The sequence below is a fragment of the Myotis myotis genome, unplaced genomic scaffold (assembly GCF_014108235.1).
Source record: "Myotis myotis isolate mMyoMyo1 unplaced genomic scaffold, mMyoMyo1.p scaffold_m19_p_15, whole genome shotgun sequence".
Taxonomy (NCBI): domain Eukaryota; kingdom Metazoa; phylum Chordata; class Mammalia; order Chiroptera; family Vespertilionidae; genus Myotis; species Myotis myotis.
In genome coordinates, this window is record NW_023416319.1 from 21,395,927 (window position 1) to 21,539,109 (window position 143,183).

At 45.6% G+C, this 143,183-nt stretch overlaps 2 protein-coding genes, 1 long non-coding RNA gene and 1 other non-coding gene across 8 annotated transcripts; 3 read left to right on the forward strand and 1 right to left on the reverse strand.

Moving 5' to 3' along the window:
* The first annotated feature begins 2,053 nt into the window (after nucleotides 1-2,053).
* TCTN3 (tectonic family member 3) lies at nucleotides 2,054-25,650 on the forward strand. Of its 3 annotated transcripts, none has more exons than XM_036336501.1 (14): nucleotides 2,054-2,504; nucleotides 2,677-2,797; nucleotides 3,114-3,232; nucleotides 4,837-4,964; nucleotides 5,183-5,291; nucleotides 5,379-5,494; nucleotides 6,216-6,251; nucleotides 6,993-7,073; nucleotides 9,485-9,610; nucleotides 10,953-11,057; nucleotides 11,497-11,591; nucleotides 12,143-12,296; nucleotides 16,336-16,473; nucleotides 19,546-19,942. In XM_036336501.1, exons 1-14 carry the CDS (start codon nucleotides 2,255-2,257, stop codon nucleotides 19,777-19,779), a joined length of 1,812 nt encoding a protein of 603 aa, XP_036192394.1. In that variant the 5' UTR covers nucleotides 2,054-2,254; the 3' UTR covers nucleotides 19,780-19,942. The 3 variants fall into 3 exon arrangements, with proteins under 3 accessions (XP_036192394.1, XP_036192395.1, XP_036192397.1); XM_036336504.1 differs by lacking the exon at nucleotides 19,546-19,942 and adding an exon at nucleotides 25,271-25,650 and having other exon boundaries at nucleotides 2,057-2,504; XM_036336502.1 differs by lacking the exon at nucleotides 10,953-11,057 and having other exon boundaries at nucleotides 11,512-11,591.
* Nucleotides 9,739-9,869, reverse strand: LOC118670365. The gene has a single exon (XR_004972277.1). It is a non-coding gene; the product is annotated as a small nucleolar RNA SNORA22 (small nucleolar RNA).
* A 650-nt stretch (nucleotides 25,651-26,300) lies between the features above and the next one.
* On the forward strand, nucleotides 26,301-63,133 carry ALDH18A1 (aldehyde dehydrogenase 18 family member A1). 2 transcript variants are annotated; one of them, XM_036336505.1, is made up of 18 exons: nucleotides 26,301-26,451; nucleotides 29,664-29,779; nucleotides 36,732-36,946; nucleotides 42,128-42,277; nucleotides 42,365-42,469; nucleotides 46,331-46,489; nucleotides 46,859-46,949; nucleotides 48,334-48,458; nucleotides 49,210-49,354; nucleotides 50,016-50,089; nucleotides 50,306-50,399; nucleotides 52,830-53,050; nucleotides 55,044-55,181; nucleotides 57,120-57,315; nucleotides 57,418-57,539; nucleotides 58,536-58,722; nucleotides 59,674-59,769; nucleotides 62,151-63,133. In XM_036336505.1, exons 2-18 carry the CDS (start codon nucleotides 29,692-29,694, stop codon nucleotides 62,330-62,332), a joined length of 2,388 nt encoding a protein of 795 aa, XP_036192398.1. In that variant the 5' UTR covers nucleotides 26,301-26,451; nucleotides 29,664-29,691; the 3' UTR covers nucleotides 62,333-63,133. The 2 variants fall into 2 exon arrangements, with proteins under 2 accessions (XP_036192398.1, XP_036192399.1); XM_036336506.1 differs by having other exon boundaries at nucleotides 46,331-46,483.
* A 15,991-nt stretch (nucleotides 63,134-79,124) lies between these two features.
* Nucleotides 79,125-86,590, forward strand: LOC118669928. 2 transcript variants are annotated; one of them, XR_004972178.1, is made up of 4 exons: nucleotides 79,126-79,548; nucleotides 84,466-84,659; nucleotides 84,805-84,905; nucleotides 85,850-86,590. It is a non-coding gene; the product is annotated as an uncharacterized LOC118669928 (long non-coding RNA). The 2 variants fall into 2 exon arrangements; XR_004972177.1 differs by having other exon boundaries at nucleotides 79,125-79,548; nucleotides 84,466-84,905.
* The last annotated feature ends 56,593 nt before the right edge of the window (nucleotides 86,591-143,183 follow it).

A 143,183-nucleotide genomic window follows, 5' to 3' on the forward strand; every position in this document is an offset into this window, starting at 1 on the left:
CAGACAGCTGCTAGTATCATATGATCTAATTTGGAAACCTCTGCTTCTGAGGTGATGTCATATTAAGCTATTTCAATTGAAGACTTGGTCCCCATGTTAAAACTGGCATCTGCATGACACATGTGAATAGATTTAATTCTCCTTCCTCAAAATTATCTTTCAGATTTAAATATTAGATCCCAAAAGAATGTCCGGTTCTATATTACAAAGATTCCTACAAGCATGTAACAGCAACAATACACCAGTGCCACTACCTCTGGTGTCAACAGAGGACAAGTGATATTTTTTTCCAACTATAACAAAGAGAGAAAAAATAATTATTCCAAAAAATTTGTAAAGTGCTGAAATTCAAGAATAAGAAAAAGCAACACAGATCCTGAAATGTAATTTCCCTACACTCAACCCTGAAATTACTTCAATCAACAGATTCTTTTGCCAATGTTAATAAATTTAGGAATAATCTACCATTGATTGAGAATTACAGTGTAAATTCCAAACTTTGAAATCTAACATACTCTGATTAGACATGTCTATTGGCTGCCGCCTGCACACCCCCTACCTGGGATCAAGCCCTTGATCTGGAATCGAACCAGCAACCTTTGGTGCACAGATGACGCCCAACCAACTGAGCCACACTGGCGAGGGCTTTTACAAAATATTTAATGAACAAATGCCCGAGGCACTGCTCTAGGCATGTGACACAACAGTGAACTAAACAGACAACACCTCCTGTTTTGTGGACCTCATATTCTAGTAATTACATATATTTTTAGATAAGCTGAACTTGGCCTTTTCCTACAGAAATTACTATCAAAATAGATAAATGTTTTATACCCAAACTCAAATATAGCAAATCTCCTTAGCATCACTCAATCATATAAAAATATGTTTGATAACATTTATAACACAGAGATACATTTAGCTACTGACTTCAAAACATTAGAATATCAGTATCTTGTCAGAGAATGTGAACAAGATCAGTTATCCTAAAATGTACCTGCCTAAAGTGGTTCACTTGGAAAAGGAGGCATTATTGCTAGAGTTTAGCTAAGTGTACTAGATTTAAGGTAACTCTTACCAGGCCTTAATCTATATCAGAAAACCAAGGCACGGAAATGATCCAGAGGTAAGAACTGGGCAGGCTGAGGAGAACACTGGCCTAGCTGGAGCAAGATTTTCATCATCGACAGTTGTACTACCCAGCATGGTAGCTACTAGTCACATGCAGTTATTCAACTTGGAATGAAAATCTTTAAATTCAGCTCTGCAGTCACTGTAGCCACATTTCAAGTGCGCAGAAGCCACACAGAGCCTGTGGTTGCTGCTATGTTGAAAGTGCAGGTACAGAACATTTCCAGCATTGCAGGGAGTTCCATCGGCAAGCTGCTCTAGAAAAGCAGAAGAGCCACACATTTCCCAAAGAGGGCCACAGAAAGTAGCGGTTTGTAATAGCAAAAAAAAAAAAAAAGTGTTCTTCTCCATCCCGTGGCTATTTCCATCCCCGAATCTTATTTTCTCTTCACCCCCTAGAAAATGTCCCCTTTCCTTACGCCTTCTCTATCTTCTCACATTTTTTCCCACTCCCTTTTTTCAACCCCCTTCTCTATTTTTTTGTAGTAACAAACAAGCCGTCCACATTTAATGATTTCACACATTTATTGAGGTTGATATGTTTTAGTAATTTCTCAGTGTTAAAATGTAAGAAGCTGAATCTTTCTAATATATTCTCTCCCCCCGCTCCCCAATACAAAATTTAGGTGAGACTCTTTTTTTTAAGGTATGTATCTTTGCTGTATTTTCCTTCGCGGAATTATCTTTGCTTAGAATCCGGGTGGAAAAGATACGCAATTCTCACTCCAGACTCTGGGGTTTCCCTCCATCAAAGGAAGGGCTCAGGCCTCTGGGCCGGGAAGCCCGCTCGGCCCCTGCAACACTGGTCCTTCCGCTGAACCTCTACTGCCACCTAGCGGAGGGCGGGGCGGGGGCGCCTCCGCCAGTTTGGCGGTTGCTAAGCGACGGAGGCGGGGCCCGGCCTAAGGAGGAGGGCGCACACTAAACGATGCCCAAAGAGCTGTAACAACGCCGCTTTCTATTGGCTGAAGAGTTCTCAGCCACCACCATGAGCCAATGAGCAGAGGCAAACAGATGACGTCAGACGCTCTGCGACTGCTCCCCTCAGCCCTCTCCATCCCCTAGCGACGCGTCCGGCGACCGCCGAAAGGCACTGCAAACACTCGGGGACCTCAGCGGCCCCATGCACACCTCGCCGCTCGCGCTCCTGCAGGTGTTCTTCCTGCTGGTCCCCGAGGGCGTCCGTCCTCAGCCCTCTTCCTCCCCGCCAGGGCCGGGGCCCACCTCCTTGGGGCCAGGGTCGCAGGGCGGGACCCTTGAACCCTCTTCGGAGGGGACTGAAACTCCGCGGGCTGGGCCTGGGACCTCCTCGGTGTTCCCTACGCTAGGGACCCCTTCAGCGCCTGGAGATGGGGCCATGGACCTCTTCCCAGGTGAGGGGAGGGGAGGTGATGGGAACTACAGGCTTAGATCTAACATTCTGTGAGCAAAGTGAATTGCTACCAAGTGAGGTTTGGGGCTGCCAGAAGAGGGGAATTCGAATGCACTTGGAAGAATTCAGGGCTCCTCATCCCTTTCGCTCTACTTTATGTTGCACCTTCGTAGTCTTACCGATCTGTGTCTGCGACTTGACTCCTGGAACCTGCGATATAAATTGCTGCTGCGACAGAGACTGCTCTCTTCTCCATCCGAGGACAGTTTTCTCCTGCCTTCCGGGAAGCGTGAGGTGAGCTGCCCGTGCAGGGTGAGCCCTAGAGGGGGTGGGGGCCCTGGAACGGGTAATAGGTGGAAGTAGGGAGAGAGATCCTTGCTGCCTGCCTCCCTCATTTCCACCGTGGGTGGGATTGCCCTGGTGTTCCCAGAAGTGACTTTGCTCTTCGGGATCTTTAGAGCCGGGCTGTCCCATAGACTGGGACCTTCGTGTTGTCCGGTGGCTGCCCAAAGAGCCGTTCTTTGCCATCTGGCTGACATCTATGGGGCAACCTTGTTTGGACCTAGCCCCGTGCTTCTAAATGTACCTTCTTCATCCTGTGTCTTCCCAGGTCTTCAAGTTGGGTTTGTGTGGACAACTCCCTTATCTTTAGGAGTAATTCCCCATTTCCGTCAAGAGTTTTCGTGGATGTAAATGGAATTAAGCAGTTTTGTGTCCACGTGAACAACTGTGAGTAGAAGCGTGTTGGTTCTTATTGCCTACCATTCATTGAAAGCTGGTTTTGTCTCTGTCCTTTTGTTTTGTGTTTAAACTTTTTTTCTCCTTTGAGAATTTCTATCATCCTCTTCTCCACCTGCCCTCTCTCTCTTTCTCTTATTAGTGAACATTTGCAGGTTTTTAATGCCCTATTCGCTATGGGCCAGAAAACCCATACAGAAGTTTAATTTCAGTCATCCCTGTTGGCCCAGATAATTCCAGGTAGATTCTGTTCCCCTACTTGATACAATCTCCATGAAGGCTCTCACTGAATCTCCAGCAAGCGATACATAGGAGGCACCAAATAGTACATGAATGAATGTCTTTGAAAAATGGCCTATATACCAACCTTGTTTTTATTTTATGAAGCAACAATGGAGGAGAAAGAGCGTTAGAGTCAGATCTCAGCCTTGCCATTTACTTACCAGCTGCTCAGACTTGGACAAATCCCTTGGCATTTCCAGTCTCATTTCTTCCGTTGCGAAATAAGCAATAATAATAATACTAACCCTGAATGTGAAAGTGCTCTGTTAACGTTAAGAGTGCAATAGCAATGAGAGGTGGTGGTTATTATTAAGGTTTTTAAATAGACTTGGGGATTTGCTGATGATAGCTATAACACATTAGCTGCGGCTGCCCCATCCTTTCTAAATCTCCCACTGCCTTCTAGTCCCAGCCTTACTGCTCCAGAGCTATTGCAATAGCTTCCAACTGGCCTTCCTTGCTTTTGCTCTCCCCTCCTGCCTCCTATACCATCCTGCTACTGCTCTGGACCAGTAGTTTTGAACTTTCTTTCCCCAACAACACATGAGAGTCATTCCCTTGGAAACTATAGGATACTTAGGATTGTTCCATTTATATAAACATTGTGTCTCCCAAGGTAAATTATCAGCTTCTAGAAAGGATGGATTATATACCCAGAAGTGGGGTTGCTGGGTCATGTAGTAACTCTATTATTAATTTTTTGAGGAACCTCCATACTGTTTTCCATTGTGTTGGCTATATTCTTATCTCTGATACTAATACTAAAACAATAATTCATTTAACAGATTACAAATAAATTAGAAGGTGATAGAAATCAGAATTGTTAACTCAAGATGGAGTATTGATTGGGAACCTTCTGGGAAAATGTTTTATAACTTAATCTGAGTAGTAGTAATAATATTATGTAGATTTGTAAAAATTCTTTTTTTAAAAACATATATTTTATTGATATTTTACAGAGAGGAAGGAAGAGGGAGAGAGAGTTAGACGCATCGATGAGAGAGAAACATCGATCAGCTGCCTCCTGCACACTCCCCACTGGGGATGTGCCCGCAACCAAGGCACATGCCCTTGGCCAGAATCGAATCTGGGACCTTTTAGTCTGCAGGCCGACGCTCTATCCACTGAGCCAAACCGGTTAAGGCTGTAAAAATTCTTTTGAGTTTACACTTAAGATTACTGCGTTTGTATACTTAAGCTTACTGTGTGTATATTATGCCTCAATAAAAATATTAGTTACTTGGCATGCAAACCATTTAAAAATAAATATTTTGCTTTTATCTAAAACCCTTTTATTTCTAAACACATTTTAGCAAAATTAAACTACTTCCAGAAGCCCCAAAAAGTCAATGCATCCAACTTCCAGACCCCGGCTACAGAGTTTGGAGGCAACTCATTCAATTCAACATTCCAGACGCAGTCGCCAGCACCTTTTTACAGGGTGAGCCTGGGGAAGGGGATGGGATTGTTGGGTTTGATGTTTCCCTCATAACCAACAAGTGACTGGTATCTTTGAGGTCCCCCGCTGCAGTGAGGTAAACCGCTGTCAGTTCTTTTGGAGAGCGGTGTTGTCCACATGAACAAGCTGAATTAATTTTTGTTTCTGGTGGACTTCTGTCCACTTTCATGGTGAATAAGTTTCTGCTATGCTTTGTTCAGGCTGGGGACCCCATTTTGACTTACTTCTCAGAGTGGTCTGTACTAAGCTTGCTGAGGCAGCCTGCAGGAGTTGGAGCTGGGGGACTCTGTATCGAGAGCAATCCTGCAGGTGAGTCAGAGCAGAAGTGCCAACCTTTTTCTTCAAGTTAGAATAGGCTTTCTCATTTACCACCCCCTTAATTCTTTGTGCGTTAAGGTTTCTTGGAGAGTAAAAGTACAACCTGTGTCCGTTTCTTCAAGAATCTGGCAAACAGCTGCACCTTGGATCCAGCCCTCAATGCTGTCTCTTACTACAACTTCACAGTCTTGAAGGTGGGTATCCCTGCTCTCCCACTGTCAGTACTATGGGTTTAAAGTCAACATGCTGCCCACTGCTGGGTTGTGGGCAAAGCATTAACTTGGAAGTCAGAATGCCCAAGAGCTACATAAAAGACAGAGGGCCTGGAAGTCCTATTGTCTGAAGAAAGATGAAAGAATTAGGGCTATATAGCCATGATTAGAGATTTTCTTTTTTTTAATAATATATATTTTATTGATTTTTTACAGAGAGGAAGGGAGAGGGATAGAGAGTTAGAAACATCAATGAGAGAGAAACATTGATCAGCTGCCTCCTGCACACCCCCTACTGGGGACGTGCTTTGAACCAAGGTACATGCCCTTGATCGGAATCGAACCTGGGACCCTTCAGTCTGCAGGCCGACGCTCTATCCACTGAGCCAAACCAGTTAGGGCCATGATTAGAGATTTTCAACCTCCTGGCTAATGGGATTGGCTAGGGAGGGTGAGAAGGGTGACATCTCACTATTTCATCAAAACTTCAGTAGAGCTCAGAGTAGATGGGCATCACAGTCCATCCAACCTCCCTTCTGCTTTCTCCTGGCGTTTTAGTGTAAAGAAGAGTCAGGTAGAAGAGAGGAAGCAAATGATTCTAATATGTCGATTTATTTCCCCTCCAAATGTGAAAATGCAAGCTCCTGGAGATTTTCTCTAAGATGTGTGCATACTCAATTTTCTTGCTTTTCTCTTATTCTAGGTGCCAAGAGGTATGACTGATCTGCAGAGTATGAAGGTATGATGCTGCTCATCAGGAAAAAGTAAAGTGAATATTTGGGCCCTTTGCATCTGAGGCAATTTCAGTCTTGATTATAATGGTGAAAGAAAATGCATTTGTGATGTATCAAAATGTTAAGTGTGAGTCTAAAACAATGTTTTCCATGTGTTCTATACGAATAATAAGTATTATATGAATTAAGAATTCAAAAGGTTGTTAGGCCCTGACCGGTTTGGCTCAGTGGATAGAGCGTCGGCCTGCGGACTGAAGGGTCCCATGTTCAATTCCAGTCAAGGGCATGTATCTTGGTTGCGGGCACATCCCCAGTAGGGGGTGTGCAGGAGGCAGCTGATCAATGTTCCTCTCTGTAAAATATCAATAAAATATATTTAAAAAAAAAAAAAAGGTTGTTAGATAAGTTTGGGAAATATTAACACTATATTTAGGGTGGACTTCTTGGAGTCTTTAATAGGCTTAAGGGCCCTCGTAATCCCTAAGAGGCAAGTATCAAATACATATTTCTAAAACTTAATTGACCATGGAACCTTTATGTTATATCTCAGAATCAACGTTCTGAGAAATATGTTTTGAGATGTGCTGGCTTAGAATGACAGTGACTTGAACTTAAGTTGTAGTCTGGCAGCGGAAGGAGAAAGAAAGTTGCTGGTCAAAATGAAAAATGCTCATTTTAGCTGACATGTAGCTAGAAGAGAAAATGCTGCTTTCAATTTTAGTTGATTTGCTTCTTTCCCTTGCTAGTTCCAGGTTCCTGTAACACCCGTCTCACAGCCCGGTTCTCCTCTGTTGGCTGGAAACACTTGTCAGAATGCTGTTTCCCAGGTAGGAATGGGGACCTCAGGTTCTGGATTGATGAATGTTGTTCGCCATAACTGAGGTACCTCATCTTCAGTACCACACCGACCCCACATGAAGTTTTGTGCATTACCTGAAAATTAACATGTCAAGAATTGAGCCCATCCCCTTCCTCCCTACCATGTTTCAGCCGTTTCCACTGCTACCGTCCTCCAGTATTGTGTGTCGTGAACATTAAGAGTATTTCTGACTCCTCTGTTGATAGGCAGTCTCTTAGGGTTCTTACCATGTTTTCTTCCGTTAGAGAAGTCAGTATCATCTGAAGATCTGAAATAGACTAATCAACTTTTCCTCTGTTCTCTCTCTTCTAATCAAACTACAGAAGTAAAAATTACCTTAAAGCGTAACTTTAAAGACTATGTACAGAAATCTAAGGATCAATTGCTTATAATTTCCATCTCTAGCTGCTATTTCTCTTCATCCTCAGACATGGGACAGCCAAGTAAACCAGGTTTCCATCCACCTACCTGTGCTTCTCTCACCTTCCTCTGCACACAATCAAAACTTATTTTTCTTCCCTTTCAAATCTTAAAACTCCCCTCTCCCATGGACCTTTTAAGAGCTCTTTCCCGTCTCTTTTCTCATGTGTTTTTAAGACTACTTGTTTATTCTCCCTCATTTGGCTATATTTTTAATTGAGATATAATCCTATCTAATAAAAGAGAAACATGGTAATTGGCGTACATCCGCTACCCTTCCCATTGGCTAATCAGCGAGATATGCAAATTAACTGCCAGCCAAGATGGCGGCCAGCAGCCAGGCAGCTTGAAACTAACATGAGGCTTGCTTGCTTCAGTGACGGAGGAAACCAACGTTCCCCGCCTGCCTTGCCGGCCTCTGAGCCTGCAGTTTAAGAAACATTGTTACAAATATAGAAGCTAAACAAAACCCCAGAAACCTGCTTTCAGCCCGCTGGGATCTCAGAGCTGGAGTTGATACAGTGTTTCGATTATAGAACCCAAACAAACCAGATACCTGCTTTCAGCAGCAGAAGCCTCAGAGCTGGAGCCAGAGCTAAAGCTGGCCCAGAATAAAAAAAGAAAAAAAGGAGCAGTTGGGAGCTTCAGTCACCCACCAGCCTGAAAACAGCCCTCAGCCCCTCACCCAGACTGGCCAGGCACCCCAGTGGGGACCTCCACCCTGAAGGGTGTGTGACCAGCTGCAAACAGCCATCATACCCTCACCCAGGCTGGCCAGGCACCCCAGTGGGGACCCCCACCCTGAAGGGTGTGTGACCAGCTGCAAACAGCCATCATCCCCTCACCCAGGCTGGCCAGGCACCCCAGTGGGGACCCCCACCGTGATCCAGGACACCCTTCAGGGCAAACCAGCCGGCCCCCACCCGTGCACCAGGCCTCTATCCTATATAGTAAAAGGGTAATATGCCTCCCAGCACCGGGATCAGCGGAGCCGCGAGGCCTCCCAGCACCGGGATCAGCAGAGCTGAGAGGCCTCCCGGCACCGGGATCAGTGTGACAGGGGGCAGCGCCCAGACCCCCTGATCGCCCTGTGGCTCTGTGTGTGACAGGGGAAGGCGCCCCAACTCCCTGATTGGCCCTGCTCTGTGCGTGACGGGGGTGGCACCGCAACCTCCCCATCGACCCTGCCTTGAGTGTGACGGGGTGGTGCCCCAACCCCCCATCGGCCCAACCCTGAGCGTGACTGAGGGTGGCATCGCAACCTCCCGATCCGCCCTGCTCTGTGCATGACAGGGGGCAGCTCCCCAACTCCCCAATCGGCCCTGCTCTGAGCCCGACCAGGGGCTGCACCTAGGGATTGGGCTTGCCCTCTGCCACCCGGGAGCAGGCCTAAGCCAGCAGGTCGTTATCTCCCGAGGGGTCCCAGACTGCGAGAGGGCACAGGCTGGGCTGAGGGACCCCCCCCTCCCCGCCGAGTGCACACATTTTTGTGCACCGGGCCTCTAGTTAACATATAATATTGAATTAGTTTTAGATGTACAATATGATTTGATATATGTAACGGGGTGGGCAAAAGTAGGTTTACAGTTGTGAGTTAACGACCATCACCACACAGTTACACATTTTTCTCTTGCAATGAGAACTTTCAAGATCTACTCTTATCAACGTTCAGATATACAGATTTGTTCATAGTAGTTACCATGCTGTGCCCTCATTCATCTATAATAATAAAAGCATAATATGCTAATTAGACCGGACAGCCAGACGATCTTCTGGAGGAAGCTGGGGCTGTGAGGGCCAAGGCAGCCACCGCGACTGCAAGGGCCGAGCTTCTTGCACAAATTTTGTGCATCAGGCCTCTAGTTTATAATAAAACCCTTAAAGACAGAAAATTTAAATTACACATAATTGGCCCACTAAATAATCTTTATTATAGTCAATTCTACTTTTGTATTGCAGGTCATCTATGAGATAGAGACCAATGGGACTTTTGGAATCCAGAAGGTCTCTGTCAGTTTTGGACAAATCAACCTGACTGTTGAGCCAGGCGCTTCCTTACAGCAGCAGTTCATCATTCACTTCAGGGTAAGGGCCCTTCTCCTATGGGGGACAGAGCGGGAAGGAATATAGTTCCTCTGTGTCTGTAACATGTGTGAAGTAGAGTGAGAATATGAAGGCCTACTTCAGTCTGTCAGTTGAGGCATTTCTTTTTATAGTGTGCGGACTTCCTGAATACATTTACAAGGATACATAATCCCTTCAGTACAGAGGAAAAGAACAGACACTGCTATAGCACAGAGTCAAAGCAAAGGGAACCATAGAGCACACTGGTGTCACTGTGCAAGAGGCCTCCACATCCAGTATGCCATAATTGAACTACTAGTGATAGGGATTCAGCAATGCCTGTTCATTAACATTTCCTCTGATTATCTACTTGGCCCCCAGCAAAGCAGGAATTCAATGTCAAATCCAAACTCTTTTTAAATAGTCATTTTGAATCATAAACTCAGCCATCATCTCACAGAAATTCTCATATTTCTGTGCATTCAGTAGATACTTTTTTCACTTTTATATTTCTGTATTATTTGAGCTTACGTGCTTAGTGAGTATGAATTTTTATCGGTGTATTTATGAACGTTGTCAAAAATGTAAATGGCATTCACTGTTTTAATCGTTCCTCACTTAACCTAAGTTTCCAATCTTGATCACCACCTTTGGCTTTCTTCTGCTGCTACTTTTTGTACCTTGCCGAGTCCAGTTTTTTTCTCAGCTCTGCCTCCAAGTGATCAACCAAGTCTCATCTTTCCGAGTTCATCTCTGGAAAATCTATAGTTAATTAAAATATATTTATGGCCGAAACCGGTTTGGCTCAGTGGATAGAGCGTCGGCCTGCGGACTGAAGGGTCCCAGGTTCGATTCCGGTCAAGGGCATGTACCTGGGTTGCGGGCACATCCCCAGTTGGAGATGTGCAGGAGGCGGCTGATCGATGTTTCTCTCTCATCGATGTTTCTGGCTCTCTATCTCTCTCCCTTCCTCTCTGTAAAAAATCAATAAAATATATATTTTTTAAATATATTTATGAATTACATTTAAATTCTTCTCCTTTCAGCCAGGCTGAACATAGACCTAAATTGATAGTAATTTTTTAAAAACAGGGTTAATAGATCTTTGCTTGTAACCCTTGGTAGCAGTGCCATACAGTGAAATTATATAGTAAATTTTAATATTCAGATCACTCAGGATTTACTTCAGGGGATACAAATGGAAGTCATTGGAACAGAAATTTTTGCAAAATCCTGCAGTGTGGAAGGAGGCCCCCAGTGCAGCTACCTTCCTGTATTGCCTTAAGGAAGGGTGTGAAGAAAGCAGTGGAAGGTGTGAGAGCATGCTTTCCTCCATAAGTGACTTTCTTTACTCTTTCTGCAGGCTTTTCAGAGCACAGCCACTTCCCTTCCTGGTCCTAGAAGTGGGAATCCTGGCTACATTGTTGGGAAGCCACTCTTGGCTCTAACTGGTGACGTAAGTCACTCTGTATCCTTTCTGGGGCTGAGTGGCCTGTTGCAGACTAATGAGAAAAGCTGCAGCTGCTGATCTTTTGGATTTCCCAATTCTGCAGTCCCCCATTTTTTAGGTATCCAGGACTTCCTTTACCAAGCCATTAATTCAGTGTATTCTCAAATGGTGATACGACCAAAGGCTTTAAAACATCTTAGACTGGCTGAAGGTGAAGATCATGACTGATTTTATTTAATGAGGTATTTATATGCTGGTGTGTGCTTAACCATTTTTGGAAAAACACTATCTCTGTGTGCTTTTTAATTCTTAAAAGAAGAAAACGAATTGCGACATGAACGATACCATGATATTAATAAAATGTAAGTAGTATTAAGGAAACAATAAGAGCATACATTTTCCAGTCTGCCTACTTTTCTTCTGTTATGACCTCCTTGACCATCACTTTCTAACTCAGATGACCCTCTTGCAGAGCCAGGGTGATGGAACTTGCTCTGTCAGGAGACACAAAGTACAATTTGGGGTGAATGCAATGTCTGGATGCAAACTCAGGTAATTCATTGCTCCCCCATCATTTCCCACAATTTTGTCTCTATTTAGGGATTATATTGATATGGTAACTTCTGTATTTTGAATGAGAGTTCAGAGATTGCTAGTTAGGAATAGTCTTAGAATCTAAATGATATTCATAATGCTAAGAGTTTTCTGACAGTCCTCTATACCTACCGAAGATTTTTTCCCTCCAATTCATTTTATTCTATTATCCTATACAATAACAAGGCTAATATGCAAATTGACCAAACAGCAGAACAATCGGTCGCTATGACACACACTGACCACCATGGGGCAGACACTCAATGCAGGAGGTGCCCCATGGTGGTCAATGCGTTCCCACAGGGGGAGAGCCCTCAGCCAGAAGCCGGGCTTATGGCTGGCGAGGGCTCCCAGACTGCAAGAGGGCGCAGGCTGGGCTGAGGGACCCCCCCCACCAAGTGCACGAATTTTGTGACCAGACCTCTAGTTTCTAATATTTGGATTAATATGTGAATATGGTTACATTTGAGTTAGCATTGGACTGCAGCTTCCATGATGTTTAATTTCAGGCTGAAAAAGGTGGACTGCAACCACTTGCAGCAAGATATGTACCAGACTCTTCACGGGAGGCCCAGACCAGAACATGTTGCCATATTTGGTAACGCTGATCCAGCTCAGAAGGCAGAGTGGACCCCGATCCTCAGCAGGAACTGCAGTGTTTCAGTAAGGAGAGAAATACCTGTCTGACCGGGACTCGCATCCCTATTCTGTTGAAATTAAAACCAGCCCTATTTACATAAATAATGTGGTTATCATCCTATATAATAAAAGGCTAATATGCAAATTGTCCCCTCGACCAGAAGTTCAACCGGGAGTTCGGCCAGGGGATGGGGCTGGCTGGCCAACCGCCCACAGCCCCTCCCCCTGGCCGGCCCCATCCCCCGATCGCCCCCCACCCTGATTGGGGGTGGGCTGGCCAGCCAACCTCTCACATCCCTTCCTCCCAGCCAGCCCGGCTCGATTGAGGCGGGCTGGCCGGACCCCACCGTGCACGCATTCGTGCACCAGGCCTCTAGTCCTATATAATAAAAGGCTAATATGCAAATTGACCGAACAGTAAAACAACCAGTCTCTATGATGCACACTGACCACCAGGGGGCAGACGCTCAACGCAGGAGCTGCCCCCTGGTGGTCAGTGCGCTCCCGCAGTGGGAGTACTGCTCAGCCAGATGCCGGGCTCACAGCTGGTGAGCACAGCAGTGGTAGCGGGAACCTCTCCCACCTCCACGTCAGCACTAAGGATGTCCGACTGATGGCTTAGGCCCGCTCCCTCCGGGCCTGAGCCATCAGTCGGACATTCCCCGAGCACTCCCAGACTGCGAGAGGGCGCATCTCGGCTGAGGGGAAACTCCCCTGCCCCCAGTGCATGAATTTCGTGCACCGGGCCAATAGTCTATATATATATATAAAAGCCTAAGTGACTGTTACAACCAGTCGCTATGATGTGCACTGACCACCAGGGGGCAGCCGCTCAGTGCAGGAGCTGCCCCCTGGTGGTCAGTGCACTCCCACAGCCAGCCTCCTATGGCCAGCCAACCTCCCACGGTCCCTCCCCCGAGTCAACTGGCCCGATTGGGACTGGGCAAGACAGCCCCAATTGGCCCCAATTGCCGACCAGGCCGAGGGACCCCACCTGTGCACGAATTTGTGCACTGGGCTTCTAGTAAGAATATAAGAAATCATACCCATTTGATGTCATTATTTCAGGTTAGGTTTATATTTAACTTATTTCCTGAGAGAAAAATTTGAAGGTAGAAAATCTAGAGATTGCTCTGTGGTTCAAAATCAAACTACTGCCTTAGCCAGTTTGATTCAGTGGATAGAACATCAGCCTGTGAACTGAAGGGTCCCAGGTTCGATTCTGGTCAAGGGCACATGCCCAGGTTGCGGGCTCGATCCTCCGGGTGGGACATGCAGGAGGCAGCTGATTATTGATTCTCTCTCATTATTGATGTTTCTATCTCTCTCTTCCTCTCCCTTCCTCTCTGAAATCAATAAAAATATTTGAAAAAATCAACCTTCCTCATTGTAAGAGAAAAATATATTACATATATATTTCAAGTATTCTTGCATTCCTGAATATTTGATCAGCACAGATTCTTTCTTTGAGGTTGAAATTATGTTCTTTCTATTATAAAATTTGTATTTTTACATTTAATAACAATACATTACCAAGTCAGAAATTTAATTTATTAAATTAAAAGTAAAAACCTCAATACCCCCTGCCCCTGAAGTCACCTCATCCAGCTGTTATGTTTTTACTTTTTCGGGTGGCCCACTAGATGAGTTCTCTTGACTGCAGTCTGACTAAAATAAGGAAATTTGCTGTGTTCTTCTATTTTCTTCCCCTTTGCCTTCCCCTTACCTCCTCTCTTTAGGTTGCTGTACCTTTAATTTTCTTTTTATTTAAAAATGTAAATTATTTATTTTTCTGTATAAATAATACATACACTTGGCTTGAAAATTTCAAAAAGTACAGATGAACCATAATTTATTTTACCGGTTTTATGAATGGACATTCAGGTGCTTTTCGAGTTTTGCTATTATATACAATGCGGCATTTTATAACCTCATTCAGGTTACCACATCAGACATGTGAGAATAAACCTATATGTTAAATCCTAGAAGTAAGAATTTCTAGGTCAAAGGGTATAGGCATTTAAAGTTTTAATAACTACTGCCAATTCATTCTCTATACAGGTTATATCAATCTGTAGTCCCTCCATCCATCCATGAGACTGCTTGTTACCCCAAACTTACATCAATACTGTGTTTTTGAATTTTTTAAGCTTCGCTCTTCTAAGTGAAAATAGCATTCCAGTGTAGTTTTATTTTTCTCTATGAATAAGGTTGAGTATTTTGACATATGGTTGAACAATTTGTGTTTTCTTCACTGTGATCTATATATATCACTTGCCCATTTTTATTGGATTATTGGTCTTATGACTTACAGGAAATCTTTGCATATTTGAGAAATGCTTTTTTTTTTTCTGTGATTTGATTTGCCGAATTTTTTTTTTTCTGAGTTTGTCATTTGTCTTTTGACTTTGTTTATGGTGTTTTTTGCCATGCAGAAGTTGACTTTTATGTTGTGAAACTTACCGGTCCTTTTTCTATTTTACCTTGGCGTTTTAGTTCAGACTTTGAAAGACTTTTCCCCTTAGATACTATTTTTAAGTAATGTTTTTCCCTTTCTCAGCACTATTCTGACTTTAATCCTTATATACTTCTTTCCTTTTGCGGAGATTTGGGGGATAACTAAACACATGTATTGATCCAGTCTTTAGGCAACTGAAGTCAAATTGAGTTCTCTTAAACTTCAAAGCCATGCTGAGGGATTGTGGATTTTGGATGCTACCCGGCTGAATACAGGAAGGGGTTGGATTGAGATTCTAGTGGAACTACTCTTTATTATTCTTAAATTTACATGTTAAAATCACATTTCCAAAGAGCATTTGACAACATGGGAAAATGTTCCAAATGTAGAATAAATGAAAAGAAAAATGTTTAAAAGTATTTGGAACAAACTTATGAAAAAATATTCAACGTCATTAGCCATTAGAAAATTGCAAAACCATGATGAGATACCACTTCACACCCACTAGGATGTCTGTAATTAAAAAGATGGATAACAGGTGTTGGCAAGGATGAGGCGATATTGGAACCCTCAGACATTGTTGGTGGGACTGCAAAATGGTGCAGCCACTTAAAAACCAGTTTGTTACTTAATAAACATAAACATGGCCTGTCTTCTCCTGCTGCCAGTTTATACACGTTATTGCCTATATCTGAGCCTTACTATAAAGAAGTATGAAGCTAGAAAAGCACAAAGCATATTTGAAGATAGTTTGTATCTGCTAAGTTATAGTAACCTACTGATTAAAGTACTCACTTCCATCAATCCTTCCTGCATCTTAGAATTAATCCTCCAAGGGTCAGACGACTTGTTAAGACTTCATAATCACTGAAATGCCTTCTTCCTTAACTTTTCACTGCTCCTATGTTCAATCCTTTGCTTCAGGCAAGTGTCTGCTCAAGGCCAGTGCCTCGTACATGCCAGGCACATAGGAGACACTCAGTAACTATGATTCACATGAATCAATGATGTCCCTCCATGGCATCACGTGCTGTTCTAGTTGTATACCTCATTATATGCCATCTCTCTACCTGAATTCTCCTTTAATTGCCATTTCTTGGTCAGATATTACTCATCCCAGTTCCATCCTCAACCAGAAATGGCTGTTTCTTCTTCTGGCATTCCACAATACTGACTGCGCACCACTCACTGATCACTTCTTTTTATTATTTTTCTAATCCTCACCTGAGGACATGCTTAGAGAGAGGGGGAGGGGCATCAATTGGTTGCCTTCCATACGTGTCCTGACCAGGAATTGAACCAGAAACCTTTCAGTGCATGGGACGATGTTCCAACCAACTGTGCCAGTCCCACTGGACATACTGAGCACTTCTTATAGCTATTGTAAATGGGCTTTCATTTTATAATCTCTATATTAGTAATTTCCATTTTAGAATTTTAATTTTCCTATGATCAAGGACAGTAATAGGGTCTATGTGAACTTAGAAGCCACATTGCTTTCTCTGTTAATGTAGACTGTGTAAGAAATAATGGCTACTCAGTGCATGGTGATGGATTATAGGTGGCCATCAGAAATTCAAGCAGATGCTTCTTTACCCTCTGCAGGCTACAGGTTGCACTTCTTGCTGTATCATACCAGTGTCCCTGGAGATCCAGGTATTGTGGGCATATATAGGCCTCCAGTCGAACCCACAAGCTCATGTGTCGGGAGCACGATTCCTGTACCAGTGTCAGTCCATAAAGGTAAGTCATGGCTCATAAAGGACCACTAATCTTTGCAAAGCCTAGACCAGCCAGGGGCAAACTACGGCCCGAGGGCCGGATCCGGCCCGTTTGAAATGAATAAAACTAAAAAAAAAAAAGACCGTACCCTTTTATGTAATGATGTTTACTTTGAATTTATATTAGTTCACACAAACATTCCATCCATGCTTTTGTTCCGGCCCTCTGGTCCAGTTTAAGAACCCATTGTGGCCCTCGAGTCAAAAAGTTTGCCCACCCCTGTCCTAGACTGTCTTATCAGCCATTTGATGACTATATAATTTTTGACTTCTGAGAGACAGTTTATGCTACCAGCTTGGTTACAGTGAGCTGACACAATTTACTTTCAAGTAGATCCCTCCCAGCCTGGTTACTGATTTTTTAATATCCTGAATCCAGACGATAGTGTAGGTTAGTTTCTTTTAAATTATCATACCACTATTACTATATTGGTTGATTCAACCACAGAAAATATTTTCCATAACTATATATTCAATGTGACAGTCACACACTTTAGTCCAGTGGTTCTCAACCTTCCTAATGCCGCGACCCTTTAATACAGTTCCTCATGTTGTGGTGACCCCCAACCATAAAATTATTTGCTTTGCTACTTCATAACTGTCATTTTGCTACTGTTATGAATTGTAATGTAAATATCTGATATGCAGGATGTATTTTCATTGTTACAAATTGAATATAATTAAAGCATAGTGATTAATCACAAAAACAATATGTAATTATATATGTGTTTTCCGATGGTCTTAGGCAACCCCTGTGAAAGGGTCGTTCGACCCCCAAAGGGATCGCGACCCACAGGTTGAGAACCGCTGCTTTAGTCTCTGAGTCTTTTGCTCTGAGAGATGTCTGAGACTTTACTGCCTATGTTTTAAGATTGTTATGGTTTCGGAACTTACAAAGTCTTTTATCTGTGTTTATTCTTGTGTATAGTGTAAGTTGGTGGTCTAGTTGCATATACAATTGTCAAAACTCATTACACTGAGCATTTGAGATGTGTACATTTTGTTGTATATAAATGATACTTCAATGAAAAAGTTAAAATGAAACAAAAAGACAAAAAAAAAAAAAGCCACTGACTAGGGGTTAATATTTGCAATACACCTACCTGGCAAAGTCCTTGTATGTAGAATAAAGAACTCTTACAATTCAATAATGAGTTACAAACTTGAATCAAAGAGGAATGTGTCCTAGTTCATAGTCTGAAATATGTAGCTACAAAACATAAAGAGGTGGTATCCACAGCTTTTTCTCTGATAATGAGTTTTTATTTGAAATGATTCGACATGCAGTTTACATATAATGGTTTAAAAATTGAGATTATAAAAATGTAATATAGTTTTATATATATATATATGCACAAATGATGTACTTTTTATTACCAGAGCCAAACAAAACCTAATGCAAACTTTTCATGTTGTTACAAAGTAAATCTTATTTGGGGGTAAATGGAATTTGCTGCATATAAACTAAATTGAAGAAAAAAAATCCCCTAAAATCTCACAAAATGTTAAAACAGAATGTCAGTAGCAATTTCTGAAGTAATATCATAAAATATTGTAGGTTAAGGTAAAAGTAAAATAAATCAACCATATATGACAACTGAATCCCTACTAAAAGAAATGAGCTGACTTGGCTATGTGCCTTTTGTTGTCTTGATAAAAGAATTTAGATAACTAGACTTTGAGAGAGGTTGTTTTTTTCTTTGGTTTCATTTTTTGTTTTTATTTTTTCACTGTTCTTGCTGCTCATGCTAAACAGTGAATTTTCAAATTTTGCTTATACATAATTTTTTAAATGTAAATAGAAAAAATTAGACTTTAGAATTCAAATATAACACACTGACTGAACTTACCTCAGAAATCTTGTTCTTTATGAGGACTAAGAAAACAGAGATACACTCAGAATAAGTTATTCTCATTGCATTATGTGGAAATACAGGACTAAAACAATTTTGTATTATATTCTCAAGTGTGTTTGAGACCAGCTTGTTTTTATGTATGAATAAACTTGGGTTCTTACACAGATGCTACTGAAAAAGAAAAAGAGTAAGCTATTAAGACCTAAAGCTCTGGGATCATGAGTGAACAGACTGATGTGTGGCCTTGAGGTACCGTTGCGCACTAGGCTTGTTTACACCAGCATTACCACAAATGCGAGAGTAATTTGTTGTGCTATGACTTTATAAGTGCCACGTCACTGGACACTAGGAATTTTTCAGCTCCATTATAACCTAAAGGGACCACCATCATACACATGGTTGTCATTGACCAGAACATTGTGGAACTGCCAGATGTCCGTATCTTTGTCTTTCTGTGGAACTATAATTTTCTTCAGAAAAAGGCCCTCCCTACTGAACGGTATAGTTGTAAGACCATCAGTCAACATTTTGGAACTAGATGAGGAAAGGCATTTCATCATACAGAGTAATTTCCTTATTTTCAGTTCTGTGCCTCACTCAGTCCTTCTTTATGCCCAACGTCTCTAAACCCAGAATTTCTCTGATTTGAATTGTCCAGTCTCTTCTCGAGGTGGGGAAGGGGTTGTTGCTTGTTTGCACTGAGGGAGTCCCATTCAGTAACCATGTTCTGTCCCTACCGCCCTGTTACCTTCTGTTACTGAGTCTTTCGGGTCTACAAAGACTTGCTTGCTCTAGTCTCTGGAGGCTTTTAGGTTCAGCCTTCTTTCCCTTTGTGAGCCTGGACCCCCCTGGAGCCTGATAAGGTAGAGCTGCAAAGCACGTCACAGCAGTTTTGCCATCTGGCCTCTCTGATATCAGGCAGTTCCCCAGTTGAGGGAAGCTAGCATCAGTCTTTAGGTAGGTATAACTGTTCACAGTTCTGGTGTCATGGACTGTTGCTGACAAATTCATTTCCTGTGTCTCATAGAAAATTACATAGGACCAATGTGAGAAAAAGGTATATCTTGCTTAGAGCAATTTGGTTTGGGTCTTTCTGCAGGGAAAGTTATAATAAGTCAAGTAGAGGGCTATTTAAACTGGTACCAAGTGCAGACCTGTCATGGACTTTCTTCCTGCAGGATCCCCAGGTAACGGAAATGTCTTTGACAACTACTGTGACCTTTGTGGACATTACCCAGAAGCCAGAGCCTCCACGGGGCCAACCCAGAACCGACTGGAAATTGCCATTCGACTTCTTCTTTCCTTTCAAAGTGGCCTTCAGCAAAGGAGCAGACTCTAAGAAAGGTTCAGTCTCTCCCGTCCTTATCCTGTGTCTCTTATTCCTTGGAATTCTCAGCCTAGAGACTAAGTAACAAAAGGAGAGGAATCGGATTTTAATTTTCCCTATGGGAAGTCCTACGGCAGCCTACTTGTGTTGGCTAATGACCAGAGAGCCTTTAGGAGAAGAGTGGACCTAGCCTTTGTACATGAGAGAAGAGATTTTAGAAAAGCATTAAAAATATCTTGTTCATCCTAGCTCTCTGCTTAGAACTTGAACATGCTTCGGTAGTGTCAGTTGCAAAGATCTGCTCCAAAAATTGAGTATATAACCTACAGAATACCAGCTACACATCAAGTTCTGTACTCCTCAAGCAGGAAAGGGTGCAATGAGCCCTTCCTCCAGCCCTTCAGCGTGTGATGCCTGACTAAAGGTTTGCAAACCTTCATCCATCTGCTCACAGGCACAGCTGGGCCCCACATCAAAAGGAGCATGCTCCTGCCATCCCCCACGTGAACTTGGGAATAGCTGCCCTCTGGACTTGAAAGAAGCTGACTGTTCAGAACAGAAAACTCCTGGCTATATATTTTATCTGGCTCCTCCCTACTCCCTTGGGCCAGTCTTCCCACAAGCAATTATTTCTACAGTTCCCAAAATGAATGTAGAATCCCAGCCCCCTTTCCTACTAGCAAATGACCCTACCTCTTGTGTTTTCTCCTTTCCTCCACTGTGGTGGAGAAGTAAAACTGATTGAGAGCTCAGTTGTATGAATCCCAGCGGCACACACAAGTTGACTGACGTGGTCTGCCTCGTGATTATTTTTCTACATATATGAGGGGTAAAAAAACAACGCAAACTTCGCCGTTTCACACAGTTCCCCAATACCCTCCCCTCTGGCATCTATCAGTCTGTTCTCGGTATCTATGAGTCTGTTTCTATTCTGTTTGTTCATTTATATTGCTCTTTAGATTCCACGTATAAGTGAAATCATATGGTACTTGTCTTCCTCTGACTAACTTATCTCACTTAGCATAGCCCTTCAGGTCCATCTGTGCTGTCACTAATGTAAGATTTCATTGCCGTAGACCAATTCCAGCATGTCATAATTTTAAGAGTTCCATCAAAAGGTTGATGAAACTTGGGGACTCAACAGGGTTGAGTCACACATGTAGTCGCCATCTGGGAATGGCTAAAGGCATTTCCCCAAACCTGAATAGGAAACTGATTGTGGCTGCCAGACAGTTAAAGGGCATCTTAATCTACATGTTATTGCCTCTACTGGCCAAACACCTGAACAGCCATAGGCTATTCCCCAAACTGACAATGCTTCTGTACCCTTTGAAACCTTACCCATTGAAGTGTATTATCTCCATCTTGCCTTAGGGCAAATTGTGTTAATAAAAGCAAGGGTCCTAGACAAGGAGGGACTCTCCAGTTCCTTTAGCTGAAGGTCCTCTGACCCCCAATGCCTTTCAAAATCATATCTCGTCTCCGGATTCTTTATTAGTCTCTGGATTCCTATGTCATCTACGCGCAGCCCCTTTTCCAAATTCCTGAACCCTTCTTGATGCTGGGACATGAACCCCGGCATAAATGGACACCCGAAGTGGAACTAGAGCAACAACAATATTTCATTCTTTTTAAGGCCAAGTAATATTCCATTGTATAAAGGTACCACCACTTTACACACTCCTCTATTGATAGGCACTTGGGTTGCTTCCATAGCATGGTTATTGTAAATAACGTTGCAATGAACATAGGGGTGCATATATTCTTTCTAATGAGTGTTTTGGGTTTCTTTGGGTATACCCAGAAGTGGAATTGCTGGGTCATAAGACAATTCCATTTTAATTTGTTTTTGAGGAACTTCCATACTGTTTTCCATGGTGGCTGCACCAATCTGCAGTCCCACCAACAGTGCACAAGGATTCCCTTTTCTCCACATCCTCACCATCAGACATATATAGATCAATGAACAGATAAAGAACGCCCAGAAATAAACTCACACTATATGATCAATTCATATTTGACAAATGAGGCAAGAACATACAAGGGGATAAAGATGGTCTATTCAATAGATGGTGCTGGGAAAATTGAACAGATACATGCAAAAAAAATGAAACTAGACAATCTTCTTACACCATATACAAAAATAAACTCAAAATGGATTTAAAGACCTAAATGTAAGACTCGAAACCATCCTAGAAGAAAACATGGTCAGTTAAATCTTGGCCATTTCTCTTAGTAATATTTTTTTTCTGATATATCTCCTCAGGCAAGGAAAACAAAAAATAAACAAATGGGACTACATCAAAATAAAAGGTTTCACACAGCAAAGGAAACCATCAACAAAATGAAAAGACAACACATTAAAGGGAGAGCATATTCACCAATGAGATGTGATAAGGGGTTAATATCCAAAATTTATAAAAAACTCACAACACCAAAAAAACACACAATCCAATTTAAAAATGGGCAAAGGACCTAAGTGGACATTTCTCTACAGAGGACATACAGATGGCCAACAGACATGACAAGGTGCTCAACATCACCAATCATCAGAGAAATGCAAATTAAAACCACAATGAGATACCACCTGTCAGATGGCTATCATCAATAAATCAACAACATAAAGCAATTACATAATCTTTGGGAATGTTTCATTAAAATGTTGATTCCTGGGCCCTGGCCCTGGAGGTTGAAAGTGGGGGCTCTAAGAATCTGTATTTATCCAAAGCTTTCCTGGTGCTTCTGATGTGTAGCCTGGTTTGTGAAACTACAAAGTGACGTTGCATAGTGTGTGGAAACTGGTTCATGTAAAGGTTTGCCTTATCATCGCCAACTCACATAATACATCTACCAACCTAGCCTACTTCCTTGTCTCTAAGAATTCCCATCATTCAGTGCTCAGCTTAGTGTTCACATAACCTGTGTGGCTCCCCCCCCCCCCCCCCCCCACTCTCCCTGCCACCACTGATTTCACCAGAAATGGAGTTCTGGACCAGTTAGGCCAGTAAGATTTTCTCTCCAGGAATTTGGAACTGGGACCAAGTCCAGAAGTCAGTCAGAAATAGGCACTAAGAATATTTTATGGTTGAGGAAGCCATTCTCCACCAAATATTCACTAATGAAGAGTCTATCTTTGAAGGAGGAAAAAGAACAGATGTGCAGAGAAATGTAAATAAGAGACTGAGAGATGGGGACGGTCTTAGTTCCTAACTTCCAGTTCCTTGTACCCACCTGTTATGAGATCCACTTTACCTCCTGCTCGTAGAGACTATAAATCCTCCTTCAGTAAATTGCCTTGTTTGAATAAGATTCTATTATTAACAACTAAAGAAGCTAAGACTTAAATAACTTAAACCTAGTACTTTATAGCATGTAAAGTGGCAGGCCTCAGTCCTGCATTCTGATAGTCCAACTAGAGGCCTGATATACGAAATCATGCAAGGGTAGGCCTCGGCGGCCCCGGCCGCCTCACGGCCCCACCCCCCGCCCCCCACCAGCACCCGCCTTGGCCTGGCGTTGCCCCCGTCTGCCATCCACACACCTCTTGGGCCTCCCTCTTTGGGGTGATCGTGGAGCCCCCTGATTGATCACCCCACTGACTGGTGGCCTGGGCCTCCCTCTGCAGGACAATCATGGGATGATGACTGGGCCTCTGACCAATCACATCCCACCCGCCTTGGCTGGCCTGGCACCAGTGGTTGTCATAGCATGGTCATCAGGACGGGTTGTTTGGCTGTTCGGTCGATTTGCATATTATGCTTTTATTATTATAGATTCTAAACAGTCCACTTCCTACACGACTCTTTAGTCTTGGCCAGCCCTATTACCATCTGCTGAGACAAAAGTTTAATCCCTCCAATAAAAAAAGAATCACTTTTGTCCTGACTGGTATTGCTCAGTGGTTAGAGTGTCAGCCTGCACACCAAAGGGTCGCAGGTTCAATTCCTGGTCAAGGGCATGTAGTTGAGTTGCAGGTTCAATCCCCAGCCCTACCTGCAGTGCATGGAGGCAACCAATTGATGTGTCTCTCTCACTCTCCCACTCTCTCTAAAAATCAATGGGAAAAGATCCTCAGGTGAGGATTAACCAAAAACAAAAAACAAATCACTTTTTAATAAAAATCACATGCAGGAAAGATACCATGACAATCATTTCCTAGCTAATAATTCTGGTATTTGATTTTTCCCATCCATAGTCACATAGCGCACTCCTCTCTCTTTACTGGAGTAGAATATTCATAGTAAAATAATAGTGAAAATAAGAACAGTACTAAATGAAATGGAAAAATGCACAAAGCTTAAAGATTTTCTTATTTGATCCTCTTAACAACCCTTTAGCCAAGTATATAGAATAGATAAGGACAGTGTTATTAGCCCATTTCTTATTTGAGAAAACTAAGCCCAACGAAATTAAATTCATTTACCAAGTGTAGATTGAGTGTCTATTATGTGCCAAGAATATACTTCCATGCTCTCAGGAGCTTAAATTCTAGCAGGGAAGGCAGACAAGCAGTCAGCATAAGGTGACATGTGGGTTAAAGACACATTAAGGACAGGACTTCCTGAGTGGAGAAGGCTTCTGTCCCTAATGGCTTTAGCTATACTCACAGTTGCCTTGTTTGTTCTAAGTTCATGAGGAGACTCTTAAAAGAAAAGGGGAGGTACTGAATGAAACTACTGGAGGGCAGTTTCATTTCTTTTGTATCCCTCACCCTACTTCAAACCCAACGTGCTCAAAACAACACGTGTTCTCATCCTTCACCCAAAAGAATGGCTCCTCTCATGTTTCCTAACCCAGTGACCTGCAGCACCACCGAATTTGCAGGGACTCTCCTCTCCTCTCAGCCTCCCACTTTCAGTAGTAAGTGCTATAAGCTCTTCCTTTATGCTCCATGTCCCCGGCTGGAGCCTTTTTTCCAGCCATCATTTCTTGGGCCTTTGCAATAGGCTAACATCCAATCTCCCTAGTGATGGTAATAGAATTCAAGCTCTTTACCATGACTCAGACATCTTTTCCCAAGGTGGCAAACACCTCTCCTGCCTTGTCTCGCATGCAGGGTATGGCTCATGCCTCTGCACATTCCATCCTCTTTCTGGTAGGATCCTGCTCCCTCTTCCAGATGAACTGCTTCTTGTCCCTCAAAGCACACTTGGAATGTCTACTCTTGTTAAAGCCTGGCCTGCATCCCTGGGGACCCCTTCCTCTAGAGCAGCGGTTCTCAACCTGTGGGTCGCGACCCCTTTGGGGGTCGAACGACCCTTTCACAGGGGTCGCCTAAGACCATCGGGAAACACATATATAATTACATATTGTTTTTGTGATTAATCACTATGCTTTAATTATGTTCAATTTGTAACAATGAAAACACATCCTGTATATCAGATATTTACATGACGATTCATAACAGTAGCAAAATTACAGTTATGAAGTAGCAACGAAAATAATTTTATGGTTGGGGGTCACCACAACATGGGGAACTGTATTAAAGGGTCGCCGCATGAGGAAGGTTGAGAACCACCGCTCTAGAGTGAATCACACTCTCTTACAGTCATCGCTCACGTGTCTGTCTCTCCCAGAGGCTGTGAACCCACCGGGGAGGGGACAGTGTCTTCTCGGGAACGCCTAACACGGAAAGGAGCCAATGCGCCATGAATGAGGGACTGAACAAGCAGGCTCGGCAATGTCCTCAGGGACAACTACAGAAGGGGCAAGAGGGCTTCCCTGTCACCGAGCTCCACGCAAGCGCTGCCTCCGCGCCTCGCCTCCCCTGGGCCCAGCGCCCTGTCCGCGCCCCTGCAGGAATGCGCCCTCTGAGCCATGCACAGCCAGTAGAGAGAGGCCGAGAGTCTGCGCTCTAACTTTAAGGGTGGATCCTCATTCGCCTCATCCTAGCTCCAGTTGTCTAGGATTAAATGCAACTATTTATGGGCAATATCCTCACCAATGCCCTTGCCGAACAAGAGTTGGGCTGGGGTCCTAACCGGTTTGGTTCAGTGGATAGAGCGTCGGCCTGCGGACTGAAGGGTCCCAGGTTCGATTCTGGTCAAGGGCATGTACCTTGGTTGCGGGCACAACCCCAGTAGGAGGTGTGCAGGAGGCAGCTGATCGACGTTTGTAACTCTATCCCTCTCCCTTCCTCTCTGTAAAAAATCAATAAAATGTATTAAAAAAAAAAAAAAAAGAGTTGGCTGGGACCCTTGGGAAAACCCTCAGACGATTAGGGGCCAAGTCATTGTATCTCGGTGCCCACATTTTCCCATTTCAACAGCAAAAGTTCGCCGGGGCTGTGGGCTCTGCAGGTGTGCATAGACTCCGCCTATGTTCGAGGTGTGGGCCCCGCGCCGGAAACACCCCGAAGGAGTTACCCCAGCAGCCAGGGCACCGCGGCATCTTCCCGCCTCCCGGGAAGGCCCCCCGGCGGCCCTCCTGCGGTGACGGGGACGCTCGGCCCGAGACCGCCAGCCCCGCCTCCCGCCGGCCGCCCCGGGCTCGGTGGGCGGGGCCCGCCACGTGGAGCGCGGCCGATTCTCAGAAGGCGCCTACGCCGCGGCCGCAGCGCAGCCCCGGGCCGGCCCCGCGCTCCACGCCGACAGCGGAGGCCGCACGGCCTGGCCCTACGCCTACGCCGCTGACGTCACGTCATCTTGCGGGACGTGGACGGAAGAAAAAGGAGAGTCGGCCGGCGCCAGCATCGGCCCCGCGTGGACTGCGGGCGGGGCGGCGGGGCGGCGGGGCCGGGCGCGCGGCGGCGAGGCAGGTACGCGGCGGGCGGCGGGCGGCGGGGACCGCAGGGATGGCGGGGCGCCTGCGTCCCTGCGGGGGCTGATGCGCCGGGGCGGGGAAGGCGTGCGTGCTCGGCCGCGGGCGGCGTGGGGGCTGCGGGCGCGCCGCCCTAGCAGGAGCCGAGCTGAGGGATGGCGCTGAGGGATGGCGGCGGGCCGGGCCGGGCCGCCCAGGGGTGCACGCGGCCCCGGCGCGGTCCATATGGCGGGGCGCGGAGGCTATGGGGTGTGCGGGGACCTAGGGTACCCGGCCCTCCTGGCCCCCCACATGGAGGAACTGGTCCAGGCAGATGCTCGAAGGCTTGGCGGGCCCCTTCCGGTCCAGGGCACCTGCCTCGGCGTCGGGTTACCCTGGGCTGTAACTGGCCACACGCTGACCTCAGGGGTCTGTGGGTGCAGGTCCCCGTGGCCCGCCTGGCCTTCGCGATCCTCCCTGAAAGCCAGGCCCCCTCCATCGGCCCACCACCGCCTTTTGCAGGGTGCGTGCAGGATGGCATGTGGTCTGTGATTGGTCCTGGGCTGTCAGGGAGCACCCAGACCTTCCCACCCCCCCTCCCGACCCCCGTTATCCCCGCTCTCTAAGGCGGTGACGTGTGTCTTAAGTGAACCATATACCGAGCCTGTATTTCGGGGTGAAGTCTGCTAGGACTAAAGTTCAGTTCTCCGTCCAAGTCAATAAGGTGAGGGCTTTCTGTTTAGAACCTTTGGAAAGGTACTTGAGAAATGTCCTGGGTCAAAACATGGAAACGCTTCTCAGCTGATGACGTTGAGTCTAGACTAGACACACACAGACACATATACCCTTTGCTCCCAGGAATCAGCCATCTGCTTGTTAAGGGCATAATAAACCGGCAGGTGAACCGTCCATTGCCGTGAGGAAGGGGTCAACCAGAGGCTGTGTGGTGCAGGGAGAGGCCAGGAGGGTGGTTTCCAGGTCAGCCTTCATCCTAATAACTTAGTGACCTTAAACATGCAGAGCTTTCAGTTACTTCTAGATAAGAGAGGGCTAAACAGTCAGTAAGTGTAATTGTGACTATATCCATCAGAGAATATTTATAGAATTACTTGTGCCTGTGATAGGTCCTGAAGGAAATAAAGAAATGGTTGTAAGATACCATTAGTGCCTAAAAGACAGGAGGAGGAAAGCTGATATTTATTGACCATCTGTTGTACCCAGGCATTCCATGCGTTGTCTCATTTAATTTTCACAATAATCGTATGAGGTCCTTACTGTTATTGTCCCTGATTTTCAAAAGAAGAAACGGAGGCATAGAAGGATCAAGTAATCCTCTAAAAGGCACCCAGCCAGCAAGTACAGAGCTTGAACCCAAATCTCTCAGACTTCACAGCCCATGTTCCCATCCTGTTTACCATACTGTCAGTTTATAATCTTGCTGGAAAACGCAACAGTAACAGAGGAACCAGTTAAAAGGTAACCTGTAGAATGATACCCAACTTTGAATGCTAAAGTTGCTGGAGAGGGTTCATGAAGGAGATGGAACTGGAATTTTAATGTCACTACTTGATTATTTTACCTTTTGGCTCATCCATGAGTATTTTGAGAATTCATATGGAAATAATTGTTTAGCAACAATTACTAAAGGAATTTACACAAGAAGCAAACAGACCATAGGCTTATATCATGCTTCATTATTATGCAAATAATTTTCTTTTGGGATCTTCTCTTCCAGATTGTCACAAACACAGAAGGCAATAAAGACAGCACTTAGCACTTTCTATGCCTATTAGATGCCATATCTTTTACAACAGATGGACCCTGCCAATCTCTTCTCTCCCCTTTCTGTGTCTTTGTGCAGTATAAATTGAAGAACAGTACACCCCACTCCTTATTTCTCTTCACCCTGGGCCTAAATGCTAGTCTTTGAGGTACATTTAAGAGGGTAGGAATATGTCCACCAACCCATAGAGCAAAAGTTGAAAGAAGGCCCCAGCTAGCGAAGAAGGGCAGCATTTTTCTTACCTTGTGAAAGCAGCAATGAACCAGCTATAGTAATAAATGGTTCATTCTCTGTCTATGTATAGGAAGGAGCTCCCAACTGTTTTGTGAAACAAATTATTCTTTGGCTAAAGTCTCAAGTAGGACCTAGGGTGGGAAAATGCCCACAACCACCATGTTCTTAACTTGAGGTTTCTAGCCAGGTTCTCATCCTCCTTGAGATGTGCCCACAGTCATTTAAAATGCCAGCCACTTGCGGACATTACCACTCCCTCCCAGGGAGGTAAGAATGTGCTTTAGTTCCCTGTGGATGGCAGGCAGAAAGACGTGGCAGCATCCTCTGGCCTTTCCTCCCTCTTCTGGTGTCAGCAGGAATCAAGCTGACATGTCACGGATGTGATTTTCAGAGGTCTGTTGAGGGGTAATAGCAGAAGGTGGAGGTGGCTCTTGGATGTTGGATCTGGTTGGTTTTTTTAATTTAATTTTATTGATTGATTTTAGAGAGAGAGAGAGAAACATTTGTTGTTCCACTCATTGATGCATTCATTGGTTGCTTTTTATTTGTGTCATTACCAGAGATTGAACCCACAGCCTTGGCGTATCAGGACAATGCTCTAACCAGCTGAGCTACCCAGCCCGGGCTGTTGGATCTGTTTTTAATCTGTTGGAGACTCCCCAGTGGTATAGGAATTGTAGTGAAGATAAACACTATAACCTTAAAGACTTTTTTGTCACTCAAAATATTCATAATCCGCCCTGGCCGGAGCATCGGTCTGCAGACTGAGGGGTCCCGGGTTCGATTCCGGTCGAGGGCATGTACCTTGGTTGCAGGCACATCCCCAGTAGGGGGTGTGCAGGAGGCAGCTGAATCGATGTTTCTCTCTCTCATCGATGTTTCTAACTCTATTCCTCTCCCTCTCCCTTCCTTTCTGTAAAAAATAAAGTGAAATATATTTTAAAAAATATATATTCATAATCCTTAATTGCCATTTACTTTCACAAAAACTAAGGCAGTCTAGGACAGGAAAGGTTGAGTTGGAGTGTGGGATGTAACCATTTGTGTTTTTCTCTCTTTTATACACTCTACAGAGGAGGTAGGAGTTTCCTTAATACAGAGGAGTTTGAAGCAGGAGGGTCAAGTTTTTATTCTGAATGTGGGGAAGAAGAGGAAAAGGAAATGAATTATCTAGTGTTTTTCATTATTCAATTTTTTAAAAATGCATTCTGCAGGCACTTTGATCAGTGACCACATCGCAACATGTTGAGTCAAGTCTGCCGCTCTGGCTTCCAGCCCTTCAACCAGCGTCTCCTGCCCTGGGCTCAATCCACCGCTCTCTCCAGATCACGTATGTACCTTAGAAATATGTGGGGAGTTTGGTCGGCCTGTGTTTCAAACAAGGTTTTAAAGGAGGGAAAAAATATGAAATGGTGGAATTGGACAAAGACAGTAAGCAAGGAAGCAGCCTACTGGTGAAGTGTTCTAAGTGTTTGTATCAAGAAAGGGAAACTTTGGGACATAATAGATAGTTTTATGGAATAGAATATGGTGATAGTTTCTTGAATATATACTTACCTCCAAAGTTATCCAGTTGTTTACATTAATTGTGTACAACATTTTGTATGTCAAATAAATAAATAATTCAAAATGAAAATGAAAATGTAGTCCTGGTTCAATTGGTTGAGCATCATCCCATGCACCAAGAGGTCACTGGTTCCATTCCCGATCAAGGCACATGCCCAGGTTGCAGGCTCGATCTCCAGAAAGGGGCAGCCAATTGATGTTTCTCTCTCATCGATGTTTCTCTCTTCCCCTCTCCTTTTCTCTCTCTAAAATCAATAAAAACATATTTTTAAAAATTTATTTAAATAAAGTGTTATCTATATTCATTCCCCCTAGATTTTTTACAGGCTATTTTTGTTCATTAATTTTTTTGTAATTAAGTATTTTTAATTTTAAGATAATTATAGATTCATTTGCAGTTATAAGAATTAATACTGAGACATTCCTTATGTCCTTTACCCATTTCTTCCAATATCTCAGCCAGGATATTGCCATTGATAGAGTCAAGATACAGGATCCTTCAGGTTTCTCCTTTCAAGCCATCCCCCTCCTCCCTGTCACTAACCCCTGGCAAATTCTACTGTGTTCTCCATTTTTATAGTTTTGTCATTTCAAAATGTTATACAAATGAAATCGTACAGTATGTGACCAGTGGTGGTGGCTTTTTTTTTTTTTTTTAACTCAGCAAAATTCTCTGGAGACTCATTCAATTTGTGTGTGTAAACAGGATCCTTTTTATTATTGAATCGTGTTTCATTCACCATTCACCCATTGAAGGGCAGCTGGTTGTGTCCATTGTTTGACTATTATGAATAAGGCCACTATGAACATTTAAGTACAGGATTTTGTGTGAACATAGTTTTCATTTGTCTGAGATAAATGCCCAAGCGTTCAACTGCTGGGTCATATGGTAGTTAGTGTTATAAGAAACTGCCAAACTGTTTTTGTAGAGTGGCTATACCTTTTTATTTCACACCAGCAACGTATGAGTGATCCACTTTCTCTTCATCCGCACCAAACTTTGATGATGTTTTATTTTATCATTCTGATAGGTGTGTAATGATATCTCATTGTGGTTTTAATTTGCTTTTCCCTAAATGGCTAATGATGTTGAACGTTTTTTCATGTGCTTATTTGCCATTGGTGTATTCTCTTCAGTGAAATGTCATTTGCTCATTTTTAATTGAATTGTTTAGTTTTTTACTGGTACTAGTCCTTGGTCAGATATGTGGTTGGGAAATATTTGCTCCTAGTTTGTAGTTTGTCATTTCATTCTCTTAACAGGAAAGTTTTTTTGTTATGCTTTTTTGTGTTTGGGTTTTTTAAATTTTTTTTGATAGGTCCAATTTATCAGTTTTTACTTTTATAGATTGTACTTTTGGGGTCACGTCTAAGAGCTCTTTGAATAGCCCTAGATTTTCTTTTCTTTTTTTCTAAAAGTTTTATAGTTTTACATTTAAGTCCATGATCACTTTGAGTTAATTTTTATGTGAGGTGTGAGGGTTAGTTGTTGCAAGGTTCATTTTTTGGCCTATGGATGTGTAGTTGTTGCAGCACCATTTGTTCAAAGGCCATTTATGACATTTTGAATTGGCTATCCCCTTGATAACACCTAAATCTTATCAACAGTCTGGCTCCAAACCTTACTGCAGAGGACGTGCTTATCAACTAATCGAGCTTATTATCTGGAAAAATCTCTATTTCCCAGGAATGTGGAGAAGAGGTCAGGGTCTGGACGTAGGCTCCCTGGGTTTGAAAACTAATTCTGCTACTTGCTTTGTAAGTAACTTAGTGACAGCAGCTGTGGGTCACTAATTTTATGGGTTGGCATGTTGGACTGGGCTCAGCTGCACAGTGGTTCTGTGTCTGTGTTAGTTTTCACATTGGCTCAGGGCTGATTGTTGAGGGTGGGGGTGGGGGTGGGAGTGGGGGTGGGGGTGGGGGTGAGGGTGAGGGCTCTGCTGGGATGATAGATCATCTCTCTTCCATATGGTCGCTCATCCTCCAGCAGGCTATCCATGGCTTCTTCACATCATGGTTGGGGACAGAGCAAGTCATAGGGCCAGCTCAGATTCAAGGGGTGGGAAAGTAGACTCCACCTGTTGGTGAGAGAAGCTTCAAGTGTTGAGGCCATTTTTGCAATCTGGTAATGTTGGTGAGTTACTCAACTTCTCTGGGCCTCGGTTTCCTTAACTAATTCATAATACCTAAGCCATGAGTATTAACTTATGAGAATTCAGTAAGATGACAATGATGATGATGATGATGATGACGACGACGATAGCTAACACTTTTTTATAATAACAGCTAATACTTGAGTTTTTATTTTGTGCCACTTCCTTAGTGAATTAACTCTTTCCTTCCCTTTATGCCATAGGTAAAGGTTACAGCAAGTAAGTGGAAGGCTGAGATCCCAATCCAGGCAGTCTGGCTCCAGAGTCTACACTTGACCTTTTATATATCCTCTCCCTATAAAGGTGTATGAATAGTTAACACAGCTCTTGGTATATATTAAGTATTCACTTCAGTATTTTTATTGGTGATATTGTTTATTCTCAGTAGCCTCATTCACAGAAGGAGGCACTTTCTGCTCTTGTCCCTAGATTTATTTTTCTATTTTTGTATCCAGATTTTTCTGGGGGCCTGGAGCCCTGTGTTCACTGACCATGATAAGCAGAAGAGAACTAAAGAAATTAGAAGGGCAAAGTGAGAAAGCATATACATACAAACACAGGGAAGTGGAAAGCCAGGGAGGGAGAAATAAATGATGTCAGAGTTCCTTCTTGTTCAGGCCTGGGACACAGCCTCACTGATTGCAGAGCATAAGGGCTCTGATGCTGAAAAGGTCAAGGGCTGATCCTCCCTTGGAGTATGATCCAGGGCACTTCTGAGGAATATGGACAACCTTACTCCCCCACCCGCAACCCCCAGAACGTACACCTCTGTAGCCCCTCAGACATACTTGGGAGCGATGGCTGTTCTCTGGGACTTAAAGCCTAAAGATTCCTTAGAAGATGGGAAGAGATTACCCATCCAGAAGCCTTAGATTTTTCCAAAGTAATCAAGGCCTTCCCAGTCTTCAGTATGGACCCTAAAGAGTATAATACACTGCAGAACATAAAATAATGCCACCAAGAAAGGTAGGGTCAATCTGGGAGGTGAGAGTGTTGTTAAACAGGAAACCCAAAAAGCCCTGGGTTCCATAGAACTGTCCTTGGTGATCTAGCCCACTGGATGTGACTGAGCTTTTATGAGCTTGAAGCCTTGTGTGGCCTCTTGAACCTTGTCAGCCCTGATCTGCTGTGACCCAGTTGCCAGCAGCCAGAGCGACCCTTGACTGCCTGGCACCGAGCCAAGCCACCCTCTGCTGATATAGGCTGTGCATCAGGTGTCTCATGCTAACCTGGCCTGATTTTGATTGGTTTCTGTCATCTGATCACCTGAACTGACATGTATGCTACTACTTCCACCCATGTCAGCACACTTCCAGGACAGAACACGCCCTGTAGTGACAGGAGAGAAAGATAGCCAGCAGGCCTGGTCTGAAAGCTGTCTAAGGGTGCATGATACTGGGTGTACTAGTAACTTGGAGCTCTGCAGCCACTGATGATCCCAGGTCCAAATCCCAGCGGAGTAAGTCTCTCCCTCCACCACCTCTCTCTCTGTCAGGTCAACTTTTAAGCTTAGACTTCGGTGTATATATTGCTTAGGATAGGTAATATCCTTGAAGACTGAGCCAGGCTACCTATATTGATGAACCTAATGAAGAGAAGGAGCTCTCCAGGGAACTTAGCCCCAACAGCAAACAGTCCTTTGGTCTCGGCTTTCCCAGCAGGAAGAGACAAACCACCTGTTAGCAAGGGTGCCAAGCACCAGGGGTGTCCCAGATGATGGACTTACTGAACAGCTTTCTGCCAGCAACTGGACTGCAAGCCCATTCTGAAAGGAGACCATGTTATCCTTCTGGTATCTCCAGCAGGCTTGAAACATAGTCACTTTAAAAAGTGATTATTTAAGAGAGGGAAGGTTTGTGTGTGAAGGAGGCAGAGAGGGAGGAGAACACAACAATCTTCTGATCCACAAGAGTAAGATTCTGCCTGCTGTCCCCACCATTGTTACAGCCCAGAGAAAAGGCTAGAAGCTGGATTACAGTTAGAGTTAGTGGTGCCTGGTCAGGAGAGAGAGGCAGTGGGTCTAGCGAAATTCTGAGGAAATCTGTAAATATAAATGGAGGTAATAATGTTTGACTCAAGTGGAAGAAGTTATTCTATAATAGTATAATTATAGAATGATCCAAAAGGTGACTTAGAATGATTACTTTTAGTAACTCATTAATGCCTGTAATGACACAGAGAGAGCTCTTGGTGTGGGGAGGGGATGCCTAAAGTGTAGTCTGCTGAGAGCCTGTGTGGCCTGTTGCCCATGTTGTCTTGCTTCTTACAATCTGGAATCCCACCAAGCGAAAGTCCATTCGCGGTGAGTGAGACCACCTGTCAACCACTCACGTCCACGCCAGCTTCTCTTCCCTGTGCAGGCCTCACCTGCCCTTCTGCCTGTGCCCTCATTCTCCTCTGTGTTCGGTACAGTTAGGCCAGGGGCGGGTGACAGAAAACCCAAAACAGTAATGGCTCAACCAGGATAGAAATCCATTTCTCTTTCCCTTGAGAGAAGCCTGGGGTCCTCAAAGAAGGGAGGCAGTCCAGGGCTTCCAGGGAGTCCGTGAAGTCATCAGGCTTCTGCGCTCCTTTTGCTCCGCAGTTCTACCGTGGTTTCTTACGGTCCACAGTGGGTGTTTGAGCTACAGCTTTCATACCCACGTTCCAAGCAGCAGGATGGACATAGGGAAGAAGGAAGCACTGTTCCTTTTCTTTTTTTTTTTTTTTTTTTTTTTTTTTTTTTACATTTTTTTATTCACCTTTAATGTAATTTCAGTCAAAAAGGCATCAGTAGGCAACATAACATTGGGTAAGAAGGAGAGGGACTCTTAGAGGCAGAATGGTTCTGTGGGTAGAGTAATTGGAGGGCTCTGAGCGTTGTACCTTGACTTATCTGGGGACAAATAATAGCCATGAATTGGCCCAAATAGATGTGGTTGTTGGCAGCCTGAAACCAGGCAGCCGTGGGTTCAGATCTCACGCAGGAAGCTCTTTCCTTTTTAAGGAAATTCCTTGAAGTCCCACATAACGTTTTCATACGTACTGTGTTAACCAGAACTTAGTCACATGCCATGTCCAGGTGAGCAAGAAAGTCTGGGAACTGCAGTCTTTTGACTGGTTAGAACAGGAAACCTCCTAATTTGTGAGAGAGGGCAAACGGGTAGTTGGTAAGTAGTTTGTTGTTTTGTTTTGCCTCTTTAGAAATCTTATACAGTTTTGCGTCCTCCCCCGCCCCCCCCCAAAGGAATCAGTAACGGTTGCTTAGGGGCAGATGTCCCAAGGGATAGAAACAAAATGTCTGACTCCAACATTACTCTTCCTGGATTCATGCTGCCTTGTCAGAGAGAAACTTTGTAGCTAGATTAGTTATAATTTTTTATTATTCCTACTAATTACTTTGCTCTTAATTGCCTTTGCTAATCAGACTCACTCTCTTTTTATAGTGGCGTGGCTTTTAAAGCACATATACTGTATTTTTATTATGAAAGCAATGCATTTTTACTGCATAAATTTGGAAAACAGGAATAAAGAAGAAAATTAAATCACTCATAATCCTGAGATAAAATATTAATGTTTTGATTTATTTTCTGCATCTTTTTTTCTGTGCATTTAGACATGTCTAGGAAACATACCATGAGCATTTTCTTGTGTTGCTAAAAATCCTAAAAATGCTCATTAATCCATCTGCCCTTTTTTTGGACACTTACCTGCCAATTTTTCCTGTTATAAATAACACCGGTGAACAGCCTTCTGATGAATCTCTTTGTTTTGATCTCTTGAGTATTTTCTTTTTTAAAAAAAAAAAATATATTCTATTGATTTTTTACAGTGAGGAAGGGAGAGGAATAGCGAGTTAGAAACATCAGTGAGAGAGAAACATTGATCAAGCTGCCTCCTGCACACTCCCCACTGGGGATGTGCCTGCAACCAAGGTACATGCCCTTGACCGGAACCAAACCCGGGACCCTTCAGTCCGCAGGCCGACGCTCTATCCACTGAGCCAAACCGGTGCTGGCTTGAGTATTTTCTTAGAATAAATTTCTGAATATGGAATTGCTGGATGAAAAGATGCAAACTTTTTTTTTTTTTTTTTAGAGAAGAGTGGGGGGAAAGAGAGAGAGAGAAACATCAATGTGAGAGTGAAACATCAATCAGCTGCCTCTCACATACCCCCTACTTAGGATTGAGCCTGCAACCTGGGCAGGTGCCCTGACCAGGAATCAAACCTGCAACCTTTCAGTTCGCAGGACGATACCCAACCAACTGAGCCACACCAGCCAGAGCAAAGACTTGTGAACGTTTTTAAGGTTTTAGATGTATTTTGCCAACACATCTTCAGGAAAGATCGTTTTGTTTGAACTCTTCACCAGTAGTGTTTGAGTGTACCTGTGGTCTGTGTAGTGGGTACATGCTAGATATGACTTTTGATATACCGATTTTACTTGTTTAAGACTGACAAAACTATTTTTTGATGACTGAACTGGTTAATGCCATGCATATATCTTCTTAATGAGACAGTATATTGTGTTTTTCTTTTCCTTTTTTTTCCTTCTTTTTTTCATTCAACTTTGGGGGCTACAGATCCTGTCCAGCCTTCAACCATCAGAAATGTCCGTTCTTGGAGCAACATCCCATTTATCACTGTACCCCTTAGTCGCGCACATGGCAAGTCTTTTGCCCACCGCAGTGAGCTGAAGCATGCCAAGAGAATCGTGGTGAAACTCGGAAGCGCCGTGGTGACCCGAGGGGATGAATGTGGCCTGGCACTGGGACGCCTAGCATCTATTGTTGAGCAGGTAATTGCCAAGATGGAAAATTCTACTGACCTAAAATAAAATAGGGTTTTTAAGCTGTCAGTAGGTTTATCAGCTTGTACAAATGATCTTGATTTGAGTGGAATAGATTTAACCCAATCAAAAACTCCCTTTCCCACTGAAGGTGCCAGTGGGAGACAGCATCCTAGGGTAAGCAAAGGGGATGTCAAGGAGTGGAGCTGATTCTGCAGTTCATCTCTCAGGCTTCTTAGTGGCAAGGAGCATACATGTCAGTGATTCTCAGTCCTGCTGCACATTAAAATTCTCTGAGGACCTGGAGATGCCTGGGCTGCACACTCAGTCATTTAATACTAAAGGCCTGGTGCGCGGATTTGTGCACCAGTGGGGTCCCTTGGCCTGGCCTGCGGGGATTGGGCCAAAACTGGCTCTCCAACATGCCCCAAGGGGTCCCGGATTGTGAGAGGGCACAGGCCAGGCTGAGGGACCCCACTGGTGCACAGTCGGGGCCGGGGAGGGACCACGAGAGGGCTCCAGGGCGTGTTCAGCCCGTCTCGCTCAGTCCCGATTGGCTGGACCACAGCAGCAAGCTAACCTATCAATTGGAGCGTCTGCCCCCTGGTGGTCAGTGCATGTCTAGTGACTGGTCGAACGGTTGGACACTTAGCATATTAGGCTTTCATTATATAGGATGTGTCTCTAGGGTGGGGCTTAAGCACCATTGTTTTTAAAGTTTCCCAGGTGACTCTAATATATACTTAGGGTTGAGAACTCAGGGGGATGGATGTGTGTAAATATTGAACTTTTTCCTGTTTTGCTGTGCTTTTTCTTTTTCAATTAGTCCAATAATCTTGAACTAAATGGGAGCTATCATTGCAAAGGTTTTCCAAGGCCAGATATTTAAAAAGGACTCACCAGACTCCACAGAGAATACCAATGTAAGGCTTTCATTTAAGGCAATACAGGCAGCGAGAGAGAGAGTGCAAGTAAACAGTGGGGGTCTGAGAGACAATCCCCTTTTTCATGCCCCCCAGGGACCTTACGTGGAGACAGGGACAACACTTAGACTCCAGATTGAATCACAGGATATCTGTGTAAGGAATATTGGCTTTAAAAGGGCTCACAGTCAATGAAGGAAAAATACCACATGATCTCACTCATTCATGGATAATAGAGACCATTATAAACTTTTGAACAATAATAGATACAGAGGCAGAGCTGCCTCAAACAGATTGTCAAACTGCAGCAGGAAGGCCGGGGAGGGTTGCGGGGCAGGAGGTAGGGGGGTAAGAGATCAACTAAAGGACTTGTATGCATGCATAGAAGCATAACCAGTGGACATAAGACATGGGGGGATAGGGGAGGCTAGGGGACTGTCTAGGGCGGGGGGATAAAATGGACACATATGTAATACCCTTTGTAATACTTTAAGCAATAAAAAAAATAAAATAAAATAAAAAAATAAAAAAATAAAAGGGCTCAAAGCAGAAGTTTCCGGTGGGGATTTAATGCTCCACTGGTCATGCAATCAAGCCAGGCCGACCACAGGTTATCAGTAAAGAAACTGACCTTGGGGGTTGACAGTAGGAATTTTGGACTTTAAACATGTCACAAATCCCACTACCCTTATCTTTGCCAAGAGCAAGGATCAGCAAACTTTTTCTGTAAAGGGCAGATGGTAAATGGTTTATGCTTTGTAGGCCGTGTCTGTGTCTTCTCAGTTCTGCTGTTGTAGCACGAAAGCCACCTCAGACGATATGTAAATGAATGAGCATGGCTGGTTCCAGTAAAGATTTGTTTATAAAAACTGGTGCAGGACAGGTTTGACCTGTAGGCCCTAGTTTGCCAGTGCCTGACCAAAGTCAAAAGCAGACACCAGGCATCCTGGAGCTAAAGCAAGAGCTTTTCCACTCTGGCTGTAACGCACCTCGATCCTATATAACCATCTTTTCCGTTTTTAATAACTTTACTGAGGAGCTGGTATTAGGAAACTGCTAACCTGAAATTTAATGGCATCTTATATTTTCTCTACTGAGCAACGATCAAATCTGCCTTCCAGATTGAGTCCATGAAATCAATTCAGCTTAACAAGTATTTGTGTAAGGGCTACATTTTGAGGGACTTGGGAGCCAGGACTAGGACTCCCGAAACAATTAGGTGATTGTTGAAGACAGTAAGTATTCAAATGAGTAGGCCCAAATGACAATCACTGATGAGTCCAGAGATGGGAAAGTCAAATGACGGTGTGGTTATTCTTGGGGCTTCCTAGGAGAGCTGGGACTCAGCCTGGGCCTTTACAACTGGCTGGATTTGCACCAACAGAGGGGACTGTTCCATGCTGCTGAGTGCACCATGTGAGTGGCGCCCCCGGAGTTGCGCACCGTGTGAGTGGCGCCCCCGGAGTTGCGCGCAGTGTGAGTGGCGCCCCCGGAGTTGCGCGCAGTGTGAGTGGCGCCCCCGGAGTTTCGCGCCGTGTGAGTGGCGCCCCCGGAGTTGCGCGCCGTGTGAGTGGCGCCCCCGGAGTTGCGCGCCGTGTGAGTGGTGCCCCCGGAGTTGCGCACAGTGTGAGTGGCGCCCCCGGAGTTGCGCACAGTGTGAGTGGCGCCCCCGGAGTTGTGCGCTTCTTGGAAGAAGAGCACAGGTGGATCCCACATGGGGGACAGGGAGCGGGGAGCTTGTGAGCAGTGGCAGTGATCTCTTCAGGGAGAATGGGAAGTGGAGCGTTCCGCCAGGCAGAGCTTTGGCAAGATAGAGGAATTGGGGTCCAATCTCAAGCAGTTTGAAGATTTTGAGCAAAAGAGAAAGTTGATGAAAACAGTGGGGAGAACTTGGTAATGATTTCTTAGGTCACCAGCTCCCCTTCTAGAAACATGCATGGACCTAACGGAAGGGCTTTCTGGATCAGGGCAGTGCTAATATGTCTTATCCAAAGCACCTGATCATGTTTCCTGGACGCAGGAGCCAACTTGGCTTCCACTGGCCAAAGGTGCAGAGATAATCACTGCAACAAATTTAAACACATGAAGTATGTTTAATCCATGAATTCATAATGATACTTTAAAATGACTCATTGGTCATCTTTGGAGGATACTAGAAGACCTACTCATTACTTTAAAAACTGGTAAATAAAGGAAAAGAGGCACACAACTGTCCTGCCTTTCATAAACAAACCACACCTCAAGGTGACCAAACACTTCATGAAGGAAAACCTCCCTTATGGACGTGTTTAGCCTCTGAATGAAGAAAAAAATGAATAAATTTGAATGGCAGCCATTTGAAGCCCTAATAATGAAGAGAGATCTTAGTGACGATCATAAGTAGTAGCTAACATCACAAAAAGAAAGATAACCAGGAATTATGTATCCCCTTGATGGACACCATGACCTATGAATCCTTGACAAAACAAATCAAGCCTCCATACCTAGTAGCAGTTTATAGGAATATAAAATACAGCATTAAACTTACACCACAGGCCCTGGCCAGTGTGGGTCAGTGGTTGAGTATTGACCTATGAACCAGGAGGTCACAGTTCGATTCCCCATCAGAGCACATCCAGGTTGCAGGCTCAATCCCCAGTAGGGGGCATGCAGGAGCCAGCCAATCAATAATTCTCTTTCATCATTGATGTCTCTATCTCTTTCTCCCTCTCTGAAATAAACAAAAAACATATTTAAAAACAAACTTACACCACAGAGACACAAGCTTTAGGAAAATTTAGGCTGGGAAACCCTGAGAGGACAAGCAACCTCAATTCTTTAACAAAAAGTAGCAAGCGGGGAGGGAATTCTGGAGGATGCACCTGTGGATTAAAAGAGATGTAAGAGACATTTCAGTTCGTTGCAGTATATGGGCTTAATTTACATCTCAGTTTGAGCAAGCTGGAAAAAATGAAGAATTGTGAACACTGACTTGATATTAATGAATTATTTACTAGTAAATGTTTTAGATGATGGTGGTTTTATGGATATATATATATATATATATATATATATATATATGTATGTATAGCATATCCCCAAAAAATGTATACACTAACAGCTGGTAAGTCAATTGATGTTTCTTTTTTTTAAAAAAATATATTTTATTGATTTTTTACAGAGAGGAAGGGAGAGGGATAGAGAGTTAGAAACATTGATCAGCTGCCTCCTGCACACCTCCTACTGGGGATGTGCCCGCAACCAAGGTACATGCCCTTGACCAGAATCAAACCTGGGACCCTTCAGTCCGCAGGCTGACGCTCCATCCACTGAGCCAAACCGGTTAGGGCTCAATTGATGTTTTTTTCTTTTCAGATTTAACCCATTGGAATATATAATTATTCAAAGTGTGTATATATTTTTGGGGACACCCTGTATATTCCCTGTCTTTTAGCAATTACTGCTAGAATATTTACAGATGAAATCGTATGTCTGGGGCCTTGGGATTTGTATTGAAATAATGGTGGAGCTGTACAAGGAGTATTGGAAAGTGAGATATTGGCCATGAGAGATAGTTGTTGACGGGGGGTGATGAGTACATTGGAATTCATAATACTGTTCTTACCACTTTGGTTAAGTATGAGACTTTCTGTGGTAAAACATTATTTTTTAAAATAACTTTGTGAGTTCCTGAACCAGGTTAAAGGGTTCAAGCATCAGGAATAATGGACGGGTTAGGAATATTGACTGTATTTGCATCTTGACTCTGGTTCTTTCATGTGGATCTGTCCAAGGTAGGGATAAAAGTGACTGGGTCCTGGGCAGACAGAGCTGAACAGGGCGAGCATCTGTCTGTGGTCCAGCCAAAGGTGACTGTATCAGACGTACCCCCTTAGGATTTGAATTTATCCGCTAAGTTTATGTTGCAATTTCAGCTCCAAACTTATCTTCTGGCCTTTTTTGCCTGTAACAACTAGGCCTTCTGCAGACACCAAACTTCAACAGGCACCATCAAGCCCCGTAGATGCCAAGCCTGGCTACACACCAGAATCCCTCATTAAAAACTTCTGATTTCTGTCTGCCACCTGCTTGCCAGATTTCAGTTAGCATGTAGGAATCTATATTTTTACCAAACGACTTGGGTGATTCTTCCCAGGGCCAGCCCAGCGCTGGTCCATAAACCAGCATTTGGGATCCACTCAGTTTTCCATCTTACCTTCATTTCTTGTAAAGAGAGGAAAGCGATGCTACAAGTGACTCATGGTGCCCTTTTCTTCCTCACTGTCAGGTGTCAGTGCTACAGAATCAAGGCCGAGAGATGATGCTGGTAACTAGTGGAGCCGTAGCTTTCGGCAAGCAACGCTTGCGCCATGAGATCCTTCTGTCTCAGAGCGTGAGGCAGGCCCTGCACTCGGGGCAGAACCAGCTGAAGGAGATGGTGAGTGCTGCTTCCCACCCCTTGGAATGGGTCCTCAGCCCTCCTTCCCTCTCTCTCAACTACACCTTGTCTGTTGGTATGTTCCAGGCAATTCCTGTCTTAGAAGCCCGAGCCTGTGCAGCTGCGGGACAGAGTGGACTGATGGCCTTGTATGAAGCCATGTTTACCCAGTACAGCATCTGTGCTGCCCAGGTGAGAGGCTGGCCTTTCCAAGGGGGCGGGGGACCTGTGAGGGTGATTCCCTTGGAGCAAGAAGATCATGACCAGGGCTGTGGAGCCAGGCCACCAGGAGACAGTTTGGCTTCAGCACTTGCTAGCTGGGAGATCTGGAGAAAGTCTTTCAGTCTAACCTTTTTGTGCCTGTCTCTTCCTCTGAAAAATGAGGATAATATCAGTGCCTATGCCCAAGGGTTTTTGGATGGGCTTAATGAGAAAATACTACATGAAAAGCATTTAATGCAGTGTTTAATAATAAGTGTTAGCTCTGGTTGTTGTACTAGTATCTCTTAGGGCTGCAGCTGCTAATTCTTCTGAAGATAGATATCTTTATTTCATTGGCTTGCTTCACCTGGTAGTGGTTGCCTTAGATGCCTGCTAAGCATTGAAGGCAAAAGGAATGTTGGTGATTTGTTAGGTTTATATTCATTCAGCAAATATTTTGGGGGTACCTATGATGTACCAAGGAATCTGTTAAGTCAGCCATGGTTCCAGTCCCCATGGAATTTAGAAATTTTTAGTGATTACCTCTGAATGTTCTAGAACCTTCTTCCTAACTTATTTCTTTTTTACCTAAATTTCCAGAATTTTAAAAAATTGTATTTTTCATCAACTAAACAACTACACACTGAATAGAAAAATCTAAATATCACAAAACAACTGAAGATAACCTAACTCCAAGGTTATGCTTTTCAGACGCCCTTGCTGCCTCTGATCACTTACACAAGGGTTATTTTACACAGGTGATGTTATATGTGCACCTTTCACTTCCCATTGCTTTGTGTCCCCCTCATTTTCACAGTTGTTATTCAGTGATGTTCTGGAATTATACTAGCGTGTCCTTGAAGTGAGCTGAAACAGAAGGTGTGGACTTGTCCACCTGTTTCCTGTGGCTGTAGACCCTACTCTGTCATCTTAGCTTTTGTATTTTTTTTTTCTGTTAGCATAAATATAGTGAAAACCTCAATTTCTGTCACCATTCATTAGTTCTTCTCTGCTACAATCCAATGACAGTTTAAATCTTTAATTTTTTTAAAATGCCTGGAGCCAAATGAGGAAACTTACGTCCAGGAACTATGATTTTTGGGTTTTTTTTTGTTTTGTTTTTAAATATATTTTTTTGATTTTTCACAGAGAGGGAGAGGAATAGAGAGTTAAAAACATCGATGAGAGAGAAACATCAATCAGCTGCCTCCTGCACACCTCCTACTGGGGATGTGCCTGCAGCCAAGGTACATGCCCTTAACTGGAATTGAACCTGGGACCCTTCAGTCCGCAGGCCGATGCTCCATCCACTGAGCCAAGAAACCAGTTAGGGCCAGGAACTATGTTTTTGTTTTGTTTTGCTTTTTTCCAGGTTTGATTTTATTTTTTTTTTAGGTATTTTGGTTATTGGTTTTTTGGTGTTTTGTGTTTTTTTTTTAATATATTTGTATTGATTGCAGAGAGGAAGAGAGAGCTAGAAACATCAATGACGAGAGAAACATTGATCAGCTGCCCCCTGCATGCCCCCTACTAGGGATTGAGACTGCAACCCAGGCATGTGTCCTGACTGAGAATAGAACTGGAACCTCCTGGTTCATAGGTTGACACTCAACCACTGAGCCACGCTGGCCAGGCAGTTGTTAGTTTTTTAATATGTTTTTATTGCTGTTAGAGAAGAAGGGAGAGGGAGAGGGAGATAGAAGCATCAATGAGAGAGAAACTTCAATCAGCTGCCTCCTGTATGCCCCCCACTGGGGATCATGCCTGCAACCTGGACATTTGCCCTGACCAGGAATCAGACCAGCAGCCTCTTGGTGCATGGGCCAACCACCACTGAGCCACACTGGTCAGGCTTTTTGTTTTTTTGTTTGTTTTTTGTTTTTTTTAATGAAAGTTTGCTGAACCGGTTTGGCTCAGTGGATGGAGCGTTGGCCTGTGGACTCAAGGGTCCCGGGTTCGATCCTAGTCAAGGGCATGTGCCTTGGTTGCCGGCACATCTCCACTGGGGGGCGTGCAGGAGGCAGCTGATCGATCTCTCTCATCGATGTTTCTAACTCTCTATTCCTCTCCCTTCTTCTCTGTAAAAAATCAATAAAATATATTTAAAAAAAAAAAAGAAAGTTACATTAAAAGTCAGTGCACAGTGACCATCATTTCCAGTAAGGATGTGGAAGAAAGAGCTCTGCCCCTTCCACTTCCCAGCAGGCATCCGCCCTGGGCCCTCTCTGCGTCCCCCACTGTCTCATCTACCAGGAGTCTGCGCCCTGGGCCCCTCTCTGCCTCCCCACTGTCTCATCTCCCAGGAGTCTGCGCCCTGGGCCCTCTCTGCCTCCCCACTGTCTCATCTACCAGGAGTCTGCGCCCTTTGTACCTTGTCCTGTGGTTCCTTGTTTTCTTTACTAATCTCGTTGTGAAGACCATTTTCAGGGGCTGTGGAAATCTCCAGTAAGTTATCAGGTTAAAGACTTAAAACAAGTAAAGCAGCTTATTTTTCCTTCATAGACGTGACACTGATTTGCATGGTAACAGGTTGTCCTCCAGGCACATACTTTCCTCCCTTGGGGCGCTTGTCTCCTATCTCTTGCTTGTTCAGTTGTTTCACTGGACCTTTATACCTTCTGCTCACCTCTCCTACATACATGTGTTTACTTTTATTGTTTGACCTTTCACCACCAGCACTAGAATCCATTGTTTGCTTTTGACTCAGTCCTGTTTTCTATAGGACTAAGCTTTTCTGAAGAGGAGTTCATGATCTATCCTTACAAAAACAGGCCCTATTCCATCTTACCCAAACCCTCACCATTTTTATTCTCCATCCCAGCAGCTGGCACAGGGCCTGGCATTCCAGAGGTACTCAATAAATATTTCATGGAATGAGTGAGTGAATTACTTCCCTTAGACATTACCATTTTGTCTTCTTCACTCACATTTTGTATGTCATTCAGGCTGCTGTTACCTTAGTTACCATTGCCCAATCCCAGTTCAGGGCTCAGCCTTTCCCACTGTTTCAGTCCCTTCCTCCTTGACCACCTGCCTCCAACCTTCCTGCTTCAGCCTCTGCCTTCCACCACAAGAGCCCCTTCGTTAACCATCAGAGGGTTTTTGGTGAAACATTTTTTCATGAGCTTCAGGGTTTGTTGCCATTTAGTTTCTTGACATCATCTCCCTTTACCTCTCTCCCCTGCTAAACCCTGCTGAAAACTTGGATTCAGGCAAGGAAGCAGAGCTGACCACCAGCTATCCACTCTGCCCATCCCCTCTCCTGAGCTAAGTGACATTGAGCCCTTCTTTCAGTGTGTGACTAACGGGTCACCTCCACACACCTCTCAGGTTAGCCCACATGCTCTCACAGTCTTTGTAAACTCCAGTAGTGGTCGGCTGCAGAGCGGGAACAGTGATGACACAGCCCTATTTCCTTTTATCTCAGACACTTCCCAGCAGGGAAAACCATTCATTCATTCGCTCGCCAAATGTGTCTGTGCCTGAATCAGATGCTAGGATACAAAGGTATTTTAGAAGTTAATGACATTCATTACTTTCCCCCAAAGCCCTCCAAAGTAGATACATTAGTTTTTCTTAATTTTGTAAAGGGATGAGATTTGGTAGTGCTCTGAGAATTAAAGTACTTTTACAAGAAGTCCTGAGCATCATTAAATCTTCCAAGTCATTCTAACTTTTCCGTCATATCCAGAATAATTGGGTAGGCATCCAAAGATGTATGTTCCATCCCAATCTGTGTAGGATCGCAGAATCCTAATGTTTAACTTCTCCAGTTTTAGCATTTTTTTAAGCTATACCTAGGAATTTCATCATTTTTCTCCCCCGTGTTTTTGATCTATTTAAACCTTTTAGATTTTGGTGACCAATTTGGATTTCCACGATGAACAGAAGCGCCGGAACCTCAATGGGACACTTCATGAGCTCCTCCGAATGAACATCGTCCCCATTGTCAACACGAATGACGCTGTTGTCCCCCCAGCTGAGCCCAATAGTGATCTCCAGGGGGTAAATGTGGGTAAAATGCTCCAGAGGGTCGAGCATGCCAGAGACACTAACGCCACGAGATGCTGCATGTACTAACACCGCAAGTGTGACCCTAACGAGGTGGAAATTGGGAGCAAGTGGTGTCCTGACCAGTGGGGCCCAAGCTCTCCTGGAGTCAGAGGGTTTCCTTCAACGGGTTAGGTGTGATCGTGATTGAAGATGCTGCTGTGAGCATGGCTTGTGTATGTCAATGGATAGAAAGGTGCATGTTTGGAAAGGGGGTTGCCAGAGAACGGTGTTTTGCAGACAGAGGGGCCTGCAGAACCTGGCTGAGTGCTTCTGTGAACTTCCTTTTGAACTGTGTAGTTCACTCACGACTTTTCACCTGCGTTCCAGGTTATTAGTGTCAAAGATAATGACAGCTTGGCTGCCCGGCTGGCTGTGGAAATGAAAACTGACCTCCTGATTGTTCTTTCAGATGTGGAAGGTACAAAGTAACGCCTTTCCTTCCATCCAGCCTCTGTTGTAAATATGACATGTGTGGGCATGAGTTTCCCTCTTTCTTTGAATCCTTCTGACCTTTTTTTCTATGGGACGTAATTTTCTGAGCCATGTGGTCTGACGAAGGGTTTTTTATGGCTCAGAAGAAGGGGGGGAGTCTGGGAAATGCAGTTTAGATGCTGAAAGATTGTCATTTTCCAGCACTTTGATTTTGTTTTTTATAACAGCTTTATGGAGAATTAATTCACAGACCATACCATTCACCTATTTAAAGCTTATATTCCAGTGATTTTTAGTGTCTTCATACAGTTTTTCAACCCTCACCACAATTTTAGAACATTTTTATCCCCACCACAAGAATCCCATCCCCATTAGCAGTCACTGGTCACTTCCCCAGAGACTCTCCAGCCCCATGCAACCCTCAGTCTACATGGTCTCTATTGATTTGCCTGCTCTGGACATTTTATATAAATGGGACCATACACTAATGCTGCTTTGAACCTTCATGTACAAGTGTTAGTGTGGATGTATTTTTTATTTTACTGAGGAGCAGAATTGTTGGATCATAATGTGTAACTCTTTGGAAGAAGTGCCAAACTGTTTTTCAAACCACGTATATACCATTTAGCCATGCAAACCATTTCCAGAATGGTACAAAGTGCGCCCTTTTACAATCCCACTCACAGTAGACAGGGCTCTTGTTTCTCCACATCCACAACACTTACCTCTTGTCATCTGCCTCTTTTATTATAGCCATCCTAGTGGTATGGAGTGGTACATCATCTTACTTTTTATCACTTTCAGTTTTTAATGTAATTCATAAGACATATTGTTTTAAATTGGAGCCACTGCAGAAAATCCAGGCTGTGTGGCCACCTTGGCTTATGTATTACTTCCCTTCTCCCTCCTCAGGGAGGGGCCCCTTGTGGCTCCAGTTGACTCTCCATTCACTCTTCCACTTTGCTGAGTTGTACCCATTTACATTTTGACCCATAAAGAACATGATAGCTGTGTCAAAATAGGCCAAATCTACAGGATCCTTAACGTCTCCATTACATTCCCTGGAGGTCTGAAAAGCCTATTGAGTACCCAGCCCACCCCCCAGGCAGGATAACCTGTGCCAAGGACATGGCCATGCTCTGGCGCTGGCAAACATTCACTTATTAAGCTGGTTATAAAATATGCAAGGTGCGTCCTGGAGCTGTTCCTCAGCGGGGTGGACTCCTGGAGCCCCCCGTTCTCCTTCCTGGGTAGAGCTGATGGAACAGAATCCTTCTGGAGGGGTTAAGTACAGAGTGGTTGGCAGTGCCCGGGAGGCCTCTCTTGGACTTCCATTAAAGCAGTATGATTGACCCTTGTTTACTTTTTAGGCCTCTTTGACAGCCCCCCAGGGTCAGATGATGCAAAGCTCATTGACACATTTTATCCTGGAGATCAGCAGTCTGTGACATTCGGCACCAAGTCCAGAGTGGGAATGGGTGGCATGGAAGCCAAGGTAAGAATCTGGTGCCTTTACCGCCTGTAACAGTTATAGAGCCAAAATACCATTTTTACTTTTGTAATTCTTTATGGGCTAATGGTGCACATGCTAGGCACATACACAATTACGTATGCACATATCTAAATATGGGCTTAATGCATATTGTGTACCTGTATTTAGTCATGTTTGTGTATGCATTCTCTTTTATTAATAGTATATAAAGTGAGTGTTCATATTGTAAACTCCTTAAGGACAAGGTCTGTATAGTTTTCATAATTCGTAAATCCTCTAATGTTATCAGCTCAAATATTTTTTGATGACATCTTGCAAAAGTTCTTCTCTCCCATTAATTTTCCTAAGAAGTTATGCCCGTAAGGTACAGCCTCATATGTAGCAATGGTAGAGATGAGGACAAAAGCCCCATTTACAAAAGCTAAAAGTACTCAGCCTCAGACTTGGCCAAACACCTGACAGGACACTGAGTTGAGGCTCAGTGCATCAGATGTGGACATGGGGAGTCCCAGTGTAGAGTCTTGGAGAGAGAACACGTTGAGCACGAAGGGCAGACTGGCTCACTTTTAGGCAGCACTTGCTATGGTTGGATTGGAAAGAGTGATGGGCTGGGTGTGTTTTCAGAGCTTCTTAAATTGTATTCTTAAATTGCTCCGTATCACATTGCATTTTAAATCTTTTGCAAATTTAAAGTGCAGGTGACAAGACCCTACAAAGATCTGAGTCTCATCTTTGGGTCTAACCTCTCCTTTAGGTGAAAGCGGCCCTCTGGGCTTTGCAGGGTGGCACTTCGGTGGTTATTGCCAATGGAACCCACCCAAAAGTGTCTGGGCATGTCATCACAGACATCGTAGAGGGAAAGAAAGTTGGCACCTTCTTTTCCGAAGTGAAGCCTGCAGGTAAGTATTCTTCATGGAGTCCTGTGGTCGATGACAGCTAGTGACACCATGACTTAGATGGGACCAAAGGCCGAGCTGTCATTCTGGGAACAGAGATCACAAAATTGATGTGTCGATATTAGGAAATATGGTGGTGTTTTGAACACTATTTGCAAAACAATTTTGCTTTGCTTTTGTAAAATTTATCTAACCTTCCTACTTAGGCCTCCTAATTCTCTCTAAAATCACTAAGTTAAAGAATATAAGAAACCATTTTATCAACAAACATTGTGGTAGGTCTCGACTGGATGCCAGATGCAGACATGAGAGACACCTAAGATATAGCTTGTGCTCTCATGTGTTCACATAGATAGACCTGCATCACAATCTACAGTCAGGCATGTAGACTCGTTAGGAAATGTCAGCCAAAGTGGAATTGAACTGTGGAGACATGAGTTATATTGTCTACCCCAGAAGTGCAGACAAGTTTCTTGTGTTTATGCCCGAGTTAGTCTGGTATGTCCTTTTGCCATGTTACTGGTCAGAGTGGTCTCTGTATGTGCAGCAAGCATAGCAAGATACCAAGTGTAAGATCCATGCATGTGAGGAACTTATGCATGTGCTGAGATAGCGACAGGGAACTGTGCTGACCGTGGTCTGATGTTTGCAACTGTGCCTGCAGGCCCCACTGTCGAGCAGCAGGGAGAAATGGCTCGATCAGGAGGAAGGATGTTGGCCACGTTGGAACCAGAGCAGGTAATAACCGACCTAGCTGATGGTTCTGTTGTTCTCAGAGTGACTCATGCTGAGGTTTAGTACACAGTCAAGCCTATCTCCTCCTTTGTTCCTCGTGTCCCCCAGTGTTATCTGGGTTTAGTAGCAAGGCCTGGCATGGTCAGAAGAGTAGATTTAAAGGAGCAGGCATGCTTTCTTGGATACTGTTTGCTTGTTTAATTTTCACCTTTTTTCTAGAGAGCAGAGATTATCCATCATCTGGCTGATCTGTTGACGGACCATCGCGATGAGATCCTGTCAGCCAACAAGAAAGACTTGGAGGAGGCAGAGGGTAAATAACCTGGCAGTTTGGAGTCAGTTTTAAGGAGGGTTTTGTTTAAGTCTTACATCATACTCTACCCAAAGTCAATACCCTTATAGAAGAAGTTGTATATTCTGTATCCTATTTATTGAGGGTTGATGGTTAATGTTCATTGGGCTCTTTCAAACTATACACACTACCCCCACCCGTTTCCAAGATATTCCAGCACAACCCCCATAGGAGCTTTTTTCATTCCCTGTATGGCTATTACGGCAATTTCAAGACAAAAAAAAGAAAAGATTGAAGACCTCACCATTTTAGACATTCAGCTAACAGTTGCTAACATTTCTTGATAATTTTCTGTGTTGCCAGGCATTGTGCTAAGGGCATAACAGACAGAATCTCATGTACCCTGACCAGGAATTTAACCGTGACCTCCTGGTTCATAGGTTGATGCTCAACCACTGAGCCACGCTGGCTGGGCCGACAGGATCTCATTTTACTTTACAATATAGCACTGTGAGGAAGCTACTATGTATTATCCCGATTTCACAGAGGAGAAAAATGAAGCAGTTTTCACACATGCCTGAAACCATGGCCAGTGACAGATCTGGATTTAAACCCAAATAGCTGTGTCTATCAAATAGTAGTAGAATAGTTTATGCAGCCTGTGATGAAAGACAGCTCATCTCCTAGTGTGCGGTCTGCCCAGAGTTACAACAGGCCCCGACAGAAATGCCCTCAAGGTGCTAATGGTAGAGGAGTGAGAGGGCTGACAACCAAATATGTAGAGCCAGATAGGCCCTCACTCTGTCTCGGCCTTTTCCTAGTTCTCTGTCTTTGGTACCCTAAAATAATGGGGATTGGTTTTAATGGGTTTTTTATTTTATTTTCTCTTGAATAAATGTGCCTTAAATTAAACATCCAAGTTAGTTTTATGCCCTTCAAAGAAACCTAGCAAGGCTCATCAACATTATTCCCATTCCTTAACACATGTTTGAGTCATTGCTTTGGAACTTCCTGTAGAATTTACATCTGGTCTTTTGAATTTTTGTAGTATTGGCAAGTCATAAAATAAACTCTCAGAAATGGAAATCTTTGATGACATCCTATCCATTAACTTAAAGTAAAAGAATTAAGACCCACAGAGGTTAGAGCTGTTTTTCAAAAATCACATGACTCGTGGTTAGCATCCCAGTTATCTCTGGAAATTCGTGACAACACACGGTAGCTTGAGAACAGTCCTGGGTAGCCATGAGCATGGTAATCCCCTTTCACTCGGGAAGCCCATTGCAGGAAATTTATCCCAAGAAAATACTTCAAGAGGAGAAAACAGCTCTGTATGTCACCATTCTTAGTGCAGGATTATTTGTCACACTGAAAACTGGAAACAACCTGAGTGTCTAATAATGTAAGTGTGGTTAATTGCATTAACCTGTATCAACTCAGTGAAATATTTAGTAGTCATTAAATAATTTTTGCAACATGGAAAATGTACATGCATTGTAAGGTGAAAAACTAGAGTGTAACATTTAGCATGCACTATAATTAAAACTTGATTTTTAGTACATGGGAAAATGTGAAGAAAATTAATCCACATATAATTAAATGATATTGATATTATTTGGTAGAATGATGGTTTAATTTTTTTTTTCTTAATATAAGGTTGGTTCCTCCCCTCCAAAAGAGAAGTTTTTATTATCTAGCTGGCTGTGGCTATTAAAAAGAAAGGGAAGTTTTTCATAAACTCATGTCATCATTAACCACAGTGATGATTTGTGATGTGTGATTCCATATGGTTTTTCTGAATATATATTCATGCATATATTTGAACATGTATATGTATAGAGGATCACTCCATGCATACCATTGTATTTAAATTTAAAGAAAATTTTAAATGTGAACTTATAATTCTATTTAAGTTTTTATTTTAAAAGAAATCATCTTCATTGCTTCTAATCATTTCTTATAAAAGATTAAAATAATGCAGAAACATAGACAGCAATCATCACTGTTCTTGATGCCTTCCAGACTTAGAAACATGTCATGTTTGATCAATAGGATCCTACCATACATACTGTTTTGTAGTTTTCCTTTTTCACAATCTGTATTCTTCATATCATATCATATAGCTATTGATGTTAACTGCATGGTAGCCCACTGCCAGATTTTATAGGTAGAACCCAGTTTCCCACTAATATAAAAATGCTGTGATAAGTATCCTCATTACATGCAAGTTCACTCCTGCAAATGACAAGTTTCTGGAGCCGAACTTGCACAAAAGGTGTAGGTTTACTTACCTTTATATGGCAAACTATTGCCCCCCAGAAAAGCTGTGTAAATGGCATGTCCTTGTTTTCCCTTAATTCCGTCTGTTCAAAGACAGCGCCACACGTCCAGTAGGACAGTTGCTGCTGCCCAGGTCTCCTCCTTTATCATCATGCATTTTTACACCCCCAGGGAGACTTGCACCTCCTCTGCTGAAACGATTGAGCCTCTCCACGTCTAAGTTGAACAGCCTGGCCATCGGTCTGCGGCAGATTGCAGCCTCCTCCCAGGACAGCGTGGGGCGCGTCTTGCGCCGGATCCGAGTTGCCAAAAACTTGGAACTAGAACAAGTGACTGTCCCAATCGGAGTCTTGCTGGTCATCTTCGAGTCTCGCCCCGACTGTCTACCCCAGGTATGTGACTAATGCCGAGATAAATCTCCCAAAGATTCTTCTTCTTTTTTTTTTTTTAAGTAAGAACGTTTTATCTCCCCCCCACCCCACCCCCAAAAAAGTAACATTTAAAAAAAATATATTTTTACTGATTTCAGAGAGGAAGGGAGAGGAAAAGAGAAGTAGAAACATCAGTGATGAGAGAGAATCATTGATTGGCTGCCTCCTGCACACTCGCCACTGGGGATCGAGCCCACAACCTGGGCATATGCCCTTGGTCAGAATTGAACCTGGGACCCTTCAGTCTGCAGGCCAATGCTCTATCCAATGAGCAAAACCGGCTAGGGCCAAAAAAATAATTTTTGAGACTTTATTCTTAGGTTGTTCTTAAGGTAATTTATGTTACTGGCTTTACCAATAATTCTAAAGTAAGTATTTATATGTACATTTTACAGTTGAAGAAACTGAAGTTTATAGGAGGTAGTACTATTGTGAAACTTATTAATGTGGATCTGGGCCTTAACCCCAGATGAATCTCCCTAACCACGGGAGCCCACCTCCAAGTATATTAGCTCACTAGGCACTTTGTTCCCTGGCCCCAGAGTCCCTGCTAGCCTCCTGCAGGTCCTTCATCTCATAGTTGGTTTTGCCCATGCGAAAAAGGGCCCTTTATCATCAGTGTCTCAGATGGCTTCCTGAAGGTACATCTTAGAAAAAGAATGTCTAGTAGTGATGTAAACTATAATATAATCCTCTTTCAGGAATCTGACATATCACAGGCTCATGTTGAGAAACCATGTATCAAAAGAGCTTGCCAAGCAGCCATGTTCTTGTTGCCCTAAACTTTGTCCCAGAAATCTGAGAACATCCCCCACTGGACTGTCTAGTACGATACCAGCTCTTTCTTTGGACAAGCCGCGAAGTCTCAGGGAGAAAGTCTGTTTAAAACCAAACAAGCAGCACTCTTTACTCCATGGCATCAGTGACCGTGGGAGTCCAGCATGCTCTGTGGAGGATTCTCCCTGAGGACCTAAAACCAGGCTGTTCAGCACCCACCCCTTCTCACCTGTCGCCGCAGTGCCCCAGGGAGAACTGCACAGCCCCCTCTGCTGGTGGAAACGAGTCCCAGTCTCTGTGCAGCCATGTCCCTGAAGTCTCCCTGCTCCCTTTTAGCCACACTAGCTGACACTTTGCACGGTAAAGGTTTCCTCTTTGGCCCACTAAGGTTCCTCGCTTGGATAGCATCACAGAATCCTGAATCCTAAAAGTTGTATGTAGAATTCAGTGGGTTTGTGCATTTATCTGGAGAACATACATAACTTTGTTAAGGGCTTCATGAGCAACAAAAAACAAAGATTAAGAGCCACTGATCTGGAGGTGAACAGTTTCAGGCACACAGTGTTTTTAGGAAAGTGTCTTTCGCTACTTAAAAAAAACCCAGGTAGGTCCTCCTTTACCCCAGAGCACTCAGAAAGTTAAGCTCCAGGCCTTGGATGACCAGGTGAGTGGCTGATCCTCCTCCCAGATGGCCTGCTTCTTCCTTCCCAGACAGGCTGTGCTCCGTTCCCAGCATCTCCGCCAGAGCTGGCGGGAGCCTGGTCCTCTCCAGGTCCTCAGCACCAGGCGTTCAGAGCTCTCAGCACCGTGACAGGCCAGAGTAAGATGTGGCCAGCAGTGCTGCCCACCCTCTGCTCAGCAGGTGGAGCAAGCCCCTGGGTCAGGAGGCAGCTGAGCACCCTGTCCTCCACTGTGGCCACCTTAGGGAGAGGCCGTGTGACCCTGGCCTCTTAACTCAGGTTACTTTGCTGGTGGTGCTAAGACTCAGAGTTTAGTTTCTAAGATCTGGGTGGTTTGGTTCCAGTCAGGGTCTCCTGTCCCCAAGATTAGACAGGACAGGCCTTATGAAGGGGTTGACACTGTGCTCGGCACAGAAAAAGTGCTCAGCGCATGCTAACGTTGCTGTCACTATTACTGCTTTTCCCTTTGGTTCACTGCTCTCCCCTTTGACCTACAGGTGGCAGCCTTGGCTATTGCAAGTGGTAATGGCTTGTTACTCAAAGGAGGGAAGGAGGCTGCACACAGCAACCGGATTCTTCATGTCCTGACCCAGGAGGCGCTCTCGATCCATGGAGTCAAGGAGGCCGTACAGCTGGTAGGTCCCTGAGAATGAGCCATGTCAGGTTCAAAGGAGCCAGGTCAGGTCTTTGGGTATTTGAAGCAAAGCTTAGGCCATGTGAGTGTGAGCCACTTCCATGGGCGGGCTTAATTGAAGTGGCAGCAGGTCCTGTTTGTCTGCTGACATTGGACAGTGCCAGATGGGTCTTCAGTGGCTCGGAAGGCTACTGTCACATAACTGTGTCCCGGCACCATTGACTTCATAAGAATGCCTATTAGCCCTTCATCATTTAGGTCACAGGGCAACAGGAATACCAGCACTAGAGTGTGAGGCCTGGGTTCTGCGCACTGGCAGAGTCATTTAGGCCAAGTCAGATGAGATCAATTTTTATGAAAGTTTGTCATAAACCATCATGGGAGCGTGTAAATATTAGGTCATGCTGTTATCGTTATTATCATTGTTGTTGTTATTTTAACCATTGTCTTATACTCCTCAATTGTCAAGTAGAATTTCTGAACTAGATAGTAAGAGCTGCAATTTACTGAACACCTGCTATGGTCAAGGCACTTTCTTATCTCTCATTTAATCCTCTCAACGACCCTATGAGAAAAATATCATCGATTTTAGGCCCATTTTATAGATGGGAAAAAATAGGCACAGAGGTTAAGTCACACAGCCTGTAGTAGTTTAGATGTGGGCTTAGGCTGGCTCAGATCCTTCTCTGTTCCGTCGAGGCTACTCGCTCCCACGCTGCAGGGTGCTTTGGGCTGCTGGGTGAGGCCTGTAAAACGGCTGCATCACATGCTCACGGATGAGAGTCTGGGTTTTTCTCATGGCAGCATGGTGGTGGATCCAAATCCCAGCTCTGCCACCTCCTCGCTTAATTCAGAGGCATCTGCCTCCCTCCTTCCTATTGATGTACAGCATATATGCAGTAAGTATGCAGATCTTATGTGATTTTGTCCATATGTACATGCACATATATAACCACCAGCCATATCAAAACACAAGACATTTCCAGTACCCCAGAGGCTCCCAGTGCCCTTGCCTGTCAGTATGCCCCTCACCACCAAACTGCTCTTCTACTTCTTTCACATTCAGTTTCTTTTGCCTGTTCTTGAACTTCATATAAATGGAATCACACAATGCACTCTTTTACATTGTATTTCTTTTCTTCATTAGGATGCCCATGATCTTCATCCACGTTGTTGCACCTAGCAGTAGCTTCTCTGTCACTATCGTGTAGTATTCCATTTACGTGCATATACTAGTTTGTCCTTTCTTCTGTTGACAAACATTTGGGTTGTTTCCAGCTTTGGACTATGCAGATTAAAGTTGCTGTGAGCATTTTCGTAAACGTGTATTTGTATTTCTCTTATAAGTAACAGGACCGTATAGGGGACAATGAAAAATCAAGAAGATAAAAAGATACCCACAATGTCAGTGTCCTAACATAAGCACTTTCGTTAGCCCAGCCAGCATCCCAGGGTTGAGGTTGTCAGCAGAAGCCATGAAGAACCATGACTCCCTAGCAAGACCCAACTTGTCACTAAGGCTGTGGTTAGAGAATCACCAGGGCAGCCACTTCCTCTTGTGATCCTCATCACATGGCATAGTTTGTCCTCCTCTAATTCCAGAGGTGGCACTTACACCTTTCCTGGCATTTAAAACGTTATCTGCCCAGCAGTGTATGGCTGGTTGTGTCCTAGCCCCCTCTTCCCTACTCGATTCTGAGCTGCTGGAGGCAGGGGCCGGGTCCTGCCTGTGGTCCTGCCCAGCAAAGCACTTAGTGTGCAGAGCTTGGTGAGCATTTGCTAGATAGCGTTGATTCCCACGATCAGGGACTAGTCTTCTTTTGGAACAAGTTTTCACAGTGCCTGATTAGTGCTCAGGAGGTGCAGACATGTGACTGTAAGGGGGTATTTCATGGGTTAGAAGATACTCTCTTGATCTTTTTATTCTCTCTCTCTTCAGGTGAATACCAGAGAAGAAGTGGAAGATCTTTGCCGACTAGACAAAATGATAGATCTGATCATTCCACGCGGCTCTTCCCAGCTGGTCAGAGATATCCAGAAAGCCGCCAAGGGGATCCCAGTGATGGGGCACAGTGAAGGGATCTGCCACATGTATGTGGATTCAGAGGCCAGTGTCGATAAAGCCTCCAGACTGGGTGAGCTGGACAGGTCCCCTGTTCTACAGGCAAACTATTTGTCAGGTCCTCTGTGGTGCTGGATCGTGTTAATAGAAACAACTCTTTGTTCTCTTTCTTTAGTCAGAGACTCTAAATGTGAATATCCAGCGGCCTGTAACGCTTTGGAGACTCTGTTGATCCACCGAGACCTGCTGAGGACACCCCTGTTTGACCAGATCATCGATATGCTGCGAGTGGAACAGGTAAGACAAGCTCGCAGGATCGCACCACTTCCTGCCTCCCACGTGGGGACTGAGCCTGTGGGACTGGACCAGGAGCATCCCCACACCAGTGAGGCCATTCGCGAGGCAGCATTTGTGAGCATCTGCTGTGTACAGAGCTCTGTGCTCAGTACACAGAGGAGTAAGGTGAAGGCAGGCCTCTGTCTCTGACAGCCCAGTGGGTGGAAGAATCCCACACGCAAATAGCCTCATTACCGAGTGGAATGTGTTAAGTGCTAAGAGGGTTTAGGGATAAGGGTTTAGGCCGCATGGCCGCCTGCTGAATGGACTGTTTCTGGCAACATTTATTCAGGTGGCATAGTTTAAAGTTTGTGAGTCTGAACACATTCCTGTTTGGATTTGATTTGAAAAGATTGTGCAGAAATGTTCTCAAACCAAAATGTATTGCATCCGCCCCTCCACAAATGTCTTCAGTTACCAGTATTAACCTACTTAATACAGTGGTATTTGGGAGTCAACAATTTGTGTAATATCCTCTTTTTCTGAGATTATTTTATTAAAGTTATAAACAACCAATACCAGTAAGTTTCCAACATAGACATATGCTCCATCTTACATTCCTATTCCTAGATGCTCCCCAGACAAAAATGGACAGCCTAGGTTTTCCGTCAGATGTATTGGATGTCCTGGCAGAGTTCTGTGCAGCAGCCGGGAGAAGGACTGCTGGCCTTGGTCGCTTTGACCTGCAGCACGTGTTTCTTCCCTTCCATCCTTTCCTGGAAAAGAGGCTCCAGTCAGCTATCAGTATGGCATGGGCCCAGTGAGAACCTGAGAGCATTGTGGGAAAATGAGAATGCACCCCTCAAATTAAAAGGGAGTCAGGGCACATGCTCACTGTGCTGGGCCTCACTGTGCGCTAGTGGCCTCTGAGCGGGCCTGCTGTTGATCCCGGGAGAGGTGTGAGCTTGCTTTCTCACAGGGGTTTCTGTTGTTGCCCCTGGACGTCCTCTGTTCCAGGTGAAAATTCACGCAGGCCCCAAGTTCGCTTCCTATCTGACCTTCAGCCCCTCGGAAGTGAAGTCCCTCCGAACTGAGTACGGGGACCTGGAGCTGTGCATTGAGGTGGTGGACAGCGTCCAGGAGGCCATCGACCACATCCACAAGTACGGCAGCTCCCACACGGACGTCATCGTCACGGAGAACGGTCAGTGCCAGATGCTGCAGCGGAGGCGCTTGCTCTCTCTGCCTCCATCTCCACAGTGGTTCTCCTCTCAGTGCCTCCTGGCCTGCAGGAAACGGAACTGAGCAAACTGATGATAACGCTGGCTGTCGGTTGCATTGGCTGCTTTGCTGAGTGCTCTCACATCTGTTACCTCATTCTGTAGTGACAGTAGTCCCGTGGGAGGAGGCGGGAAAGAGACTATTAGCTCCACTCCTGCATTAGAGGTGCTACCGTTTAATCCACACAACAGTCTTTCTAAGTTAATGGAATAAACCCATTTTACAGCTGAGGAAACCAAGGTTCAGGAGAGTAAGGGCAGAACCAGTGCCATAGTCATTCATTCACTCTACAGATACGTATTGCAGGACATGCCTCGGTTTCAGGCCCAGTGATTAAGGAAGCCGGTATGGCCCCCTCAGGGAATTTACAGTTCACTTATTGGGGAATCACAACAGCACTAATAGTAACAGCTAACATTTACAGAGCACCTATGTGCTAGACTGCGATGAGTGCTTTGTGGAGGTCAGTTCATCTTAATCTCTCCACACACTGTAAGCGAGGTCATTGTCAGTCCCCATTTTGCTTAGGCACAGAGAGGTTCAGAAACCTGCCCAAGGTCACCTAGCTAGTGGGTATGAACTTGGACTTCAGACTTAAACACTCTGGGTCCAGAGCCTCTAAATAAATAGTGTAGACAGGCCATGGCAGCAGCAAGGGTATCTCTGCAGTGGGAGCTCCCAAGCAGCTACGCTTTCCACAGAAGTGACTGATGAAGCCGGTCTTCCTTCTTCCTCTGGGTTTTTCACAAATCCGTGTTTAACACGCGGGGAAGCCCCGTGGTGCCTGGACCCTGCCCGGTCAGTTCCAGGTGAGGGGCTGGAAGCAGGTGTTCTCTGGGTCATCCTAATTCAGTTTCTTCTCTTCCTGCTGCAGAGAAAACTGCAGAGTTCTTCCTGCAGCACGTTGACAGTGCCTGTGTGTTCTGGAACGCCAGCACCCGCTTCTCCGATGGCTACCGCTTCGGGCTGGGTAAGGACTCTGGTCATGGGAGAAAGGACACTGTTGTCCAAGGAGCATGGTGAGGGTGGAGGAGACAGCTCACCTCTGTGGTCACCTGCTTGGTCAAGAGAAGAGAGAGTTGTGGGAGGGTGGGTACATGAGAGAAAATAGTAGCTGATAAAGTCCTATGCTCTGGGTGTTTCACATATTAAGAAGGTAGGTACTTGGATTTTCTTTTTCATAGATGGGGAAACTGAGGTTCAAGGAGGTGAAGTAACTTGTACAGAGTCATGCAGCTGGCATTCAAACCCAGACTTGTGCAGCCCAAAGCCCCGGTCACTCCCACCGCAGTGCAGGCAGACCACAGCCTGTCTCCATACACCGGTGGTAGCAGTGTCTGTGCCAAGGCCCTTTGAGAGCACTGTGATTGCAGGCTTCCTTTAGAGAGACACAGCCAGGTTGCCTCAGAGCTAGGAGTTCCCCATGAGGACAGGACTAAGAAGGTGTTCATGCCTATGCTGGGCTTACATGTCAGCATCGAAAACAGACAGGTAAGCCCAGGGGTGCAAGGTTTCCTTCTAAAGCAGCCTGAAATAAAAGCTTCTGAAAGACACCCTTCTCCCCTTCCATCTTTCACCAAAGCATGGCTCAGTGGTTGAACATTGACCTATGATCCAGGAGGTCATGGTTCGATTCCCGGTCAAGGCACATACCCAAGTTGTAAGCTCGATCCCCAATGGCAGAGGGGAGGGCTGGGGCGGGGGGCCTGCAGGAGGCAGCCAATCAATGATTCTTTCTCATTGTTGATGGTTCTCTCTCTCTCTCTCTCTCTCTCTCTCTCTCTCTCGCTCTCTCTGAAATCAATAAAAATATATTAAAAATAATAATAATAAAAAAATCTCTATCCCCAGTTAGGGCTTTTTCAGACCATCTCTGGTGTTCAGGGGTGCCATTAAACAAAGCTCCAATAAGGCAGGTAAACTAATCTGAGAAATAGTTTCAGCACTTGAAGCATTGCAATCCCTCTGAACTTTTGAATAAATGATCTGCCTAAAGAAATAGTTCTCACTGAATTGTTAAAGGTTATTAAAGGGAATTTTACTGTTATTCTTAGTCATTAGACACTTTGTTTTTAGTTCCCTGACTCTGTTGTGTTGTGGTTTTGATTTAATATCACATCACTTGCACTGAATTTTGTATTCCATGGTCTTGAAGAAGAAATAGCAGCATACGTTTAAGGGCTGAGGAGCCTAGCTTGGAAGCGAAAGTCAAGATGCAGGGAGAGCAAGAGATCCTCCATCGTCTTTCTGTCCCCAGCTCAGAGCAGAAGCTCAGGCTCTAGTTGAGTCAAATGCATTAGTAACACTGGCAGATAATACTTACTGAGCATTTACTGTATCCCCAGCACTGTGTAAAGTGCATCATATGCAGTGTCTCCCTTAGCTCTCCATAATGGATCTATTATTTTACTCACTTTTTTAATGACAAAAATCAAAGCATGAAAGATGATCAAGGCAACACGCCCAGAGTCACATGGTCTCTACATTATTTAACAGAATTTGAATGTGGTGCTCACAGGCTCCTTGCCAACCACTACCCCAAGCTCATCCCCACTCGCGTCTCCTCGCTCCTCTCTGCCTGCAGCACCCTGCACCTGCCCCTCCCCGGCTGGCTCCTCATTGTTCAGGTTTCAGCAGAACCGCAGCTTCTCAGGGAGGCGCTCGCTCTCTGCCCACCCTGCCCAGTGTGGCCCCCACCGGCCCGCACAGTCTGTCACAGCATCCTTCACCATCACACATGAGTTCTTGGCTGCCTTGTCCACAAGAACATAAGCTCCACAAAAACAGGACTGTACCAGTTATTCACCACCTTATCCCGGGCCAGTACACGCTCGGGACAGTTGTGAAGGACACGGGATCCTGCCTCCCCGTGGGAGGTGCAAAACACTGAGCCAGACCCAGGAACTGATGCCCGTGTCTGAGCCAGGAGCGAGAGGGGTGGGAGATGAGCACCACCCTTCCATGTATTCAGCTTAGTGCTAAGAATTCTGGGGGATCCTGAGAACACACCCTTTTCTAGGATTTGAAGAATATTTAGGGAGATGAAACCTCCATACTAAACATTGTCATATAACTCAGAAAATGCCCCAATGCCAAATTATGGTGCACAGTCCAGACACTGAACAGGTAGCAGAGAGAGCACTTCTGGTAAAGCACAAGAGAGCCCACACGCTGGGTTTCATGAGAAGAAGGAGGCTCGGCATGATGTACAGAGACCAGAGAACACGGGGACAGAAGCTCAAGCTGGCCGGGAGGATGGGCAGGTGTGGGCAGCGGGGCGGGCGAGGGGCTGGTGAGCAGACAGGAAGCAAAGGCGGGAAACGCCACACCCTCATCCGTGCTTCTTTGCAGGAGCTGAAGTGGGAATCAGTACCTCACGGATCCACGCTCGGGGACCAGTAGGACTTGAGGGACTGCTTACTACTAAGTGGCTGCTGCGAGGGCAGGACCACGTGGTGTCGGATTTCTCCGAGCATGGAACTTTAAAATACCTTCACGAGAACCTCCCTGTTCCTCAGAGCAACACCAACTGAGAGCCGCAGAGGAGAGCGGGTGTTCCGAGAGGTCCTCACCGCTGAGCTCGCTTCGGGACCTCGGGCTGAGCCGGTCGCAGCTCCCGCTCCCAAAGGCCTCCCTGCTGTGGGCTCATTTTGGCAGCATTGGTCTTGGCTAATGACTTTCAATCCAGCTCACCGTTTTCTTTTCCTCTTTTTAAGTTAGAAAATAATTATTATGGATAGGGACTTTCTTAATTGCTCTAAATAGGGACTTTGCTTTGCGTGGTCCAGTTTTCTTCAGTGATAGAAACAAAGGTATGGTCTCCAATGTAAGAAGCAATGGAAAAATTATGGCCGCTTCTCCCCTTTTTACTGCCTCAGTGAGGTAAAGTCTCCCTTGGCATTTGGTTGGTACCAGAGCCAGCCATACCTAATACATGTTTCCACATTTCTTTCACACTCGTAGTCATCTTCGAAAAGGAAAGGTCTGGTACTTAGACGTGGGGCACCATTCTCCTCAAAAACAATCACCAAAATGGGCCAAATCATCTCCACTGGGAGGTTGATCTTTTGTATTTATTTGTGGAGTAACTATAAGCATTCCGGACACTCGCAGCCTGTCCGGGTCCAGGAGATCGGCAATACTTGTGATGCAGTTGGAACCTGGAGCTCAGACAGGAGGTGTGGGTGTCAGGGTGAAGTATCTGACGATTATGCTTGAAATTTTTATACGAATTTTTGTCATCCTATCCTTTCCCTCCAAAATAAAATTAGAGGATTATTTTAATACTTTGGATTCTTCCCCCTTTTTGAGAAATAAAGTTCTTACGAAAAGCCTGTGTGCTGGATTAACATTTTCTCATTGGCGATTCCCCTCTCCCTCCCTTTCCCTGTCTGGCAGCCCTCACAGCCTTGCTTTTACACATGTCTCTCCTGGAAGCTGGTTGGGAGACAGCCGGCCCCTCTGCCTCAACAGCGCCAGTGCAAGCAGCCAGGCAGGTGCCAGGGAAGACTAGACTAGAGGCGGGAGAGGAAAATGCCAGGACTTGAAGGACTAAAAGCATGGCGATGGTCTGAAGTTGGGGGGTGTGCGACACGAGCATGCCACCATTGTGCCAGGTCTGCACAGTGTCCACCTGGGTGACCAGAGCCCCAGCTGACCTCCCTCACCTCAAGGTCACCTGTTACATTGGCAGCTCTCACCCCTCACCTTCCTCCCAGCTCCTGGTCTTGGGGTCCCTGGTGTCACGGCTGAAAGACTTCTGGTCTCATGGAGGCCATCACTTACATGCTGCTGCTGCTTATCCTCGGAGGATGTTTTATGAATTACGGTGTCATGTGGATCATGTTCCCAGGCTGGCTCTAAACTGCCTCTCATCCGGACCCTGACGGGCTGGCAGTTACCCTGCCTGCGGTCCTCTGAGTGGGGAATTCTGGCATAGCTTGCCTGAAAAAGCAACCAAATCCCGCCTGGAACTGCATGGCGAATACCACCGTCAGCGCACAGCCAAACAACAAATGTCCCTGGCGTCTAGAATAGCAAGTGACCCAAAGAGGCCCTCAGGGAAGACACCAAGAAGGCAGGCCTGGATCTGGGTCCCAAGCAAGAGGACAGGAATGAGGAAGTGGCGGGCAGGGGACTGTGCAAGCAAGAGTCCCGGTGTGGGGGCAGAACACAAGTGAATACTCCAATTTGGGGCAGAAGTTCACATGGATAAACAGGAAGGTATTACTTCCAAATGACTGACGGTATCATCTTGATTGGAGCTACTCTTCTTAGGGCAAGAAATGGGGTGGGGTTTGGTCTGGCAAACACAGCTGCAGGCTATATTGCAATAGGTGTTGTCTGCTCTGTCCCCCTTATCTTAGGGAACCATCTCTGCATTGGCAGTAATTCGGCTCAGTCTGTGTGATTCAGGGGAGGGATGCTGATGTCCCGGTACCCGACTATTTTTAGTGGTAGTCTTGTGACTTGGGTCTGAGAAGTCTGTTTCGCTGTAACAGCGATTGCTTCAGGGCCGGGCATGTGATTTAAACTTGGACACACAGCGTACTGGTGGAATTGAATTTTTACTGCGGTTATTAGAAAAAACTCTCTGGAGTTATAAACTCTAATTCTCAAGGACTAAAGCCGATAATATCCATCCTTCCACGTAGAGAGATTGTGTAAGAAGTATTCACACAGAGGAAAGGGAGCCATGGGACGGAGAGAGACTGGGCGCCTGGTTCCATCTGTGCCTGAAACCACCCCTGGACTCAATTCAATAACTTCCCTTTTTTGCTTAAGCTAGTTTGAGTTGGATTTCTATCCTTTTCACCTTCGAATACTTGGGATGATGTACCTGAGTTCAGATGTCTGCTCTCTCACTTAAACAAGTGACTTTGGGCAAAGTCGCCTGACTTCTGTGAGCCTGTTTCCTTGTAGGAATATTGACACCTCCCACCACATAGGTAGTAATTTAAATACTTGGCACAGCATGGGCACATAGCAAGCACCCAACAAACCAGAGAAGGTCACTGTGGCTTTCAGGTGCCCAACTGTGTGCTTGACTCTGCACTTCACAAGAAACCAGAAGTTTCTTCTGTTCCTCCTGAGGCAGTCTTCAGGAGCCAGATTTTCCCGTGCCAGCGCCATCTAGTCACCAGAAGACCAGCCTTGCCCTCCACACAAGCTAGGAGGAACAGAGCGCTGAGTTTCATTCAACATTTAAGACCTGGAGTATGTGGGTGGCTGCTACTGAGAAGGGCATGAGCAGTAACAACCCTGTTTTGGGTCTGAGATAGAGAAAGGGGGCTGTTTCTGGAAACATGTATTCAGGTGGCATGGGATAAAAAAATTGTATTGCCCCAGCCGGGTTTGATCCGGGTCAAGGGTACGTACCTCAGTTGCAGGCCCCTATCCCTCTCCCTAGTTGGAGCGTATGCAGGAGGCACCTAATTGATGTGTCTCTCTCACATTGATGTTTCTCTCTGTGTGTCTCTCCCCCTCTTACTCTCTAAAAACCAAAGGAAAAATATCCTCGGGTGAGGATTAACACCACCAACAACAAATTTATTATCCTCCTACCTCCAGCACGTGATAGTGGTATTCCAACCATCAGGACAGCATCCTAGACAGCAGCAAGGAGAAAACTGTGGGCAAAATAGTATTGCCAGCTGCCCCTTCTCAGTGACTTTCCAGGAAGGCCCAACCAATGGCTTGGCCAGAATTGGCTGTGGCCGCCCCTGTCTATAAGGGATCTGGGCACATTGTAGCTCCAAGAAGTAGGAGTCTGTTGGTAGGGCAGGATGGACAGAAGGAAAATGATCCTAATTGATTCATGGAGCTGGAAGTGGGATCGATTAGCCTAAACATGGCTGTTGGGGAAGGAACTGTTGGTAGCCACATGGACCATTCTAGTTGCAAGGGAAGCTGGAAAGTACACTGAGTGGCCAGATTATTATGACCACCTGACGTTTGTAGGCAAATTAGCCGTACACTGAATCGTATGGGATATGGAAGCCAAAGGCCTGTTCGAACACCTTTGCTGTCTGCAGTTACCAAGATAAAACGTCTCTAATTCGCACAGGAATACAAGGATTGGACAGTCGAGCATTGGAAAAAAGTCATGTGGTCCGATGAATCACGTTTCCAGTTGCATCATGCAGATGGCAGAGTGAGAATTTGGCGAGAACAGCATGAAAGCATGCACCCCACATGCATGAGTACAACCCTTCAAGCTGGTGGGGGCAGTGTTATAGTTTGGGGCATGTTTTCCTGGCATGATTTGGGCCCTTTAATTCGTGTGGAACAACGTCTGAATAGCACAATGTACCTAAGTATCGTTGCTGATCAAGTTCATCCTATCATGTTGATGGCATATCACAGTGGTCGGCAAACTCATTAGTCAACAGAGCCAAATATCAACAGTACAACGATTAAAATTTCTTTTGAGATCCAAATTTTTTAAACTTAAACTATATAGGTAGGTACATTGTTATTAACTTAATTAGGGTACTCCTAAGGCTTAGAGGAAGAGCCACACTCAAGGGGCCAAAGAGCCGCATGTGGCTCGCGAGCTGCAGTTTGCCAACCACGGCCGTATCCCAATGGAGATGGCTTCTTCCAACAAGACAATGCGCCTAGCTACGGTGCTTGTATTGTGCAGGAGTGGTTTCAAGAACATGAGGGAGACTTTACCTTGCTTAGGTGGCCCCCACAATCACCAGATCTCAATCCAATTGAGCATTTGTGGGACAAAGTTAAAAGAGCCATCAGGCAGCTAGTTCCACAACCATCAAATCTCACAGAACTGGACAGTGCTATTCATCAGGCATGGTGTCACATTCCTCGCATCACCTTTCAACATCTCGTGGAGTCAATGCCAAGAAAAATCGCTGCAGTATTGAAGGCAAAAGGTGGCCCAACAAAGTACTGATGGGGTGGTCATAATAATCTGGCCACTCGGTATATATTTGAAGCCAGGCACATTCCTGTCCTAACAATAACCAGGATCCTCTTCATAAGGAAGAAAAAAGGATAAATATTGGGTAAGCTGCTGGCACTATTTGCCACAATTACCCATAAGGCCTTGTGGATTTTCTTGGAAGGTTCTTTTGTTTTCTTGAGCTCATTGATGGGTTTTGTAATTCAGGTTTTGTGATAGGATGGGAGTTCTAAATTGCTCTGTAAAAGATGAAGGAAAGGCTAAATTCTTGGGCAATTCTGGAGAGCAGAGAGTGGGTTGTAGACCTGCCCTAGACAGAGGGTACATACAGACCAAGGATCAGCAGGAAATTAGGCTCGAGAAAGCTAAATCACCAAAGTATAAGAAAAGCATCTGTTTTTAAACTGATGACTCGATGGGAGTAATTCTCTTGGAAGTACTTGCGTTTTAGAAAAGGAAACTTGTTATTCCAAAGAATTAGCGTGAGTGACATAGTGGGAAGAGCATGCATTGGGAGTCATACTGACCTGCACTGCCAACGAGAAATTATGTGAACTTTTACATAATTTAAGTAGCAGACATACTTTTACTAAAATAAGTCTCAATTTCCTTACTGGGAAAAAGTAGAGGGCTAACACCTACCTATCAGGAGAGAACCAGGTAACAGAGTAGTCACGTAGCCCATGAAAGAAGCTCCACCAATATTAGCACAGTTAGCAGTAGGGACACAGCTGGCGTATCTGTCTTTCTATTCCCCACTGAGCACAGCTAGGAGCAATGCATGTAGGTGCTAACTGATCAACAATTTTTTATTGAGGTGTAATTGACACATAGCATTATATTAGTGTCAGGTGTGTGACATAACTATTTGATATTTCTATATATTACAAAATGATCATCATAAGTCTAGTTCATATCTGTCACCATATATAGTTACACATTTTTTTCTTGTGATGAAAACTTTTAAGATCTACTCTCTTAGCAACTTTCAAATATCCAATACAGGATTATTAACTCTAGTCACCATGCTGTACATTACATCCTCATGACTTATTTATTTTAGAACTGGAAGTTTGAACCATTTGACTCCCTTCATCCATTTGACCTCCCACACCCTTCTCTGGCAACCACCAATCTGTTCTCTGTGTCTGAGCTTGGTTTGGTGTGTGTATGTGTGTGTGTGTGTGTGTGTGTGTGTGTGTGTGTGTTTGAAGATTCCACATAGAAGAGAGATTGTATTTGTCTGACTTGTGTCCTTTTCCTTACCATAATGTCCTCAATGTTCATTCATGTTGTCTCAACTAGCAGTATTTTCTTCTTTTTTATGGCTGAATAATATTCCAGTATATATATACTAGAGGCCCAGTGCACCAAATTCGTGCACTTGGGGGAGTCCCTCAGCCCGGCCTGCACCCTCTTGCAGTCCCGCAGCCCTTGAGGGATGTCCAGCTGATGGTTTAGCACTGCCTAGCACTGCCGTGAAGGTGGGAGAGGCTCTTGCCACCGCCACTGCACACGCCAGCTGTGAGCCCGGCTTCTGGCTGAGCAGCGCTCCCCCTGTGGGAGCGCACTGACCACCAGGGGGCAGCTCCTGCATTGAGCATCTGTCCCCTGGTGATCAGTGTGCATCATAGTAACTGGTCGTTCCGCTGTGTGGTCTATTTGCATATTAGCCTTTTTTATATAAGATAGGATATGCCACATTTTCTTGATTCATTCCTCTATTGATGGACACTTATATTGTTCCCATAGCATGGCTAGTGATTATCTATCGAAATGGATGACTTGGGCAGAATTAGGGAGGTGGAGGGGGCCTTTTCTGAGAGCCCTGAACCACTAGGGACATTGGAGTGAGGGTGGCAAACTAAAATGACATTTGTTAAATTTTGAAACTGTGTAGGGCAAGAGACCAAAGAGCCTAGGCTTCTAAGAATAGAACTGAATCTTCCACAGGCTTTCAGGGTTGCAAAGACTGGCAGGCTGTCAGTCAATACCTTTGCTGACCCCGACTTATTTCTAAAAAACTGAGGAGTGTCACCGTTCTCTCCTAGTTGTGCATGTGAACCTGTCCCTGGAGTGTCCTGGAGTGGGCGGTAGGTTACACGTTACAGTTACAATGTCTTTTCTGCTAGTGCTTCAGGCAAAACTCAGTGAATAACCTTATAACCACTCTTATCTTATAATCCTTTTAGTGAGAATGAGATTTAAAACTTCATTCACTACTCAGTGAGCACTTATGTGCTATGTGCTGGAAATAAGAGACATTTCCCCTATCCAGTGGTTCAAGCTTGTCTGACAATGCTGCCCTACCCTCAGATAGTACTTCTTAATTCCAAGTGTTTATCCCTCTTTTTCCCCAATTCCTAGGAGAAACCCTTTGGACAAAACAGATAGATCTGCTCCAGGCTGGAAGGGAGGAGAGTTCACTACCACCTTGGAAGAAAAGCAACTCTCTTTATTTCATCTTGCCCTAAGATTCCTCCAACACTAGGGGGCAGTCTGGCCCCACAGACCTAAGGAGGTCACCCCTCCCTCAAGTCCTGGTGCCTGCAACCCCGCACCACCACCACCACCACCACCACCACCACCACCACCACCACCACCCCGCCATGCTCACTAGAGGAGTGCTGGTCAGTAAAATAACTCGGAGACCCACTCACCTAGAGGCAAGGACACGGGCTTTTGCGGGGATGAGAGACAGAGCAGGGTTTGGATCTTGGTTCCGCCCCCTACTTGCTGTTTGACCTGGGGAAAGTCTTAAGTTCTCTGAACTTTGATAATGCTTATCTATAAATGGGCTTTGTGAGATTATAGGTAAAGCACTGGGCACGATATCCGGCATATGGTAAACCTTCAATAACTGTTTGCTGTTATTATTGATTCTGTTCTAAGGAGTTGCTTTCTCTGAGTTCTGGATATTACTCCTTTATTTAAAGTCCAAACACCCATTTCTAGAAAATCAGGTGGAGACACTGTTAAGAGATATCTATAGTGTACCAGGCGCTATGATAAAAGCCTTATGCCACAACAATGCGAGTGAGGGCATTGCTATCCCTATTTGACCGGTGCAGAAAGTGAGGGTCAGAGAGGGTAAGTTGCCTAAGGCCACACAGTTGGAAGTGGTAGGACTTGGAGATTAGAATCCAGAAACTGGGGTCAACGCTCTGAACCACCACAACAGGCTGTAGCAACAGCGTTTTCCCAGAAGCTTCTTGTACCGTAGTCCAAGGCAAGTTGTAAGGAAGGCTGCAGAAGGAGTTGCCATAGCTACTAACTGGACCCCTTTTCGAGTAATCAGATCCTCAGTCTGCTCCAGTTTTGCAAGAGGAGATGCTTGTCTGGAAACTCTCCTCAAACACCTGCCCCGGGAGGGAGCCGGCCACACCTGAATTATTTAGAGAGTCTCTCTAGACACTTGATATAATGAGCAGGTGTGGATGCCTCTCCAACTTTGCCCGACATGCCTTTACTTACCCCTTTTCCCCTCTCCCTTGTTGCCTGTGAGGAAAAGGGAGGCATGGCTGTCTCCACGTTGTGTGTCTACCTCCTCCTCCATTCTCCCTCCTGAAAATTATTTGTTAGAAATGGGCTGTTTTTTCCGCAAATTTCAAATCATGTTGATTTGAGTTTAAATGGGTGGTGTAAACGGGACCCGAACCAGTGAGAGGATAGCTTGTCTTTTTCTATTGATACACAGGTCCTTTTCCTCTCTCCTAAACTTACACAAATAAACCCCAAAGACTGAATTTGTACAAATGAAAAAAACAACAGGTGTAAGAATATTCATAGTTTAGATTTCAACTATGTAAAAGGAAAGAACTGTATTTAGAGAAATGGAAGGGAATATGAATACAGAGGTGTCACATGGCCTATAATTGTTAGGCCATCATAGCATATGGAATAGCACGATAGCAGTTATACGCAGATTCTGTGATTGGGGTCATGAGCTTCCTAGGATCCGCTCCCCGCTCATGCACCCTCACCTGATGCTCACATACACCCCTCGCCTTGATGATCCACCTACCCATCTCTCCCTTTCCCTCACTTCCTGTTCAGGGGCCAGTGCTGTGGGCTCGCTGTGCAGAGGGAACTTGTCCTGGGAGAGAAGTGCTTCCAGGTCTGTTCCTCACCCTCTCCATCTGGTCTGTGAATGTATTGTTATCAGCCTCCGTTGTGGTACCCTGATTAGATTTTAATGTGAAATCAAATTGAATCCTAATTAATAATATTTGAATTATGTATCTCTTTATAGTGAACTATTTGAAAACAATGAGCCATTAAAAATCAAAGATTTTTGACATGGGGTAGAAGCTCACCAAAAAATGTTCAATAGAAAAAAGCTAGACTATGAAAGAAGTATGATTGACATTTCCCAACGATATTAGAAAAAAGATTGGAAGGAAATGTGTCAAAGTATCATGAGTGATTCTTACTGAGAAGGGAGGCTGTTAGTGAGTTTTATTTGTCATTATATTCCTCTAAGTTTTCCAAACTGTTCTACTGCTTGAATTATTTTTAGACTATTTTTCTTGTTTTCGTAGCTACTAATCTTTATTCCTCTGGGAAATTCTTGGTACAATGGTGAAAATAAAATCTGTGATAACAATCTTTGAAATCAAAAGAGAGGCTTATTTTTCCATCCCATCCCCCTTTGCAGCCTGTCTTTTGCAGACAAGAAACCAAGGCGCAGGGGCTAAGTCCAGACAGGAGCCCCGGCCTCTGCCTGTTTGGGCATTGTGGCCTCAGAGGAGAGGCTGGGCTAGCAGCTGCAGGGAGCCCCTAGCCTGGGCTCTGGCTGCTGCTGAGCTGGCTTCACCCACTTTGCAGGAGAACTTCAGAAAACCAGAGGGGCATCTGCTCGGGGTACTTCACCAAACTCTGGTTTCCCTTCTCTAACTCGCAAATAAGGCTACATCGCTGACTGTGTTTCCAGATTCTGTTTCAATGTAGACAATTAGATGGTAAATAATTCAAGAGAACGGAAACTGGCAAAGTGGTGTGTGATGTCCAAATAGCTATCTTGTTTACCCTCTGGTGTAAACTTCAGGCTCGCCTGCAAGTCGGGAGCCCAGGAGTGGGTAAAACGTGCAAAAACAGGCATTTCCCTGTTTGCATTCCTTCCCACCTGTGAGCATTGTTCGGCGTGAGGCTGGTTTCCCACTTTGATTCAAGTGAGACAGCATGGCTTTGGCAGTCGGATTTGATGACTTCTCAGGCAAGTCTGAAGTTCCTTCCACAGGATTGAATGTCCAGAATCCAGAAGCATCCACCTCTCTTTGGGGTGAGGACTCAGGATCCAAAGTGGAGGTTCAGCAGTATCACCATCCTTCCCCTCCCTCTTCCTTCTGTTCCGTGAGGGAGCTGCCTCTCACCCGGCCCTTCTAAGCTTGCCCATCATTCAGGAAGCAGTCTTATTTAAGGCTCGTTGAGTTACAGGTAACATAAGCTACCTCCACTTTGCTTAAGAAGAAAAGGATAATGTATAATATGGACACAAGGTATCTCAGAAAGCCCAAGGCCAAAAAAATGAGAGAGAGAGAGAGAGAGAGAGAGAGAGAGAGAGAGAGAGAGAAGAGGAGAGGAGGAGGAGGAAGAGAGGAGGGAGGAAGGGAGGAAGGGAGGAAGGGAAGAAGGGAGGAAGGGAGGAAGGGAGGAAGGAAGGAAGGGAGTCACCCAGCCGCTCAGGAGACAGGAACTAGCTCAGGCAAAAAAGAGTCACTAATTTGTGTGGCTCAGGTAAGCAAACCACAGTGAGCGCCAAGGACAGGAAGCAGGCCGACAGCATCTAGCCCCTGGAAGCTCCTCATGTGGGAGGGCTTCATTTCCTCTGCTGGAGACGGGCTTCTTCCATGAGCATGGGACATCACCAGTGAACCTCCAACCTATTCTCAGAGCTTTGTCCCACCTCCCAAATATTAAAAGTTTCTTGGCTCCAAGTTCTAGTGCAGGAGGGCTCTGGTTGGTCCACTTGGGCTGCCTGTCTCCTTGCTGCCTGTAGTGAGATAAAGAGGAGGGCCTTGGCGTGATTGGGCTCATTCAGCCATATATCATCCATATGTCCTGGCATTTCAGGTCCTATCTGCATGACCATACTGTGGTTAAATCTTTTTTAAAAATATGTCTTTTTCTGATCTTTAGAGAGAGAGAGTGAGAGGGGCAGAAAGATAGAAACATGCCCCCTGCGGAGGATCGAGCCCACAACCCGGGCATGTGAATCAAACCAGTGACCTCTTGGTTCATGGGTTGATGCTCAACCACGGAGCCACACCGGCCGGGCTGTGGTTAAATCTTGAAATAATTTCATAGGACTTCTTCTGGATAGGATGGGGTACGTAGCAACAATCCAGTGTTTCTGCTGAAACAACTAGAAACATTGGGTAAATTATAAAATCATATTTTTAAAGACGTTGGATTGATGTGGCAGCAATGAGGACTAATGAACTAGAATTCTGGATAGGAGAGAGTCCTTTGTAAGTGAGCTGATAATCTCTGATAATTTTCTTCCCTGGGGGTGTTTGCCAAATCTGGGTGCGGGTCTAGGATAGAGTGTGGTCTGGGCATAAGGTCTTCACTCGGACAAAGAGACCAGTAGGGCCTTGATGATCAACGTGATCTACAGGAGTGTAACATTGGAATCTACGGGACTCTACGCACATGGTCCGTTTTCCCCAGGGACATGTGCTGAATTCTGGGATAGAGCAGGAGAGGCTGGGCTACAGGTGTCTAATAGCAGAGGGACATTTCCCACAGACTCGTAGTACATAGGAAACAAAATCCTGTTGCAGGGAGGAGGGCTGCATCAAACATAAGATGCGTATCCCCTTCAGGACATTTCTCAGTTTTCAAACTGTGTGGGGCAAGAGACCAAAGAGCCGAAGCTCCTAAGAACAGAACTGAATCTTCCACAGGCTTTCAGGGCTGAGAAGACCCAGCAGGCTGTCAGTCAAAAGATTGAGTGGGTTCTCCCACGGAACAAGAGGACTCGAAGTTGGACTGGGACTATTAAAACTGCACTCCAGCCCCGACTCAGCTGAATCCCTGGCCAGATTGAGGTGATCGGTCCCTCACCCCATTTGCTAACAGGAACAAAAGGGAAGCATCACTGGAGAAAAATAACATCATGTGCAACCCCTATGGTTATTTCATGCAGCTGTAAGATATTGCAAAGAGCAGAAAAATGTGACTAAATATTCAGAGAAAAAGCAGACGATGGAAGCAGACCCACGAATGATTCTGATAATTGAGCTACTAGACAAGGACTTTATAATAGGGATTATACATGTTAAGGAAAATATGTTTTCACAATATATGAAAAGATAAAGAATTTCAACAAGGAATTGAAATCTATAAAAAAAGACTGAACGGTGAAGTCTGCCTCGTCTTACTTCAAACACTGACTTGGGATGTCTGAGCCAGAAGGACCACACTGCCCTGGCATTTGCCAAAGTGCCAGTATTGCCCCATGTGTCATAAGTCTGAAGGCTTAAAGCTGTACATGAAGGTACAGTCAACTCTGCCGCATGCTCCCACCTAAGCCTTTCTCTTCCCCCATAGCCTACTTAGAGACCTGGAAGCTAAAGAAACCAGGTTCTCAGGTCATTCCTGCCATCTGGACGCCTAGTCACATGAAGCAGGGATATGCTGGGGCTGGGCAGAGCCGAAGCTGGCCTCAGGCCCAGGACTCCTGGGTGGTGACTGGTAGTGACTCGGTGCACCCAAACCCAGGATAGGGAGTAACCCAGCCCAGCTCCCTAGAGGTAGGGTGTCAGGTTACCCTCCCCTATACCTGACTTTTCCGTCCTAGGTGCCTCTCGAAACTACACCACCCCAGCTGAGGAGCAGGGGGTGGGGATGGGGATGGGCGGGAAGGTAGTTATCGGGAAATCTGTCTGTCTAGACGCCCATTTGGGTTGATGTGAGAGGCCAACTTTAAACCGAAGCAGGCACTCTTTTCCGGACTTCCCAGGGCAGAAGTGATTATTGGCACCCATTCCCCACACACCCACCCCATTCAGTGGCAGTCTCAGCCCTCACCCTCTGGCCTGAGGGGATCAGTTGGTCCCACACACATCCCCTCCCTCCTTGCCTCGGTCAGTCACCCACCTTTCAGAAAGCTTTCCTGTGAGACCCCAAAAGAGGAAAAAGCACGTTGTGTCCCTCTGTTGACAGGGGAAGCCCAGGACAGGGCTCCTGTTTTCTGGGTCTGAGGTTAGTGCTAACAAGGACCTTAGACAGTATCTCAGACGCTGAGTCCCCGGAGAGTAAGAGCCTGTCACCAGCTTCCAGGAATAAGGCGAGCAAGTGCTGGGCTGTACAGTAAGTACAGCATGGTGACTACAGTTGCTAGTCCCGTCTCATGTGTTTGAAAGTTGCTAAGAGTGTAAACGTTTAAAGTTCTCAACATAAGAAAACAATTGTAACTCTGCGAGGTGATGGGTATTAACTAGACTTACTGTGGTAATTATTTTGCAGTATAGACATGTATCAAATCATTATGTTACACACCTTAAACCAATGCAATTTTATATGTCAGTTATACCTTAATAAGACTGGAAAGAAAACAAGAAAGTAGGAACCTCAAACACCACTGGAGTGGGGCCACAATGTCCCTACAATCCCAGTGGCCAGTGATAGAATAATTAATAAGGATTATAGCTTCACTGAACTCAAATTCCTTGCATACATTGAAACCCAAGAGTCTGTAATAGCACTTCCTAAACCCTCCTTGTCATCTGTTGAAGGATGCTAGGGGACAGCCTATTATTTTGAAACTGGGAAAGAAACAGCATTGAGCTGTGTGTCAGGGCAGGGATGACCACGTTGCTGAGGGGAAGTGGTTCTTTAGAGAAATGTGTCAGCGAATAAATGAAGAGATGAAGCTAAGAAATGAAGTTAGCATATCAACATTTTTGCAACTTGTAATGAAATTATGGATCTAGGGGCAATGGTCATCAATGGTTGCTAACATTAAAAAAAATAAACATTAAAGGGCATTATATGCCTTCTGATGTAAATACAGAAAAATACCTATGAAGCATTCTTAAAAATTCAAAAAGGACCTAAACCTGGTCAAGCCTCTTGACCTAACTACCATTTTTTAGGAAATACAAAGTTCATGTATTTCCTTTGAAATACTGTGGAGAGGCAACCAGCGACATACCAACTGTGGGAAACTCTGGGACAAGAGACCAACTCCCTTCAACAAGCAAATCACAGAGGTGTGTGTGTGTGTGGGGGGGAGAATTACAGAAAACAATATACATATCACCCAATTGCAATATGGACACAATTAGGGAAATTTGAATATTGAATTGACATGATATTTAAAAAAGTAATGTTCGTTTTTCAGGTGTGATGATATTCTATGCATAAAATACCCATCTTTCAGGGTGACACATTGGAATATTGGTGGGTGAAATTATATGATGTGTGGGAATTGCTTCAAAATAATCTGAGAGGAGGTGTAGCGGTCAGGGGGTGGGACCGGATGATGGGCACATGGAAGCTTAGGCTGTGTTCTCTTGGCATCTGTGTGTGTTTGAGCCATAAAGAGAGCTTGGGGAGGTGCCATGCTGGGTGCTAAGGTCTCTTGGACGAGGCAGGCACCATCCCTCCTCCAGAGTGTCCTACATACAGACGAGTTCCCAAACTCTTAGCGTGGAGCCCTCTATTATTATTCTTTTTCCTAGCAAGCTTCATCTTTGAATGATTCTGCTCACTCAATAAATGCATTTATTATGTCATAATTTAAAAGCATTATCCCTTTGAGGTGGTTTGAAACATCCAGACATTTCTTCTTTTTTTTTTTAAATATATTTTATTGATTTTTTAGAGAGAGGAAGGGAGAGAGATAGAGAGTCAGAAACATCAATGAGAGAGAAACATCGATCAGCTGCCTCCTGCACATCTCCTACTGGGGATGTGCCCGCAACCCAGGTACATGCCCTTGACCGGAATCGAACCTGGGACCCTTCAGTCTGCAGGCCGATGCTCTATCCACTGAGCCAAACCGGTTTCGGCAAGACATTTCTTCTTTTGTGAGCCTTAAAGGAGGTCTTGCCTTAGAATCCCAAAGTCATCCAACTATTTACTTTCACAGGGGTGGAAACTGAGGCAGACAGGGAGACTGCCAGGGTCACCTGTGGGCAGAGGTGGACTGGAACATTGTTCTCCTAACCCTAAGGCCCCTGCTTTCGCCCAGTACACCACCATCCGGTGAGCATGGGAGGTGTTCTGGGACTGCGTATATAATCTGGTTTATTGTACTAGACACAATCGCTTCGTAAGCCTATCATCTTTTCTTTTTAAGGCTGAGCTATGCCAGTTCCTCCAACTTTTCTTCCTAGATTTTGTTTACTTGCCACCTCTGAGACTATCCCAAAGCCGCCTGACACATTACCAGTTTGTTTAAATTTCCCCCGATGACAGGCTGCTTAGCACTTATTTTCCTCACCCATCTTAAGCATGAAATTAAGTAAAGAAGTGAAGCAAGTCAACTCTTGGTTTTCCAGGGGTATGTTGGCCAATTTCCCATCAATTATGGTAGAAACAAAACCAAAACCCCCAAAGCCACCACGCACAGCAGGGGTAGAAGAGCAATCGGTAGATGCCACACTGGGTAATCTTGGTGTCCCTTCCTTTCACCAGGCCCACAGTATGAGCAAGTTCGTCTATTGAGAAATATCTACGCATGAGTGTTTACTACTTTATTTTGGGTGCTTGTCACACACACTTTCACAGAGATTTCCCCGTGTGAAAGGGCCCCCAGCGCTGTTTCCATTGCAACTTCTCCTCCATCAACAAAGAACTTCCTGTCAAAATGGCAGACCACATCTCCCCCCAAGCCTTCTGTCTAGCTGAGCGAGGAACCAACCTCGCTGCCACTGTTCTCACATGCAAGATTGAAATCTTTAAAAGCCCTTTTGGATGGTACTGTGGTCAGCTCTCGTCTCTGTTGGGAATTATTCGGTTTCCTTCCTGAATTTCCATCAGGGGGAAAACGAGGCTTGATCTGCCCACAGCAAGAACAAGTGGCTTTCACAGCAGCTGGTTGGAATGGGAAACTGGGATCAGATCCACCTCCAAAAAGCTTTCACGTGAAAAGGGATGAGGTTTCAGTTATCTGCTCCAATTCAAGAATCTCCAAATGCTTCTTGAAAATCCAGAATTGTTTATTTAAATCAATAAAAGCAGAAAAAGAACTATAACTAGAGCCAAGTTTTGGATTGCTACCCTCAAGGGCCCAGTGGAGTCTTTGAATCACGAGAGCAGAGTCTGAGGAGTCACCGTTAGTGCCGTGGCCGTCCCTTGGGACAGGAAGCTCCATCGTCCCCCAGCCTGCACGCTTGGCCTCAATTCTTTCTTCTGATATTCCCAGGCTACCTCCCAGCCAACCTTCTTATCACTCTGCTTCCCTGATTTTCAGTGCTCTGCTTCCAACCTAGAAACACAAGCCAAATAACCACAACTACATATTATATAAGCTTAAGCAAACCAGACATAGAAGAGAATTCCCCGCTTTGGATAAAGACTATATAGCACAAAACCTGGGGGGGGGGGGGAAATAATAATTAATGGCAAAATATTAGAAGCATTTCCATTAAAGTCAGGAACAAGAGAGACAACTATCCCTGTAGTGTACGAGTGCGATGGGCTAGAAAGGGAATGAGAAGCATCCATATAGGTGAGAGAAAGAGCGTCCTGTTTCTCCTCTGTCCTTACTGCTAATAGCTCCTCTTCCCACCTTGATGTTTACCACTCGGTCTGTGGCAAGGAGCAGATGGGAATGGTCTGAGCTTAAGATGCCTATGTGGCAACTACCAATTTTACTGTTACCCGGTTGATCATTTCCTTTTAGCTATCTGCAGCCAAGGCAGGAGGCAGAATAGGAAATGAAAAGAACACACCAAACTTAACTGGTTAGAGTTGCGTGATGTAAAGAAAGATGGGGGGAGGGGAGGAGGACAGAAAGCAAGAAAGAATGACGTGAGCAAGAAGGACAAGTGAAAGAGAAAGCGTAGACATGTGGATGAGTCGCCCGGAGTAGGTTGGAGAGCAGAATCCTGACATGGAGAGTGATGAAGAGAAAATGAGAAGAAATAATAGCCAGGAGAACGTCTGGATACAGAACCGGGAAGCTTATGATGCCTGGAGGAGCGTGGAGGTGTCCGTGACGGAACTGGGTTAGCAGGAAGCTTTGAGTGGGAAGAAGTCGCTGTGGGGGCATAGAGATCTCAGGTCAGAGGTAGAGCTTGGGGAAGCTCCCAGTCCTCAAAGATGTGCCAGGCACTCGGCGAAGTGCTTTACACCCATCGTCTTATTTAATTTAACCCTTATACCAACTCTATCATGTAGGTGCTCTTATTCCCCCACCCCACTTCTATAGACAAAGATATTAAGTATTTTGCCTGAGATCAGTCATTTAAGAGTAAGTGGAGCTGGGATTCAACCTGGGTCTGCTGACTCCAGAGCCCTGGCTGGTATCTCTGCAGCTTCACTCCTCCAAATCCTTATCTGGCTTGACCCAGTTTACCTTCCAAGGTTGGGTGTATTCAGGGTGCTGTGGGAGGGATCGCTATGCATTCTTTGTGTAGGTAGGTCAAAAGGATTTTTTTGGGCTAGTGAAATTATGGATGCCAGTGGCTCTAAAATCCCTGTCAAATGAACTTTTGGAGGAGCTGGGGCTGCTGAGTCTGGAGGAGAGAAGGATGGGACATTGGACATCTGACATGGAAGAGGCGGCCATCTCCTGAGCTGATCCAGAGGGGAGGGTGGTTGGTGTGACCCAGAAGCTGATTACAGCTCCGCCTGGGGTCAGACTCGCAGGTAAGGCTTCCTGAGAGTGAGATGGCCTGTAGAAGCTCCCCATTGCTGAAGGCGTCCAAACCAAGGTTCCGCCGTCCATTTACCTATTCATACTCATTTTTGTGGCGAATCCACAATGTGCCATCTCTACGCCAGGCATTGGGGTACAAAAGGCAGCAAGACAAACGTGCTCACTCCTTTCCTGGAAATTTCATTTTCGTGGGGAAAACAGACAAACAAATGGAGAGACAATTATATAAACTACTTATTGGTCATGGTGTGTGTTATGAGGGAGCTGAGGTAGGAAAGAAGGGAGGAAACTGGAGTGGACCCTGCCGTGCTCCATCAAGGGTCCCTGTTGGGATTTCCGTGTGTCAGTCCCCCAGCTTCTGTGCACTTGACTTATAAGGACCAACTCCGGCAACTTCGTTCCAAGAACACACAGCCCTTGGGCCACTGGAGCTGGAGCTCTTTGCCCCAAGCACAGAGGGCGCCTCCTAACCCCCTGAGCCAGGACTTAGCTGGTGGAGTGGGAGTGTGAAAGCCCAGCCCTTCGTCTTTAGGAGGGACAAGTCTGGATGCAGGCTGGGCCTCCAGGCTTCTTTCTTGCTTGGTGGCTCCCTATTCCCTGCATGGCTCCCCTCATTCACTATGGGTTTCTCTTGAGGGCACTTTTTATTTTATTTTTTAATATATTTTTATTGATTTCAGAGAGGAAGGAAAAGGGATAGAGAGATAGAAACATCAATAATGAGAGAATCATTGATCAGCTGCTTCCTGCACGCCCCCTACTGGGGATTGAGCCCACAAACCAGGCATGTGCCCTTGGCCAGAATTGAACCTGGGATCCTTCAGTCCGCAGGCCGATGCTCTACCCACTGAGCCAAACCAGCTAGGGCTCTTGGGGGCACTTTTTAGATAAAACACTTGCTCATGAATCTGCTTGTCTCAGGGTCTGCTTCTGGGGAACTCAACCTAAGATGGGGAGAGAGTCATGATCTGATTTACATTTTTAAAAGGTACTCTGGTTCCTGTGAAGAACAGGCTACAGTATGGAAGCATGAAATAAGGAGACCAGTGAGGGGCCAGTAGTCTAGGTAAGGGATGAAGGAGGGGGCAATGGCGATAGCAGGAAGAGCAGAGATTTAAGGTCTGTTTTGAAGATGGAATTTACCAGGTTTCCTTGGACATGACTGAAGGAAAGAAAGGAATCCAGAATGTCTCCTAGATTAGATAAGTACACGTCGGGCTATTATGGATAGAAGTCCCCTCATTGGGTGGGAGGTGACTTCAAAGGCCATGTGCCTATTTGAAAATCCACCTGCAATGGCTGGATTTAGCAACCAAACAAAAGACAGGCGCTAGAGATGGCTACACAGGAGAACAAACTTAAAAACAAGGGAATGTACATAGACTGGCAGGTGGCTTGCAGAAATCATGGAAGTAGCCCAAGTTCCTTTGGAGTTACTGGGTAGTGTGTTTCTATTCCCTGCTCCTATAGCTCCCCACCCACTTGAATCCAGGCCATGCCTGGTGTTATGAAATGTGCTGGGCCTTTCTCTAGGAGGAAAGTGGTGGCGTGAGAATCATGCTAACCTTCTTGGCTTGACTATCTCATGTTCTTGCTGACTGTTCACCTTTCTTTTTAAAAAAAACATATGCTCAGCTGTTGTTGTTGTTAACATTTACTGAGTACTAAGTGCTAGGCATACACACACACACACACACACACACACACACACACACGTCCCCAAAACATGTATCATACTTTAACAGCTGAGAGATCAATTGGTGTTTCTTTCTTTTCAACCAGACTTAGGTTTGAGCAGAGGAAATTCATCCTAAAATGTGACTGGAAGTTTGAAAATGCAGTTGAAGTACAAACACTGCCTTTATAATTATTCAAAGTGTGTATACATTTTGGGGACAATATATATTTAACCTTCACGACAACTCTTTGAGGTGGTGCTCTTCCATTCCCCTTTGGAACTGAAGCCATCATGGCTTAGTCAAAAGCCAGGTAGCTTGAGAGTGGCTGAGCTGGGATTTGAACCAGAAGTCCCATACCAGACCCCAAGTTCTCCACCGGTGTGATTAAACTGACTGGAGATAACACAGTGTTCCCAGGACGGCCTGAGCACTTCCTCTGCCTAGACAGGACTCCAGGCGCTCATGGCCTGAGCCCTGGGGCAGCAGGCAGGTTCTCACAGTCTCTCGACAGACACACCCACTGCCCTGCGTTCCCACCCAATCCCAGCGTCCCCGTTCTTCAGGCACCCATCTAGCTCTGCTCTACAAGACAGGGCTCTAGGATCTCTTTCTTGGATTCCTAGTGAACAACCCAAGCTCTTGAAGAAGGCAGACCCCTTTGTGGCTATGGAATTTCCGTAGGACCCGGAGGACACTTGATTAGGGCACATCAGATCCATTGCATCCATGTTCCCCAAAAGGAAAGTAGGTAACGGAGTTCCTACATTGACTGTAGGGAACTCACAGTTAATGTCTAGCATGTTGTCCAGGTGACACGTACCTAGAAGCCTGGATGTTCCCAATTCGCTGGGGACTTCAAGGGCCTTTTTTTTAATTTAAGAGGAGCTCCCCAAGGCCAGAAAAAATGCCTGCCACAGGTGAAAACAGCCTGAATGTCCAATAGTATTTAGCTACTAGTTACCTCACTAATACAACATTCCACATCACAAAACATTCTTGAAGGCGTTAAAAGAAAGAATTTTGAATCACACTGGTTTCATAATATATTGTTTATAAAGTGAAAAAAGGTTAACAATATTTTACACACTATGACACCAGCTATATGAAAAAAAGACACAATGTATGCATAGTTAAAATAATGACTATATCAAAATAGTGAAATTAATTAATAGTGAAAAAATAATTTACTCTGAAGCCTATCTGCAAAGGCTACATACTATGTGATTCCAACTATATGACATTCGGAAAAAGGCAAAACTCAGGAGCAGTTAAAAGATCAGTGCTTGCCAGGGGTTTGGGTGGAGGGAGGGTGGGGGGGAGGCAGATGTGAGGAATGAGTAGGTGGAGCACAGGTGATTTTTAGGGCAGTAAAACTGTGCAGTGATGGATGCATGTTATTATACAATGGTCTAAACCTACTGATGTACAGCACAGTGAATGAGCCCTAATGTAAACTATGGACTTTAGTTAATAATAGTGTATCAATATTGGCTCACTTGTAATAAATGTACCACACTATAGCAAGATGTTAGTAACAGGCGAAACTGTGTGTGTGTGTGTGTGTGTGTGTGTGTGTGTGTGTGTGTGTAGGGAGAGGGTGGTGAGAAAGTATATGAGAACTCTTTATACTTTCTACTCAACTTTTTGGCAAACCTAAAACTGCTCTAAAAATGAAGTTTATTAATTTAAAAAATGATAATCTATATTTCAAACATGCAGAAAAATGCAGAGAATATGAACACATATTGATTCACCACATAAATTCACCTTAAGAGATTGCCATATTTGTTTTAGATCACTTTTTAAAGAAACCAATATCTTTATACCCTCCCTAAATTTTGACCTCTTTCCTCCCTCTCCAGAGAAAATGCCTTCTATCCATTTTTCTATCTTTTTACATGTCTGATGACATTAACAGTATGTAATATTGTTTTTGACCTTTTACTTCTTAAAAATTGAATTATATTTCTGACTCTGCACATTACCTTTTTATTACTCTTATGTTAAGAATTCGTATTTCTTGATACATTGAAGCTCTTGTTTACTCATTTCAAATGCGGTATAGTATTCCATATGCATATACCACAATAGAACATTTTAAAGTAATATTTTAGACTATATCTGTATGACATAAGGAAGTACTCCTAATGTTAAATGAGAAAAACAAGATATAAAATGTTATTTATAGCATGGGATTAAAAATATATACATACACACAAAATACTGTAATGACAAATACAACAAAGTTGAGGAGTGTCAGTTTGGGGGAGACAGTTCATATTTACTTATTTATTTGTAAAGTTAACATACAGCATTATATTAGTTTCAGGTGTACAACATAGTGATTAAGTATTTATATGACTTACAAAATGACCACCCTGATAAGCCTAGCCTGAGACATAGCTATGACAATATAACTGACTACATTCCCTATGCTGTACCTTATACCCCTGTGACTTTACTGTTGGTTGTGTTTTCAGAGTGTGAAGTGAGAGCGAGTTTATTAGTGAAGCAGTGAGACAGAAGGTGGCTACTCCACACACCGCAGTGGCTACTCCACGTGACTGTCTTTGTAACTGGCAACACGTACTTCTTAATCCCTTCATCTTTTTTTATCCATGCCCCCACCCACCTCCTATCTGGCAATCATCAGTTTGTTCTCTGTATCTAGGAGTTTGTTTCCGTTTTGTTGGTTCGTTTATTTTGTTTTTTAGATTCCACATATAAGTGAAATCACATGGTATTTCTCTTCCTCTGTCTGACTTATTTCGCTTAGCATAATACCCTCTAACAAGGCTATTTTTGGCTTGTGGGGTTATGAATAATTTCCCATATTTCCTAAACCGTGTACAGTGAATAAGTATTGATTTTCTAATTTTTTAAAAAGTAAGACTAAAAGCATGCAGTGTGACTGAAACAGGAGTTTGAACTGTATATCCCACAGAATTATTAACTCCCTCCCTGCTGTGTGGGCAGAGCCCCTGGCGAAGCTGCAATCAGCCCTGCCTGTGTCACCCAGCCACCCCTCGGGGCAGCAGCTGGCCCTGCAGCTCCCTGTCCCCACAGCCGCACTTTCCTGGTCTCTGCGGCACATTTGGGTGTTGGTTTTTGATGCCTGATATCCGCAACGCAATTACGGGATTGGCTATAATTATGCCTGCAGTGGTATTATAGGACTGAATATAAATATACTTGCTACATGTGAGGAGAGTTTATTTCTGTTCACAGTTTACCATCTGGCTGCAGTACACCCATTCCTCACTGAGAGGGTGAAGAGCACTGTCCCCGCTAGAGGTGAAACAGGAGTCAGATTGGAGGCTTTAAGTAAGCAACGTCTGCACAGTCCTCTCAGCACCTGTGATGGGGCCACCCGGCCAGGAATCCCAGGAGAGAGGCAGCAGCCTGGAGCAGCTTTGTATCAGGTCTGGATTGTTCTTTCCCTGCCCCGAGCATGGAAGGAAGCTCAGCCAGGCCAGCTCAGACCTTCCTAAGTCATAGTACCCCTGAAGCCCCTCTCCTTGCAGAGATACCTGTGTGGCCACCTTCTGCCTCAACTTCCCTCTCCAGCCCAAGTCCTACATGTCCGCCCGCCTGCTAGATCATTCCACCGGCCTGTGCTACAGTCACATCAACAACATCCAGAATTATTTCTTAGATGCCCAGACAAGGTATTTATTCTGACTTCTCTATTTCTCATAATGGTACTATCATGATCCTGTCATCTAGGGGATCATATTTTTGTTGTGTTTTTTAATATTTCTTCATTGATATCAGAGAGGAAGGGCGAGGGAGAGGGAAAGAGAGCGAGAGAGAGAGAAACATATGATGAGAGAGAATTATTGATGGGCTGCCTCCTACATGCCCCTTACCAGGAACCAAGCCTGAAACCTGGGCATGCGCCCTGACCAGGAATTGAACCATGACCTCTTGGTTCATAGGCTGATGCTCAACCACTGAGCCAAACCAGCTAGGCTACATGGTCTTGTTTTATTAAAAAAAATCCTGCTTGGTGAGAAATTTGGCAAAATGTAAATAGAATTTAATAGAGATGATGAAAAAAATTTTGCTTATCAATTGTTTCTAATTTTTTCACAATGACTAAATTTTACTATTAGAATATTTAAGAGAAAATAAACTGAGTGGCACAAAAATGATAGGATATTAAAAACATCACTATTTTATGTCATACATGTGAGTTAATGACATAATACTTTTGTGACTTGCCATCTTGAAAGTTCACCATTACGTTCCTTGCTAATTACATCACCTGTTATAGAGGGTGGTTTAGAAACACAGAGGTTAGTGTTTACTTATCAAACGGAAAGGCCTCACTTCTCACAAATGGTGGCTGCCCAGGCCTCTTCGTTACAGCCAACAAATCTTGGCTTTTTTTTTTTTTTTTTTTTTAACCAGCCTCTGGACACATGAAACCCTGGGTGAGGGCGTTCTCCTGGCCTGGCCTGCGAAGCTTAGACCAGAATTGCCACAGAAGCATCGAAACAATAGGATGTGATGTCGTGGGCATCCCAGGAGGAAATAACGCTAGATTGAAATGCATTTTTGCATCATTGATTTTCCCTGCTGATTGAGCCCTGTGTATCTCATTTGGCAGATCCGCTGCAAAGTGCATGAACTATTTGTGCCTCAGCAGTTGCCAATAGATGGATTTTGCTAGGATTGCGAATTGGCCGTCTTGAACTGCAGCCTGCAGAAGCCACCTCTGGCTCAGTCTCCGGGTCACAACAGCAGCCACCCCAGCCGCCGCCACCAGAAAAAGAGACTGGAGAGCTGTTCTCAGGCCTCAAAGACAACAGGGCCTTAAATCTTTCCTGCAACCAGGCAGGATAAAACATGGCCGTGCGAGGAAGCAAACAAGGGTCTCTCCTGCTCTTTCCTTTCTCTCTCACGTATCCTCCGTGGTATGTTCTTCCTCGCTCCCTCAAACCTCTCCCTCTCTCCCTTTTTCTCTCTTCCTGTCATCTTGGCTCCTTCTTCAAAAGCAAAAAAAATAAGGATAACAGGTACAAAAAGAAAACATAAAATAAAGACTAGTTTATAAAACAGTGAATGGTGAACTACTTGCCATAAAATGACCAGAGAGAAAAGCAGAACGTAAAACTGACCATGCAGTGTGGCATTGCTTTTTAAAAGTATACAGAGAAGAAAGATGAAAAGGAGGAACGCAAGCCAAGTGGGAATAGTGGTAGCTTTGGGCAATAGGAATATAGATGATTCTCATTTGTTTCCTTTTAAATGTTTTTGCATTTCAAAATTATCTAAAATGATTAGTAGCATACCTATCCTCAGGAAGTTTTTATAAAAATAAATACAGTAATAATCCACCCATAAACAACTAAAGCGGCCTTTGCTTTTCATTCAGCAAGGTGTATTAGCCTCTGCCATTTAAAATAACAGGAACCTGACACCAACAATAGGGTGGTGGAGGGGTGGGGGTGAGCTAGAGGGGGTCAATGGGGGGGAAAAAGGGGACATATGTAATACTTTCAACAATCAAGATTTAAACAAAAATAAATAAAAAAGCAGAAACCTAACTCAAGCCAGTCTGGCAGGTCCTCAAAAAGTTAAACTTAGAGTTACACATACCATATGACTTAGCAAGTCCACCACTAGGTATATACCCAAGAGAACTGAAAACATATGTCCACATAAAACCTTATACATGAATGTTTATAGCAGCATTATTCATAATAACCAAAAGTGGAAACACCCCAAATGAATACGAACTGAAGGGATCAACAGATTGTGGTAATATGTACAGTGGAATGTTATTTAGTCATAAAAAGAATGGAATAGTGATACATACCACAACAAAGATGAACCTTGAACACAGTATGCTAAGTAAAAGACCTAAAAGGCTGTATGTGGTATGATTCCATTGATATGAGATGCCCAAAATAGGCAAATTCATAAAGACAGAAAGTATATTAGTGGTTGCCAGGCACTGGCAGGGGAGGAAGATAGGGGCTGACTGCCAATAGATATAGGGTTTGTGTGTGTGTGTGTGTGTGTGTTTGTTTCTTACGGTGATGAAAATGTTCTGGAATTAATTTTTAGTGATGGGTGCACAATCTTGTGAATATACTAAAAACCACTGGGTTGGACACTTTAAAAGAGTGACTTTTCTGGCATGTGAAATATATCTCAATTTTTTAAAAACAGTGTGTCTATCACACTGTCTTGTCGTTGCCTCCATGTTTATTGGTCTCTCCCCCTAGATTGTGAGCCTCTGAGGTGCTGTCCTTGTTGCCTGGTTCTCTAGCTCTGGGTAGAGGACCTGAACAGAGCAGGTACATGAAGCCGGTTAACTCAGTGACTAGGCAGGGGTGGGCAAACTTTTTGACTCGAGGGCCACAATGGGTTCTTAAACTGGACCGGAGGGCCGGAACAAAAGCATGGATGGAGTGTTTGTGTGAACTAATACAAATTCAAAGTAAACATCATTACATAAAAGGGTACGGTCTTTTTTTTTTTTAGTTTTATTCATTTCAAACGGGCCGGATCCGGCCCGCGGGCCGTAGTTTGCCCACGGCTGGACTAGAGAGTCGCCTCCCCAAAGCTGAGGGCCACCTGGCTGGCTCTGCTCCCACCCTCATGAACCATCTGGCTGTTGGCAGCCCTAGTCCAGGTATAGAACCTGGAGTGGAGCAGCCTGCAGTTTGAATACCAATGGGTGGAATCCATTGTTTTAGACCATCGAGCCCTGACCAGGTCACAGTGAGTTGAACAAAGGGGCTGCAAGGACCCTTCAGCGGTCCGTACTTTCCTCCTGTTGGAGGGTTCACCATGAATAACTCTCCTTCTTTGCAGGTGGCAAGCTGGGCTGCAGCAGGTTCCAGAAACCTGGTTCTAACATGCGGTCTGGTTCTGCTCTATTTCTAATCACGGTCAAATGAAAAAGTCCTTGGTTCCCCTGGCCTAAGGGAGGAGATAGGTAACTGTCTACTTCTCCTTTGTACAAAGTCCAGTCGCCCTCACTCCCTCGGCTGTGGGACACGACTCTCAGTTTATCTCCTTCTTACAGAAGAGCCAGATAAATAGGTAGACTGTGCAAGGGCTGCTTAGGTCACCAATTTGAAAAGGGCTCCAACCTCCCCAGAAATAGGACTTTCCCAGACCTCCTGTCACCGAGAGCCACGTGTGCCCGGCTGAGTGGCTTGGTGCGGCCAATGGGGGAAGCAGGCAGTAAGATCCCTCAGGAGACGGCACAGTGGCCAGGGATGGGCACGGAACTGCCATTCATAGAAATGGGCCAATGTAAGCGAAGCTTTAGGAGCCAGGGCAGGACCGACTTGCTGAAGAAATGGAGAAGGGGCCGTCACTGATAGGCATTCCTGCCGCCTTCCTCCTGCCCTCTCCCCACACTGCGCTGGGCATCTCCTCTGGGTAAATGCTGGCACACTGTGATGAACTGTCCGTCCCAGGGCACCCATGTGACTCCATCTGGCTCTGTGTAATGAGTTTCCTCAGTGAATTCTTCCAGTCACCTCTGACAAGCTTCCAGAATGTCAGTAATTCCCTTAATGCCATTGTTGTTGACGTTTTTAAAACCTTGTTAAGGTTACATTCGTTTAGTGAGGCTAAGTTGCCCCATTTCTGAAGTTTTATTTTTTCTTCTTCAGGCCATTTAATGATCTCTCTTCCTCTCTGACAATCTCCCCGCCCCCTCCCTTTTCTGCACCACCCTCTTTTTTCCTCCCCTCTCTCTGCTTATTCCTTCTTCCTGGCTTTTTTCGCTAACCTTAAAAATGATTTTTTTTTCTTCAGGTAAACACTTCATTAACTAAATTACTTCAGAGTAGTAAGTCTTCTAAAGTAAACTCAGCATATTCTCATTGATGAATCCTCTGTCCACAGCTGCCTCCCCACCTCTTGTGCCCTCCCAAACCCCTGACCTAGGGCAGGCCATTCTCTTAATACAGTAGAAGTAGATAGACTTGTCCTGTACTTCTGATTTCTCACAGAGGTTTACCCAGGTCAACATTTTAAATGTCTTATTTTGACTACTTCATAGCATAAAACAATCTCAAAGTCAAACCTTACCCACTTGGTCAAATACAATGCAATTGTATAGAATTGGGATTCTATTATGTACACATGTTTTTATCCAACTAACAACACAAGACACGTTGGAGCAAGTGTTTCTAGACTGATAAACAGAGGCCTGTGACTAGACTTTTGGGGTTACAGATTGATGTTCATTTTGGCCCTGCTTCCCAAGCACAGCGATCCCCATGGCCCCTCTCATTTTTCCCTGACCAGCCTCCACCCATCTCACCAAAGTTCCCCAAAGCAGCACCCCCAGCATTGACCTCCAAAGAATATAGAATTCTTGGATCTGGCATTCCACAATGTTCAAATTAGTTTTTTAAAAATATTTTTAAAATTGATTTTAGATAGAGAGGAAGGGAGAGGGCACGAGAGGGAAAGAAACATCAATGTGAGACAGAAACATTGGTCCAGCTGCCTCCTGTACCCATCCTGACCAGAAATTGAACCCGCAACCTGGGCATGAGCCCTGACCGGGAATTGAACTGGTGACCTTCTGGTGCACACCGGCCAGGGTTCAAATCAGTTCTGTGCCTTCAGTAGCTACACAGCGCAAGGGATAGGTTCACTTTTTCTCCTGCTCCCTCTTCTAATTCCTCACACTCAAGGCCCACTTCCTCCTGCCTGTTTATGATCCTGGCTTGTGCACTCCACTCTCTTGCCTGATATTTTTATTTCTCTCCAGCAGCAGAAGGACTGCTGGGAATAATCTGATGCACATGAAGAGAAAATGAGGATTTCCTAATAAGATTAAATTAAATTTAAGCAGACTTTTATCAGTGTGTGAAGCACACTGCTAAGCACTGTTTGAGATGAGCAGACACAAGCCAGGACCTCATGGAATTTACAATCTGGAGAGAGGATGAGGAATAAGACTACCCATATATACATGAGTTCCTGCCAAATAGGGTAAAGTCCATGAGAAAGGAATAAATGAAAGCAGGGGTGCTCACGTTTCCCTAGGGAGCCAGGACCATGTGATATAAGTGAATGGTTGGGATGGAGAGCGGAAAGCCCTGAGCTTTACTCCAGGCTCAGTCACTGATAAACTGATAAGGCCTTAGTGTTTCTCCTTCCCAGGACAGGCCCTCATAATGTACAGGGCCCAGTGCAAAATGAAAACACAGGGCCCCTTATTAAAAAATGAAGCATTTCAGGATGGTGGAGAGCAGAGCATGGGACCCTTCTCAGCACAGGTTGCACATTCAGGGGCCTGGTCTTCCAGGGGCCTCTGCTAAGTCAGGGGTTACCTTTGGGAGGCATGGAGCCCGGTGTCACCAGTGTCCTGCACAGGCCTGCTACTCAGAGGAATCAGTGAATGACTGGAAATAAGAATGAATTAACATGATTACCTCTGTTGATTTCTTGGGTTGCTTTCACTGTTAAAATGTTATTAGACCATGATTCTGAATAATTTCTGTAGGAGACATTTTAGATGAATCTTAAAGGGTAGGATTTTTCTTTCTCTCTGTTTTTCCTTCTTCCCTTCCTTCCTGTATTTTTTCATTTAGCTCACACTCTAATGATAATGTTAGGCTTTACAGTGAGAAACCCAACAGTCACACAGACTGGGACCAGCAGAGGGGTTCACAGTTGAGGGATGACTTGAAGACTTTGGCCTCATTTAAGATTCCTTGAGGCAATTTCCCATGTACATCAGATGTCCACGGGTAGAGTCTGGTTTTTCATTTTAAAATACAGAGGAGCAAAAAATACTCATAATCCCATTAGAACTATTAGACATAGTTCCAATGGGATTGCTGTATAAAACTAGTTTTCAACCTACTTTTTTCATTCTATAATATAAGCATCTTTATGTGTTAAGTGTCACTGTACTCCTTTGTTATGGCTGTTGGTATTGTGTCATATGGTTGTATCATAATTTTCTTATCCAATCCACTCAATTGGATACTTGAGGAATTTTTTTTTTTTTTTCCTATTCTAAATGGTGTTGCTCTGGCCCTGGATGGGTAGCTCAGCTGGTTAGAGCGCTGTCCCGATAGGCCAAGGTTTCAGGTTTGATCCCTGGTCAGGGCACATACAAGAATCAACAAATGAATGCAGAAGTAAGTGGAACAACAAATCAGTGTTTCTTCTCTCTCTCTCTCATCAGTCAATAAATAAAAAGTTTTAAATGGTGTTGCCCTGCATTTCCTAGGCAGGCAGCTTGCTTAGCTTCTCGACCTGTTATTTTCCTCCTGTGTGGATAACCTCGCGATAATTATAGTATTCCTCCTGGGCTTGTGTTGTGTCAGTGAGTTCATGCAGGTAGCGCTCTTAGGACGAGTACAGAAGAGCGCATAGCAGACTAGACGTGCTCGATAAAAGCCTTTTTATTACTTTACAGGCCCGGAAGGAACTGTCTTGCCTATGTCATGGAGTAAGTTAGTAAGGGGGCCTGGGAAGCCTGATTCCTAGTCTAGTGTTCTTTGCAAAGCAGCCGGATGAGGTGCAAGTGGAGAGAGGCCTGGGCTGGGGTTCCCTAGATGGAGCAGTTTTCTGGTGGTGTCTTGTCTCCTCAGCTGCAGAGTAAGCCCCCAGTGGCGAGGGCTCTTCTAAAACTCTATTTTTCACACAGAAGAGGACAGCAGGTGCTCAGCAAAGGCTTGGCCCCTGTTCCTTGACATCTAAGAATGTTAGCAGATGTGTTTCCCATCACCCCGTGCAGTCATCAAGGCCGGTCTATACTTTGCCACACGCAGCCTGTGAACTGGGCATGTGCCCTGGATGGAGATTGCCGAGGGCAGCTGACCAAAGTCCGTTCTGTTCAGCCCAAGGAGGACCTGGATGTCCAGGGATGTGGGAAGCTAAGCCTGGAGGGAGCAAGTTCCAGGCCAGCTCTTCGCTGGCCCTGTGATCTTGGACAAGCAGGGCTGGAGGAAGTCAGGATGGTACGGTACAGTGGTTAGCTCTGAACGCAATCTAGTAAAGTACTCTTTTCTCCTTGCACATTACCCTGTCTTATTTTGTTCACGCTACTTTTCACACTGCAGATGATCTTGTTTATTTATTCACTTGTTTGTCTCCCTCACTAAAAAGTGGGCTTTATGAGGGGAGGGGCCTTGCCTGCTGGTTTTTCTGCAGTGACCCAAGGGTCCAGGACATGCCTGCCATGCAGCCCCTGCATAAATAAATGTGTTGCATGAATGAACACTCAGTGCCGGAGTTCAAATCCTGATTGCACCGCCTTCTATATGACCTTGAGCAAGCCATTTAAACCACACCTCCGTTTTCCTGCTTGAAAAATAGGGAATAATAACAGTGCCTCTCTTATAAGGCTATGAGGATCAATGAGAAAATATGGAGGAAGCATTAAGCACACTGGCTGGTACAGAGTATAATAATGAGAGTAGCAAACATTTATGCATCTTGACAGCCAGACACTGGCTTAAAAGCTTTACATAGGTTAACTATACTCATCTTCCCTACATCCTATTATTATACCGTTTTACAGGTGAGCAAACTGGGGCACAGACGTTAAGTAACATATGAACTCAGGACATGATAGCTGTTATTTTTATGTCCAAGGTTCCTTCCCAGCTTCCCGTGGGCCAGCCCTCTGAAGGGCCAGAGGGCGCGCCGCGCTAGCCTCCCGCCTTGCCCGCTGCGGCCCGACTGGAAGGGTAACTGGGCCCGCGCGCGCTTTATCTGCCTGAGATTCGCGGGCCCGCGCGCGGGGCTGACAATGCCGCGGGGCGGGGCGGCGGGGCACTTCCTCGCCTCCCATTGGCGCACACGCCCCTTCCTGTCACCACTGAGCCCGGCCCCGCCCCCTGGCCCCGCCCGCTGCCCGAGCGCAGCCGGAGTGGACGGTTCCAGACGCATGCTAATGAGGGGGCGGCCGCCGCAGCCCATTGGCCCGCCGCGGAGTGTCGGTGAAGTCAGCGCCGAGTCCCAGAAAAACAGAGCGGGGCCAACTGCAGCGTGTAGTGCGAGCGGGACAGGACGCGCGCTGCCCGCCCGCCCGCCCGGCGACCCGCAAGGTAAGCCCGCGCCCGCCGCCCGCCCGCCCGCGCTCACCCGGTCCGCTGCGCCGGCGCCGGGGGCGTGCGCCAGCCCGGCCCCCGCGGGCGGCGCCTTTGTTCCGCGCTCGGAGGAGGCGCGTTTAAAGGGCCAGCTGTTGGAAGGACTTGGGGACCCCCTCCCCCAGAGCATCCCCCGTAGTCACAGGGAAACCATGGCCCCCCCATGGCCGAACCCTCCTTCCTGCCAGTCTTTCAAGGAAAGTTCCCCAGGGTGCGGGGGTTCTGGGAGATCCCAGGGTTTTTTTTGGAGGGTCGGGGGTACGTGCGATCATGGCCTCGGTGGGGAAGAACGCCCGCCAGCTTCAGGCTGGCCGCAGTATGGGCGGCGGGGGAGACATCAAAGCGCGGGTGGGTCCGCGGTGTAAAGTGAAACTGCCGCAGCCAGGGGCTGGACGGAGGAGCGCAGGATGGAGGCATCTCGGGTGTTTCATTCATCAGCATCCCTCTGGAGGAGAGGGCGGCGGGAGGGGCCAAGGACGAGCGGTCTGGCCTAGGACCCGCCTGAGTGAGCGGGTCCATGTGTGTGTCCGCGTCCGGGGACGACGTGCCTCCCATCCGCCCGTGCTCCATCCCCCAGAGTGACTGGCAGCTCGTCACCGAGATGCACGGAAAGCGACTCCTTTCTCCGAATTCCCCGGGCATCCCCGGCTCTCCCCTGGCTGCTTTACGACGTGGCTTCCTTGATCAGCGGTAGCTCCGTTCAGGATAGAGGAGGAAAGAGGCTTGAAGTCATTATGTTCCTTTCATGGGGGAAGGCACTGTCGAATTCTGCATCCCCCTGCATCCGCTGTCGTAAGATGGCTTTGAAATCCACCAGTGCATGCTTTCTCCAGGCGGACAGAATTTATTGCGCTGTTACACCGCTACATGAAAGCAGGAGGGATCCCACTGAGAGCGGCTCGCTTTATCCAGACCCTGGGTCTTCCTGGCTCGTTCTGGCCGAGCCTTTGGATTTTTGTTTTAAACTGAGCGCTGGGATGCGCCTGTTGTCACAGTGCAGACTTGCTGAAACTGGCCGCATTGATTTCACCATCAATAGGAGGGAGTTCATTTAGAGATATCATGGAACTATCTGGCCTGCCAGGCACCTGACATCACACCCCTTTTTCCTCTCATAAATGAAGGCCAGGGATGGCTTGTCAGTATCCGCTCCCCTCCTTGTTTGTTCGTTCGTTCTAGCTCCTCTAGATTCAGTTTTGTGTTTTTGACTTGGTGGTGATCCAAGAGAAGGGGGTCAATTAAAAGAGGGGTGGGCAGCCAATGTGGACAGGAACCTCAGTGACAGAAAACACATACTGGACATTTCGGACTCCAGGTCTACAGCCCTTAAGGGACGTAGGTGAGATAGGTGGCTATCTAAGAGGTGAAGGGTGTGTGTGAGGGAGGGGTGGAGGAAGAGGATGCTGCCAGCAATTTTCTGCCCCACCCTCTTGATGCTCCTTAAATAGCTCCTTGCCAGGCAGCTCTGATGTCTCAGGCTCATTCCCCCACCCTCAGGGAGGAGTTGGTCTGTTAGTTGGGCACCAGCAGTTGATGGTTGGTTAGTCAAGGGTTAGTTCTCCAGGATTGCTGGGGGCTCATTTCTCAGCTGGAGGGCCCTGAGTTGAACTAGCAGCTCTGGTGGCTTCCCACAGGGTATTAGCAACTGAAAAGAAATGCTTTCTACCCCACAGGGTGGAGAGAAGGGAAGGTATTGTCATTTTCCATTGGACACCCACCCCCTGTTGGCCCTCTCCTCCTCTGACCTGCTTTTCACAATTCTAGTTGGAGAGTTGCTGTGAACTTTTCTGAAGGGGTTGGGGATATTGGGGCGTGAGGAAGGAGTTATGGGAAAGGCCGAGCAGATAGATGCTTCTTACTGGCAAAACAAAGAACTGTTCAGCTCTCTCCTCACTTCCCCTCTCCAAAATAGAGTTCAGTATAGATAGCAGGATCTGGGGTTTTCTTTGCAGAGAATGAATGGGCAGGGTTCAGGAAAGCAAGCCTTTATTAGGCAGCGTTAGTAAATCCTCTGGTCATCGGATTTCGTTCTAGACCCTTCCCTGGACATGGGAGTGGATTTGCTGTAGAGGGCACTCACTGGTAATTTAGGATTTATTCTGTCTCCGTGAAAAGGGAAATGGATGGTCTCAAAAAGCTTTGGTGGAGGAGTTTTGGAACAGAGGCAGGACATTTGGCTTTGATCCTAGCCACCAGCCTGCTCTGGGCTTTGGGCTAATAGTGGCTTTCGCTCTCTGGGCCTTGGTAAAGTGGAGGGCTTTGGAGCAGACTGTTTTCCGGGGTTCCTGACAGAATTACTGTTCTTAGATTCAAAAGTACAATTTGTGGTGGCATTTTCAGATTTTTTTTTCCTTCTGTTTGCTAAGCTGATGTTAAATCCACAATATTGCTGAAGGGCATGAATGGAGCGTTTCAAGACTCAAGCTTCTGTTGGATTCAGACTCACCTTTTTCTTGATTAGTGTGATTCTTGAGGTTTTATTGTATGTAAATAATTGAGAGCTAGACTGCCCAGAGGACGAGGCACAGACCCTCAGAGTGGCTGGCTGGCTGGGCAGATGAGGGTGGGATGGTAGAATGCTGAGGGAAGGGAGTTGCTATAGTTCATTCTCTTTCTCTGTATGCTTAACTCATAGGTTAACTTATGGTTATACAGGTGATTTTTAGATATTTAGAACATGAGAGTTGGAAGAGACCTCTGTGATTGCTAGGTTCAACCTCCCTCACTGAGTAATTTGAAGGATTGGAAGGTTTGGTGATTTGTCTGATGTCATACAGCTAGCAAGATGCAGAGCTGGGCGGAATACCTGATGGATATAGAGACTCTAGGTCTTGCGTTCTAAATGTATCTCTGAGTGTATCTCCTCTGACAAGTGATTCTAAGATGGGATAAAGTGAGGAGGACATAGGGGCTGAAGACTGGAGAGGCTGGAGAAACTGACTGGGGAGGAGGTTGAGGGCAGGTCAGGTGGGGAAGGGGAAACCAGACATCAAGCTTGGAGGAGAAAGGGATGGAGCTGGAAGTGGGGAGAGGGGCTCTATCAGCTGTCAGCGTCCGGGGCTATAAATCCCTGGAGACAGCTTCGAGGTCTGCACTTCCCCGTGCAGGGCTGGTAATTTTCTACTGCCCTACAGAAGTGGGGAGAGGGGCTCTATCAGCTGTGAAATAGCAGATTTCTGCAGCCCTGAGAGTGAAGTTAAGTATGAGAGTCTTGGCCTAGACAAGGGGTAGGGTGGGTGGCCTGAGAGTCCAGCCTGGGGCTGGGACTAACTCGGAGTCTCCTTGGGAGCGCTCCTGTTGACCCTCTGATTCAGGGCCAGCTGAGGCCTTCGGAGCCACTGGCTCACTGAACTGGAACATGTGGAAGTCAGGTGTGCTGGTGGTGATGCTGGAGAATGCTGAGGTTGGACCAGTTCTGCTGAAGTCCCAGGTTTTTTGTTTTTTTTTTTTTTTTTGTGTGTGTGTGTGTTTTTTGAATGCCGAAAATGAAAAAAGTTTTCCATCGAACTTTTTTTCAACTCAAGCAGCATTTTCTTCTCTGCCGTTCATTGCACTTTTTTTGAGGTAGTGTTTCATGTACCCCTTTTCAGAGGAGATACTTGGAAAGGACTGACTTACTGAATTGTAGCTCATTTCGGGGGAGCTAAGTCTCAGAATGTTTCAATGATGGATTAAAGAGCTGTGAACAGTTGTTACCCAGATCAGTAACCATTCAAAGGCATAGTAGGTGATAATACTTGGAAGTCCATAGCCCAAACTGACCTTGTACAGTATAATTCACTTTGGCTAACTCTGGAGTGTCTCTGGGTTTCAGTTGTTCCTTCTTGTTGTGTACGGTTAGGCATGTGTATGTCCCTCTGTCTCACTATCTTCCCATCCTTTTCCACATCTTCCTCTTCTGTACATTTCTCTTTCTCTCCTGTTGTATCTTTCTCTTTGCAACTCCTCCCCATCCTTTCTTTACTGTCAATGATGTAGCTTTGTAATGTATTTTAATGTATTTATTGTGTCATTAAAATTTCATCTTCTCTTTTCTTAATTTGAAATCAGCTGAGTTCACTCATTTTGAATGTGTGTATATGTGCTGTACACACGAAACAAATAAACCAAACCCAATTGAATTGCTTTTTACTTCTGTGTGGTCTTCCATTGATCCCCCATCCGCCCTCTTCTGTGGTCAGTAGTGGCTCTTTATAGAAAAAAAAAATTCCCAACTCACTGTCATGTGGCTATTGTTATAACAAAAAACAGCTATAACAATGGAAAAAGTTTCCACCCTAGTATTGTGGACACAAGGGACACCCTCTCCCAAGAGATGTGCCCTATTTCTTGACTTCCTGCCCTGGAAGCCTATCTGCAATGTATTCTCTAACAGACGCCTGCACTGTAAGGGGGTGGGGTGGTGGTAGTGGAGCTGGGCTCTTGGTGGATCTGGTGATGCGTACAATGGGGGAGGTGAGCAGGCTTATGGCCAAGAGAGTACTCTTCAGTCCTTGGAAGTGTCTCTGTGGATCCTTTAGTGTCCCTCTGAAAAGTTCAGTGCAGTGATTTTTCTGTTTCCCCAGGCTGAGCTAACCCACCCAGCAGGAGCAGCACCCAGGACCCTTTGGAAAAGAATAAGTTGCTTCCCAACTTTCTGATTCTTGTTGGTTAGGACCCAAAGGGTATCTTGTGGTGACACAGGGAGAGTAGGCAGCCACCGACCGGTTGCTGGTGTGAAGTCCCAGCTGCTTTGTTGGATGCATGCTTTAGCCATTTAAACTTTTCTTCTGACTCTGATTAATTACCCAGAAGATTGAGTCTTGGTGCTCATGGTCAGGAGGAAGTTTAGTGTGTAAAGTGAGCCTCCCAAGCAAGAAATCCCCTTGAAGTCTCCAGTTTTTTATGTTAAAAAGTCACATGAGTTTTGTGTTCTATAATATGTGCTGATTTTAGTATAAAAGCATTTAAAATGCATTACTGTTGAGTACAATTGATGGCCCAGGAAAATGTGTTTCTCTTGGGGCTTTACCTGTCCATGTCCCTGCTAAATATTCATAGCAGACTCTACTCCATCCAGAAAAGCCAGCTGTGGGGCAGGTGTCCCATCTGGTGGTGTTGAGAACTGTTCCTCCAGCCTTTTCCGTTGGTTCTGGCAGGCCCAGTGAGGTCCCAGTCCTTCAGAACCCTTCCATGTCCCCAAAGACCAGGTCCTCCCCATACCAGGAGACCTTCTCTTTTATCTGGCTGACTCCTCCTTCTCTTTTTAGATTCCCCTGATATTGGAAAAGATTTTCTTCCCGAGTTCGCTTTTTAGCAACAGCTGGTTCCCTGTTGGTCTTCTCCACCAGATTGTGAGATCTGGCAAGAGAGAATCTGCATTTCATCTTTTTAAATTAAAGATGTATATATGCATATACAGTTAAAAGTCAAATAATACCTCAAGGCTTATAAGAAGGCTGTGTCCTCTCATCCTAGTGATCCACTTCCCAGGGTCAGTCACCAAACACGATTTCTATTACTGAAGTAACAAATTATCACCAACATAGTGGCTTAAAACAACAGAAATTTATATTACAGTTTCGTATGTTAAAACTCTAAAAAAGGGTCTCACTGGGTTAAGATCCAGGTGGTAGCCTGGCTGCACCCCCTCAGGGGAAGAATCTTGCTTCTTCCAGCTTCTAGAGGTCACCTGCATTCCTTGGCTCATGCCCCCTTCCTCCATCTTCCCAGCCCCAGTGGCCAGGTGCATCACTCTGCATCACTAGTGGTGCATCCTATTGCATCACTCTGTCCTTCTAACAGTCACATCTTCTGATTCCCTTCTTCTTCCTCCCTCTTCCACTTTTAAGGACCCTGTGATTACTTCAGGCTCACCTGGATAATATAGGGTAGTCTCCCTATTTTAAGATCAGTTAATTAGCACCTTTAATTCCATTTGCAATTTTAATTCCCCTTTGCCATGTAACATGTTTATAGGTTCAGGGATTAGGACATAAACATCTTTGAGGGGCAATTATTCAGCCTACCACAGTCATTTTCAACTCTCTTAGTCATTTATCCTTATATTACTATCATTGGTATTATATTATAATACTAGAGGCCCGGTGCACGAAATTCGTGCACTCGGTGGGGGGCAGGGGGGCTGTGTCCCTCAGCCTGGCCTGCGCCCTCTCACAGTCTGGGAGCCCCATGATCAATTGTCCTATAGAGGGAGGTCTCGCTCATCAGCTGCAGCGCCACCGGCCAGGTAGCCTGGGGCTCCCTCTTTGAGGTGATCAATTGTGGAGATTGCCCAGCAGAGGGAGGCCCTGCCCACCCGCCGCAGTGCCGCCGGCTGGGTAGCCTGGGCCTTCCTCTTTGGGGCAATTGATCGTGGAAGACCCCCGCACCCCCTCCCCAGTTGATTGCCTTGCAGAGGGTGGCCTGGGCCTCCTCTGTGGGGGCAATCATGGGGTGATGGTGGGGCCCTCCGACCAATTGCACTGCACCCACCTTGGCTGGCTTGGCGCCAGTGCGTGTCATATGTGATCTTCCGGCCGGTCATTGGGACGGGTGTTCTGCTGTTCAGTTGTTCGGTCAATTTGCATATTACACTTTTATTATTATAGATATTATTTGTAAGTTATCTGCTTATAATACTGGTTCCTGGTTGTTCATTTTAGATGTTATTTCTTCATGTCCTACTTTGGACTAGACCAGTGGTTCTCAACCTTGGCTGCACATTAGAATCACCTGGGAATCTTTTTAAAATCCTGATTTCTGGGCCTCATCCTCTGGAAATTCTGTTTCTTTGTTACTAATGTTGTGGCCCCACCCCATAACAAAGAAACAGAATTTCCAGAGGATGAGGCCCAGAAATCAGGATTTTAAAAAGATTCCCAGGTGAATCTAATGTGCAGCCAAGGTTGAGAACCACTGGTCTAGACAGAGGAACCCTTATTGCCCTCTTCTCCCCTCCTCCCATACCGCTACTTCCCTCCTCCCTGTCTTCCCATTAAGGTTACATCACAGTTTCTATGCTCTTTTGAACTAAAGATTCACATCCTTCAGTTTTTGGAAATTTTCTTTGACAGTTTCCTTTTCTCCATGTTCTGTGTTTTGTCTCTGGAACTCACATTAGTTGGACTTACTGGGGATTAAGTTAGTAGTTTTAAAATCTTTGATTTTTTTGTTTTGTTTTCCATTTTATTTTTGTTTCACCTGTTGAGATATATCTTCAGCTTTATCCTTAATTAACCTTTTTGAATTTCTTATGCTTTTATGATTTTGCATGAGACATACTTGCATATGTTACTTTCTAGAATTCCCTATTTTCTGAATGATCACTTTTCTTTCTTTTCTAAATACATCCGTTCTTGTTTCATGGGTGCAATAAGTTCACTTGCAATGGGTTTTTGTTTGTTGGTTGGTTTGGGGCATTTTTCTGCGGTTCCCCACATTGTCTTTGTTCCCCAAGTCGCTTTTTCTGCTTGGTTACTGTATTTCCCACTGGAGCCGTCCTTCCTTGTATGTTGATCACTGAGTTGTCCATTTGTACTTTAAGAGTGGACCCCAAAATGCTGGTAGGGCATCTGTGCGACAAGGAAGGGGTTGTTAATTTCATTGTTGGGTGATCCCTTTTTGCTGCTGGGGACACCTAGATGTCAGTGCCTAGAGATCCTTTCTCTGGGTATGTTGGTGTTTTTTTTGGAGAGGAGTTTGCATTCTGGGAGACTTGGTGGGGAAGGAGCCTGGGTGTATGGATTTTCACTCAATGCATCTACTTTCTGAAAGTTGCTCCCCTTTCTGCCTACATCCCCCAGTTGTGTGTCCCTCCCTCAACTGTGTCTGAATTTAGAGCGTCTAGTGTAATTTGCCTAAACAGGAACTCCACCTTCTGCTGGCTAAGGAAGGGGAGTCACCAGACGGAGCAGATTGCAAGGACTCTGGGGTCTGGTTGCTTTTTGCACCAACTTTTAGCAGCTGTCCTCTTTTTTATCCATTCCTGCTTCTCACAGTCCTTGGCGCCTTTTCCTGATTCTGTGGCATAAGTTGCCACTTGTTTAGAGGTTTCCTCCCGTTTGCACTTAGCAGAGCAGACGAAGCAGAAACCTAAATCAGCTACTGCATGGTGGTCAGCTCTCTGCCGTCCAGAGTTCTGTTGACATTTCTTGCCTGTTGTTGTCTCCTTTTCATTAAACAAAAGAACAGGCTCGCTTTTAGTGGGGTTTTGGGAGAGAGCAGAAATAAATATGGCTGTTCAACCCTCTGATTTGACCAGAAGTTTGTTTCATCTCTTCATTCAAGCCTCTAACTGGTGCCTGACATATAGTATACATATTCCCAAGAAATGTTTGCTGAATAATTGAATGCATGTTTCTAAGATGGTATGCATACGATAGTCATCAGATTTCAAAAGTCCCAAACACACAATCTTACAAAAGTAAATCCATGTTTCATTCTGAGGTAGACATAATAACAATCAGATCTTGCCACACTCTGTGCTATCCGATGAGAAGCACGGGGAGACAGTGTATAGATTGTTGAGCTGGTGAGTGACAAGGCCCAGGTGCTATCTTCAGCCCCATCACTAACTACTTGGGTCACCTTGAGAAGTCACTTTACCTGTCTGTGTCTTGGTTTCTTCAGCCTTAAAATGAGCTGTTGGTCAAGATTTGATTCAGAGCCCTGGCTGGGTAGCTCAGTTGGTTAGAGTGTCCTCCCATACGCCAAGATTGTGGGTTTGATCCCTGGTCAGGGCACATGTAAGAATCAACGAATGAATGCATAAATATATGGAAGAACAAATTGATGTCTCTTTCTCTCTTTCTCCCTCCCCTCTTTCTCTCAGATCAATCAATCAATAAATATAAAAAGATTTGATTCTGTTTACTGCACTGAGTGCCTACTATGTGCAAGGCATGGTATATACGTGTTACAGTATATGTCGCTGAATTGACTGTGCTTGGCTTACCTTTCTCCTGACTGTAGTTCAGTGCCTTGCACAGAGTAAGGGCTCTGTAAATGTGACCTCTTACTCTTTCTGGACTGTGGGCTCCTTGTGAGGACCACATTGCAGTCATCTCTGTATCTCCTGTGTCTGCCACGGTTCTCGTTGCATAGGAGGTGTATGTTAGGTTTCTCCACTTAGAAAGGGTACATCAAGGAAGTGTGAAAACATGAGTTGCTCTGTCAGAATCCCCAGACCTAATCGAAGAATGAGGCCTCGCTCTCTGGGAGTTCAGCTGCGCACTCCCTGGCTCTCCTACAGAGCCCAGGGGTCCAATGGTTGATCTCAAAGTCGGCAGAGATAGAAGTTCTGGTCTATAGCCTGGACAGTAGAGGATTATTTCTCCCAAACAGATTGTAGTTATGTATTTAATCGGCCTCACATTGTTATGAGTTAAGATCAGATTCATATTGACTAGGAAAATGAATGACAGATATAATCCTGCATTTATAGTGTTTAAAAATGTTTAAGTGCTTTTTCATAACTTATTTTGGTTTTCTCAGACCTGTTAGCTAATGTGCTTGAACCACCAAGTAGACTAATACGGGGTCTATGCTGGATTCTGGGAATACAGTGATGACCAAGGAGAAACGGTACCTGCCATCCTGGGATGTATAGACTAGAGCTGAGTTTTCCAATATGGTACCACTAGCCACATGTGGCCATTTAAGTTTAAATTAATTGAAATGAAACACAATTTAAATTCACCTTCTCAGTCACACTGGCCACATTTCAAGTGCCTGGTAGCCACATGAGACTCGTGGCTGCCATTTGGCAGCACAGGTCTAGAATGTTCCCATCATCTCAGGAAGTTCTCTGGGGCAGCGCTGGCCTACAGAGCTAAGAAACTATTCCTGGACCAGGCATCAGTGATGAGCTGTGTTTCACAGTTGAGGCAACTGAGGCACAGAAAAGCCATTTGTTTTAGGTCATGTGGCCGGCTGGGCCTGACGTGGGAACAGATCTCTTGTCTTGGAGTTTGGCTCTTCTCTCCCTGAAGTGAGTTAGGGGCGGAGGGTGACTAAGAGTGTGGTCTCTGCACTCGGGCTGCCTGGGCTTGCACCCTGGCTCTGCTGCTTCCTGGGACAGTTCCTGCTCTGTGCTTCAGTTGCCTCACCTATGAAATGGAGACAATAATAGGACCTGCCTCATAGGATTGTGGAGAGGATCACATAATCCCATAAAGGCAAGTCTTTAGAACGAGCCTGACACATGGAAGTCACTCAGTGGTGCTGGTTGCTATATTGAGAATGAGAAGTTACTGGCAGAGTCTAGGAGGCATTTTCAAACAGGAGACTGTGACAGGGGAAAAGAACATAGGCAGGTGAGGCTGTGTTTATAGAACAGACTGACCACCTGGAGAGGACGTATAGCTGAATGTTTCTAAGCCAGGGACTGCTCCGGTCATGTGAGCTGATGTAAAAATGCCAGCATGTTCACCAGACCCTCTGAGTCCCTGTACTGGTCACTGGTACTCTGCACAAGGATCCTGTTGATGTCACCTTCCTCCTTGTCCACCTCTGCTCACAGCCCTGCCTCCTGTTCCCCAAACGTCCTTCTCCCTCTCTGTATCTCCACGTTGGAGGGACGGGGTCACAGACATTTACCATCATTCCTGTGAGCCAGAGATTTGCCAAAGGAGTGCAGAAGACGGAAGGGCCAGAAGCCCAGGTGGCTTAGCAGTTGGACCCTGGCCTTTTCTTCGAGGTTTCTGTTGTGTGGTGATTTGCATTCCCGTCATCACTCAGTCTTGTAAGCAGGTCCGTTTCATGTATCAAGGAGTCCTAGAGGTGCCCCATTTTGGATAAAGAGAAGGAGAGCTCTAGCCCGAGGGATGGAGGGTGCCCATGTGATAGGTGAATCCCTCACATGTGGTTCTTCAATTTAAGAAGTGCTCAATAGCCAGTTTCATTTCATTCATTAAGCAAATATCGGTGAACAGTGTAGACCTGGGTACTGCCCTCTTGGAGTTTATTTCTTCATTAGCACCAAGCGGGCTAGGCTTTTTCTTATCTTCCCCAGCAGGCATTCAACAGCTTGTTTCAGGTTTTGAAGTAGGAAGGCTTCAGTATGACAAAGTGTGGTGTGAGGGAGGGGCGGTGAGGGCACGCTAGATACATAACCCATGTGGTATCTTGCCTTGCCCAAGTGGGGCACACAGGGCATCTAGTACAGAGAGGGCAGTGACGGGCCAGGAATGACCAGCGAGGAGACTGTTCCTGACAACCTGGATTCTCGGTGTGGCATACAAATACTGCGTGAGGACCAACACCAGTGGTCAGTACTGAGTGCTTGTACCTGGCTCTGCCACCTCATTCCCGTTTGGGTGAGATTTGAGCTCATTGCAGCTGTTAGCAGGAATGGGCATTTAGATCCAGAATCACCCTCTGCCTGCTTGTCAATGTGAAAACTCATTACTCGTTTATATAATACCTTACGCATCGATTATTAACATTAGCTTGCAGGCCGACTGTTAAACTTGGATTCCTAGTATGAAGGGTCACTAGGACATACCTTGTGAAATCCAAACAGTTCCGCTTACTGCCTGGAATTTGTGTGGGACCTGGTGTCTGTGCACGCGAGCGGTTTCCTTGACTGACCTGTGAATAGATGGTTCGTTGGCAGATTGCTTCTCCACGTTGTGTTTGTCTTTCGTCAGGGCAGAGCTAGTGTTGGGTGACTATTGTCTGTGAGCACAGCATGATGGTCAGGGGTTGTATTTGCTTGTAACAAACTGACAGGAGAGTGGGAGCATTTTTGTGGACATTGATGTTAGGGGGTCTTTCCAAGATGGCGTAACGTACATGCGCCGCTGACTCTTCTGTGCTTGGGTTTCTCTTTATAGACAATGCACACAGGAGGCCGGTGGTAGGCGACTGGGCGGGATCTAGAAGCCAGGGATGAGGTAAGAGAGGCCGGAACTGAGCTGGGAGATCTGAGCCGCTGCCCCAGTGGCCCGGGCAGTGGGCTTGAGATCCGGCCAGGGATCTGGATGGAGAAGCCAAGGCAAAGTAGGAACTGGGCTGCTGTAAGCAGGACAAAATGAGTAAGGCTCTGGAGAAAGCAAAATCCCAACAGGGTCAGAAAATAGAGTCGCTGGAGAAAGCCGGGGCCCGAGAGTGCCGAGGCCTAAGCAGGGCTTGGCAGTGGTTGCCAAAAATCAGGCTGCCCGGCCCACGAGCCTGGGCCAGGCAGTCTCAGGCCTTTTAGGACTATTTTGCTTGCTTTGTGGGCCTTTATGCTGGACACGGTACGTGAGTGAGCCAGCACTGGCAGGTGTGAGGGGGCGAGGCCCCCCAGGAACTGGGAAATGTTAGTCATGCCTGAGCACTGACAGAAGATACAGCTCCTCCTCGAGACAGCTGCCGCGGGAGGAGGCCCCGCCGCCTGCCAGCCTGCATTGCGATCTGTGGTCCTGGTCTTGTCTTTAATTATTCAAGTCGTGGGCTATTTAAATACTCACCTAAAGCATCGCTGTAAACACTTTTCCCTTCCGGAGTCAGAGGGCTCCGGTAGAGGAGAGTTTTGCGGCTGAGGTTCTAGGTTGCCCAGGTCGCTCCCTTAAGGAACAGGCACCTGGCAACCAGGAAACCCGGAGGATGCCCTTGACGGTGGGTGCGCACCTCCACACTTCTTTCGGGTTGGCATTTTATTTGTGTAGGTAGGGAAGGAAGAAGCCGTGCTGTTACATGACGTGAAATATTTAACACGCTCTTTAAAAAATTAAACTATCCAGGAGCCTTTGGTTGGTGGTGCCCATGGCAACAGGCATGGTTTCCAGAGGTGTCTTCCTGGGGCTTTTGGGCTCCTCAGAAGGAGTGGGGGTCCTGTCTCTGGGAGGACTGGGCAGAGGCAGGGCTGAGTGACCCCTTCAGAGGTACGAAGCTGGGGGGTGGCCTTGGTAAGGGGAGAGGAGTAAATGGGAAGAGGAGCATGCGCCATCCTTTGGGGGCTTGGTCACGCATTCATTTTGTTGGCCTCTGTGAGTCCTGGCACTTACGCCTCTCTGTCCGGCCTCAGGACTTATTCCCATTCCTTAGCCTGCAGCGCGCTTTCCTCCCTTCACCTGGTTAGTGCTGCTCATCCTTCAGATTCACCTGAAGCAGCGGAGCGGGGCGGCCTGCCCTGGCCCTTTGGAGCAGGATAAACCCTCCTGCCTGAGGCTCTCATGAGCATTCCTCACAGCACCCATCTCAGCTGCTCTGTCCCACTTGGTTAGAAAATCATTGTTTCTGCCCAGCCCACCGGTCAGTAGGATGGATCCATGATGACAGTGGCCAGGCTGTTTCTCTTCACCATTCTATCCCCAAAGCTGGCAAGTGCCTGGCCCACAGTAACTATTGTCTATATTGTCTATCTGTGGTGTAAGTTAGTTCATTTAGTAAGTTTTGGGTTCTGCACCAGAATCTGGGAATACAAAGAGAATAAACCTCCCTTGTTGTCCTCTTGTTGTCTGTAAACCAGAGCAGTGGGTGAGCTCTCAAGATACCCACTGAGGGAAGGAAGAAAACTTACCCGTTAAAGTTCTATTTATTCTTTAATTCAGATATAGAACAATGTAGCTTTCCTACTTATAAAACAAGAGTTGTTAACTTATTAAGTGAGTATGCTCAATGCCATTTTACTAATAGAAAAGTGAGACCAAAAAGTTTAGTGACCACTGGTCTAAAGGGAGAGGTAGGCACATGAAAAGGTTTTTGTGTCAAAATGTTATAAAGCTCTAAGTAAGGGCAAGTACAGGGTACCGTGGGGGCCACGCATGCAAAGGCAGGGAAGCTGGAACTGGACCGGAGGAGGGCATTTCTGATAGAGGGCAGAGGGACCACACATGCAAAGGCAGGGAAGGCTTAGTGCATTGGGAGAGGGCATAGATTTCATTTTATTAAAAATAATATATATATATTATTGATTTCAGAGAGGAAGGGGGAAAGAGATAGAAACATCAAATGATGAGAGAGAATTGTTGATTAGCTACTTCCTGTACACCCCCTAGTAGGGATCAAGCCTGCAACCCAGGCATGTGCCTTGCCCTAGAACTGAACCAGGACCTTCTGGTTCATAGATTGATGCATAACCACTGAGCAACACCAGCTGGGCTAGGGCATATATTTTAATAAGGCTGGAGTATAAGGCAGAAGGAAGGCCTGCTAGAAGCCCCTCTGGTACCGGGAGGGATTGAGATTGGGAATACCAAGATGGATGAGCCTGGGCCCTTGTCTGCAGGATGGACATGGTGCAAATGTGCCTTAGGAGAGCGACAGCACAGTGAGTACCTGGAATTCAGAAAATGATGGATATTTTTGGTTAGGAGGGATCAGGCCTGGTCATGATTTTAAAAAATCTACCAGACCCCAGGTCATTTAGCCCCCCTCTCCTCATGTAGAAGGGGGAGGGGAGAGGCCTGGGGATTGACTGTAAGCTCTTTCAGGCCCATCTCAGGGTTAGGCTTCTCCATGAAGTTCTCCTTCATCTGTTCGCAGCCGATGAGATTTTTACCGTAATGCCATTTAGACCCCTCCATGGACTGTATTTTCTGGATCACAAAACTACACGAACAAGAAAATGGAGTATGGTGTATGTAAATATGCATGTTTGATGTATTTATTTAGCCTGTGTAATCATATATACGCCTTTCTTTTCTTTTTTGTTTTTAAGTCCCAGGGCTTGAAGTAATTATGTAATTAGAATCCACATAGAGTATGGCTAGATAAGGTGTAATTAAAGAGGAAAGCCTAATTTTGGAAGAATGATAAGAGGTCATTTGACTCAGTCTGGGCCCAAATCCAATCTTGGAAGAACAGTAAGAGGTCATTTGGATGTACAGAGCTTGAGGCCACCCAAGAGCCCAAACTGGTCTGAGAATTGGACAGATTCTGTTTCAGTTCACTGTGAAAGCTATTCATTGAGCATTTATTGGTATAGGGTGTTGTGGGAGGCCCGACCATGAGTAAAGAAAAGGTCTGGCTCTTGGAGGACACCAGGGGACATTGGTGTGAGAACAACTAGGAGGTCCCATGGTGTAGAAGTGAAGACTCCAAGGGCTGGGGGTGGGGGGTGGGGTAGGTGGGGTGGAGAAGGATTCACAGAGTGGGTAGCCTTTAATAAATGCCTTGAACGGTAAGGAGCATTTCAAGAGCAGGGATAAGAACTTTCTGGCATATTAGAGGCACTCAGATAATATTTGTGGAAAGAATGCCAGGCTGAGTTTGGAAGTTGAAGGAACATGGCCAAGTTGTTGGGTGGCCATTACCGTTTGGTGAGGGTAGAGCTCATACAGCTCTGGTGGTACGGTGACAGCAGAGGCCAGGAGGGCTTAGGCACCAGGCTGAGGCAGTGGTGACTGAGCGAGAGGAGTCAGGGATTGCTGTGGGCTGTAGAGGTCAGGGGAGGTGTCCTCGTGGAGGCGGCCTTGGACAGAGCCTGGAAGGACCCGTTGGATACGGGAGAGGGGAGAAGGTAAGACTTGCCCAAGGAGGGGAGTGATAGGCAAAGGTCTAGAGAGGGAGCCGAGAGATGATCATCCAGCAGAGCGGGGAGGGAGCACGGAGGGGAGCAGGCCGATGCTCTGTCCACTGAGCCAAACCAGCTAGGGCTATCTGCAGTTTTTATTTTTATCACTGAAGGGGTACTGGTCTTGGTGATACGAAGAGGAGAAAAATAAGGCAAGGGAGGAGGTGGAGGTGACTGCAAGCTTCCTAGCCTGGGAGAATGGTGACACCTGAGACAGGAAGGGGGCCAGCTGGTGGGAAAGAGGGTGTGGGCAGAGGCTTGATGTGTCTGGAGCCTGGAGACTACTCTCAATCCCCAGCCCTGGCCCTGACCTAGCGGGGAGACCTTGGGCCAATTTCTTTATCTCCAAGCTCCATTTTTTATCAGGAGGCCCCTCTGCCTTATGGCTCAAGCTCATCTCACACAGTGGCGTTGTTAGTCCTGGGGCTTGGGCAGGGGGAAGGGTCTGGGCTGGAGAATTGTGAGGGCGTTGCATGGAGGTGAGAGAAGAACCCGCCCAGTCCTCTTCCTTGTTTTCCTGGAGTGTGGCCGAGGTCAGTGCTCCATTCTGGTAAGGCGGCACAGGGCTGGGTAGTTAATCTTCCTGAATTCACTGAAGGGAGATTGTCAGGGCAGGGAACTGGTCATTAGTGAACCCCTTACCTTCCTGCTCTCCCCTGCCCCACCCCCACTCTCCAAGCCTGTCTTTGGGAAACTTATGGCTTTGGATCTTTAGAAATAGGGTCTTGCAGAGAGGGCTTCCTGGCAGAGGAGGGCTTGGGCAGAGCTTGAGAAAGGACTGAAGGAAGGCTTTCCAGAGGAGATTGACAGGGAGTTAGGTTACAGAATTTAAAATAGTCCAGACAGAAGGCTTATGCTTTTTGAATACCTTGTGTGTGTACCAGCTCTGTACCAGCTTTCATGATCTTTGTTTCATAATCTTTCCATCATTTCTGCTCTCTATTATTCCATCTTACAGAAAAGACAACAGGATTAGAGAGAGGAACTAATTTGTCCAAGGTCTCAGGGCAGCAAACACCCATTTCTACATTCTGCAAGAACTATATTTTACTGACTTTTGGGGGAACCCAGGGAAAAAATAGAATGATTTGCTTTATGATCCTCATTCCCAGTTAAGCACTTACTTGAAATGTGGTCCAGCTGCTATCCATACGGCAGCGTTCCAGGACAGTGCAGCATCTCAGAGACCGATGGAGCACTTGGAGCTCAGCAGCCCTCTTTTACAGATTAGGAAACTGAGGCCCAGAAAGGAGGAGGGATATGCCAAGGTGAGGGGCAGAATGGGAATGAGAGCTGGAAGAGTCTGGAGACTTTGAGATTTTTGGCTCTTTAAGGCCTCGCTGTGGAAAAGTTTGTTTATAGATGACAATGGAAGCCTTTGTCAGGAGAGTTGGTCTGGGCAGGGTTGGATCTGAAAGGTCCTCTGTGTGTGTGTGTGTGTGTGTGTGTGTGTGCGCGTGCGTGTGTGCTTTCTCTTTCCTTCACTATAACCTTAGATGCCTTTGAACCAGCAGGAAGGATTCCTTCAGACCAAAGGTTAAGGCCAAAGGCATTTAACAGGTGGAAAGGGCATAGGAAGGAGGGGGAAGATCAGAAGCCACAGAAATAGAAGACTTAAACTCTAGGCTTGGCTAAATGGAATGTTCCAGGCCTGCAAATAATCTCTAACATTTATTGAATACTCATTGTGCCAGTCAATCTTTATGTCATTTTATGTAACTGCCATGACCTCTCCTTGAGGTGTAGGGGCTGTTTTGCTGTTCCCTTTTTACAGATGAAGGAACTGAGGCTCAAAGAGGCTGAGTGACCTACCTAAAGCCACAGAGTTAGTAACACATAGAGCCAGGACTCCAACCTCACCTCCTAAGCATTTGGAGGACTGGGAGCTCCCGGTGTCTTCGGTAGTAGTTCTTGGCCACAGGCAATTTTACCCCGAGGGCACATTTGACAATGTGTGGAGACATCTTTGATTGTCACAGTTTAGGGGATGCTACTGGCATCTGGTGGGTAGAGATGCCAGTAGCATCCCCTAAACGTCTTACAATGCACTGGACAGCCCACAACCAAGGGGTGCCCCATGCCAAATGTCCGTGTGCTGAGGTTGGGAAACCCTGCCCTCCGGGGACCTGGTTATATTTTTACCTCGGCGTGCAGGGCTAGTGCAAGGTCATCTGGAAAGCCCATCTGAGGAACCTGAGTTGTTCCTTTAGCTCCAGAGACTTACCATTATGTTGTATGTTAATGAATGTTTGCAGTGTGGGCTCCTCGCAGACTGAGTTCTGAGGGGCCAGGGTGGTGGTAGTGGTGGGTGGAGGCCAGGAAGGCGTGTCAGGCCAGGGTGGCTCAGGGCTGCAGACGAGCTGAGCAGGTGGTGACAGGTGTGCGGGGTCCTGTCCAGGCTGCTGAGAATTGACTTGATTGTTTCTCTGTGTGTGACTGAAATAAGAACTCAGATCCAGTCAATCGTCTATTTTTTTCTTCCGTAAATGCCTCTATTAAATGATTGCTATGACTAGGCACCATGGAAAGGCCTGAGAAAGGGGTACGCATGTTACTTGGATTCAACTATGCTGTGCTGGCCAAGCGCCTTTGCTGCTAGTTACTGTTTAACTCTAGTCTGCCCCATGCCACTTAGGGCAGAAAGACAAACAAATTTGGGAAAGTCCCAGGACTTGGCCTTCACTTGAGCTTCTGCGAGCAGCTTTCTCTGAGCATTGCGGTGGTTGAATAGGTCAGATCGAGTAGCCCCGTGGCCTGAAGGGCGCTGCCGGGGCAAACCTGAGGAAGGAATTGCTTTACCACCTCTGCTGTTGCTGCAGGCCCCTCTTCCAGGTCAGACATGGAAAAGGAGTGTCTGCACCCTTCTCTTGCGTGGAGTACATCACCAGGTAAGATTTTTAGCCTCAGTAGTAGGCTTCCTTTTGTCATCCTGTAGCCAGCCCTCCCTTCCAAATTTTCTACCATGGTGCCTTTCGAAACCCTGCTGGCCTCACTGGTGGGAACAATCACCCACTTCCTGTCCATCACCTGGGCCCCACCCCGAGACCTCCTTCTCGAAGCTCTCTAGCCACTCCAACTTCAGGGTCATCTCCCTCCTCCTGACACCTCTGCCCAGTGACTCCTTTGGTCCTTTATCTAGTTGTTAGGTTCTCAGTGTCACCTTCTGACCTCTGCAGTGGCTCAGTCACTAACCGGCTGTGTGCCCTTGGGTGAGTGAGTCACTTAACCTGGGAGAAGCAACACAGTGTTGCATCAGGTGACTTCAGTGCCCGTCCAGCACCAATGTCGGATGAGAGTCACAGTTGTAGAACCTGGCCAGTGGGAATTCATGCTTCCCTTTGATCCTATACAGATTCATGAGAGCTCAGAACTGGTGTAAGGAAACTGTTTTCAGACTAAATAAGTAAACTTTTTCATATTAATTCTTTACTCAATAAATGTTTGTTGAGTGCCTGCTATATCCAAGGGTGTGTGATGGGTTCAGCAGGGCTGGAAGATGGGTGTCTTGGGCTTTGCCTTCAAGGAGCTCACAGCCTTATGGGTTGGGGGTGAGGCGTCTGTACAAAACCACCACAGGGTAGATTCTCTAACTTATCACCCTGTGCCCATCCTTGGTACCAGCTGTCACAATTGTGTACACACACACACACACACACACGGATTAAAGTTCCTTAGAGGTGGACTTTTTTCAGTCTTCTTCATTATGTGCCTAACGTAATGAGCAGTCAGTAAAGATTTGTTAAATGAATGCAATAAAGAATGGTACCATTTGACTTGGGATTTGAAGGGAACGTAGGAGTTAGACCTGCATAGATGGAGAAAGGCACATTACAGACTGGCCAGGGTTGGGGAGGGACAGAGGCAGGAGGAGGAAATGGCATGAGCAAATGCACAGGGGTAGTGAAGCCCGAGGCATGCAGGGTAGCGGCCAGACCATGGGGGTTGGATCATGTGGTATGGTCAGGATGCAGAAAGTGGAAGGTAAGCTGGGCCAGATGGTGGAGTGTCTTGAATGCAAGCTTATCCTAAAGGGACTGGATTTGTCCTACCGTAGAATGACCTCACATTCCAGTTTCTTGGGGTGATTATGAATAGTGCCCTTTTCACTCTCAAGTGTCCCTATTTGGGTGATCTGTGATATGATTCTGCACCCCTGAAGGCTGTGTGGAGCCCTGAGGGTTCCTAATGGGACATGGTCAGGCTGACCTCTGGGAGGCTGGAGATGAGGCATTCTCCAGTCCCCGTGTTTCAGGCCTGAGCCCGAGGAGCGGTAGTGTGAAGGGAGGAGATGGTTACAAAGGAGACTAAAGGCCAAAGTGCCAGCAACATCTTTAAGAGGCTCCAGAGCAGCTCTTCCAAAGAAAGACCCGTCCTAAAGCTTGGGCATCCTGGAGACGCGTTTTTCTAACTTGAGTTATGACTGATGAGAAAAAGAATACATGTGTGTATTTTCTGAGCAATTAAAAGTCAGAGGAGCTTCTCCCAGTCTCTGAAACGTCCTGGTGAAACACCCTGGCATTCACTCTCCTAAACCCCAGCATTGTTCCCTGGAATTTAAAATAGGTTATGAATGTGCCTGATGTCAGGAGAGATAAATCTGTGAGGAGGACTGTAGTCAATACATTTCCTTTTTAAGAAGAAACAATATAAAGAGCTTGATTCAGCCCGGAATCAATCTCACTTTGTTGCCATGATTGTGTAAAACCTGAACTGCTTTCTGTCTGTCACACTGTTTATATCCCCGATGTTCCCCATCTCAGCGGCCGCGCGGAGTCCAAGCCTTTTTAGGCCATACACAGCGCTCCTCTCGCGGCTGTTTCCTTGTGCGCTGCAGAAGGGTTGTGCTGTGAGCGGTGACTTCATTGACTATCTAGGGGTGCTCTTCAGGGTGGCCGTTCAGTAGTGCTCCTAAGGAACTTTTTTTTTGGTCCAAGAGAGTTGGAAGGCTAAATTCTTGGGCTTTTTTTTCTTCCTATTAAAAAGATAGTTACATTTTCAAATAGTTGATACAGATGGTTCAGAAATCAAAACACTATAAAAATCTATTCATGGAAAATTTTCATTGTCACCCTCTGATGTCTACTTCACTCCCTCCCCCAACCTGGAACCCATTAGGTGGGCTGAGCATACATTCCACTGTGCCCATGACAGTCCTAGTTTATGTTCTTTGTGCCAGTGGGTGATCAGTAACACCCTCTCCCATTCTCAAGTGTCCCTAATTAGGTGATAAGTGATACATTCCCCTATAGATTGATAATCACTTTTATTAATTTTTTGTATATTCCTCTAATATTTCTATATGCAGACACACACATAAAGTGAGGGGTGACTGACATTGCCTTTGCCATTTCACAGTAGGTCCTGGAAGACCATACCTGTAGAAATGGAGTGTCCTCGTCCTGCCAAGCTCTCCGGCTAGCAGTGTTTGTAGAGACTGTCAGGCAGTGTCTTTTCCTTGGTTTATCAGTTTAATTGCTATTTAGGAGTGGCCTCTGTTTACATAGGGAGAAACAAAAGGCTGTGGGAAATGAAGCCAGTTTCCTTCACTTAGGAAAGCCAGTTCAGTAGTAAACTCATCCAGGAAGAACTTATTAAGCACCAGCTTTCTGCCTAAGATGGTACTAGGCAGGTTGGATGAAGTGGGCAAGTGCTTCAAGATCCAACTCAGCTGCTCAGCCTTCATGAAGACTTCCCTGATTCCATGGCCACAATTCTTAGCATCCCTGTCCATCCACTGCCCATTCATCCAACCACTATCCATTTCATCAGCCAGCATTCCTGGTGCTTCCTTCCATTCACTGAGTACAACCGGCATTCCACAGGGGCTAGGACCTGTGCTAGAGACATGGAGATGGACAAGCTGAGCTCCTGCTGTAGGAGACAGAGACGCGAGTGAATGGGCGATGCTTTATCTAGGCACCTGTATCCTGCAAAGGCCTCGCTAAATCAGTGCCTGCCCCTCCCTTCAATCTTTTTCCCCATGCTAAGTGGTCTCTGTCCCCCCTCCATCCATTACCATGGCCACGGTAAGAAACCTCCTAACTCTGACTGATGTTGAAAAGAAAGATCTATGTGAAGGGGAGCCCCAAGTCCCACCCTTCGGTGTTCTTGGTTTCTCCCTTGGAAGGAGGGGTGTGGGTATTTGACATTTCAAACCCAGTGATTTCAGGAATAGCCTGGTGGCTCAGCCAGCTCCTTCTTTTATCTTCTAATAAATACAGCTTCCCTTGCAGTTTCCTGGTGCCACAGAGGGTGATTGGTCCAGGATAAGAAATAGCCAGGCCAGGAAAGTGACCTTTTAATAAAGTTGAAAGGGCCATTGGGAGAGCCGGGATGGCCAGATGTATGGCTGTGAGCCATTCCGGCCTGTGGCATGTCACCGAAAGAGGCCCAGGTATGACTCTGGCTATAGCTGCTGAGGAAAGGAGTAGTCGGGTTGCAATGGAAGAGGGTTCTAGCTGAATGTTAGCAGATGTTTTTCTACAACTGTGCAGAGCAGCCTTTTGTGGGAAGAGGTGAGATTTGTTTGACAGCCATACTCCCCTCTGTTCCCCTCATCTGTTCTTCCTGCAGTAGCTTTTCACAGGAAATGGGCAGATGGATGGTGTTTCTCTGGAAAGTCCATTTTGGACCAGTGCTTAGAGTGTCGACTGTGTGCCTGGCCCCACTGGGTGTCTCTACCTTCCATTAAAGCAGTGGTTCTGAAACTGTGGGGAGCCCCACAGTCAGTTAAAAATGCATATTACTCCCTAGTGGGACCCAGTAATCTGTATTTTTAACATGTTCTGTAGGTTCTATCCGGTTATTTTAAGCTACTAGGAACAAACTCCAACTCAGATTGGCTGTCAGGGAACATCACTGTCTCTCAGACAACTCCAGACCCACCATCATGCGGCTGCAGTGTGAATTGTGTCCCCTGAGGTTGTGCAGCGGGGCGGTTCTGAACCCTGAGATAGGGCAGGCTTCGAGATTGAGGGCTTCAGTGGCTTCATGATGTCAACAAGTCCCCAGGTTCTTCCCACCTCTGCCATCGTGGTGATAGCCTCGTCTGCAGGCCGGGAATAAGAGGACTGGCATTTCCAAGCATCTCAGACACACCGCCATCCAGGGGAGGAAGGGGGATGGAGATTGATTTCTGGCTGAGGCATATCCATGGTGCCTCCTTGGCTGGAGCTGGGTCACATGCCCACCCCTGAGCCAATCACTGAAGGTGCTTTACTTTGGGAGCTGTCTGGGGAAGGGGTGGGCACCCTAGCAAAGTGGAGGCTCTGTTAGGAGGAAGGAAGGAAGGAAAGAAGGAAGGGGACTGGGAGCTGGGAAGGCAACCATGGCCCCAGTGCACAGGTGGTTTGCAGACCACACGCCAAGGTACACTGCGTCACGTCGTCCTGAGCAGTGGTAAGGTTATCTCTGTTGTGCAGATGAGGAAATGACACTCACTGAGCTTCAGGGACTTGTCTTAGATAACACACCCGGAGGTTGTGCGGGTTGGGAGTGAGGGAACGGGTGTTTGTGAGGCCTTTTAGCCTTGGGAGAGCAATCCTCCCTTTCTCGCCTTCCTAAGGTCTCCAGGCAGCCCCTTCATTTCTGATTTCTCCTCCACGACTGCGGTTATTCATGACAGCAGGCCTTCCTGAGTGTTTCCTAGGGAAAGGCTTCTCCAGGCATAAGAAAAAAAGATATATTTTGCCGGCCCCACCTCCACATAGGCTGTGCCCAAAAGCAGTTGAAATAATGATATCAGCTCAGATTTTTTTTTTTGGGGGGGGGGAGGCTACCATTCCAGCCCCTGTGCTAGGTACAGTGCAGACATTATCTCTAATCCTGGCAACAACCTCTGAAGTTAGGTCTTATTATTGGTGTGTGTGTGTGTGTGTGTGTGTGTGTGTGTTTATTAACATAGTACTTTAAAAAATACTTGTATTGATTTCAGAGAGGAAAAGGGGAGAGAGATAGAAACATCAGCAATAAGAGAGAATTATTGGTTGGCTGCCTCCTGCACGCCCCCCACTGGGGATCGAGCCTGCAACTGGGGCATGTGCCCTGACTCAGAATTGAACCATGACCTCCTGGTTCACAGATTAGCGCTCAACCACTGAGCCACACCAGCTGGGCTTACTATTCATATTTTATGGATGGGGAAATTTAGGCCCAGGAAGGTGAAGTTGGCAGTGACGGAGCCAGGCTGGCTGACTGCCTGACTCAGATGGTGCCGCTTCCCTACCCCACATGGGGGCTTATCAGCAGCTGCCAGCATTCTTACGCCCCCAAGGACGGTTCTCAGGGAAGAGGGTTTTAGTGTCAAAAGAGTTCCAAAGGAGCTGAATGTTTCCTATGGGAATAATTCTCAGGGCACTAGGAAAAAATATCCTGAGCATAATAAACACAAGAAAGAAACAGGAAATCTGGTTTGTTATGTGGCAGTAAAATGTGAATAGGAAGAACTCTCAACAAAGCCTGAAGGTTTGTTGGATTTGAAAGTGGAAGGCCATGGTTGAGAGGGTAGGAAAGGCGCTCTGGGTTTGGGAGACAATCGGTAAATGGTAGACTGTGCGGCTGCAGTGAGGAGTGAGTGCTGGGCGGAGAGTCTGAACACCTCGCTATTCCCCAGTTCTGCCTTTGAGACACATAAAATGCAGCTCTGTGCGCAGAGGGAGCAGAGAGGTAAAGGGTGGAGTAAGCCATGTCAGCTCTACAGGGCTTTGCAAAGGTGACGGCGGCGTGTCAGGGGGAAGCTCCAGAGTTGACACTTTAGTTTTAAACGCAGTGCAGCTCTACCTGGTTGTGAGCTGTTCATTGCCTAGAGTGCAGGGGCATGTCAGAGCCAGTGGAGGGCAGATGTCTGGCTTCCGCCTCATCTCAAGGAGAAATCAGCTTTGCCTGAAAAGGCCCTTTTTAGCTCTGGACATTTGGAGTTCCTACTTGGCTGGTTGCCTGGCCTGTGCCTTGGGGAGTATTGTCCAGAGATGCTCAGGGGAGATAACCACATTGCAAAGTACAGAACTTGGCTGCTCTGGGGAGGATCTTGGGGGCTCAGGAAGCTCTGGATACCTGGGAGGTGGGAGCTGAAGATGTGTGTTGATGGTGGACCACAGGGGTGTGTGTGTGTGCGCGCGCGAGCGCACGCATGTGCACATGTGCACGCAGGGGGCATCCACAGGTGAGGCCCTTTCCAGTTGTAGACAACACACCCCTGATCACAGTGACTTTGGAGAGAGACTTTATGAACAGAGGAAATAATAGGGAATTTTCCCCCCAGTGAAGTACATCTGCAACCTTAGAGTTTTGAGTCTGTAGCAAGGTATTTAAAATAAGTTTCTCCTTTCCATCCTTCCTACACCACCCCCCATCCTCCCATTTATCAAAAATTTGTTGAGCAATTTTTGCATGGCAAGCTGAGCTTGGTACTGAGGTTTCAAAGACCAAAATCATTGCCTTCAAGGAGAAGTCTTGTAGGTAAACAGAACCATTATAAAGCTGTGTGGTAAGTGCTAACAGGTATGTACAGGGTTCTCTGGGAGAGGTAGGAGGGAACACTTGATTGCGTGTGGTGGGGGAGGGGTAGTTATTTCTCAGAGAGGGTGACACCTGAGCTGGGGCTGGAAGGCTGGGAGAGAAATGTGCCAGGTGGACCAGCCTCTTGGAAGGGATTCCAGGCAGAGGGCGGTAATAGCTTTCATCTGACAATACGGAAAGTTCATGGAAGCCTGCTGTGTGCTGGTGGTGATGCAGGGATGGATGGGACTCCTGCCTGCAGACGCTCACAGTCAGCGGTGAATAGGAAATGACCGTGCAGGTGACAGTATGATTGGAGTGTGGACAGAAGCAGGGCCCCTGTGGAAACATAGGGCCCTGCTTAACTTAGGTATTGGCATTTGCTATTCAGTCTTCCACTCAGGAAGGTTCTTTCTTTTCTTTTTAATTTTTTAAAATATATTTTATTGATTTTTTACAGAGAGGAAGGGAGATGGATAGAGAGTTAGAAACATCGACGAGAGAGACATCGATCAGCTGCCTCCTGCACACTCGCTACTGCGGATGTGCCCGCAACCAAGGTACATGCCCTTGACCGGAATGGAACCTGGGACCCTTGAGTCCGCAGGCTGACGCTCTATCCACTGAGCCAAACCAGTTAGGGCTGGAAGGTTCTTTCTTGCAGATGTTTGCATTGGTGAGAGGCTCTGTTTAAGAAGCTAGCTTTCTGCCTGCTGCCCTTGGCGTTGGCTGTGCCCTTCAACAATTTGGATTATACTCTGACATTTGTTTATACTTCGATTTCTTCCTCCTGGGCTTAGGAAGTTGGACTTGGGCAAGGCATTTCACCTCTCTGGATTTTATTTTTCTCACTTATGAAATAAAAGGGCCGTTGGACCAGGTCATTGTTTCTCAAACAGCAGTCTAGGGACCACCTACTTTAGAATGGTATGGTGCCCTGCCGGGGTGGCTCAGTGATTAAGCATCTACCTCTGAACCAGGAGGTCATGGTTCAATTTCCAGTCAGGGCACATGCCTGGTTGCAGGGTCAATCCCCAGGAGAGGGCATGCAGGAGGCAGCCATCAGTGATTCTCTGTCATCATTGATGTTTCTCTCTCTCCTTCTCCCTTCTTCTCTGAAATCAATAGAAATATATATATATTAAAAAATGGCATGGTGTGCGGAAGTCTTTGTGCGGTAGCTCCGCCCTATTCATACACCAGATGCTTGGGGCCTGGGAGTCTGCATTAACAGGCACTCCAGGTGATTCCTAGACACCTTAGAGTTTTGTCACACCTGGACTACATTATTTCAGCCTAATCCTTTCAGCTCTGAACTCCTCAGCCATAGATAGGTGCACAGGAACTGGAAAAACAGAACGTTCGTTTCCTGATGTTTTGCCCTTGCAATGGCGCCTGCAGCACACTGCTCCTGGTCGAGGTCCCCGACTCTGGGCAGCTGTGCTGTGAGCTGTTCGCAGGCGGGTTTGAGATCCCTTAAGGAAGAGAAGCCTTGCTGCCAGGCACCTGAATGTGGCTGTCAGAATCTGTTAGGAGCTGAGTCGCTACAACAAACCCCCGTCTCAGCTTTGCAGCCCTGGCTCTGCAGTGTTTGACTGGCTTCCCTGTCCCCGGCCCTTCTCACTGACCTCCTGCATTCTGACGAGGTCATTTGCCTTGTCGAACTGAAGCCAAGGTTTCATCTTCTCTTTCACAAACGGCATCTCCACTCCGGTTGCCCTCAGATCATCTTTGTGAGGTTCCTAAGGGAGGCTCACAGTGTTTCAATAGCTGCTGCATGTGTTCTTATTTTTTGAAGGTCTGAAAACAGTTTTTAATGCTCAAGTTAGTAATTGGCTTTATAGGCCTTTATAGCTGCCTGGGAGTTGCTCCAGTTTCTTGTCCTTTCCCCTCAGAAATCTCTTGGTGGCCCCTAAGACTCCACAGAGCCAGTGATGTGGAGAAGCTGTTTCCTAAGGACCTCTCTCAGCTGGACCCCTTCATACCATTCAGGTCCCAGGCGAGGGCATTCTTGCCCGTTATAAAGATGAAACCTTGCACCTAGTATCTAAGATCATAAAAACTGAGAACGCTCCTCTGGATTTGGTTCACTTATGGTTCTGTTAGTCTGTGTTGTGGTTTTCTTGATGGAAATCAATCTGTAAACACAGAGTTCTACACTAGTAAACTCTGATGAACCCTTGGATATTACTCAGGTGGGAGAAAGAAGGCAGGCTGGGCGTGATCCTTCCCTCTGTTTCCCAATCCTCCATCTATAGTGGGTGCCCAACATGTGGCTGTTGGGAGCATGGATTAAAAAAAGAGAGATAGGCTGGTAATTAAACTGGTAAAGGCCTGGCATTCAGAAATCTGATCAGTGTGAATTTGACTTTGCCCTTGGTTCTTCCTTAAGTTTAATATTCATGGAAATATCCGTTAGATGCAGGGTTAGTTGCAGTGCAGAATGATAGAGAGGAGAAAGGACAGATGTTGTGTGCATTTCAAGTACTTTGCTACATCTGCTAGTTGTTCATTATTTGCAAGTCTTTTTGTTAGAGAATCCCCAGAGCTTGATTAGCAGACCCTTTCATTTTGTGTTCAGGGAAACTGAGGCATGGGAGTGAAGTAATGAGCCTAAGTTCACATACTGAAGCTATTGGCAGACCAGTTGACTAATCATCAAGAAGGATTTATGGAGTACTTCCTGTCTGCCGGAATACACGTGAATTAAAATGTATCTTTGTAAATGCTGTTAGAAGGGATGGAGGTCACCTTGGAGTGCATAGTTGCTTTGTGACATTTCTGTCACTTGGCTGTCACTTGGCTGTTTGGCTTTTGCTGGTGTCTCTCCAAGGACAGGGAGCTCACTATTTACTGAGGCACTTCATGTTATTTTTGAATGTTTCTAATTATTAGAATTCTTTAATATGAGGTACAATTAACCTGTCTTATAATTTTCTTCTTCAGGACCCATGTCTCACTATATTTATACCATGATTCATTCGTTCATTCAAGCATATGTGTTGAGTACCAAGTATGTTTTAGGTTCAGGAGGAATAAGAGAAAACAAGATAGACATGGTTCCTGCCTCCTGGAACTTAGAGCCTGGGGTTTGTGCACTGGAAGGAACATTGAACTGGATGTCAGAAAACCTGAGTGCAAGCCAAAGAAAATTACTAAAATAGAAAGAAAGAAAAAAGAAATGAAGGTTTTGTACCACTTGCACACTGTATGAACTTGGCTAAGACACTTGATTATCTGTTTTCACTTCATTTTCTAGAGGACATTATCTCAATTGGACTTTTCAAAGCAGTGAAAGTTCATTGGGGGTGATGTACCTTATAAAATGTTAATTGCTGTATATTACTAAGAGTAGTACTAGCTCTTGTTTCCAGAGCAGAGTTCTCAAAGTGTGGTCCCCAGGTCAGCAGCATCACCTGGGAACTTGCTAGAAATGTGAATTCCCCAGCACCACCCAGAGGTGCTGACTCAGGAACTCATGGGTGTGGCCTGGACACGGTTTGCCCAGGGCTCCAGGTGACTGATGCCTTCCCTGCTTGGAGAACTGTGCCGTGTGTAGACTACAGCAAGAGTTCTCAGTCATGGCTGCACATTGGAGTCACTGGAGAGGGGGGCTTTTAAACCTGTGCCTGCTGTGCCCTGACAAGGCCGATGAGAATCTGAGGTGGGGCCTGTGCAGAAGCCTCCCAGGCCATTCTGTGCAGCCAGGGCTGGAGGGACCCAGGGTTGTGACAGTGAGGAGCTCATATGGTGGAGTTACCCAGTTTAGGTTGAGTCCCGGCTCTGCCCCTTATCAGCTCAGTGGAATTTGGCAGGAGGACTCTGGCTTTAGAGTCCTTATCTGCATAATGAAGATAAAAATGCCCATCCCTCAGGGTTGTCATAACAGTGAAGTGGGATATGTGTGCAAATCTCTGAGGATGTGTCAGCACGTGGTGAATGAAGTAGGACTGAACATACTGGTGGTAGCTGTAGGTATTTGAAGCTGATGGTGGTCATCTCTTCTCTCAGCCCTCTTTTTTCCTCACCCTAAGCCCCTTTACCTCTTTAAATAATTTCCAGTCCCCTCTTTTAGGAAACTACATGACTTTTTTTAAAAATCAAGGTCTTGCCCAACTGGTGTGGCTCAGTGGTTGAGCATCGGCCTATGAACCCGGAGGTCAGGGTACATGTCTGGGTTGCAGGGTTGATCCCCAGTGGGAGGTGTGTGGGAGGCAGCGAACTGATGATTCTCTCTCATCATTGATGTTTCTATCTCTCTCTCCCTCTCCCTTCTTCTCTGAAATCAATATAAATATATCTAAAAAAACAAACAAGAAGCCAAGATCTCATTTGACAATATCCATCAAAATTACAAATGCATTTGCTTTTTTTGCTTGTAATTCCAGTTCTTGGACTATAGATATACCTCCACAGGTGAAAAATGATGTATGTTTATTCCTTACAACATTGCTTGTAGGAGCAAAAGACTGGAGTAACCTCAGTGCTCATCAGTCTAGCATCTCCATGCAGTCGACCCCTGTGCGGCCACGGGAAAGAACGAGGCTGCTCTTCTAGTATTGTTGTGGGCCTCGAGGATCTATTATTCATATGAAGAAAGTACAGTGTGGAACTGCATATGTGATGTGCTACCATTTGTGTGAAAAGAGGAGGGGACAACATGTTTATTTGCCTGTATATACATATAGAACCTGTGTAAGGGCACAAAAGAAATGGGTCATATTGTTTGCCTTTGAGGAGGAGACTGGGTGGAATAGGAACTTTTCACTATAAACCACTGGGTGCGTTTTAAATAAACCCATTTAAGAAATTTACTTAAAAAACTGTGGTGTCCTGAGCTGAATCCTCCACTTGTGGCCCGACCGCTGTGAAGTGCAGTGGGAGTATTACCGTTTTTCTGGGATTTGGACACCGTCCTACTTTTGATGCCATTGAAGATTGCATTACTCTTGGCCTGTAGGCTCTGATGAACCTGTGGTCAATGACAGTACCCAGCTCTGTTTCCCGTGAATGGCAGCCAGGGCAGGTCTGATGGACTCGAGGAAGTTTAGAACTGCCCCCAGCCTGGACTTGCACAACCAGCTTTGTGTTTGGCCCAGAATTAGGTTGTCGGGAGCATTTGCATCTTGATTCTGTCATCTATAGTATTAGCTCCTCTTCCCAGTCTGGTGCCGCCTGGGGGTTTGATGAGCCTGACTCCTCTGTCTCTCTTCAGTCAAGTCATTGTTAAGACATTGGACAGGTTGTGGTGAAGAATTGAACCTTTCTCTACCTTGTCATCAAACCATTAAAGACATCAGTGTGTGCAGATGTTTAATGTGCACCTGCAGTGTGCCAGGCACATGCTAGTGCTGAGGGTACACGGAAGAATGAGACAACCTTCCTGCCTGAAAAAGGATGATCGTCTGGTATAGAGGTGGGAGAACTTTTCTCTAAAGGGCCAGAAAGGAAATAGTTTTAGCTTTGTGGGTTGATCTCTGTTATGAATACCCAACTCTGCCCTGGTAATGCCAACATAGCCATGGACATGTAAATAAATGGCATGGTTCTTCCAGTGAAATGGAACAAAAACAGTTGGGGGGCCAGATGTGGCCTGGGGGCCATAGTGTGCTGACCCCAGGTCTAGAAGGAAGACAGACTAGGAGCTCAGTCAGGTTTAATACGTGCCGAGAGGGATATGTACAAAGTATAGTTGTGGCCCACAGGAGGCAGTGATGTACATTCTGTGTGGGTAGTCATTCAATGGGCCAGATAGTTGTATGCTAGTACAGTCTGACTCTGTGTCACTAATTTAACTCGGGGAATCACTGGAGATTTATCTAGTTGCTTTGCTGAAATCCAGATGCTTTTTCTCTCTCACATGCCACCTGGTCTACCAACTTGGTAATCACAGCAAGAAACAACTGGTTGCTTTTTGCCATGATTTGGTCATCGTGTACCCGCATTGCCTTTTCCCAATGTTCCCATTCTTTTCCAAATGTCCCCCAAACCATTTGTTTTATAATTTTGCCAGGATTTGTTGTTATCAGGGCTTTTTTACTTGGAGATGTCAGGGTTGCCCACTTTCCTACTTTTAAAACGGGGACCTGTCTCATGCTGTCAGACCCCTTCCTCCTTTATGTGATTTTGAAGTTGATCAATCACAGTTCTAAGAAATGTTCATAGTCAGTTAAATATGTGTGAAAGAATTATATGTTGTCTAAAGAAAATTTGGAACCACATCAAAAGTCGAAGGAATGCTAAAACAAACCAGTCATGGTGCGCCACTCCAACTTGGCCCCTGTTAACATTTTGGTGTCGTTTCTGCCAACTATGTGAAAAATAATCTAAGTTTACAGTCAGACGGCTTTGGAAGGACTGAGGTCTATAAGGGGAACCTGATGTTTAGGCCCATCAGTAAAGTTTCAAAGGAGCATGATTCAGAGGATAGTGGACGCAGAGAGGACGAAAGATTGAGTTTCACCTGGGCAAGGGGGTGGCTGGGAAAGGCTGCATAGATAAAACAGTAGTAGTTGTTGGAGGAACAGGAAACAGAGTTGTATATAAGCTACAGTCACAACTTTGCTAAATGTACATGAAAAAATCTGCAAGGAAATGTCCCCAAATAATACCGTGGTAAGATATTGGTGAATATGGTTTTATTTTCTCTGGTTTTTCAAATGGAACTGTATTTCCTCTTGTTAGTATTTTTCTTAACATCACACACATGTGCCCCGGTTGGTCTGCAGTGACTCAGGGTTGCAGAGCTTGGCTACAGGCTTGCTGCAGAGCCAGGAGCTCGGAGCCAGACCGGCAGTGCCCATGCACCCCTGGCATTGCCATCAGTGGTATCTGAGGACAAAGTAGAGAAGCTAATAATCCTCTGATAGCCCCGATTCCTGGGAGTCATCTGGTGTTATCTGTGAAATCTGAAAGTTCTAGACAAATCTTGGATGTAACTTGAATAAACAGTACAGATTGCTTCTTTGCAAGCCAGCCTGATCAGGCCAGACCTTGCTTCTCTGGCCTGCAGTCTTTTACTGTCGTTTGCAGTAAAAGTGCAAGCCACTTGCAAATGTTCAAGTGCAGAACTTGAGATAATGCTTTGGGAGGACAGTGACATTATCGGGTGCATGGAGAAAATATTTACATACAGATTCTTCCCTTCCCTCACTTAAATCATGAAAAACAAACAGGTATTTACTGCCGCCATTCCCCCTGATATTTCTGGTACACAGATTTCTCACCCCAGCATTCATTTTCACCGCCATCCCGTACACAGGATGGAGGGGCACCAGCATTGGGAAGGGTCTTACCCCATGTGCTGCAGGCAGTGAGTCCTGTCTGACTCTCCACCACCAGGAGAGAAGAGTTGTTGGGCTGCCCCGAGTTCACATTTTGTCTTTGCCTCTTACTTGCTGTGTAACTGCAGGCAAGGTCTTTGAGCTCATCTTTCCCCCTCTGTTAAACTGGGATGATAAAATTGACCTCACAATTGTAAGGATTGAACCAGGTGATGTACGGAAGCCCAGACCCATGAGCAGGTGCTCAGTACATCATGGTGACTGTCCCTCATCAGTGCCAGTCTGATACATCAGCTTATGTGTGTCTCACATGTGGTTGTGCAGAGAGAACTCTGGCCTTGTATTCATTATTGGTACTTTGCACCCATGATTCTTTTTTTAAAAATTGATTTCCAAGAGGGAGAGAGAGAGAGAGAAACATCAATGGTGAGAGAGAATCATTGATTACCTACCTGCCTCCTGCAAGCCCCTGATGGGGGATCGAGCCAGCAACCTGGGCATATGCCCTGACCTCCTGGGGCATATGGTCGACACTCAACTGCTGAGCCATGCCGACCAGGCACACCCATGATTCTGAGGATTGATGTGATGTTGGTGGAGTGTGGGTCATTGGGGAAATTTCATTTCAGAGATTGTTTTTCACAGAAGACTTTCTACAAGATCCCCGAAGGGCAGGCTTTATGAAATGTCAGGTTCTGTGTACAGTTGCATGGTGTTGATAAAGGCTATGTTAGGAAACATGCATATGTTAAAGTAAGGGCTCAAGAAATGTGTTGACTAGAAAAGGGGAATACTTAGCAACAGGGAAGAAGAAAAGAGAGAGAAGGAGGTCCCAGTGGGTTGGGTTTGAGACTGTGTGAAAGCTTTCTCACCCTTCCTGTCTCTAACCTGTAACCACCCTGGGACCTGGCTCTGAGCTTTATGAGGGCCTGGAAAATTTGTCTTCTTGAAGGTAGTGATGTGATTTCATCCTGTTTTCAGGACAGCCCCAGTTTTCACTTTCCTATTACTCTGAGGTCCTGCTGAATTCCAGATCAGTCTTACTGGTGACCAGAAATAAGATAAAATTAGCGGAGGAAGTTCTGTCCTCAATCAGAAGGACCAGAAGGGTTGGAAGATTGGCTCAGCAGCCACCAGAGAAAGGATGATGAAAGAGTTAATCAGTCTACATTTGTCTGCCTCTTAAGATGAAAAAGTCATCTCTAAATTAGGGCTGACACATTCCTAATGTGGAGCACGAAGCTCTCTCTGTATGCTGTTCACCTCTGCCTGCTGTTAACTACCCGCTGAATCTGAAGGCATGGCGTTACCTTCAGTCCTCTTTCTCCGTTCCTAACCTGTCACAGCTGTTTGGGAGCTGGGAAGACAAGGGGTCAGGCAAAAGGGGGACCTGAGCTCAGAGGTCTAGCACATAGTAGGTGCTTAATAAACACTCTTTATCTCAGCATCCAGTGCAGGACCCTCTGTAGTAATTACATCAGATTCAGGGCATAGAAAGAACTGGAACCATCTTTTGTGTTTGTGTCTTTTTAATATCAGAACAGTTGGGTAGGTGGCATTCAAATTAATAATAAACACCACTTTAAATATCTTTTTGTAGAAATGTTCATTTTTAACACATCTTACAGGGTGAAAATCTATTGATCTCCGTTAGCTGCCTATTACTCTTTCCCCTAATTTGTAGAACCGTAGCTTTACATCTATTAGATTAGATCTGTCTTCAGTCTTACTATACTCTCTTCAGCCTTCCAGTATTTATTGCAAAATCCTGATAGTTTTTCATGCCCTTTCATGCAAGCACAACGCATCTGTTATTTTTAAAAAACTTAAAAGTTTGTATTTGATAAATGTATATTTTATCATTTAATTTGAAAGGATTTGTTTACCTAAGTATATTCTAGAAGCCAGAAATGTCTTCAAACCTTGTATCTGGTATCTGACTTGGTGGTGGGTCCATTCGACTTTTGCCAGTTTGCTTTTCTTATTTTGTAGGCGATTGGGTGCTGACGTAGTACAGTTGGTTTGCTAGGGTTATTATGTCTTTGATGTTTGATGTTTAGGGTGGAATCGCAGACCTCCCTCTTGAACAGTAGGGCTGGGGGAGCAAGACCAAGGCTACTGAGGCTGGGTCAGGTGGGGCAACTTGACATTGGCTTCCTCTTTTAACACCATTCGCTTCTCTGATTTTTCCTTTTCTTCTTTTCTTTTTGCTCGATTTCCCTTGTTTCTTTCCACTTTCCTACCCCTATCTGTTGCTAGACTTAGTGCATCCGGGCTTGTGGTAAAGGAGGGGATGTTTCCTTCTCCACTCCCTCTTCTCCTCATAGTTTAGGCTTTATTTTACTGAACATTTTGCAAAATATCTTTGGCCGCTTCCCCTGTGCCTTACCATGCATGTAAAAGTCAGTATGGGTTTTACAAAGAGGGTGATAGCTCAGGGGTCAGCAACCTTCCCCAAAGTGGAGGTCAGCTCTTTGTGACTCCTATTTTGGTGCTGGGGTGACTGTGTTCACTCTTGGCGGGACTGGCAGGAGGCGGTCACTTTCATGGGGCGGGGGGGGGGGGGGGGGGGGGGGGGGGGCGTGGTGGTGGCAGCGTAGGCCCAAGTGCTGCTGAGGCCTGGCCAGCCGGGCTCCTGGCTACTGCTGTGCCACTGCTGACTCTGTGGTTTGGCCAGTGAGTTTTGGCTTCTGAATTGTCCTTGTATTGGCCATTTAGTCTGTGCTGTTCCACAGCCTTTTCATCATAGGAGTGATAGATACAACGTGAACATTTTTGACCTTGTAAGGCTTTGCAGAAGAGGCTGTAAATTCCAGATTACTCTTTACAGCAGTGCAGAGGATGACTCTAGGGAGAGACTGTTTCTGGGACAGTGGCCCTGACCTCTGAAGGCCATTCCTGCAGTTGGTCTTGGGTATATGTTTTTTTAGTTTTTTTATTTCTATTATTTTTATATATTTTTAGTGATTTCAGAAAGGAAGGGAGAGAGAGCTAGAAACATCAGTGATGAGAGAGAACCATTGATTGGCTGCCTCCTGTATGCCCTCTACTGGGGATCGCACCTGCAACCCGGGCATGTGCCCTTGACCTGAATCGAACCCGGGACCCCTCAGTCCACAGGCTGACGCTCCATCCACTGAGCCAAAACAGCCAGCACGGTCTTGGGTATATGTTAAACCCTCCCAGAGGGAGCTGGTGCTGCATAGGAGACTACTGGTGGGCATGAGCCCAAGGGAAACTTGGGGGGAGACAGCTGCTTTTTCACAGCATATGATCTTCTTTCAATTTCCTGCTGCAGGAAGGGAGGTTCACCTTAATTAAATGTATGGTAAACAGTCTCATTTCCCTTGTTGCTTATCCTTGGTTCATTCTAAGCCTGTTTCAGAGGGTTTGGTAGAAAAGTCAGTGGCCTCTATTGTTCCTTTTTTTCTATCAGAAAGCTCAGTCTCTGGTACTCCTCCACTCGGGGTGAGGGAGAGCTGAGCAGCCTATAGTGGAGTCCAGGTGAGGACCAGGCTGATGTGATTTAAAAATATATATATATTTTTATTGATTTCAGAGAGGAAGGGGGAGAGAGAGAGAGAGAGAGAGAGAGAGAGAGAGAGAGAGAGAGAGAGAAACATCAATGATGAAACAGAATCATTGATTGGCTGCTTCCTGCATACCTCCTCCTGGGCTCACAACCCGGGCATGTGCCCTGACCAGGAATCAAACTGTGACCTCCTGGTTTATAGGTCTATGCTCAACCACTGAGCCACACTGGCCGGCCAGATATGATTTAATGGTAGGTTTGACTGGCAGGTGATTTTATGTGCTGAGCAGCACTGGGTCTTCTCTCTTAACGTTCATCTGGCCCACCCTTCTACATTACTGGGGGAGAAGTCTTCCTGGGCCCGGGGAAGTAAACATGACTTACCCTGGGTCACATGGTAGTGGAAGAACTAGTGGACTAGAATCCTCTCACCACGGCATTGGCTCATCAAGACCTGTGCATCTTCAGCCTGAAGAAACTTATACCCTATGGGGAGAGGTAGTTTAATATGGCCAAGAGCACACACACGGTGCAATCTGACTAATTAGGATTCCAGTTCTGGCTCTGCTTACAAATGTGATCATCAGTGTGTTCCTGATTTCCTGAGCCTCCGTCTTCTCATCTGTAGAATGGGAAACATACTTACCTCATTGGGTTTTGAGGATTGTCTCAGACTGTTCCTTGACACACATAGACACTCAGTAAAATGCAGGGTGAGCGGCATTTCCCACGCCTTACTTCAGAGTTCCAGCTGGGGTGGCGCTGGAGTTTTTCCTCCTCTTTAACTGACAGTGAGGCAGGGAGAACTGCCTGGACTCCTGCACCCTCATCACTTCATCCCACACTTGCCCTGTGAGCAGACTGAGGCCTTGGGGATGGGCGACCTTTGGAAGAGGATGCCTGTGGGTTTAATGATCAGCCTTTATTGGCTGAGTGATACAGCTGAGGCAGATTGATTTTCCTGGGGCAGAAAGAGTTGTATGCTTGTCTAGGCTATCCTGAGTCATAGGCCTCCAACTTACGAGTTATCTACACATACACACAGCCAGCTGCACACAACCTCTTCTTCCCATTACTCATCCCTGCCCAGCTGTCCTGGTGTGACTCATTCTCCAAATATTTGCATGCCTACTGTGTTCCAGACATAGGGCAAAGTACCAGGGAAAGATATCGGTGAGCAGAAAGAGACCTGGGTCTTGACTCCCTGGAGCTAATGGGGTTGTGAACATAGACTTTAAGATGTGAGTTAATTATATAATCATTGTAAGGCTATGAATAAGAAGCACTTGGGGCAATTGGAGCGTACACTAAAGAGATCTGACCCAGTCTTGGAGGACAAGGAAGATTGCCCCCAGATTGAGCTGGGAGCTGAAAGAAGGCCAGCGGGCAGGGGAACGGTGGCCTGACTGTTTGTGCTGCCCGCGAAGTCTGCCGTCCTCCCTCTTTTTCATTGGTCTTTTAGGAGGTAGTTGATCCTTCTACCGTTAATCCTTTTATCATTTCAAATGTTTGCATTAAAAAAATTTTTTTAATGTTTTTTTAAATTGATTTCAGAGAGAGGAAGGGAGAGGGGGATAGAAACATCAATGATGAGAGAGAATCATTGATTGGCTGCCTCCTGAATACCCCCTAGTGGGGATTGAGCCTGCAACCTGGGCATGTGCCTTGACTAGGAATGGAATTGTGACCCCTGCCCCCGGTGCATGGGTTGATGCTCAACCATTGAGCCACACTGCCAGGCTGTTTGCTTTTTCTAATTGCATTGTTTTCATGGCAAAAATATAGTAGGATGACTGTTTAGGAGTTAAACAACATAAATTGCAGCCATTTGTTGAATGTCTGCTGTGTGGCAGGCACTATACGTACATTGTCATTTAACCCTCTCAACAACCCTGCAAGGTATTATACTTTACAGATGAAAAAACTGAGGGTCAGAAAGAAGTGACTTGGGCTTTCTCTCATGTTGGTTAATGATGGGAAAGCTGGGATTTGAACTTTTTGTCTCACAGTCAAACCTACCTGTGCCCTTCTGCCTCCCCCTCTTATAGAGGGACTTGAGGAGGCTTGATCTGGGGATCCAACCACCAGCTCCATGTTGTAGCCGTGGGAAAATGCAGCCTGAGTTCCAGCCCTCGGACTTACACATGCACTTTTGGCACGTGGCCTTCTTATCAGTTGAGGATGGTTGTCTGTATCAGTTCAGCATGAAGTCTAAGTGAATCTGTCTTGCAGTGGTTTTAAAATTGCTTTTTCAGTTCAAATCCAGAATTATTGGAGGATGCTTAGAAATAGTCATTTGAGGTGAGTAACAATGGGCCAGATAAAAATGTTAGTTTCTGCTGCCAACAGTATCCCCTTGGGCTGCGGGGAAAGAAATTGGTGTGGGCTGATAACTCATTTACTCAGTCTCAGTGACTTACCTATGGCTTGTCAATGAGTGGGTTCTGGATGGGGGTAATGTGTCAGTCACTTCATTCCTCTGAGCCTCAATCTCTTAACCTACAAAATGCTGCTTTATCTGCCTCACCATTGCTATGAGATTCCAGTGAGTTATTGGACTTTAGGATTAGAAGAGGGCCTCCCTAAGATAATACATTCAAAGTCTTTTATAAGCCTATGTAAATAGATACCATTTTTTTGTTGGTTTATCATTATGGTTCATATTATTAATAGTGTTAACACACTGGTTCTCAAATTTTAGCTGCATCAGAATGACTCCGAGAGCTCATTAAGCCACAGATGCTGGGCCTCTCCTGCAGAATTTGATTCAGTAGCTTTAGAGTGGGGCCAGAGAATTTGCATTTCTAATAACCTACATGATACTGATGCTGTTGGGCTGGTGACCACACTTTGAGAACTGGCATACACCACTTAGATCTGGAGCCGCTTAGCCCTGCTACTGCCTCAGGCCTAGAGAATGACAGGTGAACCTACTAACCCTTGGAGGAGTGTAGATGCCAGTTCAGGGCCATGTTGTAGCCAGACAGAGCTAATGGGCATTGGCCACTCTGGGTCAGTGGCTGTGATGTCCGGTGTGGGGTGGAGCAGCGTCACCGTCTTCTTAGTTCCATTAGGACTTGGGTTGGTCTCTGCTGGTCACCAGTTCTCAGGGCTGTGGTGTGTGGAAAGAAGGTACCACTTGCAGGGTGCTTTGGGCCAAACTTGGACAGTCCCATCCACATTGGTGAACTCCTCCATTCTTCAGACTGGCCCAGATCCACCGAAACTCAAGCCCTCTTTTGTTCCTGGAAAGAAATCACCTTCTTTCTTTTGATCTTCCAAGGTTGCAGTGGATGCACGGTTTGGTTTCCCTGTGCGGCTGAGTGGCTCATCATCATATTTTCTTTGTCACCCTAAGAGATTTCCCACTAATTGCTCCAGCCATGCCCTCCACCACATGTGTGGTTCCCATTTAATTTTCTTTCTTAATTGAGACACCCAGCCTTTTTTTTAATTACCTCCATTTTGGAAGAGGACAGGCTGGAGCAAGCTAGCAGCAATTTTTATACTTTTGGGGTCATATTGAGTGGCTTGTTAAAAACGCAGATTCCCTGGCCACACCCTCAAAGATTTTGAATTCTCAGGTCTGGAAAGATTCCAGGGATTTTGATGCAGGGATCTGAGAACCACACTTAGGGAGAAAATTAAAGAGAACTTGACTTGCTTTTCAGTCTGCCAACATGTGGTGGGTACCACTTTTACTCCAGAAGCTCCTCTTGGACATCTGTCCTTAGCGTTTACCACCTTCGAGTCTGTAATCCATGCCAGAGACACAAAGCTGTGGGCTGGAAGAGGAGGGGTTTGTTAATGGTTGTTTTCTTGGTCCAACAGATGGCCTGGCCATTGATTTCTCTGAGAAGAAAGCATCAGGCTTTGCATTATGATCACTAAGGAGGTCTTTTACCTGGGGCGTCTTTTATCATATTCTGCTTACACAAACTTTCCTCCTGCCCCAGGGTCCAGTGCAAAGTCTGGGTGACCTTTAGCCCTCACTAGATTCAGTCTCACAACTTCTTATGACCGATGATGGGTTAAAAAAATTTATTCCCCTTTTGCTTTATATGGCTGTCTGATTAGCTTTCACTGGGCTGATTTTTTTTGAATCCTCACCTGAGGTTATTATGTTTAGAGGGAGGAAAGGAGAGAGGCAGAGAGGAGGAGAGGAAGAGGGAGAGGGAGAGAGAGATGAGAGAAATACAGTGATCAGTTGCTTCCTGTACATGCCCTGACCAGGGATTGAACCTGCAACCTTTTGGTGTATGGGACGACGCTCTAACCAACTGAGCCACCTCACCAGGGCTCACTGAAGGCTGGTTTTTATTGCTGAAATTACGTTGGAAGCATCACGGAAATTATGATGTCTACATGGTGTGCTGGACATGCAGGCAGGAAATCACTAGTAGGATAGTGAGATTCACCATGATGCTTTTGGGCTGGCTACAGCTTGACCCTGCACAGATCTCACAGCCATGACAATAAGGGTCTAAATTGGCTTGTTCTTCACAGTGTCATTTTTAGTACAGACCCTGGAAGATGACCATCATCAAACAGTACTTCTAAGGAGGGAGCCCTAGGCATGTCTGAGTCCTATCTGAAGCCCAAGTTTTAACCAAAAATAGACCAGCCTCAGGAAGGGAGCTCGTCAAACAACTATTCTGCAGCATCAGTGCTTGGCAGAGACTGCTGGCTACGGCAGAGTTAGCTGGGCATCAGCCATGGCAGCGGATTACTCATAAGCCTAGTTGAGTATGTGTATGAGGTTGTGTGTGAGAGAGAAAAGGCCCTTGCTTCAAACAGCATTCTTCCTGTGTCTCCCAAAGATATATTTGTCCCTTTAAATGTTTCTTTTTTTTTCTACACAATAGTCAGTATTTGAGGTTGTGGGGAAAAAAGAAATCAGGAAACAACTCAAGAATCCAGTTTTTCAGAAGGGCCTGGGCAGACGCTCAGCATTTTGTAAATGGCCCTTTCTGGACTGGGCCCTTTCCGTGGTGACATGCCAGGTCCCTCCGGTAAGGTGGCCGGTTGTTTTCCCATTCTTCGCTCTCAGTCTAAAGTAACTTCTTATTTCATCCTAGTCCTTTTAAATGTTCGTGACTTACTGCAATTGGATAGCTAAGTTTAAAGCAAGAACGTGGAATCAGTCAATACAGCCACAGATCCAGAGATGGTTAGAGCCGTGAGAGTCCTTCCCAGGTGATCCTAGCTGGGCCACGGAGATCATGCAGCTGCTGGGGGCCAGGGTCCTAAGCCCTAGTCCCGTGTGTGAATTTAATATTCCTCTCCCTGCCCTGCCATTCAGAGAGCTTGGTTCCCTTCTGCTCCTCCACTTGGCCAAACTGAGGTGTGGCCAGTGGGAAAGGGCTTCCAGAGCTGAGGTTGATGGAACCATTTCAGTTCAAGGAGGCTGATGAGGAAAGGGGTGTTGTTCAGATTGCATTTTAAAATGGGTTGGGAATAACACTGGCTGTGAAAACATTATCAAAAATCTGCAAAATCAACACTCATTCTTCCTGGTAAACATGAAAGCTCAGCAGCTGCACCTCCCTCACACGTGTTTGGCCAACTGCTGTTCAGGACATTGTGCCTCCTTTGGTGGCGTATGGGGGCCGATTGAAGCCAGGATTGGCATTCCAGCTCTTTGCTGGGTGGGACAGGGCATATCAATGATCTTAAAAGCTGTCCCGATTCAGGTCTTTGTTGAACTTAAACTGGAGCATATGCCCTTCCCTCTGGGGTACGTGGACCCTTTGATGGCTCTGTGTCGCTGGTCAGGCTTTGCAGAGTCAAGACCCAGTGGAGGCAGAAGAGCTGATCTTATTTATCAAAGGTGATTTGTGGGTGATTTCATTTAGTCAAAGGTGATTTGTGGGGGATTTCTTTTCCGTTGGGATCCTCACCCTCTTAATCATCTCATAACCTCTGTTATACAAGAGAATTCTGTTTATTTCAGAGAATGAGCCCACACACAGGTTTGAAGCAAGTCCAACAGGAACATTTGCCACTGTATAAAAACTTGACTCATCTTCTGCTCTTTGATGAGAACTGGTCCTTCTGTTTGCCCCTCCACTCCACCTCCCCCAGTTGCCGACATCATTCGTAGAAAATGGACTATTTAGGAATGTCATGGTTTATTTCTCAGAACTGGAACTGTTGCCTGATTTTCTTGAGGAGATCCTTGGGAAAAGCAGAACTGCCTCATTTGTGCTTCCATTTCTCTCTCTTTTTTTCTTGCTTTCTTAATTTCATGTGTCCTCACAAGGAGATGACTTGGGAACAGTTATCAAGAAGAATGCAGGAGTAGTTAAGAACCAGTATAAGTTCCTGAAGTACGAGCCTGTCATTGGATCATATTCCTTTTTTGACATGGACTCAGGGATGTGCAGTAGATGCAGTACCATGTGTGCTGACCTCGGGCATCTAATGGGAAGGATCCCTCCAGGAGCCTATGGCTAAAATGGGCAGTGAGGGCTGGGTGATGAGGCGATAGGTAGATTCCCTGCCGGCTGGGTTGCTGGATCAGGTGTGCAAGCTCTACGTGGGAGGCCTCCTGTGGCAGACCTAGGATTGTGTCTGGTCAGTACTTTTTATCAGGCACTTGAAGCTGTAGAAGGCAGCCGTGTGAAGTGTGCAGATCTCTGAGGGCTGGGAGATAGCACTTACACTTCAAAGAGTAATCAGGACCCAGAAAGCTCTTCTGAGATGTGCCCAGCATCTGGGTTACAGAAAAATTTTGTGTGTGTAGGATGGGGGTGACCTGATTTTAAAAGAAGCTCTTGTGGAAAAAGACTCAGGCATTTTAGATGTTGAGGAAAAGAGGCAGGTGCTTCTTAGAGGAATGGAGAGGAGGTGGTTCTTAAGCTGGTTACCCTGATCATTTTAGGTTTGCCTTCTGGACCTCCTCACTTCCCCTCTACCCCAAGGGGTGATGCTGAGCTGGGTGCCCAGGAGCAGAGAAGTGGCTTTGACATTAGTCCTCCTCCTTGGCTTCCCCTCTGGGGAACCACCCCCTTTGCCTATTCAAGGCCTCTTCCATGTCTACATTGGCGTTTTGGGTTTCCTAGTTAGGCCCTGGGCCCTGAGGCTGTAGCTGCCTTTGTGTTTTGTGTGTGTGTGTGTGTGTGTGTGTGTGTTTAAAAATCAATGGGCTTTAGAAAATGCATAAATAGAATGTTTTGTATTCCTGTTTTTAACTTAAAAATAATTATATTCTGCAAATGCAAAAAGTAATAAATGTATGACTTCCGTTCCATATTGCATCAGGTTGAAGGTGGCAGGGAGAAGGTATAGGCGTGGGAGAGAGGAATAAAACAAGATATTGGGGTGGAGGGGGAAGCAAAGACAGTGACAAGTCGGGAGCGGGGAGAAGAAGCACAGAGAGAATTGCCCAGGAAGAAACTAACAAGGCACACAGAGTCAGAAAACAACCCACTTTGAGGTGAAACCAAGTGGCAGTAAAGCCTTCATCCCATTGCTGTAATTTTATGTCTAGGAATTCTGAGAAAATCACGGAATCACTATGCAAAAAGTGTTTATATTGTCTTTGTAAATACACCATGAAGTCAGAATATGGCAACCTGATATGCCTCGCCCCATGGAATGAAATATTGATATCTACTGATGGTGTAAGAAGCAAAGGCCCAATTTATTTAATACTCTTCAAAATAAAATATCTCTTCTCCCTCAAAATAAAACAAAAACATTACGGTCATTGGATACGTCCAAAGAGTTAAAGAACATTCTTAGTGTTTTTATCAATATGCATATACATATGCACATATATAAAAAGAAACTACCTCTCAATCACCCAGTGGTTATCTCTGGATGGTGATTTTTATAACTATTATTCCTTCCCCTCCTTTTTTTTGAGGGGGTGTTATTTTCTAATTTTTTAGAAAACAGTGAATGGTATTACTTTAGTCAGAAAAAGTTACTAAAAAATAACACTCTGGTTGAAAAATATGGAGAAACAACATTGGAATACTATCAGTTGTCTAGAATATTATTTATTTTTTATATCTTAAGTTGAAAAATATATTCATCCAAGGTATCCTGGCCCATTTTCCCTTTTTTCTTCTTGTTTTTAAATTTTGTAGTGTTATTCACAATTACACATGCATAGTTCTTCAGCACCACAATCTCCTGCCCCCTCATCTCTATCCCAACTCCCCAGTGGCAGTCATTTAAAAATATTAGCTAATTCTCTTGGTATTTACTTCCACATTTTTCAATAACTTGTATGTTTTGCTACTTTTGGGCATTATCTGTTGACTCCTTACCATGTAAGGTAAGAATTTAGCTCTCCTCTCCTCCTCCTTTCCATGTATCATTTCTCTTTGTCTTTTTTTTAAAAAAAACATATTTTATTGATTTTTTACAGAGAGGAAGGGAGAGGAATAGAGAGTTAGAAACATCAATGAGAGGGAAACATTGATCAGCTGCCTCCTACACACCTCCCACTGGGGATGTGCCTGCAACCAAGGTACATGCCCTTGACTGGAATCAAATCTGGGACCTTTCAGTCAGCAGGCTGACGCTCTGTTCACTGAGCCAAACTGGTTAGGGCTGTCTTTGTCTTTGAAGGAAGAAAAATCCTGTCTCGCTTCTCTAAAAGTCATGACATACATTATCCTAAAGGACAAGGGTTCCTTACATGGAGTAACATGCACATCCTTTGGCCTTTTGTGAAGCCAATAAGATTTTTTAAGGTCTGTCCAAAATTCTAAGTTCTAGGTTTGAGTTGGGCCACATGTTGTTTTTAGCTTTATGGACCAACCAAAACAAGGTCCATTGGAATCTGGACTGAACCAGGGCATCTCCTGGATGATGTTTTTTGGCACGATCAATTTATTTTGTTACCCTTTGCTTTTATCATAAAAGTAGAGTAGAGAAAATATGGCATCCTAGTTCATTATAGCCATGGTCTGCTGGACTTGGCTATCCTGGGGGTCCAAGAAGGCATGGGCCTTGAACTCTCAGTTCCAGGGCACTCTCAAGGAGACAGTTTCTGTTTATGTTTGAGTGGTCATGTCCAGGGTTTGTGGGGCAGTGGCAGAGATGCCTGTGTCCTGAGGCCCCAGGGGGATTTGTTTGAAGTTCTAAAAGTGCCATCTTTCCCAGAAAAGCTGCTGCAGTTCAGTCTCAAAGTGGGGCATGTGGACTCTACTCCGAGTCTCGGAGTTTCCCAGAGCCACCCACAAACACCTCTGAATTCTTTGTCCAAATCTAGAGGCCATTCCTCTGGGCTTCTCTGTTTCTTCCAGGCTCATGAGTGACTCCCACTCTTGACTTTTGCCTCTATTTATGGCCCTTCTGAGTTCTGAAAAAGTCTTCCCTGGAACTCACACCAGTGATCTTAGCCTCTTTCTCATCAATGAAGAATGAGGGAAGGCAACAGAGCAATGTCTCGTGACTTCTACTGTAAGAAATGAAGACTCTGCCGAAACCGGTTTGGCTCAGTGGATAGAGCGTCGGCCTGCGGACTGAGAGGTCCCAGGTTCGATTCCGGTCAAGGGCATGTACCTGGGTTGCGGGCATATCCCCAGTAGGAGATGTGCAGGAGGCAGCTGATCGATGTTTCTCTCTCATCGATGTTTCTAACTCTCTATCTTTCTCCCTTCCTCTCTGTAAAAAAATCAATAAAATATATTTAAAAAAAAAAAAAAAAGAAATGAAGACTCTGACTCTTAAAGTTGTAAGCCATGTGGTTTGTACACCTCTGCTTGCATATCTCCAGTAGTGAGGGGCTCGCTCTCTCAAGGAGCCACCCTTTCCACTGTTGGGGAGCTACTCTTAGGAAAGTTCTTTCCTACTGAGCTAACATCCTTGTCTGGGATTTCTATCCACTAAACAGATAAGGGCTTTGAAGGTACAATTTGTTGAAACTAGTCAACAAAAATGACTCTTCCTGTTACTCTGGCATAAATGTATTGAAAATGGTTTTAAGAGGCAACCATAAAAGATGCTGGTAGAAACTCATGTTTTCTAAGCACCAAGTGTGCTGCCAGAGAGGTTCAGTTTTGTTTTTCTTTTTCATTTTGATTTTGATTTATTTGAGTCTGATAGAACGGTATCAGTGACATGAAGAATAATTATAGTACCTTTTGAAATTCTATCCTGGAACCCTACCAGGAACTGACCCAGATTTGTGCCAAGGAACACATCATAGGTTTGGGGTTTTTTAAAATGTGTTTTTAAAAATGCTCGTTTGAAATGCTAGGCTTTTTGTTACTTAAAGAGCATTGTTTTAGTGGGTGGAGTTCTTTTTTGATCTTCTAAGTTTAAACTTCTTAGATCAGGGTGACCACAGTGACCATCCTGGATGGTGAATTGAAGTGGCCTCTTAGAGGCAAGGCCTGCATGCGCGCACTCACGTATGTGTGTGTGTGTATGTGTGTGTAGTGTGCATGTGCGCACTTCTCTCTTTTTTGTCAACCAGTTTTAAACTTTTTTGGATTTTTGCTGCTTTTTCTAATTCTTCTGATCTGGCATCTTGGGAAAATTGTGTGATGTGATTTTTGCCATAAAAATGAATTGCCTTAAAAAAGAAACTGGCAGCACTAAATGAACTTGTTAACATTGGTGGTTGGATTACTGTGTTTCCTTTGAGAGTTCGTTTGTTTCCCCAGCTTTCTACGATGAACATTATATTACTTTTATATTAGAGAAAATTACTTGGAAAAAAGCATGGTTGCTTTCAAACTCATTCCTGGTCTGCCAAGAAGGTAACCAGGTGACTTTCAGGAGGAATAAAAGACTGGAACCTTGGATGTTGGGAGCCAGAGCTGCCCTGGGAGTGGTTGTTCCAGTCTTTTTATCATCAAAGGTGCTTCTCTTTTTTTATCTTTATACTTATTTTTCTTCTAAATGTCCTTGCTTTGAAAGATTTCATCTAACCCAACATTGTGCTTATTAAGTAGTAAGTCCCCCATTGGTGATCAATCAGAGATAGACTAACTGCCTGTTGGAGGATTACCCAGATTTCTTTGTGGAGTTGATGCTATTCCAGCTAAGAGGAAAGATGTGTGATGCTCCAGTCGGCCTTTCTGTTAGGCACTTGTCTGTGCTGCCTTCAGTGCCACCACAGTGGAACTGTCTGAGCTGAAGACTCAAGGTTGGGTTTCTGCAGTTAGAGCTCTTCTGTGTTTTGAGCCCAGGACTTTGTATTCCCTTTAGGACTGATATTTCCCCCCACAAATTCCTTGATTTTGTTTTTAATGTAACAACATCTTGAAACCCCAAACCAATAATACAATAAAGCTTCATGACTGTGCTGACCTTTGCCTCATCCCTCAACATCAGCATAATCCTTATAATGGTTATAGTAGTTGGCATCAGTTGAATGTGCTTTACAGATTTACCACCAGGTACTATGTTAAATGTCTACCAGATCTCAGTTGATCCTCTTAACTCCTTTGTGAAGCAAGTGCTGTTAATGAGTCCCCCTTTTACTGATGGAGAAACTGAGGTTGAGATTTTTATCCAAGGTCACGAGGCCAAAGAGCAGTGAAGTTAAGATTTAAATTGTTTTCCATCTCTTAGATCTTTCATACCCTTTCTCTTTCACACCTTTCCTCCTAATCAGCTTTTTCTAGACAGGACCTCAGCTTCAGGTCTTTTTCACATCCCAGCACTTCACCTTTCTGTGTGTCTGGAGTAAATTGACTCTCTTTTCTCAGTTACTCAGCAGGAGGTCCAGGAAAGGTGGCCAGACACCGGGAATGAAGGCCCTGTGCCAAGAGCGCCTCCTCCTGCAACCTGACAGACAGGATGGGCAGGCTCATTCCCGAGTGTGTGGGAACTGGAGTTGGGATTTGGTCCTCTCTTTTCTAATTTCTCACTTTTAGATTGGGGCTTTACGGGGTCCAAGGAGACATTTCCCGGCCACAGAAATGACTGCTCCATGCCTCCAGTTCTTTTTCTTGTGCCCTCTCAAAGTAGGAGGCATAGAAAGCCTCAAATCCCTTTCTTCTGGAAAGGTGAGGAAGCTAGTGGAGGTACCTTTCTTCCCACGGAATGACCTTAGTTCCATTCTGAGCATGTAGAACAGGGGCTCTTAATTTTTATTGGGTCATTGACCCCTTTGAGAATCTGATGAAAGCTTTGGACTCTTTCCCAGAAAAATCATAGTGATTATAACCAACAGTTATTTTGTAGGCATTGTGCTAAGCACTTACATGTATTATCTCTTTTAATCCTCACCGTAACCCTTTGAGGTGTACGGACTGTTGTTATCTCTCTTCTACAGACGAGGAAACTGGGGCATTGAGATGTTAAATGGCTTGCCTGTGGATACACATTTAGAAAGTGGTTGAGGGTCTTTGCATATGATTTCAGTTGAACCCCATGATCTAAAGTATCTCAGTTCTAGAGTACAAGCCACCACCTACACTGCTTAAAGAGGGAAATTTGTATGTGTAATAGGGTAGCAGGTGGATACCAACCCCCACAACTGGTGATCAACTGCTAGTCAAGGTGGTGGAGGAAGGAAAGGCTGCTCTTGGCTCCCCTTTGCAGAATCCTATCGGATCAGTTCTGTGAATCTGCACGGGGTTTCTGAGTGTCCAAGCTTTGCATGGATCCCACGCAGTTATCTAATTGGCATTTAACGGTAGGTAGGGAGTCAGACAATCTGGGCTTCTCTTAGTTCTGCCCCTCTAAGCTGTGTGACTCAGGGAGTCATTCACTCTCTGAGCCTGTCTGCTCATCTGCAAACCTTGGTGGATGACTCTGGGTGCCATTAGGATGGTGTGGGAGGGTCCTCACCACTGTGTGAGGAAGGCACGGCTCTTAATGTGCTTCAGTGCAGCTCATAAGCAAATGGCCTGTTCTTAGTACATTGTACACATTGTTCTGTTATTAAGATCAGTGGGCCCAGAAACTGACCTGTGACCACTCACCATGCTTGTCAACTACAGCTTTGGAAGATACAGTGAGAATATTCATAGAGCAACAATCAGTGATCATAATACATCAGATTTTGGAATAGTTTATACCCTCCTCCTGACTCTGCCGTTCTGTTCCCCACCTGTTTGTCCATGACCCTCACAGCAGGTGTCCTTATCATAGAGCCATGGGATATGTCAGTACTGGAAAGGAATGGAAATAGGCTCAGAGAGGTGTAGGAACTTGACCAAGATCACACAGCTAATCCATGGCAGAGCCAGAACTTTAGTTGTGCTACATGTCTGTCCCTTATCGCTCCTCTTAATGCCCTTCACAACCAGATGCAACTCTTCATCAGTTTATACCTTATCCCTTCTATTTGCTGAGTCATTCTCTCCATACCTTCTCCCTCTTCCTCCTCACTGCCTCGGTGTGTGGTGAATGAAGGAACAAAGCCATTTGTGTAAGCAGAGCCATCTCAGAAGTTCTTTCTAGTGCTAGGCCCACAGTTCGCACATTCAGATGGCTGTAACTTCTCCAGGTGTCAGGATGAATCTCTGCTGTAGGCAGAGACCCTCCTGGGAAACACCCCTCTCCATACACTGCTGTCTTCCCATTACAGTAGTGATAGGTACACCCAGCCAATGTATTACTGGAAGTTTGTGGAAGCCAAGGTGGTATGGTTCATTACTGGCTGTGTGGGGCTCTCTCTCCAGCAGAAGTCAAACTTGGATGTAAAGAGCATCTTTTCTGGGGCTGGGTCGGGTGTTCAGAGTAGTGATATTGAGCACTACTGGGCACCAGCTTAGCACTCCCTACTCCTTGCCACTGTGAATGTCCATGGACCTTCTCTCTGCTGAAGAGAGTCCAGTCCCATTGTCTATTACTCACTCAGCTTTCCCACTTATCTTACCTTCTAAGGAAATTTTTCTCTTTTTTAACTCAGTTCCTGGGCATTTTTTCATATAGAGTCAGGGCAATGAGTAGAGGCTGAGTTGGGGGACCAGGGGTTGGGGATCATCTGTGTATGTGTGTGTGTGTGTGTGTGTGTGTAAGGAGGGGCTCTATTTACACTGAAAAGGCCCAGTACTTGTGAGAGAAGATGGATTGGTGGCTAAAGGAAGGAGACGGAAACACCTCGAGCTGGGGTTTGGGGCAGTGGGGGAGTGGGGGGGGGC

Bases quoted from the DNA above. Each gene is read 5' to 3' on its own strand.
- TCTN3 (XM_036336501.1), top strand. From the start codon at position 2,255: ATGCACACCTCGCCGCTCGCGCTCCTGCAGGTGTTCTTCCTGCTGGTC. The intron at 3,233-4,836 runs GTGAGTAGAAGC...AACACATTTTAG, and splicing joins TTGTGTCCACGTGAACAACT to CAAAATTAAACTACTTCCAG. The intron at 6,252-6,992 runs GTATGATGCTGC...TTCCCTTGCTAG, and splicing joins CTGATCTGCAGAGTATGAAG to TTCCAGGTTCCTGTAACACC.
- ALDH18A1 (XM_036336505.1), top strand. From the start codon at position 29,692: ATGTTGAGTCAAGTCTGCCGCTCTGGCTTCCAGCCCTTCAACCAGCGT. The intron at 36,947-42,127 runs GTAATTGCCAAG...CCTCACTGTCAG, and splicing joins TAGCATCTATTGTTGAGCAG to GTGTCAGTGCTACAGAATCA. The intron at 42,278-42,364 runs GTGAGTGCTGCT...GGTATGTTCCAG, and splicing joins AGAACCAGCTGAAGGAGATG to GCAATTCCTGTCTTAGAAGC.